Genomic DNA, 138,531 nt, shown 5'->3' with positions numbered 1-138,531 from the left:
CTGAATAATTTATAGAAGAATCTGAATCATTTATAGTACATACTGAATAATTTATAGAAGAATCTGAATCATTTATAGTACATACTGAATAATTTATAGAAGAATCTGAATCATTTATAGTACATACTGAATCAGTTATAGAAGAATCTGAATCATTTATAGTACATACAGAATCATTTATAGAAGAATCTGAATCCTTTATAGTACATACTAATCAGTTATAGAACAATCTGAATCATTTATAGTACATACTGAATCATTTATAGAAGAATCTGAATCATTTATAGTACATACTGAATCATTTATAGAAGAATCTGAATCATTTATAGTACATACTGAATCAGTTATAGAACAATCTGAATCATTTATAGTACATACTGAATCATTTATAGAAGAATCTGAATCATTTATAGTACATACTGAATCATTTATAGAAGAATCTGAATCATTTATAGTACATACTGAATAATTTATAGAAGAATCTGAATCATTTATAGTACATACTGATTCAGTTATAGAAGAATCTGAATCCTTTATAGTACATACTGAATCATTCATAGAATAATCTGAATAATTTATAATATATACTGAATCATTTATAGAAGAATCTGAATAATTTATAGTAAATACTGAGTAATGGGTCTTACAAGTACAAAATTAGCTTTGGATTCAATCATTTATAGAATACACTGAACCATTTATAACAGATAATAAATAACTTGTAGTATATATAAATCATTAATAGTGGATATTGAATCATTTATAGCAGAAACAGAATAATTCATAGTACATACTGAATTGTTTGTGGTAGGTATGGAATCACTTACAGTAGATACTGAATTGTTTATAGAAAATACATAATACTTTTTTTTATAAATATTGAATAATTTGTAGTAGATACTGAGTAATGGATCTTACAATTACAGTAACAGTGATAACAGTAATAACAGTAAGTCTAGGATTCAAGATAATAGTTTAGTAAGATAACAGTTTATGTTTCATTGTCTGTGTATTTTGATTACTCACAGAGCACAAGGTTTAAAAGGTGTGTTGGTGATGTGGCGTAATGCTGTTTTATACAGTGTGGTCACTCGGACACGACCGCTTCTGACTCAAATATTCTATTTCCCTGGCATTAGTGAAAGTGTAAAACGTCATTACAGCGGTTAAGTCATTCCTCTGTGCGTAGCTGACTGAGTCAAAATATCCTTTTTTAGCTTATCAAATTGAAAGTATGTCAAAACTTAAAAAAAAAACAAGCACTCCGTTTTCTCCTCGCTCTTCTAATCAACAAGCATGTCGAGACTCATAACTCATATCCTCAGTATTTGCTTATGTTGGCCTGCTTCCCTCAGGCGGGAAGAGTGGTTGCACTTGTTATCTTTCATAATGTCTCGCTGATGGCTGAGTCCTGCTATAGGCTGATGTAGAATCATTACGTTAAGCTAACGCACGTGAAACAAGGCCAGGGTGTGTCGAGGAACCAGTGACATTTAATGAACACATTATTACTAAATGCTGTTTCCTAAGAGACTCTGTAATATTTTGTTGTGTCAGGTCTCAGGGGTGTTGCTCTCTGAAATAAGATTAATGAGTGGTCAGTGAATACTTTTGAAACCACTTTGAGGCTTAAGAAATTTCACCATGTATTTAACCTTTTACTGCTTCAATTGTTTTACACATATGGCAACAATTACTTTTTTTTCACTACCATATAAAACTTACATTTAAATTTTTTGGTCTACAAAATCTGATTTATCTGTAACATGGAATATTGCTGTTATTTTATACAAAAAATATTTGCACAGATGGTATTACATAATGTATGAATATACACTGTATGGACAAAAGTGTTGGGACACATGCTTATTTTTTTCTTCTGAATTCCTGGGGAAAAATAGAGTTCATCCTGCTTTTGTGGAGTAACTGTCTCTGCTGTCCAGGGAAGACTTTTTACTAAATTTTGGAGCACTGCTATAAGGATTTTATAGAATTCAGTGACAAGAGCATTTGTGAGGTGACAGTGTCAGGTGATCACTCTCTCACCTCATCCACAAACAAACCCAAGCATTTATATAATGCTTTTTAAAAGAAATGTTTTCACAAAGCAGCTTTACACAGACATGTGATTTACACAGACATGTAATTTCAAGATAAGTTAAAACATACAATCAAAAAGAATCCAAGCGTCTTATGAATAAATAAAACAGTATGAAGGTTGTAATGTTACTGATGTCAAAGGGTTTTTTTCTTAAAGGATTGTTTAAAGGAATGCTTATTATATTTTAGACAACTTGAAATTAAACTTATACATCTTTTTAAAAGTGTGTTATTTCACCACCTGTCCACCATTGTCCTGATCCGATGCCTGCCCTGAACCCCGGCCTCTGTTGGGTCGAGTTCAAGAAAATAGTCTTATTAAATTGTTTTATTAAAAAGCTATTTTTCCTTTATATAAAGCTACGGCGTGATAATCACAGTATAGCAAAGTAAGCATTGGCCTATGCAGTGTGCACACAATCTCCTCCACTTGTCTGTAGCTGCAGCCATTTACACGGCTAAAATGAAAAGCTTGGCACGTTGCCCAATTGCTACACCACACATTTTTCGTAATCATGCAGGGCAGGCTCCATGGATGTTTGAGGTGCAGAAATCAGAAAGTACAGGCACCCACAGCTCTACTTAACTAAAAATGTGGGGTTTAAAACGGGTGATGACAGTTTATGTGGCGGGTTGGGTTGGGCTCATACAGAACAATGAGCTCTAGGCAGCACTATGAACACGGCAAAAACCTCCACCCTCCATGTCAAAGAAAAGGCAATTAAAAGGATGGCCGTATCTGTGCTGACTGTTTGCAGCAGCTGTGATCGGCTGGGTAGTATGAGGGTAAGCTGAAAGCGAGCCTTGTGATTGGCTCAGTTAATCAGTAGTCAACATCATATCTGAAAGAGTTTAGCTGTCCCATTTCCCCCAATCACAGCTCCTACTCTCCACTCCTCCTCCTCCTCCTCCTCTCCTTAATTTCTCAATTTTCTTCTGGGTAGAAGTGGAGGAGTAGGGAAGAAGGAGTAGGAAAGGAGGAGGAGGAGAGGAGGAGTAGCAAAATTTTCTTGATGCAGCCAGTAATGGACATACAGTGCACCCTGATTGGTCTACTGAGCACAAGAATGGACCAATCAGGGTGCTCTGTATGTCACACCCACTATGTCACTATGTTCAGTGGGTGGAATTCGTATTGTTGCTTTGTTTGTTTTGTTGATTTACACTCAACATTTCTGTTTGATTACAGTGTGGTGTTGACTTTAGTTCTAAATGCAGGGTATATATAAAATACACTGCCAGGCCAAAAAAAAAAGTTGCCACCAAAAAAAAGGTCACACACTGTAATATTTTGTGGGACCGCCTTTAGCTTGGATTGCAGCTGCATTCACTGTGGCACTGTTTCGTTAGGCCTTCCGCAATGTCACAAGATTTATTTCAATCCAGTGTTGCAAATTTTTTTTAAGATCATTGCATTGATAATGGTAGAATCTGATCTGCGCAAAGCCGTCTCCAGCAAATTCCAAAGATTCTCAATGGGGTTAAGGTCTGGACTCTGGTCTGGTCTGGAAGCTGGTGAACAGTCCATGTGCGAAAATTATGATGGTCCCTATATCACTCTTTCACAATTCCAGCCCCGTGAATCCTGGCATTGTCATCTTGGAATATGCCCGTGTCATCAGGGAAGAAAAATCTATTGATGGAATAACCTGGTCTATATTCAGTATATTCGGGTAGTCAGCTGACCTCATTCTTTCAGCACATACTGATGCTGAACCTAGACCTGCAGACCAACTGCAGCATCAACCCCACATCATTCCCAGCTGGCACTCAACCTATTTCGTCGTTGAAATGGTTAATCTGTTAAACATAGGATTTTACAGTTTTAGCTACTTGAAGTAATAAAAGCTTTTTGATTGTAGTCGTACAATTTCTACTTCTTAGAGATTAAAATTCAGAGAATTGTTAATTTTTTAATCAAGCATACATTTTTATCCATCTTACATACAATTTTGAACATCCCAAATGTGAGCTATCGTTAATTTAAGGTTAAACGCACCATACAACGTTGCCTATTGACCTTGATTCACTTAAACTAACACCAAATCCAACTTTAATTCAACCATAACATCAACATTGATTCAACGTTAAAATGCCAGCTTAGTTTGATTAGACTTTTTTTTGACCAGGCAGTATATTTATATATATATGTATTTTTATTTATTTATATATTTTTTTAACCTATTGTTACACAGTGTTAGTTTGTCTGAACTCTTGGCACAAAGGGCACGTTAGATGGATATTTTACCCAGTTATGTAACTTGACAACTTCTCTGTGAGAGTAAAGCTGTGAGTAAAGGGTTAAACAGATGATTGTTCTCCTCATCTAACATCTGAAACAGATCAGAGGAGTCTGTGTTAGAGAGAGGGTGTAGTGTAGTGTGAGAAATAGGCGGTGTGAGTCAGTAGAGCAGACCGCCCTTTCCCACACCACACAAACTTCAGTCCAACTGCCCTATAAAACTGCGATGGAGGAGCAGACGGCCAGTTAGAGACTGACTGCACTTCATCCACCCAGACACTTTCTCCAGCCCGGACACAGCGACTCTTACAGCCATGGAGGGACTTTTACTCGGGAGTATTTTACTGATAAGCTCAGTGCAGAGCCTGCTCGCTCTCAACCCCTCAGGTAACTATTATAACTCTCTCTCTCAGCTCGGGACTGAATTTAGAGTTTTGGAGAGAGAGAAGTGTCAGGGACTGCTGCTGCTGCTGTGTGGGAGAGTTTATTGTGCTCTTCTTTTTCTTCTGCTGACCTGAAAAACTCCTGTAACGCTACAGGTTTTCCTCTGTTTGATTCTTTTGTTTGAAGACTGAACTTGTTCTGTATCGTTTTTTTTTACAGAGGTCTGCCTTCTGCCAGCGGTTGAAGGTCCATGTCGAGGACTCGTCAGTCGTTATTTCTACAACACCCTCACCCAGCGCTGCGAGGAGTTCAGCTATGGAGGCTGTGGAGGAAACGCCAACAACTTCGTCACTTTTCAGGAGTGCCATAAAATGTGTTACACCATACCAAGTACGTTAAACTCACTGTCAGTATACTAACTTTTTATTCCAATAAGTTATTTAAATACTTTCCTCTCTGCAAAAGTGGAGATGTAATGTTTATTAATTCTGTAATTCTGTAAATAGTGTAGTTTTGTGTGACATAGAGCTCTGGGAAAAATTAAGAGACCACTTCACTTTATCTAATTTAGCTATTTATATGTATATGTTTAAGTAAAATGAACACAGTTGTTTTCAGCAATTAATATTCGGTGGAACAACCCTGTTTTTTACATGAAAGTTTTCATGTATCGTGGCGTGTTCTCCTCCACCAGTCTTACACACTGCTTTTGGACAACTTTATGCCACTCCTGGTGCAAAAATTCAAGCAGTTCAGCTTGGTTTGATGGCTTGTGATCATCCATCTTTCTCTGGATTATATTTCAGAGGTTTTCAATTTGGTAAAATCAAAGAAACTCGTCATTTTTAAGTGGTCTCATTTTTTTCAGAGCTGTATGTGGAACATAATACTTACACATTGGAAACATTAAAATCACATTCAACAGGGAGTCAAAATGGGATAAGCCTTGCTTTTAAAATGGAAGGAAAATAACTTTTCTATGGGCTCAGACTAAACATGAAATGCTTCAGTTTCTTTGCACTCTAAATATCTGGGTGTCTGATTTGAATCTGACATTGTTGACACAACCAAAAACATTAAAATCACATTCAGCAGGGAGTAGGCCTTTCTTTTATATTAATCAAAAAATACTTTCCTGTTTGCTCAGACTAAACATGAAATGCTCAGCAGGGAGTCAAAATGGGATAGGTCTTGCTTTTATAATAATAATAATAATAAAAACTTTCCTATTGGCTCATACTAAACATAAAATACTGAGCAGGGAGTCAAAATGGGATAGGTCTTGCTTTTATAATAATAATAATAATAATAATAATAAAAACTTTCCTATTGGCTCATACTAAACATAAAATACTGAGCAGGGAGTCAAAATGGGATAGGTCTTGCTTTTATAATAATAATAATAAAAAAACTTTCCTATTGGCTCATACTAAACCTAAAATACTCAGCAGAGGGTCAAAATGGGCTAGGCCTTGCTTTTATAATAAAAGGAAAATAATGTTCCTATTGGCTCATACTAAACATGAAATGCTTCAGCCTCCCTTCTCTTCTAATCAGACCAGAACAACTGACAGTGGGAATCAGCAGAACTGACTGATTCTTGGTTCAAATTTGCTACTCTAAAATACTACTGGTTTAAAATAGGACACTACACTGCTGAACAATCCAGCCCAAGACAAACTTCTTCTCTTGGTAGCTGATTTTAGATGCTATAAGTTGGTCTTTATGGAAGCCCATTTTTTCACTACTTGAAAAACAGTAAGGGTCCTCCAGTAAGTCATAATAATGAAAACATACTACTATTAGTATCTCATTATTTTGACTTAGGCAAAAATAGGCTTTCATAGGTCTTTGATAGTCAGACAGGTGAAAACGTGCTCTACACTGGTAAGAAAAATGGTTAACCAGCTCCTTGCCTGTATATAGTAAATGTTTCATTTAAGTTTGGTCATAATTGACTAGCTGCTGGTCAACCATCATGCTGGTCATGATGGCCATGCTGTTTGACCAGTTTAGTATCATTGTTTATTCTGGTCAATCAATTTAGTCATGTTGGTTATGCTACATGCTTCAACCAGCTTGACTTTGCTGTACATGACGTAAAAAATGGGATAGGCCTTGCTTTTATTATGGAAGGAAAAGAACTTTCCTATTGGCTCATACTAAACATGAAATGCTTCAGATTCTCTGCACTGTGATACACTTCACTTTATTACAGATGATATTACTGCTGTATTTTGTGCCATTGGATGTTTTCAGTGTTTTCTTGTTATTTATTTGGCTTGGTTCAAAACAGTCTCCACTTCTTTCTAATTTGACATTAGCATCTTAATTTGTGTGCATACAATATTGGTTTGCATCCAGCCCACAGGCGATTGCTCATGCTTTTCAGAATCCAGTTGCAATATTTATATATTTTTTAATACTTGACCAGATGACCGTAAGACTCAATTGTAAATGTCACATTAGTCTCAGCTGGGTTGTCTCTAAAATTCACAGTTTATTTTTTTAATTAAACATGTTTTTAAATGTCATATACTATGTTATTAATAATTACTGTGTGGTTCATAGATAATGAAATCAGATCTTTTTTTTTGTTTTTTTTTATGTTACAGAATGCTAATGTGATACAGACCTATAAAATCACTGATGAAATATTTTTCCCTTCACAGAAATTCCTCAGATCTGTCGCTTTCCAAGTGAAGTGGGGCCGTGCCGCGCCCTTCTCAGTCGCTACTTTTTTAACATGACCACCATGCAGTGTGAGCAGTTCTATTACGGAGGCTGCCAGGGAAATGAGAACAACTTCCAAAGCCACCAGTCATGCATGGAATACTGCAGACCCTCAAAATGTAGGTATACTATATATACTATATATAAAATTGATGTCCAAATGTGCACCCCTTCTAGTGAATGCATTGCTGACACTGATGTGCAAATGTACAAACACAGCTGGTCTTGTTTCTGTAGAGAAGTACTGCCGATAAAAAATTACCTCTCTGGAACAAAAAATCTATTGGCAACAGGCCTAATGTGTAGCAATATTAAGTGGAGCAGTGGATCTGTGCACCATCCAGTAATATTGGGAAGAGTTCAGGAGTTTGGAAAGGAGTTGGATAGTAAATATTTAAAAACCTGACCTCACTATGCTTTTGTTTCTTGTTTTAATATCCTTGATTTCAGGAGAAACAGTGAATGAGAAGTTGCCCCGATATCCTTACAGTGTAGTTCAGGAGAAGGAAATTTAAGGCTGAGATTCCATTCTTTAGGGCCCAGTTTCCCTAAAGCATCTTAGCATCAAGAAGATCTTTAAATAGAGAGAGAGTGTATTATGTGGAGTTCGCCCGTCCATCAAAGAATCTTCTTAGTTCTAAAAACGTTTTGTGAAACCCACCCCTGATGGTTAGTTTTCAGAAAAAATGTAACTAAAATCTACAGAATTGTTTAAGATGTGTGAGTTTAAAAGGAACCTTGGGACATGTTTGCTTTTAAAATTTCTAGATTGCTAAATTTCTAAAATTGCTAGGTATTGCAGCACCAGATATAATTTTCTGCTTTAGTCATCACATTCAGAGAAGAAAAGATCTTTCCACAGGAGAAATAATTGGGTTTATTTTAAGACTATATATGAATTGGCTCTTTTCTTTAGAAAATTGATCAATATCTGTTGAAAAAAACATTGCAGGTCATTTGGCTGTGAGGCTCTGAAACCCAATGGCTTTATGGAGAAAATCTGATGGCAGAAATAAAACGTAGTATTGAGTGAAGAACGTAAAATGTAAAGAATATAAAAGGTATTTTTTCCCATATCGCCCATTAAGAAAAGGCTAAAGATAAGATAAGCTATCCTTTATTAATTCCACAGTGGTGAGTTATATTGGCAAGGTACAAAAGCACAGAAAATAGAACTGAAGTTCTGAAATAACAAACAACATCAAAACCTGTATATACAAAAAAACAAGAATAATATTAAGTATTGTATATTACACATTAGCTAATAGTACAGTACATGAGCTAAGCAAATAAATTTGATATTTTACATAGTGGTGGTAAACAGATTCCATATGAATCCAATGAATGCAAAATATTGTTATTAGTCTTGGATATTTGTTACACAGGCAGATAATTTAAATTAGAATTTAATGTAGAATCTCTCTTAAAGTGCTGTGTAGTCCAGGACTAGGCCTAATCCCTGTCTGGGAAACCAGCCCCATGTTTTAATTGAACTTTATAATGACATTTAGACACTTTACATCACTTCATTATTGCTGTAATTCCATTTATAGACTTTAAAGGACTCTTATCCATTTTGTTGGACTAAAAATAGCAGCTAATGTAACTCCACGCTGAAGAGTTTATACAGCAAGTTTGAAATGTTGCTGTATATTAATTTTAATCTGTTATGATCTTGTTTTACAGCGATTCCTGTGATCTGCCAGGGTGTGTTGGATAAGGGGAAATGTTCGGCCTCCATACCAAGATATTATTACAACTCCGCCAAAAAAACATGTGAAGAGTTCACATACACAGGATGTGGTGGAAGCAGCAACAACTTTGTCTCCAAACAAAGCTGCATGGATGTCTGTGCTAGAAGTGAGTATGGGGATGTGTTTGGCTGCAATTATGTTTGGTAAGAGGATTATTGAGAGGTATATATCATGGCCGCATCGATTGACTGATTGATTTTATTTGCTGTTTTCAGAGAGTAAACCTGGGAAGATGAGGAGAAAGCTGATCCCAAGAAAACCTGAAAGAAGGATATGATTCCCTGGCTCAAGTGTAAAAAATCTAAAAGGCTCTGAAAGCAAATCCATATACTCAACATAATGTGAATACACTGTACACTGTTTTTTTTTCTCTTTTCATTGTATTTTTTTATTTTCCAATGACAGTATGTAACTTAACATATGCCTAAAGATACAGAATTTTGAAGTATATATTTTTCAGTCATTTATTTTTTTTACCTATGTATTGGAATTGCACTGTGAATATTTGTTACACTCACTAATTTTTATATTTTACAGTTTACAGTTTTTTAATGTTTTACATTTATATATGTATTAATATGTGTATATGTATATTTAATTTGTTTGTATTTTTAAATAAAATCTCTCACAACTCGTATTTTCTGCGTTATATTTATTACTTTTACTTTGCCAAAAATGTTTAAACTCTCTTTAAACTCATTATAAGGTGCGTTAGTGTTGGACTGAAATATTCAAAATGCTTACTTTTTAATGGAATATAAAAAAAAATATTTATTTGTAATCCCTTTTAAACATTTTATTAATCATTTCATCAAAAATGTATTTTGTCACACAAAATAAAGTAAAAAACTACAAAATATAAAGCCAATGGGATTGTAAAAGCCTTTGCCCTGTAAACAATGTTAAAAACAAGTGTGTAATTAAATGTATTCATGCAAAAAGCAGCAACAATTCTGGATTGAATATTGTAAGGAAAAAGAATGTGATCTTGTTCTTTAACAGATGTATAGTGAATAGTGAACATACACTGTTGACGTCATGCTGGGTATTTTTTATTATTTGTGTAGTAAAGTGTTTAGGTCATTTGAACATTTTGTTCTTATTGTATTTACAGAATTCCAAATTTCAATGTCTGACAACTCTTAGATGTCTCTTATGGAATTTAGGGTTTGCTAATCTTATAAGCAAAGGGCTGGAAAACCTGTAGCTACACCAGACATTTGAGGAATAGATTTGTGACCCCTGCCTTGAAAAAATAAATAATAAGTTAAATATAATCTAAAATAAAAAAACTGAAATTGTTTCATAAATGGCTTGGATGTAAAGTTCTGGAAAAATATATCAGTTTAGGTTTGTTATAGAATTTATTATAATAAAAAGTAAAATAACTTGAATTTGAATTTGAATTAGGTCATTGAGGAACCACGTTTATTTCAGTAAAAAAAACATGTTTAAAAAAGAGTTGTGAATATACAAAGAACCTTTTAAAGCTTAAAAAAAAACTACATGTACCATTTTTATATAGAGTATATTGTAACAAATAACAAATTTTAACCTATTTGTGTGACATACTGTATATACAGATGTTATTAATAACGCATGTGTAACACATTTACCATGTTAAATCATGTACCAGTTGTAAGTATAATGATGTAGCGCCTCCCTGTGTGCTGATTTGCTGAAACTAAAACTTTGGTAAAAGATCTGGTGCTGGTGAACTGGTGATGTAATTTTTGGAAAAACACGTAGGTCAACCCAGCAAAAAGCTCATTGGATATTTCAGAACATGTGCTTAAATGAATCCCACTGGAGACTAAACACACAGTCCACACTAAACACAAGTGCTTGGGTTCCTATTTCTTGGGTTTAAATATGTACAAGTATATATATATACAAGTATTATGCCAAAATCATTGTCATAGCAGTATGTATAAGTGTTACCTCAGGGGAAGGCTTTGAAACACAGACCCATGTATAAGTTGTGAGGTGTTACCTTGTGAATGAGGTTAAACACTGGCCAGCATGCTCAGAATAAAATAATAATACCTACTGAGCTTCATTCTCTGGAGGAGAAATAAAGCACACATTATGGTATTTCCACATTAAATTACTCACAAACAGAGTCAGCTGCCAGTCTTCACTCATAATAAAGTAAATAAATGCTGAATAAATTAATTTTTAAAGCTGAATAAATTAAGTTTTAATGCATTTTAAATTACTTTTTACATTTTAATTTAATTTTAAACTGATCCAGAGTAAATGCTTGGTTGAATGGTGGCTCACTTTGGTTTAGTTTCACTCTGGTTTTATTGATATCCTCATTAAAATATCTCATAATGATCAGAGTTTTTCATTTGGAGTTGAACAGTTTAATCCTGATGGAGTATAAACTCTGGTGAGTGTGTTTAACAGAATTGTATTTGTTGTATTTAGGAACGGGCATTAGCCTCAGCCATTGATTAGAACATGATTAGAACAATAGCTTTTTAGCTGCTAATTATGCTTTTGCATTAACAAACACGGAAGTGTGAAAAGGGTCTGTTATCAGAGTTGGAGTGAGGGCTGACAGTGGGTTTTGGATGGGTTGGACATTTTCCCAAGTTGTTCTGTTATTCAACATTCCTCAACACACAGTTTTATGTGTAGCTATACTGGGAATACATCATAGAAGGCATTACCAGCCCAATGGACAGAACAGTGAGTGGGTGGTAATGATCGTGACCAGCGGCATCTGCCTAGAATTGTCCATGTAAAAAGCTACTATCACCTCAGAGAGAAATCACACCCACATTCAGTGCAGGAGACCCCAGTCACATATCCCACAGTTCAGCGCAGTGCTCTTTAAAATCCATGGGCCATGACAAAAGTTATGGGTATACAAGATATACAAGTTCATGTCCCATGACTTTTGGCATGTCAGTGTATTACATCAGTGCGGTTTATTATAATAAATAAATGTGTTAATGTAACGTTTTGTTTTTGTGTGGAAGTAAATATAGAAATATGTTTGTTAGCAATTATGGTAAAAGCTTAATTACTAAAGTGCAAGTTATTAGTCATGACAGCATTAATGAAATAAATGTAATAATTGCTTTTTTTAATTCAGAGAGGAAACCATAGAAACAAATGAAAAAGACAAATTTAATAATGAGCAGGAAGGAAATTTCTCTTTTAAAGGTTTCTATGCTAATGTAACACAATGTGAATACACTATAAAATAAATGTGCTTCTTTTCTCTTTATTTTTCCCAATTGCATATAATTTAATCTACACTATATGAAGGGCAAAAGTATTGGGACTCATTTATTGTTTTCTTCTTTAAAAAGAGTTTAGCCTGCTATGGTGTAACTGGACTGTCTCTACTGTCCATAAATCTGTTTCCACTAGATTTTGTACCATTTCGGTGAGGATTTGATTGCAATCAGTGACAAGTGAGTGTTAGCAAGGTCAGAATGTTGCATGATCACCACCTCACCCATAACTTTCCTACTAACTCCAAAAGAACTGGATTGAAAACCTTAATTCTAGAGAATTTTATACTGCAGTTATACAGTTATACTGCTCCACAGCCTTGTAACTCATGTGTGGCATTAGGCACAGTGCCAATAGCTTTATGTTCACTGTATTCTATTTGTAAGAGTGTCATTTTATTAGCAATGTTTGTCTACAGGGACTAAAGAAGCTGTGTGTGTCTGTGTGCACTTGCACATCTTTGTCAGAAATGGGTGCTACTTAAATATATATGTAAAAAAGCTGTATGCATTCAATATAAGAGGTGTCCACAAACATTAAAGCCATTAGAAACAGGGTATCTGTAGATCCCTAAAAAGTCCTATATATAATAAATCCATCTCCTAAAGCTCTTTAAAATGCTACACACAGTAAATACAAATTTGAACTTATTTTTGTGCTTTGCATTTTGCAGTTTTCAAACTTGATATGAAAGTTAGCATACATATTTAACAGCTTACTGAACTAAGTGGAACCAACAGCATTATTTATGCTGTATTCCAAGGGGCAATATTTTCAGGTATGTTCATTACTTGCTTATAGCTGGAAGAGACAGTACTGTATGACTGGAAAATCTGTAGGTGTTGGGGCTAGGTAACCTCAATTTTACACTGGACCTCTCCTTTTTTGTGTGCAAAACTGTTAACCTCCTGAGACCTCATGTCCTCATATGGGGACATTACATTTCGGCTTCTTTGCACCATGATACTTAATTTTTTTTAAAATGCTAAACTTTTGACCTCATATGGACATATACACTGTCCATACCATCTAGTGGTCACATGACGACATTACACTCAATCTCAGTCAAAGGTTTCTACAGCCAGTTCAGACAGAAAGATGGGCTAGGTAAAAATGTTATGTTTGAGACTAGTTTATTTACTTACTGTATAAAGCTACAGATTTTGGGATAATTGGTTTCTTTTGATCACAAATGGCAAGTTCATTTTAACATAATGAAATATACTATTGTCCCCAATATGAGGACATTGTTTTTTTGCAAAAAACGACATTCAAGTCAAGTCAAGTCAAGTCAAGTAGTTTTATTGTCAATACTGCATATGTACAGGACATACAGAGAATTGAAATTACGTTACTCTCCTTCCCAATTTTACAGCAAGTACAGATAATAGATATAATAAAGGAGAATGGGACACTATGTGCACAATACAGCAGGGACACAAATAGACATACATGAGACAAAAACAAGGTGCAGTGGTGTGGGGGAGGAATAGATATATAAATATAAGTAAATAAGTAAAAATAGATATATAATTATAATATAAAAGAGTGGGAGACACTATATGTTCAATACAGCAAGACACAATAAACATACGTAAGACAATAGTGCAATATTGATGGTGATTGAGATGGAGTGACAGTAATAATAGTAAATAACAGTAGTGCAAATACGGTATATGGTATATAGCTTAAAGCTGGTAAAGTGAATGGGTGCGTAAGTCCTTAAAGTTCACAGTTTAATTAAGTGGAATTAAAGTGCGTATTGACAGTGCAAGTATATCAGTAGTGCAGGTGTTGTGTAGTGCAAGTCCGTTTGGAAGGGACCAGTACTTTGTGCATTGTAGTGCAGAGTTTCAGTACTTTATTAGTGGGGGGGGGGTCAGGATGCTGAGTGAGTGTGTGCTGGGGGCAGGATTGGGATGGGGGGTAGAGCAGGAAGAGAGTTCAGCATCCTCACAGCCTGATGGATGGGGCTGTCTCGCAGTCTGCTGGTCCTCGCCCCGAGACTCCGCAGTCTCCTCCCTGATGGCAGCAGGCTGAAGAAGCTGTGTAGTGGGTGAGAGGGATCTCCTGCCAGACGGAGGGCTTTCCGTGTGAGGCGGGAGCTGTACAAGTCCTGAAGGGAGGGGAGAGAGGTGCCAACAATCTTCACAGCTGCTCTCACAATGCGCTGGAGGGTCCTGCGGCAGGATGCTGTGCAGGCCCCGTACCACACGGTGAAACAGCTGGTCAGTATGCTCTCGATGGCCCCTCTGTAGAAGGTGGTCATGATGGGGGTGGGGGCTCCAGCTCTTCTCAGCTTGCGGAGAAAGTAGAGACGCTGATTTGCCTTCCTGGCCTTCTGTACAAAGACAACATTTACTTTTCATACTTGTTAGGTCCTACTAATGCCATATACCTTGGATAAATTAAAAATGCAGACCAATCAAAAGTCTAGGTCTCAGAAGGTTAATATATGTTTGTGTGAAATATTGGTCAGACAATACAAGAATCACAAGATTACTGTAAGATTAGCGGCACAAATGATAATAAGTAATCCTGTGTGTGTGTGTGTGTGAAGAGCGCAGGGAGAAGGGGGTTTAGGGCATTGTATCTCCTAAATCCCAGAGTGCACTGTTAGTCTCTTCTAGCTTCTAGCTAAATCGCTGAAAGGTTTAATGCTAATTACAGTTTGTAATTTATAAGAGTGTTTTGTAGTAGTCATTACGCCCTGTGGTTCAATGCTGGACTGGATTTGTGGCCGTTATAGCCACCCAGCTGCATTTCCGCCATTGTGGTGTAGTTGAATTCACTCACTGGGCCCTATTAAGCACTGTAAGCGTGCGGGAAGCCTTATGAAAAAAAAATATGTTAAAAATGTGCTGCTTTGCATGCAACAATATTGAAGTTTTTATATATTGAGCATTTTTGTCTAGGTGCCAAAAAGTCTTAAAAAGTCTTAAATTAAATTTAAACTGCATACCTGCAGATAACCTAGAGAAATATTATTAGTACATTTTTATGATATCAACTTTTTTTTTTTTTTTTTTTACATTTTATGACAAATTCTCATTTATGAAGCGACTATAAATAAAATAACAATAAAATACAATAAAATAAAATAACAATACAAAAGATAGAAATGGTTGATGTATTATTATTATTATTGGTTTTATTTATTGGAAGGTGCTCAGTTATGTCACTATAGTATATGCCAGTTGCTACCGAATGTCTAAATCTGTTTTTCAGTTGCACAGGCCATTTTAATAATGTATAGGAAGTGTACTGTAATTTTTTATACTGCCATTCAATTATGGCTGTAATACGATTGTGAGTGTACTAGGCATCAGTGTACTTATTTGAATCAAATAAATTATTAAAGCACTCCTTTCCAGGGCTTCTGTATAGTCAGGCCACGGCCACTCAGTTTAACTGATCTAAACAGCCACAAGGTGGAGTTCTGCATTCATGCTTTAAGGGCTATTCTGGCAGATTACATTAGAAATGGCCTGAACAGTGCTGGACTCAGCAGTTTGGTGCTGGTTGAATTAGATTATAGCAAATTATTATATAAAAGTAAAAAAACAAGGTAGTTGTTTATATATATATATATATATTGCACATTTGTATAACTATATAGATATTTATAGATGTTTAACTAAATTTGGATTTATTTAAATGACAAAACAGATCACAACTTTTATTGGATAAAATGTTATAGTTGATTACTTTTTGTCTGATAACATTCTTTATGAGCCTTCAAACATCCTGAGGGAGGAGAAAAAAGACAGGGCCAAAAATATCAAGCTGAAATCTTTCAGAGAATGCTGCATCAGCTATGCAGCAGTTTGCAAAGGTTAATGGCTTTAGATTAGAAAGAGATTCAGTGCCTCTCGGAAGGTTTGGCAGGTAAACACGCTGGCACAATCTAATTTGCAGCTTAATAAAACTGTATTTTATGTGTGGTTGCTGGTAGGTAGGAGCACATTTCCCCTGAGATGAATGCACTCACTGCATATGCAAGAGGAGCAACTGCAACTCCCGTTTCTCTGCAGAGACTCTTTACATCTCAACACAGGAAAATCAATGAGCTGCTAATAAATAGCCAATACAATGTGCTGCTGTTAGAGGGGCAGTACTCACCTGTGTGTAGAGCTGCTTTGTGATTAGTTTTCTATCGTAATCAGATGGGGAATGTGGGCTAGGTTTATGCTGATCATCTTGATTCTGTCAGAAAATTCATATTTGATGGAGCTGAAGTTGAGTGTCACTGACTCTAAATGGGCTCAGCCCTAACTGGTAAATATCAAAATTCATTCACTCATATGTGTCTCTAATTCTACCACAGTGCTTCAGAAGTGACCGTACAGATTTAGACAAGTCTCTCCTCTCCTTATTGTTTGGCTTTTTCCCTCTGACCCAAAAGGACCTAAAGACGCTGAGGACAGGATCTTGCTCCTGAAAAGAACGCAACTCATCTTTAGAATAGCCTGGTAAAGTAGGTGTATTTTCCTGATCTAACCCAGCCAAAGGGTGACCTGCCTCACTTGCTCGAATTTGTCAAACCTCGCACCTCTCCAGCCCAATATCTACTAGTTCCTGCCCTAGTGTGGTTCCTTTGTGGATCAAATTACAAATAGCCACACAACCATCATACTCCAAATCTTCAGAGGCAATGTTCGGCTCCCCTGCTAAAGGGTGCCTAGAGAGGGCATCCGCAGCCTTATTACTCCGGCCGGGGCGATACTGAACGTCAAAGTCAAAGGCAGCTAACTGCGCTACCCATCTCTGCTCAACAGCTCCTAGCTTGGCTGTGTTGAGATGGCATAATGGGTTGTTGTCTGTGAATACAGTAAATTTTGCACCCAGCAGATATCCCCTAAACTTCTCAGTTATGGCCCATTTTAGGGCAAGAAGCTCCAACTTCATACTGCTGTAGTTCTTGTCATTTTGTTCAGCCTTTCTAAGCCTACGGCTAGCATATGCTATTACCCGCCTTTTACCATCCTGTTGCTGACATAAGACAGCTCCTAAAACTGTCTCTAATCTCTCAACGTGCTCTGAAAATGTCCTAGAGAAGACTAAAATGTCATCCAAGTATACTAAAATTATTTGAAAAATTAGGTCAGTCATAGTTGCCTGCATCAACCTTTGAAATGTAGCTGGTCCATTTACAACCCCCATCGGCATACGTAAGTGTTCATATAACCCATATGGGGTTGTGAATGCAGTCTTGTGCCGGTCACGTTCATGTACTGCCACCTGGTGGTATCCACTAGCCAGGTCTATAGATGAGAAGAACTTTGCACCTCTCAGAGCATCAAAACTTTCGTCTATACGAGGTAAAGGAAATGCGTCTCGCTTAGTTTTTAAGTTTAGCTTACGATAGTCGACGCAGAGTCGTATACTACCATCAGACTTCCTCACTACTACCACAGGTGAAGCATAGGAGCTGGTACTCTCCTGAATCACTCCTTTCCTTAGAAGCTGAGAAATGTGATCTTTGACCTCCTTGTACTGGGTCGGTGGGATACAACGGTATGGAAGGTTCACTGGAGTGTCATCAACTAACACAATCTCATGTTTCACCTTTTCTGTGTAGCCTAGCTCATCATCTCCAACAGCGAACACATCTGAATATTTACCAAGTAAGGCCCTTAACTCTGCTTGTTCTTTTTCAGTGCCACCTATATCCAGCTTACTCAGTATATCAGACACCTTTTGATGATCTTGAGACTCTTTTAAATCCACTGACACCTGCTCTGTATTGGCTGAAATGCGCTGAAACGTTACTTCACAGTGCTGATTATTGGTAATGCACTGTACAGGTGACAAGACACCTATACGAGTTCTTGGATTGAGCCACACATCCTCTCTAGAGAGATTAACTACTTGCACTGGAATCTGATGTCGGTGTTCCTTAACCAAAGAAGGCATTACTACAATACCTCCTGGTAATGGTAGTTTACCAGGCTCCAACAACCATGAACCTTGGTTTGGTGACTTGTCTGAGAAACGTCTGACCATGACAGTGACTACTGATTCAGCTGGGACATGTACAAAATCTTTCCCTGCTATTCGAGCCATCTTTGTCTTGTCAACATCACATTTATGCATCTGTTGGAAAACAGTCCTCCAATCTGAGTCTAGCTTTGCATCCAAAGTTCTATCAAATTCAGCCTGAACTAACTGACGACAACGACTGATGATGTTCATGCCTATGATAGCAGGTAGGGATGACTGAGAACTCTCAGGGTTTTTCACGACTAAAAATCCACAATCAGGGATTTTAATACCCATGGTATCCATCTCTAACTCCAAATAGCCCAGGTAGGGAATATCTAATCCATTGGCGGCGGTTAATTTAAGCCAGCCAGAGGTTGAAAGCATATCCCCCTCTTCTCCCCCTAACTGCTGGCGGAAGAACTCTTCTGTAATAGTGCTTACTTGGCTGCCTGTATCCAGCAAACATGAAACAGGAACAGTCCCAATGTTAACATCTATTGTAGGGCAAGTTCCTACCGCACAGATTTTTAGTATTATGTTTTTGTGGACAATTTCTGGCAATGTGTCCCTCCTTCTGACACTTCAGACAGATAGGTTTGCCATCATCTGTAAATCTGAGTGGAGCCCTTGCCTTAGAGACAGGTTTGAACGTGTGAGTTTTCTGAGTGGTCAACTCCATTACTGCCTGCGTTAGCTCACTAAGCTGCTTTCCCTGCTCAGTAACAACCTGCATGACGTCATCCAAAGTTAACGGTTTGTGTTTACCAACACTTACTACAGCACAGTATGCACCCCTCTCAGAATCAGACACCTTACTTCTAGTTCTAGATGGTTTTGAATTAAGAGTAGGCTCTTCCATATTCCATAGGTAAGCTTCCTCACGTACTTCTACCATCGAGGAATCAGGTTTGTTTCTAACCCACCTCCTAAGCTCTCTCTTAAGTGCAGGGTCCCAAACTCCCTCGACAAACTGATCTCTCAATACTACCTTCATATTTGGTACTGCATCAGGTGTTTGTCTCAATACATTGTTTGTGCTTGTGATAAGGCATGTGAAAATTCCAGTAAGCCTTCACTCTCTCTCTGTTTGCGGCTGTAAAAGTCATGCAATAGCTGAGCCCCACTACGCCTATCACTAAACGCTTCCCGAAGGTAGGTGAACAGGTCACTAACCTGGTCTACTTCACTATCACTTCGTAAACGTCCCTCTTCTAATGCAGCCCCTCGCAACAAAGAGAGAACAAAGTCATACTGCTCAGGAGGAGACTGACTGCGTGCACGTAAGACGCGTTCAGTTTCCTCAATGAAATCATCTACTAGTCTTCCATCTTTTTCAAAATCACCAGTGAATGGAGCGATATGACGCTCTCGTGGCACATAGACATATGTTCTATCAGGCATCCTATTCAAGGAATCAATGGTTGCCATTGCTACAGCATGTTTTCTGTTCAGTTCACCAATTTGTTTCTGAATGTCCGATTCTTCTGGCTCAACCCCATTATCAGAGTCCCTCTCCTCCTCTGAATGGTCAGACATTTTAGGAAAAATAGTCTTTGCCAGATAAAGGATAAGGTTTCTGGATCAGTCCAGGAAGATGAACAGCAGCAGCCAGCAGCGATGAGTCCTCCACTCCACCGTCTCTGCAACTCCGTCTGCAGTCCGACGTCTGGTCACTAGGTCCTCTATCACCACCACCAGGTCCTGGTTCCACTCTCTCCCTCTCGAACCTGCGACACTTCACCACTACCAAACAACTGTACTGTGTTCTAATGTGTATCACTTAAGGAACCTAAACAAACTATCAGAATACCCCACTCCTGGTACCAATTTTTGTCATTGGGGAAAGGACGCACACCAAATGACAAAATACTTTTTTGGGGGGTATTTTATTCCAGGGATTTTTATGAAATATTGAATATAAAATGTATATTAATTATAAAACAAATATGAAATAAAAGCAAAATAAAGACAATCAGCACTTGCTGAGCAGAAATATTAGTCTCAATGCACAACAACACTGCACCACCTATCTTTGACTTACTGCAACTGCAGTGCACGTATTTATAGGCTTTTATCAGAGCTGATTAAATTGTACTCAAAACAATAAAAATAAAATGAATACACTGTAAAACCCTAGCTTAGAACACAGTACAGTATTTGGTAGTGGCACTAATTACAGAACATAGATAAATAACATTAATACCACATTAATACCATTAACAGAGCTGTTTTTATATTTGTTTTTAAGCTCACCTCGATTTACTCAGCTTTACTCAACAAGACTTGAGCATTTCATCAAGAGAACTTGGACAAACAGCTTCTGTAACCCAGAAAAATACAAGGCTTGACCACGAGGAGCACACTACCCCACAGAAACACTGCCATCTGCCCGCATCTGGTTGTGATTCATCCAAAATACATGTTTAGAAAGGCAAAATAGGCATCTACTACTGTTATAGGCCAACTAAACCTTATATTGTTCAGTATTTCCTGATTTTTACCTCTTATTTCATTAGGATGGCTCTGGATGAATCCTAAAATGGAGCAGCACCATTCACTGCAGCTTCAGCCTCCTTCTCTACCATGCTCTTAGCTCCTCCCTTTCCTCTCTCAGGGTGACAACAGTTCGGATTGTGTTTCTTAAAGTTACAGACACACATTTTAAAGGTGTATACTCAATTCACCACCTAGCTACATATGGACTATTGGAATATTCTTATAAATGCTTATTTTGACTCTTATTTTTAGTTCAACTTAGATATAGTTGCTGTAACACAAAACTTTATATCTCTATAATAGCTATTTATCATATTAAAATCCAGTAAAAACACAACGCAGAGTCTATGTCATCTGTAACCACCGGTGACATGTATCTGCACCCAATCCACAATTGCTAACCAAAATCTGAGCAACTAAAATGCCACTAATAATGGCTGTGTAACAAACGGATTTGCATATCCCATCCCACAGAACAATCAGATTTCTGTCTGACTAAAAATAGATGCATTTAAAAATCATCTCAGGATATGATCGAGATAATAGTCACATGAAGTGACCGGGTAAAAATGGGTTCATTATTTCACAGAAATAACAAACTTCTACACTACATTATGAGCTTAGGCAGCTCCACACATACACCACTGACAGTAGCACATCAATGTGCTAATGAGTCACAACCGCAACATAATGATAAGATAAGATAAGATAATCCTTTATTAATCCCACAATGGGGAAATTTACAATGTTACAATGGTCAGAAAAAAAGTAAAAACAAAGAATGATAAATCTATATACAAAAAACTATTACAGGAAAATATATAAAAGATACTTTTAAAAATATATATATTTATATATAATTATATATATTTAATGAAACATTAAATAACGTCTTCATCCAAGTATTGCCATTACTTTATCATGACTGTTGCTTTTCTTAATATTTTTAGATTCTTCAGTACCACTGACTAGCTATACTCACTCAGATTTCCATATAGAGTGGTTGATTGTGTTAATGTCAGAAAAAAGTTGCTTTATAAGTGAAGGGAGTGGGTCTAGAGAGGATTTGACAGCCTTGCCCGTCATGTTAGCAGATGAGGCTTCCTCACAGTCAAAGTAATGTGCATGACAGATTTGTCTGAGCTCACATTAGACATGACAATATGGGTTCACTGTCATAAAGAGTTAGCTGGTAGGGCGTACTGGAGTGCAATATCTTGGATTTAATACAAGACTTTATGTGTATGGGATGCATCATGTATTAGTATTACACTCTTAGCTAACAGGTCATTATATACACAGCAAATTTGCTAGTGCTAAATCAACATTGTTAATGTTAAATGAACTGTGAGCTTTCATTTAACACTTGTGTTGATTTAACAGTGTCAAATTTGCTGTGTAATACTAGATAGGGTGTTTGGCTGCTGCCAGTAGTGAACCCATTTTTGCTATAATTTTTATTTAAAGGTTCTCTAACCTATTAAAAATTCAGTGGTCTGTGTGTTGGACTTCAAAAAGAGCTACTTCAATTATTTCACTCTCACCCTCAAAAAACATATGGTAAATATTAGTTTCCCAATAGTTTATTTTAATTTTAGTTAATCAGTTTATAACACACATCTACATTGTTAAATACTTACTTAATGCAAACTATTTACCAACATCACTCATGAGAATGGCATAAAATAACTGCATTTAATTTGTTGGTATTTTTTTGTTTGTTTGTTTATTTAACCCTTTTTTGACCAGGGGTGCACTGCAGTTTTAGGCTGTGTTCCTGCTCTTTTAGACCTACTAAATCTGGCAAGTAACAGGTGACCCTCCAGGATTGAAGTTGCTATAGTAGGTCATAACATAACTGCTTGGAACTCCACAATATAAGCTAAAATAAATGATTGCAAAATAGTTAACAGTTTATGTTTCTGCATTAGTTTTAATAACTGAATAATACCCTTACAAATGAGGATTTAGAAGAAAATTTAGAAGAACATGAGGGACCTTTTTAAAGTTTGAAGACATTCTCATAATGTAAAGGTTCTAAACACATTGAAGACTTTTCCTAGATTGGTACCTGCAGGTCAAGAACCATTCAGGGAAGGAGTTCACTGAACAAATATCAGTCTTAACCTCTTCCAGTCTTACACCCTTATAAAAGAGAGTTCTTGAAGGCGCCGAGTGGTCCAGCGGTCTAATGCGCTGCCACTATGAGCGGGAGGTTCGAACCCCCACTCATGCAGCTTTGCCATCAGCTGCCGGCGTTAGAGGGAGCAAAATTGGCTCTGCTCCCTCCGGAGTGGGTAGATGGAGCTCTCTCCCCATCACACTTAAGGTGGCGTCTGTGAGCGGATGTATCGGAACCTGGCCGCTGGGCTTTCCTCTGAGCGCGCTAGCTGCTCAGGAAATGATTCATCCGCAGCAGCTCGAAAAAAGGGGTGATTGACTTCACACGTGTTGGAGGAGGCGTGTGCTCATCTGCATCCTCCAAGGGTCACGGGTGTCACCGCTGATGGGGATGCACAAAGGGGTGGGACATTTGGATATCCAAATTGGGAAAAAATGGGGAAAAATCAGAAAAAAAGAGAGAGTTCTTGAAGGGTCCTAATGTAATGCTCTAAGGGTCTATTTTAATGTAATGCTCAGAGAAAATTACTTTTCTGCACCTTTCTTTTTTTTTTTTTTTATAAATTTTCCCATTTTCTCCCCAATTTACACGGCCAATTATCCAACCCACTTATTAGGACTCCCCTATCACTAGTGATGCCCCAACACATCAGGAGGGTGAAGACTAGCACATGCTTCCTCCGATACATGTGAAGTCAGCCACCGCTTCTTTTCGAGTTGCTGCTGATCCAGCATTGCCGAGCAGCATCACAGCGCACTCGGAGGAAAGCACAGCGACTCGGCTCCGATACATCAGCTCACAGACGCCCTGTGCTGCAAACATCACCCTTGGAGTAATGTGGGGAGAGAGCACCATCTACCCACCCGGAGGGAGCAGAGCCAATTTTGCTCCCTCTGAGCACCGGCTGCTTGATGGCAAAGCTGCATGAGCAGGGGTTAGAACCTGCGACCTCCTACTCATTGTGACAGCGCATTGGACCACTCGGTGCCCGTTTTTCTGCACATTTTAAGGTGAAACAGGAGATTCATGTGCTTTAGTGACATATGTTGATGTGAGAAAGCAGTAGAAACAATAGAAAGATTTGATAAAAGAGTATATTTAAAACTGATTGTTGCTTCACTTTCAAAGCTTAATGTTCAGATTCCATCTGTGGAACCCCTTTTTTAGTACAATATAGGACGTCTTTTGCTAATAACCACAGGCGACCAAATGGTTCTAATACAAGTAAAGCAACTAAAACAGCATTAGAGTGTTGATCAAATCATTTTTTAAGTTGTTGTGTTTAAGGTGTAAGAAATTAGTTTGTTGTTTGAAATGATAAAAGCTTATTAAACAGTTTCACTGCTTAGAGAACCATATAGAACCTGTTTTGCTGAGATCCACTGACTGAGAGATGATGAAACTCAGAGACAGTGGAGAGCACTAAACTCTGATGCTCACATACAAGCAGATACACTAAAAATAGCTGTAGTAAATTGATCGCACGCCTTTATCAATTTAACCTCGTTCCCGTTTCTACGCTTTTCAAGATCCACAGAACATGCACCGGCTGGTGATGTAGGAGCTAGTCTCTCTGCACGTCGCCAAGAGTATGGCAGACAAATTTGTACTGGAGGGAGACACTCAATACTAATGGCATTATCATCATTCACTTATGAAACAGGTAGGATGTGACCTCTTTTGAGGTTCCATTGAGCTCTGGGTAAAGCCCTGGCTATGAAGGCCTGGTTTTCTTTTCTTGTCGGGCAGCTGTACTGGCCTCGCAGCATCTCTGCTCCTGCATGCAGTCATGAGGTGGGAGGAGGGTCTCTCCGCTGGCTGCTGTGAGGTACATATAAGGACAGCTTGCCTTTGTGTTGCCTGCTGTGTCTAACCTTTACCTCAGGTGTGTCTGCCCTTTGAAAAAAATCCCTCCTGGGCACACTGATCATGTGTGAGTGAGGACAGTTTAGCTCATTCAATTATTCTAAACACTCTCATAAAATAAATGTGCTAGCAATTAAGATACTTTGGGCAATGACATATAACAACCACCTTGGGTACCATAGAACCAGTCCTATAAAAAGAGATTTGTTATTGTTAAGAACCTTTTTTGTAAAGTTTATTTAGGATACATTCATATTACAAACCTCATTAATTAGTTTAGATTTTATTTAGGATATAGGTATCTTACCAGTGCAACAGTTTATTTATCTGTAATTTGAACCTACATTCACATTTATGCACGTCATCTTTGTTGTTTTGCAGTGCTGCTGGTGTTGGATGATGACAACAGCTCTCAGCACATGTGTACAGTCAAAAAGACTAATGTACAAGTGCATCTAAAAAAACGTTAATATCATTTAATAGTTTATGCATTTCAGTAATTCAGTTCAAAAAGTGAAATAAAAAGTGAAAAATATTATATAGATTCATTAAACAGAAAGATTATATTTCAAAGGTTTATTTATTTGAATTTTGATGATTGTGGCTGTAAAAAAGGCTGCCCTTTTGGTAGTGCAGGTGAGTATAAGGTAGAGGACAGCGGGATTCGCCACGAGAAGAAGAGTCGAAATACCTCCAGGTCAATTTCAGCACCAACGTGGTTTTTATTTACACCCGAAAATTACAAAAAAAGAAATAAAACAGGCCAAATCTGACCATTACACAGGACTCACCACTAAAAATTACTAGTTCTTTTAACTACCAAAAAATCCTTTCTTTTCAGCAGGTAAGGACAGTTTAAAGCTCCAGCAGCATGGCTAACTCAAAATGACTTCCCTTTCCAGAGCTCCCCTACAGGTCCCTCTCCCTGCCCTTTTATATCTGTAGCTCCGCCCCGTCCTCAATTGGGCCATACCACTACTACAGGGTAGGGGTACCCTAAAGGTATACACACACATATTTACAACCACGCTCAAATACATACATTAATGCCGACATTATTTACATACAGATCTTTGAACTTGTCCCTAGATGGTAAGTATTTACACATTTTGTACTAACTTTTTCTCTCCCCAGGTGTTCCAGTAAGGAGTCCCCCTCCCATCTTGTGGCACATCCGGAGCTCCAAAGACACTAAAAGAAGGGGAGTTAAGATGGCCGCCACTCCCTAAGAAGACCCCCCCAAGGACTGAAACCAGGTAAGTAAAAGTATCTTTTGTATATCTACACACATAAATGTTCAATTAATGTCCCCAGCAGTACTGGTGATGTGGCCACGCCTCTTCCATCATCACAATGGCTAACAGAAAATAAAAACACAAAAGTCAGTATTTCAAAAAAATGTAGAAGTATATTAGACCAATTATTACTTTTGGCAGTGTGGGCACGCTCCATATCCTGCTGGAAAATGAAATCAAAAGATTTTGCATGTCATTTGGAAATCAAGGTCACTTCTGTAGGAAGAGTGAAGGGGCTGTTGATTCAAGCTGCTTGAGGTCTAAAGTAAAGTTTTCACAATCAGTGATGGTTTGAGGAGCCATGTCATCTGTTGGTGTTGGTTTCCTGTGTTTTATGAAGTTCAAAGTCAGTGCAGTGTTTACCAAGACATGTACAATATTTCATGTTTCCTTCTGCTTCTCTGACAAGCTTTACAGAGATGCAGATTTTCTTTTCAACAGGACTGCCAAAATGTATTCAAAATGTATTACACATTTTTCTGAGATACTGGCATTTGTGTTTTCATTTGCAGTTGGCCATAATCATCAACATTAACAAATAAATGCTTGAAATATATCACTCTGTGTGTAATGAATCTATATGATAAGTGAGTTTTACGTTTGCAAATTGAGTTATTGAAATAAATAACTTTTCGATGATGAAATGCACCAAAATTTGTCCAAATTGACTGTTCACATGAATGACGCATGTCCATCAATCAGACCCTGATCTGATCTATGACTGCAAATGATAATGACTCTTAGATGTGAAATTAGATTTGTGACATAAGGACATAAAATCTGATTTAAATCACTTTAGCTAAGTAATGTGAACATAGCTTTACACTCATCTTATTAACAAAAATGTATATATTTTATGGAACCAAAGGTCTGATTTCAGACTGCAGACGATGCAGATTTGTTTCTTAAATTAGATCTGTTTACATAAAGGTCCATACTTATATTTACACGAAATCATAGTTGTGGTAACAATATATTATTATGTTAATAGTCAGGCAGTTGAATCCCTGCATGTCCAGCAGTCTGGATTTCACATGGTTATTGTTTATTACTTTGCAACTTGCGAGTGCAGCAAGAAACATTTTGACATCCAATTTGAGCAGCCAGTATGTCCAGACTGAGAGGCATTCCTCAAAATCTGCTTGTAACCACATTTTAAACCACCTCCAATTGTGGTTTGGATCTGCAAATACAGAAATAAAAATACAAAAATGGTTATTTATGTCTTTCCCTAACCAGTCTCTTATGATTATGTCAAAGACTCATGCCAGACTGCTCAAGTTACTGACAAAACTGACAACGCAGAATACAAATAATAGTTAATAAAACAAACATCTACATCTTTAGAATGCAAATAAAAGATATTTGCAAAAATAGTTGCTTACAAACAGATTTACACACCCTCCCATCACACATCTGAGAAAAAACTACTGTTTAGGTCCCTTTAATACAGTACCCTCAAAGGTGTAACATGGTCTTTAAGCTCTAACAATATAGCTTTAGAAAAGTCCTCTACTGGACCTCAGTGTACATTCAAGTGCTCAGTGTTCTCTTCCACAGCCTACAGATTGCATGACTACCCTGCTTTATCATTGTAATGCATCATTAATATGCATCTTCACACTCATCACTTGTCTGTACATGTCTGAGTCTACGTCTGAGTCTGAGTGTGTGTATGAGCATGCATGTGCATCCTGAGGGAACTGGACAGGCATGTGGGTTAGAGAGTGTACGTGTGTTGTGGTGTGTTTGTGTGTGTGTGTAGGAAGGGGGGAGGGGTGTTTGTTTTTTGTCATGGTTACAGCTTGCGTGAATTTCATTGCTGGCAGGAAATTAACCTGTTCTTCAGAGACAATACAATGTTTGTGCGCCTTCTCTAAACCAAACAATTCCAAATAGTGTCAAATGCAATCCTTCTGTTTAGATTTTTTAGCGCATGTTAAAATGTTCTGGTTGCTGCTTTGCATTAAGAATGGTTTATTTTTGCCATTTTGCATCAAAATAGAATAAAAAAAAGTTACAGAAATATAATGTAATGCAAACTCATAACAAGGGCTTTTCATTGTTTTAAAATAGGGCAATGCTATTGGGAGGGAAGATAAACAGTACCGGTACCTGGAATATTAAATGATTAAATTAAATGATGGGAAAATCTTGGTCATATTTATTTAGCTTCACCCTCAAAATTACTATGCAATGCATGCATAATTCAACATGTCTGAAGTCTTGAAATTGAGTTGCATTGGTTCCTAATGGTGTCCTGCAATTATACATCCATGCAGTTTATAATCACACAATTCCTGCAGATTTGGTGGTTGGGGTGGAGTGTTGATGGCACATCCTACAGAATTCCACAGATTTTTAATCAGGGATAGGTCTGAAGACACGATTGGCTATGAAGACAACATCATTCTTCAAGGCACTCATCATTCTTTGAATAGTGCACTGGAGTTTGCGTTCGAAAAAGGTAGGGTCACTGGTTGCAGGATCTCATTAGCGTAGCATTAGGCCATCAAATTACCTGCAATGAACAGCACAGATGATCTGGCATTGAACAAAATTGCACATTCAACCATGACACCAGAGCTTCTGGACTTGACCATTGATCCACATTGCCACAAGTCGCTCGATGACAGGTTGGTATGACCAACCACTGGGTTTCATTCCTGACAGCTGATTCTTGTTGTATGAGACTATTTTTGGACAGTTAATATATATATATATATATATATATATATATATATATATATATATATATATATATATATATATATATATATACATATATATATACAATTGTGTACATACTTAAAAGTTGTGAGTAATCATCTATACCGAAGGATATCACTGGTGCAAGTTTAATGCTAGTTTTTAAGAGCACTGATAGCACTGATAGATGTTGGCCTGAACAGATTTAAGGCAGGATTGGGGCTTAACCTCTCTTTTGGATAATCTCTGTGACTGTCCGTTCACACGTTGACATCAATTTTCCAGTTCCTTGAGCTAAAAAGAAACCTTTACCCATCCTTCTTATCACGCTCAGGGGTATCAGACCTCACAGGCAGCAGACTGAGGCACGAAAAAATGTCTGGTGGTGGCACTACTGCTCAGTTTAGTGGAATTTCTTTTCATTTCATATTTATGGGTATCATTTTCCCAACAGAAACCAACACAAATATCATCTGCAGCACATAGGAATTAAAGGGGAACCTTAGTGAAAACTCTAATCAGGATTAATTTGTTAATACAGTTTTTATTTCCACACCCAGAAGCAAACACATTGTTTTTTGTGGAGAAAAACATTATTTCCCACCTCAGTTCTTAATAATGTTAGAATTTTGTTTAGACATTTGAGCTATATTCACAATTAAGTTAAATGGGTTGTGGTGGTATTTGAAATGGTGCTTTAAACACCAGCCAATCCATATGAAATATATTTTTCTTAAAAATAATAATGTAAAAAAAAGTTTATTTTTACCATTGACTGGTGGTTAGTTTTAAAAGCAAACAAAAAGTAAAATCATGTCAGTAACCTTTTGTTATTTTGAACAAATATACTGGTCAAAAGTTTGGATACACCGCTTCTAAATCCATGTGTTTTCTTTTTATACGTTTTTTTTAAGTGTAGTGTGTTTCTCTTTAAAAAGAAGATATATGTGTTTTTTTTACATGTATCATGTTAACTGTATCACTTAGAAACGTTGTAATACATTTAATGTAACTTTGTTTGTCTCAGACAGAGTGGACAGCAAGGAAACAAACACAAGAAAAAAACATCAAGAAAAACATTAAATGTTAATAATTGAATTCTAATACTTCACACTAATTAAAATAAAAACATACTAAAACATTTCACACTAAGTTACTACTGCACTGGTTTAATCTGTCTATTTATTTCAGAGATTATATTACCTCTTTTATTTAATCCTTGAGCCATTTCAAATGTCGTTAATTTAGTTTAAATTAATATTAATTTACACAATCTTTGTTCTGTTTTTCGTCACTTTTCGCTTTTCGTTAAATTATCCACCTATTTGATTTAATTATTTTATTTTCGTTTAAAAACGACACGGCTGACCACCATAAATAATTATTTCTTTTTTTTTTTTTTTTTTTATGTTGAGCTTTCCGCTATCTTCCCCAAGCCCCGCCCCTAAAGCGCAATGATTGGGTAGTAGATCAGACTCAAAACTCGTAGCCACTCAAAACGCAGAGGGCTAGATATTCTCAGCCAATTGTCGACGAGCCCCGCAGGTGGGGGCGGGGCTTACCCTAAAACGGGCGGGGTAAAGAACGCGTGCAGCTGGGCGAGTGCTGGAGCGCAAATTAGATGCACTTGGGTTTAACCGGCTCCCTGAACTGAAACGCCGTCGCCGCCGCCGCCTCGTCAAAGCTCTGTTTACACTGTTCCGGCTATAAACATCATAAAAAAGAGGAAAGACAATTAATAGGGCTGCATTTGACGTCAGAAAACCGGTTGTTTTTTTGTGAGCGCTTGGAGATAAAGAGTAAAAGTGAGGAAGAAGCAGCCCTGCATCAACTCATTGTAGAGAGAGAGAGAGGGAGAGAGAGGGGTAGAGAGACTTACTGAGAGACTGAGAGAGAAAGAGAGCTTCTCCGGATGATGGAATTCAGCTTGGCTGGCTGTGAGGAGCTGTAGTAATATAGAAACACAGAGAGGAGGAAACACAGCTGAAGAGGCTTTAAGTTTTTAAAGGTAAGCTTCTGTTATTTTGCTTTTGGTGCAGTCCCTTTTTGTTTTTTTGTTGTATTTTTTGTCATTACAGTTTTGCTGCTGCTGCCATTGGACGCTTGAATTAGTTAAATTAAGTTAATTGTAGCTAGTGTGTGGTGAGTGGTCACTCCATTGGACTTGAGTGTGGACGTCAGGTTTGAGTTGTTATTCCCTGGAGCTGGACCTGTGTAAATTTGTGTAATGTGTAAATGTGTGTAATGTCCACCTAAATACAGAAACATATGATAATTTATTGTTTTTATGTTTTATGGAGACTAAAGCAATTCAGTAGTTAAAACAGTCAGTGAACGTATAGAAATGTTGGACATGTTGGTCACTCTCCTGTGGACTTGACAGTGGACCTCTGGATTTAGATATTCACTGGAACAGTTTAAATGTGTGCAGTTTCACCCTAAAAGCATAAAAATGTATAATGTATATGTATATAATATAATTAATCTAGCACCAACATTGCATTAAATAAACAGTGATGGGATACAAAGACTAGAGCAAATCCAGTAGTTGGAAACAATCAGTGAACTTAAGGATGTAAAACGTTTGATATGTTTTCATGCCTAAGGTCCATGGTCACTCTCCTCACTCTCTGGGTTCAGATGTTCACTGGAGTTATATAAATGTGTGTAGTTTCACCCTAAAAGCATAACAATGTTTTTTATATTATAATCAATCTGGCACCAAAATTGCATTAAATCTACAATATTACTACAGTGATGGGATATGAAGACTAGTGCAAATTCTAACAGTTGGAAACATTCAGTGAATTTATGGATGGAAAACGTTGTTATATGATATGTTTTCATGCCTAAGGTCCATGGTCACTCTCCTGTGGACTTGACTGTGAACTTTTGGATTCAGATGTTCACTGGAGCTGTGCAAATGTGTGTATGTTTAACCTAAAAGCATAAAAAATGTTTTTTTAAATATTATAATTAATCTAGCACCAAAATTGCCTTCAATCCACTATATTACTGCAGTGATGGGATATAAAGTCTAGAGCAAATCCAGTAGTTGGAAACATTCAGTGAACCTATAAATAAAAACATAGGACATGTTTTCATGCCTAAGGTCCATAGTGACTCTTGTGGACTTGACAGTGAACCTTTGGGTTCAGGTGTTTGCTGGAGCTGTGTAAATGTGTGCAATGTCCACCTAAAAGCATATAAAATTTGGAAATAGTCAGTGAACGAATGGATATGTTTTCATGCCTGAAAGAGCTAGCTAAGGTCCATGGTCACTCCTTTGGACTTGAAATTGGACATCTGAGTTCAGGTGTTCACTGGAGTTTCCACCTTAAAGCATAAACATTATGTTTGCATGTTTTTATTCAAATAAAATTAGTGCCAAAATGCATAAAATTCAGCCCTCAAAGGTCTTCAGCACTATTGCTTAAGAACCATATTTGTACCATAGTCCTTTGGAATGTTTTTTCCATAGTTTACAGGACACTGTTGGACCTTAAAGATCATATTGTACCTTTTTAAAGGTTCATTTGCATTGTTTGTATATTTTGGTTAACGGAAATGTTGCTCAGTACCTCAACGGTACATTTATTTCTGGCAGCGTAGCCTAGATACAGATGTTTACTGGTGATGGAGCTCTGTTACTGCTGTGCAAAAATGTGAGCAATTTCCTCCCAAAATCCTTAGAAGTATGGAATTTTGTGCTTCTGGATATGAAGAACAGTGTGAATCCCAGTAGATGGAAGCAGTCAGTAAACCTATGGATATGTTGGATATGTTTTCATACCTAAAGAGGTATAAAAAGCTAAAATCAGTAGCCTACGTAAGCCAACCCCTAATGCACATCAGGTAGCCAGCCTCTGTAGATATATATGAATGGGGAGAAAAAAGGATAACAGTGTGTGAGGGAGAGGGAGAGCGAGAGAGTGAGAGAGGAAGAGAAAGAGAAAGAGAGCTTCTCCGGATGATGGAATTCAGTTTGACTGGCTGTGAGGAGCAGTAGTAAGGAGCGATACGCTGAGAAACAGTGAGGAGAAAAGACGGCTGAAGAGGATTTAAGTTTTTAAAGGTAAAGATCTGTGGTTTTTGCATTGGTGCTGTGTGGTTTTTTTGTAGTGCTGCTGCTGCTGCTGGAATTTACTGTGTGGAGAGGGTCCATGGTCGTGCCTGTGGACTTGACAGTGACCTCTGGGTCCAGATATTGGAGACCATAGCCTACAGACCTTTAGATGTTTAGTGAAGATAGAGCTGTGTTGGTTACTGGTGTCTAAATGTGAGAAATTTCTGCCCAAACGCATGAAATGTACTATTATTAAATATAGCTAACACTAATGTGCATTAAATTCACAATATCAGTTTCACTGCTAGGAAATGAACTGTAGTGCAATTTCTAGCAGCTGGAAGCAGTAGACCTATGGATATGTAGAGCTAATATTTACGAGGATTCTTTCAGTAGCCTTTCAAGTAATCAACCCTGCTGTACATCAGTGTGTGTGTGTGTGTATAAGTATGAATGTGCATGCTCCCACATAACCCATTCAGTAGTAGCGTATACAGGGTAATCCTGTTCCTAGCTGTCACAGCATGAAAGAAATTGCCACCAGTCACGCTCCTTATTTGTACCACTGCCATGGCTAATTGTATAGCAGCAATGGAAGTTAGAACCAGTTAAATAAAAAAAACTAACATTTTCTATTTCTATATCCTGATGCATGAAAAAAATACCATTTTCTCTTTATAGACAAGGGAAGCAACCCTTTTAAGATACTGTGTAGGAAGCAGTGTGCTGCTGTCTCTTTTTTTAAAGTGGAGGATTAAATTGGAAACACTGTATGCCGCTCTGTCTCTCCCTATCTCTCGCTGTCTCGCACTCTTGCGCTGTCTCTCTGTAGCGCACTGATATATTAGGAAATGGTAAAGGCAAAGAAAACGCAATGAACTGTCACAGGAGCAAATGACCAATCGAGCTACTGATCACGCTGAGCACAAATGTAATTCTATGGGTTTAATAGCAAAATGTTAATGTCTGTAATTGCAAATGATAAAAAGACTTTTTTCAGCAATCACTTTTGTATACCACAAATATATTTAATTGCCTTTTTGAGACATATCTAAAGTTTATATGCAATGGAGGCAAGTAGGGGTGTGCATTGGCAAGAATTTGGCAGAACATGCATCACAATACTACAGGAGTTACCATTCATTATATTGTGACGTATTGCAATACTGTAAGCTAGAAGATATATTGCAAGGATTAAGATTATTATAAATAATTTGCCTTAAAATGTATAAAATTGGAGTGAAAGAAACATTTAATTTTTATTCAATCAAAGTAGTAGGGTCTGAAGCACAAATGAAGCCCTGTTTGCTTTTTATTAATGTTAATGTTCCTAATTTGAAGTTAAAAGTGTGGTCAATTAAACGATCACATTTACACACTGCAAATGTAGATGTATGTAACTTGTTTGCAGTGGAGGCAAGTATCTGATAATTTAATTATCATGTAATATTAAGTATATTGTGATATGTTGCTGTTACGTTAAGCAAGTTGATAGATTGCAATAATTGGGGAAAACTTTAAGAAATTGCATAAAAATGTATAAAAAAACCCACCATTATATGTAGAAAATCTGTCTAAAAGAAAAGCTTGTCTTATCCCAACAAAATAGCAAGATCGGAAGACTGAGACCAATCTTTACATATAAACTATTAAAATAATTATTAATTGGTATAGAACCACAAAATATAATATTGTAATATTTTAATATAACAGTTTTGTCTTACACCCCTAGAGGCAAGGAAGGTTCTGTTACTTTTACACTGGATTTAGTGAGTTCCAGTGAAAAGAAAAAAAAAAGTAGCCAACCTTGTTTTTTTTGTATGCATTTTCCTATTTCCAAAAAGTGCTGAAATATAAAGAGCGCTCACCACAGCATTACAAGTTATGCTGAGATTGTTTGTTTTTAGTTTTTTATTTTATTTATAGAAATAAATGTGTCAGAACTGAACTGAAATAAAGATACAGACCTTTAGAAGCAGTGCTTTACGCTCGGCTGAAATCGGAGGTGCTCTGTAGGAGAGTGAGACTCAGTGGACTCTTTTTGTTTTTTTGTATCCAGTGTGATTTAGATCCAATCATCAGCCTGTCTGTTTCACTTGGACCCTTTCTCAACGTTACACGGACGAGATAGCCAAGTACACAGATTAACGCCAAGTGTACAAAGCCGTCCAGTAAACGTCCGGTGGTGCGGAGCGCTCCTTTGGGGGGGTTCAGGCAGCCGGGCTGGAAAAAAGGAATGACTATGATGTCGTAAGAGCACCATAGCAACAATCACTCAATGATATCCCCCAGTCTCAGTGTGCTGGGGTGACAGACGGTCACTTGTTGTGCTTGGGTCTTAATTGAGCTAATGGCTCATGTTTTATTCATTGCTGTATGTACAATGTGCTCCCCTCTGTCTTAGGCCATGTCCACAATACTTAATTCTTGTTTTGGAGGTAATTTAGCAGACAGGCGAGGCTTGCCCGGGACCTAAAGTTCTTTTGTAGAGTAAATAATTGGCTTGACTGCTGTGGCACTGTGTAAATATTGTGCTGGATGTCTGTATTAGAAGTTTACATTCTGACTACAAAGTGGACAGCTGGATTATTTAAGAAAACAGACTGAATTGATCTAATTTTAGTTAGAGGGATGAAAGACCTCAAAAATGTGATAGATACAGCAGTGTAGGGCTGTGTATTGGCAAGAACTTGGCGATATGGTATGTATCATAATACCGGAGTTACGATTTAATATATTACAATATATTGCGATACTGTAAGCAAGCGAGGTGTGATTGTTTAATAAGAAATCAATTTACGATATCTGATATAAATAAAAATAACAGCATCTAAACACATCACAAAAATAGCCACTGCCTGACGACTATCTGTACTAAAAATCGGTGCTTTATTTCTAAACAAAATATTGTAGAATGATATACTATCAATATTTCCTTAAAACCCTACTGCAGTGATAAATGAAGCTAAATCAGCCATGGTGTTAGTGTGGGATGCCTTCAGATCACTTCTTAAGGATTAGTATCAGCCCATTAGAAAAATGTCTATTAAACTCAGCCTGTATTACATTTCTTATCTTATTTGTGGCAGTGACTGTGTATTATTATATAATCTGAAATTTTAAACCTAATCATCTATGGTCTTGAATAGAAATATAAATCTTGTATTTTTGTAATAATCATTTGAGTACGTTAATCAGACAAACTTTTTAAATCTCTAAGAAATGTTCTCAATCATAAAATCGTTTTTTCTTTTAATAAGGTCCTTCATACTTGGAATATGTATGCATGCTTATTTGTAGAAAAAAATAATATTATATCACTGATATATATATTCATTTCCACTTAGAAAAATAATATTTTTTTTGGTTCTTTGGTTTAGGTATTTAAGTGTTTGTTTCATTTAGTATTCTTTGGAAAAATTTACTGTAAAAAAAAGAAAGAAATCAGTGGTCTCTACTGCTGCTCTCTCTCTCTTTCTAGTCTAAACAGCCTGAAGACGCACACATGTAAGCCATCTATACTAAAGACGAGGTATCAATAGGTGGAGCTACAGTACAGTCGTGTGTGCTGTAGTGTAGACGTTTCAGCATCACAGAGCTGCAGTTCTATATCACAGAGATCTGCTGTATCCTTACTTCAGTTCTGAATGCTTTTATACTCTATTTTATAGCTATCTATGAGGAAGCATACCTTATGATGACTGAACGTATCACTGAATATTCAGTTAATTAAATTAAACTGTCTAAAGGGCAAGTGAACATAGTATTCCCTTGAAAAGCTCAGGTGAATGAATGAAGTATTTACCATAATTGCTTTGATTTGAGTGAGTTGAAGGTGCTTCTTCATTATTCTGCTAGTTTATGGAGCCTGATTTGCTTTTTTTAAATGAAGCTTTCACGTGGTCCTGATAAAAGCACTCGTTCTATTAGCACTCGGCTCTAAAAGCGTGTCGTGTGTTTTGTTTTGAGTCACAAGTGAGTTCTCTGCTCTGTTCTCTAAACACTCGCATGCTTGCTTGAATGAACAGACTTAGAGTCATTGTAATGCAGATTGCATTATCCAGCAGATTAGGACTTTTAATGTGGTGCATTTGCATGAATATTTTGTATGAAAATAAGCAATATTTGTAGGTGTTTTGCTGCTTGCTTTATCTGTTTAGCTCTGACCCTTAATCAAGATCAAGCTGTAGAGTTAATATGTCATAATACCGGATATGAGACAGACACTGAGACTCAGATTTGATTAGGAGATGAGTTAAAAAATAGAAACTTCAGCCTTTTTTAACCTCATCTGTCCTCTATATGAGTTACACAGAGTGACTGTTTATTGATACAAAGGACAATCATTGTGGTTTCCAGATCTTAATTAAAAAAAAAAAAAACAGAACATGAAACATAACTTGAAACATATGTATTACAGAAGCCATTGTGCAGGTTCTGAAGCAGTTGTTTGACAATTTAGCTTCTGTTACAAGTCTGTTTATGGTGGTATGGTTTTAAAAATGTTGTGTTTGTTAAGAGTATGAAATTCTGATTATTGTTAATTGTTAGATGTTAATTTTATTTATTAATATTATTAATTGTATATACATTTTTGTCAAACAAGATTTGACAGATATTATTTGCAGTTCTCCAACAAAAAAGCAACTGAAATGTGAGTTATTATATATAATATTAAGATATTTAGACATATTCACAATACGCAATAATGTGAATATTGCTGTACCACATTTAATCTCTCAAACTCCAAACCTTTTTTTTTTACATGTTGCTGAATAGTTATCCTTATCGAAAAAGAGCTCACTGCTGGTTCTGAAGATCAAAAAACCCTGAAGGGTTCTGATTAGACTCTGATTGTTCTAATATTAATATGTCCCTGAAGCTTCTATTACCAGGAACATGTGTGTTGGGTTGGGGTTGCAGCTAAACTCAGAATGATGGTAGATCTCCAGGACCTGGTTTGAGCACTATTGCATTAGGGTGTAATAAAAGTTAACAGGACTAGTTACATTGTTTTTTAATGAATTTCATAAAAATTACATTTTATAGTTGTAAGTATAGCTCATGCTATATATTTTTCCAATTATTTTTTTTTTGTTTATTATTATTTTGTGTGTAGATTTAACATTTTAACCTAGTTCCCATAAATCAGCCATGCTAAACCCATATTATCCTAGAGCTAGTGTAAACAAATATGTCAAAGATTTGGTATGTTTTGATATTAATGTACCAAACAGTGTAGTATAAAAATCTGCATTGTTTCAATAACCATAGAAAAACTACACATTTGGCAGTGGTCAGAACTTTGTTCATTAATAAGGCAGACAAACCCTCTGTCCAACTTTGTCTTCCTCTTATTTCTCATTTTACGTGACTGCTCTCATGCTGACCCTGATATAGGTGTTTAATTTTTGGTCGATTGCTCACAGAAGACTTGTCACCTAAGCTTTATCACCAATTATCTCTATATTTCTAGCTTCTTTTGCTTGCAGGTTGAGGGAAATGCAGTGTGTGACTAGTGTGGAGCATCACCCCCCTCCCCTCATTTCTCTCTCTCTCTCTCTCTCTCTCTCGTTCTCTGCCTCTCTTTCTCTCTATTTCTCTTTCTTTCTCACGCTCTCTGCCTCTCTCTCTCTCTGTCTCTCTCTCTCTCTCTCGCTCTCTCTCTCTCGCTCTCTCACTCTCACGCTCTCTCACTCTCATGCTCTCTGCCTCTCTCTCTGTCTCTCTCTCTCTCTCTCTTTCTTTTGCTCTCTCGCTCTTAGTTTAACCGGCACAGTTTGGGATCATGCAGGCTTGTCCCTTCAGGCCACTGCTGCTCATGTCATTGCCACTAGATGATTGCTCTTCTGCAGGCAGTGAGGCAGACGGCACGATCATCGCTGCCTAAGGATGCAAGTAGAGGTGTTTATCATATATAGTGTAGAACCTCATTGGTCCTAACAGTTCTAATAGCCCTGAGGTTGAGTCAAGTCTAGCATTAATTTTAACGGAGGTAAGGAGGAAGAATGTTTCTGTTGGCTTTTGTGCATTGGAAAGAGAATAATTATAGATGCTGGGAACTTCTCTTCAATATGATATCTCCGACAGACACTTGGTGACAGATAGAGCACTCTCCCGCTCCAGAATTTCGTCCCAATATTTTTTTTCCTGGGCACATTTTCATAGCTGAACCTCAGCATTATGCCAATTGACTTTTAAAATGACTGCAGACTGAGATGCTGCCAGTCTTCACTGTCCATTGTGTCCTGGCCTCTATTAAGCGATCATACTGAACTGGATTGATTTGCACTGTTATTTCCAGCCCCTCACTGGCAGAGCAGCTTAGACTGTACCACTTTTAGATAACAAGTCTCCAAAGCACTCGAGCAGATGGACTTAAATGTGGCTTGAGGTGCTGTGTCAAACATGTCGCTTCAAAATTGAAAAAAAAAAAATGGAAAAAGGCCCAGGAACCTAAACAGTGGGCCTTATTCACCAACTGTTCGTTACAGGGATGTACCTAATATTATCTAATATTCGGCAAATTATGTTATTTGCCAAAAATGGCAAGAAAAATCTATTTTGGTGTTTTGGCTGAGAAAGTGAAGGCTGTAGAATAATTTCTACTGAATAATGAGTAATTTATTTTAAGTCATATAATTTGCTTTGCTGGTTTCTCTTCTGGGATGTTCAGTGTTAAAAAGATGCTTTTTAACTGTTTTTTTTTTAATTGTTTAAGTTTTTCTTGTAAAGCAAGACTAAAATGCATTCAGGCTATCTAAAATAATTTAAAACGGTTAAAATTTGAGAAACTACTTAAATAGTGGCGTTCATTAGTGGGATTCATATTTAAAAGAGCATGCGAACATGCCTTCTGTTACATTATGTTACGGGTCAGTTTGACCCATTTCGTAGTTTAAAAATACATTTTTCGATCATTATTCTTTGATCTTAAAATTAGCTGAGCTAAATTAGTATAGTGAATACCAGTATGTAAAATATATGAATATGAAAATGTCTGGTTTACTGTGTCTATATTACTGTACTGACCTTTACTTTAAAATATGCTTATATTGAGGCAGACTCTGTGTTAGGACATTTTTCAGGAACAAATTTAAGAAAATCCGTAAGAGCATATTGGTGAATGAGGCCCAATCCTCTTAAGTTGTATTGTATGTGTGAGTGGGTGGTTGGGCTGTGGAAGGGGGATATGGAAAAATTATCCACAATTACAGAATGTAAGAAGTTCAATTCAGGGTCTTATATAAACTGCTGAACTGAACTGAACCACGTTCTGGTCTCTTCTCAGCTTTATCCCACAGCCTGTCATATTTGAAACACAAGACTTATTACAGAAGCCAGCCGCCTCTGATTTCTTCACTAGCATTAAATATGGACCTTCAGGCTGTCAGCAGCTCCCTACCGGAGAGGCTGTGTCAAGTGCAATCAATAGTCTGTCTTCTTCAACCTACTCTGTAGGGATGGCCATTACAGTATGTACCTCAGGACATTATACACAATGACAATATACTGGTCACGGTATGATCCATTTAAAAGACAGTGTGACATTTAGCAGACAGTTATGACATTCCTACAGGCTGACATTATAGGAACATTTGTGCTGAATGGTTCGAGCTCGGGAATTAATTACTGTATCAGAAACCTTTATAAGAGAAAAGATCACTCAAAGTATAGAAAAAAGGTTCAGTATTACCAAAAAAAAGATTCTGTAATATTTAACAATAATGGAACCTCATTTTGATGCCATTTATAACTGCTTTTCAAAAGGCAGCTTTCCTATGCAAAGAAAGCTTTATTTCAACTTTATTGTCATTACACTAATACTGGGTTGTATAATAGAACAAAACACTTTTAGGGTATGTCTCTGTAGGTTAGATGTGGTACAATAATGCAGGGACAAGAGACAAGACATAAGGCAAGATGCATAGACAATAAATACAAAAAATACAAAGATATGCATTTTCTTGTGCAACTGTGTGCATGATGACTGGGTGATTAGGGTACAAACTATGCTACTATACCAATAAAAAATGTAAAAAGTGAATTCAAACGGTGCTTGAAACATTCACAGTACTATACATAAAAAATTAACAGTTTTATTAACCAGGATCAAGAGTTTAGGCTAACAAATAAGGGAATATTATAAGTATGTTTGAGTGTTTTAGGAATCAACTCATAAATTCTTTAAACTATTTTATTGTCTGTCATGACTTGCAGCATGGCTCAACAGAAAATTAAATCTTAAGCAATGAACAGAATAAGATCAGTAGAAAAGTAATAAAATGTCCTGATAAACACTGTTTATAATCTAGCACCTCCAGGAACTCCTTCAAGATTCTGAGAAAACTATTCCAGGTGACTCTGCCTCATAAAGACACTGAGATCCATATAAAACACATTCTGGTTTATTTACAGCTTTTTATTTTACAATAAATATTCTACATGTGTGTAAAATAATAATTCATTAAGCATTTACATTCATAAGCCATTTACATTAATAGGAACAGATAAATAGTGAGTAGGTCCCTCTTAGGCTGCAAACAGATCTACGTATTTGATACATGAACTCCACATGACCTCAGAAGGTGTTCTGTGGTGTCTGACACCAAGATGTTAACAGCAGGTGCCCATGACCTTGTCATCAGTTCACTTTGTTTGTTTCTATTCACTGCATTCTGGGAATATCCTTTTAGGTGCTTCAAATCCTTACATATCATTTTTTAGATTTTTAATTATTGATTTACTTGTAGTTATTGATTTCCAATTTTCAATTTACTCCACATTCTAGAAAACTGCTGTACTTTGTCAATATATCCTGTCATAATATCCTGTTCTTCTTTTACTCGTATTTTGTGAATTTAGTAGTGTGTTTTTTATACTATTCATTTTTTACTTGATTTAAACAGTATATTATCTTGCTTACAGTATATTGCAGTAAATTGAATTGTAATCCCTTCTTTTGGTATATTCCTGCCAGTCACCTACAAGAACTGACGGTTCACTTGATGCCTAATATATTCCAAACTTTGACAGATGTCCATATAGAAGAATCAATGTTTTCACTGATTGCTTAAACTCCATATTACACTCTAACCTTTATCCAGTATTGTGACAAATTCACACTACATATGACCAGCAGTGATCAATCGTTAGTTCAAATAATAAGGAAGCAGCAGAGCATAAGCTTATTTTAATTAAACAATAATAAAAAATACTCTTCAGTATTGATTTCTAGGGAACACTGATCTTTCCCTCTCACCCTGCCCTTATTTATTTTTTTAATGAATGTTGGGAGTAATTGGGTATTATGGGGCTCTACTGACCTTCTGGGGTTTATATAAGTTTTATTCGTCCTTGTCTAACTAACCTACCCTAAACATATCAGTCCAATTAGCATCCAAGCACTTTTGGACTGTGCTTGTAAACCACTTATTTCAGTTCCCCACCATATTCTGTATAAATCACCCGGATTATAATTCATACAACACTATTAATAACTATGTTTAATATCTGTATTGGCTGCTGGAATAGTTACACTGCGTATAAACATTTATGGCAGCTATTACAGCTTGCTTTTTTTTTTCATTCAGTAGCTTACGCTGCTTCCCTGCTTTCTACATCCCCTCACTGTAGAAAAACAGGTCAATGGTCAATGACAATGTGAGATTTGTACAATGGAATAAAATCGGAATTCTTCTGGGCACAGATCCGCTGCGTTCGTTTTTAACGTCTTTACAAGAGTCCAGAGGCTTGTGAGGCTGCTGTGTGGGTAGAATCACTCTACTGTAAAACTGAAGGGTCCCAGAGGAACTCCTTTACTCCTTCACAAAATGTGTCTCTTTCGCAGAGGTTACTGTATAAAACACTACTGCCTCTCCACAGATCCCTGAACACCGCGACCCTTCCCCACTTTCGCCTCCTCTTCTGCACTATTCTCCCTAAAATGCCTCTAAAATGTTTGCACATTCATAAGTGCATGAATTTTGCGGCTAAATCTTTGAAAGGTGCACAGAAATACATATCACATGGTACATTTGTTCTAAATTGAGACCCTCAGGAGTAAATACAGCGATGGCAGGGGAAAAAGCTTTTAGGGTTTTGTCTCAAAGATTGCTCTGAAAATGTTATTTTTAATGTTATGAGGCTTACTAACTGACCAGCTCCTTTATGATGTGATAAAAGCAGCAAAACAGAGCTGATTTAAACAAGTAACAGTTCTTTACAATTTGTCACAATTTAGTTAAATTTAATTCAACTTTAAGTAGTACAGCAAAACACTGAAGGTTAGATCTAAGGTACATTAATATAACCTCAATTCCAAAAAAGTTGAGACACTGGGAAAATTTTAAAAGCTTGTAGACCCATATTTTTTTTTTTCAATAGAACGTAGAACATTTATCAAATGCTGAAAGTAGGACGTTTTACCATTTTGGTGAAAACATTAGCTTAAATACCAATGGCAGCAAAGTCTACCATTCTGTAGAATACTCTCTTCTTTTAACTACAGAAATGGAAAGGAGCCACATTGCTGGAGTTTTGGGAGAGGAGTGTTGTCTCATTCTTGTCTGAAGTAAGATTCTATCTGCTCAATAATTTTGTCTCTTCCTTGCGATTTTTTTTTCAGTATGCATAAAATGATTTATGTTGGTGAAGGGACTCTTCTTTTGCGAAGTCATGCTGTTGTGATGGATGTATGGGCATTATGTGGTTTAGCATTGTCTTGCTAAAAAAAATTCAAGACCTTCCCAGAAAGACACATTTTCCTCAATGGGAGCATATTTATAAATTACACAACACCCTAATTGGCGTTGTATATGAATTACACAGACATGTAATCAGAGCAAAGGCAATAGACAAACACAGTCTGCATTTATATTAACTACAATACAAAACAGACAATAAATACAGGTGGTGCTAGATGATATGGCCAAAATATATCTAAATATATATCGAAATATGTTAATTTAATTTCAGTCAGTACAGTATATATCTGATAGAGCTGGGTGATATGGCAAAATATAATATTACAGTATTTAAAGGTAATCTTATGATGCACAGTATATATCATGTTGTCTATGATAAAAAAAATTGATCACAATACCATAAAATATCGTATATAAGTATGTTTTGAGCATGTGAGTTTGAACACTGGAAAGTGTGCACATATAGCTTGATGATCTGAATTGTCAGAGTGAAATAACTGGGAGGATCACTCTGCTGAATAGATCAATAGAACTGTTACAGAATGACTTGCAATTAATTGCTTCACATTGATTTCCTAAGAAAATAAAGACGACTTTTTTATGTATGTGAGACAGCGATGGTATATGTTATAAAGGTGGCCCATATTTCTTATTGCTTTTTGTTAGATGTTATTTTAAAAAGCACATGAAGACATAACCTGTACTTAACTCTGAAACCTAATGTATATAATCATTACCTATTTATGGATGTCCTACTAATGATGAGCCACTGTGTACAGCTGTTTCAGCCGGCTTATCTGAAAAGCTCTGTATTCACCTTCACATTGCTTGTTCCAACTCATTTATATCCAACATTGGTCTGAAGCCAGAGAAACCACATTTCATTAACCTGCTGTGCAGGTAGACAGATACTTCTTTAGACAGATGACACGCGCACATTTATTCGCTGTCCCTGAACTCCATTTAAAATTCCTGAGCAAGAGATTATTCAATTATTAATACTTTATTGAAATGGGTACGAATGGGTCTTTGAAAATGAACTTTGATTAAAGTCCACTGCCTGATTTATGGACAGCATTGTGTGCATGGCATTTCTGTCTTGGCAAACTGCTTACTTCTGTAATAATGTTAATGCCCTCGGCAGCACTGAGGTAAGGCAGTGTATATGTGCTCACTGTTGTGAGGTACAAAAGGTATTATTAAATTATAAGAAACACATTATCATAGCCAGATAGTAACATAGTCACATGTATGCATTTACTAGGACTGTGTGATATGAGTAAAAACAAAATTGTTAATATTCTTATGAGAAACAGCAATAAATAATATGATTTGAAAAAATATTTAAAGTGTCAGTCAGTATTATTTTGTTTCTGAACTGAAAGCAAAAGCATTTCTAAGTGGAGAAGAGATAAAATATTGTGTTTTATGGTACCAGTGTGCTGCAATGACCATTTCTGCTAAGCCTAATATATTCATTCTAAAAACTGAGGTGTCGGGTTGCTTTTCGCAGGAGTTCTTCTGGCCACGTCACGCGTCTTTACGTGCTTCACACGTACAGCCTCTAAAAGAGGATCCGGCTCAGTTTTACTAAACGTGAGCGGCTGGTGGAGCAATGGAGACTTCAGAAGGGGAAGCTGAGAGCTCAGCAGCTCATTCACTCATAGTAAAAACAAAGTGTGTAGTTGAAGTGAAGTTTCTGAGTGAGTGCTTGCTCTCTCTCTCTCTCTCTCTCTCTCTCTCTGACTGAACATAACCTGGAATCAAATTCATCCGCTCTGAAAGGAGAACGCATCACACCCGCCCAGTTTAAAATGATTCTTCTGCATGCTCTGTGCAATTACCCATTCTCACCAGAGAGGGCCTTAAATCCCAAAACTTACAGACATCAGCTTTAAAAACATAGAATGTTAAAATATTAGCATTTATTTGCAACACCAAAAACAGAGTGCTCTGTTGAAGGGTCGGACCAAATATCCTTGTCGCGATAGACAATATCGCTTTTGTTACATTTTTGATACATGACATCAAATATCACCAGAGTTCCTAAGACTCCTCCCACAATTTAGCTTACTGCAGTTACTGCTTCAGCACTCCACATGGTGGCACTAATCAAATGAACAGGACAAACCTGAAGTTGTCAAATTCTGTAAAACTGACCCCAGTTGCTGTGAAGTATCATAGAGAATTATTGTGCGGTATGTCGTATATCACAGAATCACAGTATCATGATCTCATTATCGTGGGTAACGTATCGTGATATCATATAGTCCTGTAATTCCTACCCCTATATATTATAATTTATCTGTGTATCTATGTGAAATACTTTTGAATTTTGATATTAAACATAAGACAGTTGTGCTATTGGTGGGATTTCACTTGCTCAATAAACTGCACTGGATTATGTTATTTGAGGTAAAATGAAGTTGTTGTATTGTCTCTAGGGGTTTGTGGGACCAGTAATGTGACTTTTTAATGAAATCAGTGAAATCAATTAAAGGTAAGGAAAGGGATAAACATGCTTTAATTACAAGAAAGTTATTTAGTGGAGCCACAGAATTAAATAAAATAAAATAATTAAATCCTCCTAGTATTAAACCATTTCCACACAATCGACCCTGTGCAAGCTTTTTAAATACGATTTTTCATATTTGAGTGTTTTTCAAGGGGCAACTAAGTGCAGAAGCTCCAGTGTCACAATCTGTAAGTGTGTGCTACTTGTATAGCAGCAGGTTGCAGAGCAATGCTGAGGGTTGTGAGTTTGAGCCTCACCTGGAGCAGAGTTAAGGGAAAAGTCCTTTTGCATTAAGGAAGGGTGCACATTTTATGGGCAGCTGTGAAGAAAAAGGAAGATCCACTTAATCTTAATGTGGTAGTGGTGGCTCCGTGGTTAGGACACTGGGTTATTGATAAGGTTTGGGTTCAGTACCAGTGTTTGAACAAGCCCTCAGCCGTCTCTGCTCTCTATTAGTGTTCACTCTTGTTCACTTTGGGTGTTCATTCCACAGATGGGTTAAAAGCAGAAGTAAAATTCCATCTGTGTTCAACACAAGTGCTGAATGTTTTGTGCAGCACTGGTCTGTTGTTTGCCCTTCGCTGTTACTTTCCCTTTGCTTCGTTATTTCCATCTGTCTTTCGCTGTCGGCCTCTGTGTTCCATTTTCTAGTTCAGTAGTTGTTCTAGTGTTTTTGCTTTATCTCTGTTTTCTCTTTTTTTGGATTTGGAAACTTTAGCCAGCCTTCAGTATTTCTGTCTTCCATGTCACCCAGGCTGTAAATCCAAACTTCACTAAAACAACCTGGACTGACTCCACATTACACAGCAAGCATAAGGAGCCTACAGCCCTAAACATATTAAAGTTTCTATAAAAGTTTCTTTAGGAAATGTCACAAAATGATCACTTTTGCATCCCTAAAGAACTAAAATTGCTGTGTGAGTGCAAATAGTTTTTTTTTGATGCTTTTATTTTTGATCATATATTATATATTATTGTGTAATATTTGGAAACAAAATCTATACTTTTTGCTGATGTATATATTGCCCATTATGTTTCTGCAGACAATTTGAGCAAGTTAATATGATTAAGCTATGTATGTCAACTTTGTTTTGTAAAATAATTTAATTTTCCTTGTACTTTTAAAGGATTCAAGGACACTTTATTGTCATTCACATTACATGTGATACACGAGGTGGAACGAAATTGTGATCTCATGGTCCATTTTACACCCAATAAGCAATTGTTAAAATAGATAAAATTAAATTAAAAAGAACAGAATAAAACAGAATAGAATAAAACAGATATTAAGATAAATACACAAAAATAGGGAGAGTAGGCAGGTAGCAGCAACATGAAGTCCAGAGTTAAAATTCTAGTTCTAATGTCTAAATATAATTAACAAATAAAATGTTGGTTGTTCTTAAAAAAGTGCATTTGCCTTATTATGCTATCTCCGTTTTTATTATCTTTGTGGCATAAAGCAGTCTTAAAATCACAATAATATTAATTTCTAGGACAATATATTATATATACAAAAAAGTCATGATAAAAGGCCTAGCATTAAAGAACCCTCATTTAATGTAAAGATTTTTTACCCGTTCAAAGTTTCATCTCTATTACAGAAATGGTTCTTTAGAGACCCAAAAGTGGTCTTTCATATGACAAGTCATTTGTATTTTGTAAAACCCTTATTTTAATTTGTGTAGCTCCATATTTTACCTCACAAGATGAACTTTGAGTCTAGACAAGTTTCCAAAGCTTCACTGTGTCTCATCACTTATTCAGTGTATTATTTTTTATATTCTGAAAATGAAAGTTGTAAGAAAAACTAAACTTTTTTTAATATGAAGTCGGCACCCTGTGAAACAGAGGAAAACACAGCCTGTGATTAAAATGGATTTATTTAGCACAATGGAACACAGCAATAATGCTAACATTTTCATAATCGAATGTGTGAAAAGCAAGAGAGGATCACAGTACGAGACAATTCGATAGAGAGAGAGAGAATGAAAGTGAGAGAACGAGAGATAGAGAGACAATAAGAGATGTGTGCGAGTCTGCTGTAATTGGAAGCACACACAAAAAGAATGTGCGCATGTTTTTCTGGACCTGAACAGCAGCTTTTCAAAGCCTTGAATTATATGCCACCGCAGAATTAGCATAGTATGGAGATGCTTTCACCGGGCTGTATATATGTCAACTGCAGACCTGGTTTCTAACAAGCAGCCCCCGGCCTGTCTTTTACTCTTTCTCATAGGTAAACTACATCTACGCCTACTCGTCTCGTTTTTTTCTTTCTTTTTTTCTCGTATTCCAGCTACACATTTATCTGTGTATTTCAAAAAATGTTGACCTTCCACTGAAAAGCCAGGCTTGGCCGACATTTTCAGTTATTCAGCTTCTTCACACATGTTTTTAGGTTGAAACTCTGATGCTACCATGTGCATTCCGTGCCAGGTGTCAGTCTCGCATGCCACAGTTCTGATCCATCACTGCGGAAGGCTTTTATGTGGTCACCCCAACTTTTCCTGGCTGCTGACTTCACCTTCAAAAACATTTGGAAAAACAGGACAGCACTTATGTTTTCTGTCTGAGCAAAAACTGTGAGGTGATTAATTGCCGCTTTAAAAATAAAAAACGATTTCGATAGAGAAAAATATGCCTATTCACAGAGTTTTATGAGGACATAATTTCCTTCAATACTGAAAAAACTGCCATCCACCATTTTATCTCCTCATATTCATAGTTATTTACAAACTGTATTATAGACTTATCAACAGTATTTACTAGTATTTTTTCCCTTTTTAAATGTAATTTAAAAAATCCAACTGACACTTTAAAATATCAACATTATTATCATTCCTTGTCACTAACGAGTGTTAAGCAAGGAACAAAATGCAATTCCTGTAGGACATAGTGCTGTAATAAACATCAAACTCTAGCACACAGTAAATACTTTAAATATAGTAACACACTTTGTACAGAAGATTATACTGAACACTATACAACAGACCACACCAAACATTTTACAATAGATTATGTAAAACTATATACACCGTACCACACCAAACATTATACAGTAGATTATACTGACCACTATTTAACAGACCTTCCAAACCCTATGCAGATAACCATACCAAATATAAGGTAGACAGTACCAAACACTAGAAAATAGATTTATACCAAATATTTTTACAACAAATTATACAAAAATACAGTGAAATAGACTATACCATACCCACAGTAGACCATGCTAAATAATTACCACTGCACATTTAACCATAATGACCATTGTAACATTATACAATAGACTGTATCAGTGTTTCTCCAAAGGCATTCTGCCCTGCACATTTTGGTTAGTTCTCCACTTTAACAGACCCCTGCAACTCCAAAGGGACATTTAATTAACTGATTAGTTAAATTAGGTGTATTAGGAGAAAAGTAAACAATAACTGTGCAGAGCTTGGGGTCCCCAGGACCAGAGTTGACCAACTATATAACAGACTATAATAAGTATTATGCAATATGTTGTATTACTGTGTATTTGTTAGTGCACTAGTGCACATTGATAGTAAATAACTGTCTGTGATGTGTTTTTTCTTATGGTATTGTCATTTCCAATATACAAATCTTTAATATGACAGAAATGTAACAAGTAATAAGACATCATATCAATAATAGATTGCCGTTTTTTAGATTTATTATTGCAGAGGATTGATTCCAGCCTGAGTCATAAAATAAAAGTGCAGTCAGTCTGTGCAATATTCAGTAGAGAGACTCTCTGTGCCTCTCTCTTAAAAGGCATTCGCCTCGTTTATGCACTAATTAGTTAATAGTGGGGCACTTACCTGTCTAGGCCATTGCGGTTCTCCAAATGGCTTCTGTTCTGCCAGCAGAATTAATTCAGGCAGGTGGAGAGACCCGAGCACACATTCTCTCTGGAGGCCAAGTGGACACACGTGTGAGCAGTAAATTGACTCATTTTGTCAGCTACTGATAAAAGCTGATAAAAGTTATGTGCTTTTCTTCATTGAGAATGCTGTAAGCTAAATATCATAATATCAGCAGAGATCCTTCAGTAGATTTCGCTTTTATTCCTGTTAAAAGTGCTAAATTGCAGTAATTAAATACTGCATGAATATGAATTAAAAATATTTTCACCCTAAAAACATCTGGCCTGATGCCTGAAAGACATTTTCCACATTTTCTTTTTCACAAACAGAAATGCATTGTGTTGACTTGGTAATTCCCAAATTGCTTAGTAAGCTATACAGTGGCATGCAAAGGTTTGGGCAGCTTTATAACTAGCAGTATGACAGAGCAGATGGACAGATCTCCACAGTTTAAAGACATTCTCAAGGAACATGAAAGCTTGAACTTTTGGCTATTAAAAGCAAATGAATGTTTGTAAGGAAAAACTGTTAATATATAGCACACTTGCACTCTGGACTTCATGTTGCTGAACCTTTCTACTCTCTATTTATTTTTTTTATTCTTTGGGATATTTATCCATCTATTTTGTATATTCTATTTCTTTTATTGTATTCTTTTTTTTATCTATGTATTTATTAATAACAGCTCTTTGGGTGTAAAACTGGATCGTGAGATCACAATTTCGTTCCACCTCATGTACCACATGTGATGCGAATGACAATAAAATCTCCTTGAATCCTTGAATCCTTGGCATGTCCCCCCAGTAGTATTGTCCACCAGTGCTACCTTCCTTTGGGTATTCAGTCAATACATTAAAAAGTGAGTATTGTGATTGCCAGTAGGCAAATCTTCTGTCATATTTATTATTAGTCAGTCAACATAGGCTGTGTTTGTGTTTCCTAATTAGGATAAAATTGCCCTGCTTCCCTTCCCTTATTTCTCAAACAGCATTAAGTCACACTTTGCAGTAAGGATGGCAACTTGCTCGTATTACCCACATCACAATGGCCAGCCAGTCAATCATGATCTAATATATAACTAAATACCATAGGGTGGGTATGTCCACTGTGCAAATAATTGAAGAAATGGTATATTATTTTCTAGAATGTCTCAGCTGAACAATATAGGTAATATTTACTCTAAATATGAGGTGAACTCAACCAAATCAAAGTAACTCCAACAAAACAAATAATGATTAAAGAGTTGAACTACATTTCTCAACACAAATAAGTGCCGAAATGTTACTTCAAAAATTTGGTGTATACAAAACAGGACTAAAACTGAATCGACGTACATGAAATATTTTGGCTCCAGACTAAACTATGGACCATTGTGCACAGGTTCACCACAGATACAGCAGATGTTTCCACTTTTGGCATATTCTCTGGCACTTTGCATGCAGACACATTCTGCAGGCCTTCTGGAGCACATAGCGACGCCTTGCCCAGTGACACAATGGGGTAGTTAGAAGGTGTGTTTGTCTTGAAGACCAGCGCTGAGGTGGATGGTTTCGTGAATATTTTGCCTGTTTTGGCCGTCATGGCAATTGAGCCCTGACCATCATGAAGGAATCCCAGTGATTCAAATTATCGCTGTGTGTGGACGGTGCGAGCGAGTGCACATGTGGTGAAGTATGCTTCGAAGAATAATTCTTTTATTAGTGTAATTAATGGGGGGATTAGCTGGCTGACGAGAGTGTTGCGTGGCTCTACTCTTGCTCTGTCTTGTGCCAGTGCAGCTGGCCTGAGCGCTTTAGTATCAGACATGCTGGACTGGATGAGGCATTACTCTGGTGCGATAATTCTACTTTTCTTAGTAGAAAAACACTATTTGGATATTCCTGCTGTGCCCATGGTGCTGGAGACACATTGTCTTAGTCTTAAGTGTTTGTATTCAGAGATATCATATGTAGAGATATCCTGTAATCATGTGCACATGCGGTTTAACATAGTTAAGCCTTGCAATTGAGATTGCAGTGTACCGTAACTGTAAAGTACCAGGGATTAGCTGACCTATTTGTTATGAATGGCTTGTGGCTTAGTGTGGGACTGACTCTTTGTTATTGTTGTTTTTTCAGACTTTTTTTTTTTACTTTGAAAAGACTTGCTTTTATTGTTGAACTTTTAATGCTTTTTACATTTTAAAGGGGTGTATTTTCTATATGCAATTGCCAAATGTATATTGATTTAAAAATCTAAATCTCAATGCAGCAAATTTTCCAGAAGTCTTCCTCATAATAGCTCTTGACCAATTTAAATTAATTCTGCTTCTCTATATTCTAATTGATGAAGAAATTCTCGGTGAGCTGCATGATGAATGGCAGACGCACTCAGTGTGGGTTTCTCCTGATAAGAGATTGTGTAATTTGTGACCCTGTGTTGCTGATCAGTTGTGTAGTGTTTAAACCAAAGCCACTGAAAGATTCCCAATTACAAGACAAGTTTGTGTCTTTCGTAAAATAAACCTGGCATAACTCACTGCAGGATTGATTGGTGTTCTTTTGAGTTGTGCAATTCCAATATATGTGCTACTTATTGGCACTGTGCAGTTTTTCATGTTTTCAGTATAATTCTGTTTTACACTGTTGCATTATACAAGCTTAGTTTTTTTTTGGGTGTTACAAAAAGAAAAAACACAAAGTGTTCTTTTAACTTATTTTAACCCCTATTATCTTATTTCTGTCCTCTGATACAGATTATTTAAGCTATCCAAATATTCTGCCTTTTTTAGCTGGGATAATTTTATTATATGGTAATTTTTAGCTTTTTGAAATATCCTACATGTTGTTTATTTAGAAAGCATTACTATATATATATATATATATATATATATATATATATATATATATATATATATATATATATATATATATATATATATATATATATAGTAATGCTAATAAGGAGATATGTAATTAATCATGTTATCTGAGGCCGTTGACTCAACCATGTTGCGCTATCTTGTCAAAGCATGCTACTATATATATATGTATATATATATATATATATACATATATATATATATATACATATATATATAGTAGCATGCTTTGACAAGATAGCGCAACATGGTTGAGTCAACGGCCTCAGATAACATGATTAATTACATATCTCCTTATTTTAGTATGTATGATGCAAGTGTGTATTATGTTTGTGTGTGTGTGTATATATATATATATATATATATATATATATATATATATATATATATATATATATAGGTTGCATTATGAATTTTAAGCAGCAAAGGCTTGTGGGCGAGCATCATACTTCTCCCAACCAATAAGAATGTAGAGGTGTAGCAACAAGAACAGTAAAAGGTTTAAAAGCGTTTCTGATTGGCTAAACATTTTACATTGCAAGAGGCTGGGGTACAGCACAATATACAATTCACTAATTTACAGTAGATTCTGTATGAGTATTAATTACTGAATAATAAACCTAGGATTTAAGTGGTTATTTGGAAATATCATATATCTAAGAGCACACACAGTTTTGTAAGAGAGTAAAGCTAATCTGAGCAAGAACATAGTAAATGTTTGCAGTAAAATTACAGCATAAATTCAGCATAAAGACTGCAGTGGACATAGAACCATCCAAACTGGACAGTTGGAGACTGGAGAAATGTTGTCTGGCCAAATAAATCTCAATTTCTCACAGATGGTAGGGTCAGAGTTTGGTGCCAACAGCATGAACCCATAGACCCAACTTGTCTTGTGCTGGCAGCCCAGGCTGGAGGAGGTGGTGGAACAATGTGGGAAAATTATATTTAGCACATTTTGTGCCCATTTACACCAATCACTCTTTGCTTGAATGCCGCAGCCTATTTGCGTATTGTTGTTGGCCATGTGCATCACTTGATGGACACAGTTTACCATCCTCTAATGGCTACTTCCAGCGTGATGATGCAGGATTTCTCTCACACTGCTACAAGAGCATGCAGCCATTAGATCAGTGTTCTACAGCAACAGTTCCACAGACATCAGATCAGTCACTGTTATTTGTAGTTAATTCTGATTAATATTCTAATAAACAGGTACCCTGTGTATTTCACAATTAAATAATAATAATAATGATAAAGTCCAGTTCAGCAATGTGGCATGTGCAAAAGTTTAAAAAAACCTTAAGGGACAGTTACACCCAGCTAATTTCACAGTTAACTAATAGACATTCATTTATTGTAGTGAGAATTTGATCCCACTCTAGTTTTGAGATGTTCTTGTTTTGTTTAAACATGCTCCACAGCATGTTTAAAGTCTGTCTACAAGCTTGGGCCAAGATATTGTGAGAAGCGTTCTAAAAGCATCAGTTATGTCTCTTCAGGTAGTCTCTACAATGTGATCACAGGGCTGGAATGTTAATTGAGTTAATGCAAAAAAAAAACTTTTTTAATGTGATTTTTAAAATAAGATAATCAAGAATACACATCTTAACATAAAAAACCTGCCAGAGTTAAGTGTTTTTTTTTTACGTTTTTCACTTTTACTTAACTGAAATATATGGCAGATTTTTGCACCTTGTTCAGTCTAAAACTTACTTTAATTAATTTGCTTTAACCCTAAATCTAAATAAAACTTTTGTTTTTATACAAACGTTGTTTCGAACAAGTTTTATTGGGCTTTTATGATTTTGACCTTTATAAATAAATGTAAAAAAAAATGATAGTTTGCACATTTGACAGCTTTGAATGGCGCTGTTATTTATATATTTTGGCACATCTGCAAATAAAAAAGAATAATACTTGTTTCTTGATTTAAAACTAATGATTAAAAAAAAAACAAGAATTATATATGCTTGTACTTATGTGTATATATTTCTTACTACTCACTCCACCACCTGTCAGTGATATTATGGCACTTTCTGTATATAACATGGTATATTGCACTTCTGGTTAGATGCTAACTGCATTTCATTGGCTCTCTACCTGTGCTGCACAAATGACAAAGATAAATCAGATCTAATATCATCTGAAGAATATTAAGGTTTTTTTTAACAGTATATCCCATGTCTAGTTTCAGATTGTTGTGCTGTTGTAGAAGCCTTCCTCATATCAGTTTCAAACTTTTAACAGATGGTTTGACATTTGCATCCATCCAATTTTACTGGAATTCAGTTGTGGAATTCGTTCTTCCCTCCAGTTGGCAAGGTGTTCATTTGATGAAATGCAGCTTCTTGTTTTCTCCACTTGTACCTGTGCTGATTGTGGCCGAGTGTTAAAAACGTGTGAAGTCCCACAAATTATACTGTCAGTCATGAAGTCTGATTACATCACCAGATTTAAACTATGACAGTATTGTTACACCTCTACCACACATGCAGTTCCAGTGAGATTGGACTCATTGTGTATAAGGGGATGAAAGAGCAGAGTGGGGCAGGTGGGGGTCTGGGATGGAGTGAACAGCTCCAGCCAAGCAATAAATGCAGTGCAAGTGAGCTGATGCATGAGAGCCGGCCCAACACTGAGCTGATAACTGCTCTGCTCCTCGGGAGTCCTGCCAGCAGCCCTGCGTTGTTCCGCCCATATCCAATTTGTGATTGTCAAAACGTTCTCTTGGCTGCGCTGCACATGTTTGACAGCTCTGTGCACGCCTGACCATTTGCATAAGAAATAGTGTTTTGCAGGTATTCATGGCCTTTCCTCTGACATTTAACACAATCACAAACAGGATTAGCTCTTCTCAGGCCTGGGTCTTTTAGAAACTGTGATTTACATTACGGTATGCAATTATACATCTCAGGAACTTGCTCATTTTACATCTTCATTTACATTTATGGCATTTAGTAGACTCTGTTAAATGGATTGACTTATAGAAGTCTGAAGTCATTCAGAATACTCTGAATATCCAGAGCTTGTGTGGATACACCCTGGTAGTTTGACATTGGCAGAACTGAGCCACACAATAACCCTGCTGGCATCAATTTGCAGGCACAGTTTCTCAATTCCTGAAATCTGAATGTAGGGATTATTTAACAATGCAGAAACCTGTGTGGAATAACAAGATATGGGTGATTGCTGGCTTTATTCCCTTTTAAAACTTTCACACTTTTAACTTCTTATAATTCAGCCAGTTTGCACTGCTTTGTACTTTATGAAGTTACTGTATAGTAATGCATCATCCATCATCCATCCATCCATCTTTCCATCCTCTTTTTCCTGGTAGGGCTATGGTGCGTCTCCACCCTGCTGCCCGAAAAATCCCTACCTTTGCTGGGATTGAGCTTAGAATGATAGGCTGCCACCCATGATGAGCTCTTTTTAAGATATGCTAAAGGTCTAAGCTGAGACCTTGTTTCAAAAAGAGGAAAACAAAAAGGAATTAGTTGAATGCTATAACCTAACCTGTAAGGAATTTACATCTTTACAGAGCAGCCCATCATCACCAGACTCGTGATGTGCTAGTGATGCTAGTGCTGGGAACATGGGTAACCACATAAACCAGGTCTTTTGACAGCAGCTTTACCTGTGCTGTTAAATAAAAATGAGTGTAATTTATGAAGGCAGCTGCTTCAGAAAATTCTGAAATGTCATGAAATCACAACTACAAAAAGCTGCAGAGGGTGGAGAAAACGAAGGAGGACAGGTACTTATTTTTGGGTACTGACAAAAATATAAGTACAAATATATATATATATATATATATATATATATATATATATATATATATATATATATATATATATATATATATATATTTATTTGTATTTTTGTCAGTACCCGAGAATAAGTACAAACTTGCAATTAGCCAAAAATACATCATTTAGGCCCTTATATATAGCATGCCTGCTTAAAAAGACAGTGTTTTTGTCCAGTTGGGCTTTAATGAACACAGTAGATGCTAATTCAACACTGTCAGTTCAACAATGTAAGAGTTAAAGCAACTTGAGGGATTGTACTACGAAGGCTGGAATGTTCTTGTCATTGTGTTACTGTTTTCCAGAGATGGAAAAATAAGATGGCTCTCTGGAAAAGAGGTAAAAATCTGTATCCATTAAGCATTATTTTATGTGTAGGACATTTCCTGTGAGCCTTCATTGACTGTGTACTGCTCTGTGATTTGCTTTTCCTCTGTCTGCTCCCAGAGAGCTATTTTGGTATTGTCTGTCGTCCTGATTTACAGCTGTAATGTTTGTTCCATTAACCGATAACACCTGTGTCGCTATTTTATCTTTTCATATGCCTTTATAAACCTCGTATATGGTTTCAAGATTTGCTTCCAAGGGTCTCCCACACTAGTCCCAGATTTAGAGTTGGGATCAAGTCGGATTTCAGTTCTGAACTGTACAGAATGGAGCTCTTCATACAAATTTCCTTGAGTTTGTGCAGACATTGTGCAGATATAAAAAAAAATGTCCTGAATGATTAGAACTGATTGGCAGGAGTGAATACTCTGATCAGCCATAACATTACTACTGGTGCTGCTGCTGCTGATGTGAGGGATTGAACTACTGAACTACATTGATTCTGATCTGATGGCACCTGTCAATTGGTGGTCTGGCATAATAGTCAGCAAGTGAACAGTCAGTTCTTGATGATATATTGTCCCAAAAATTATTACGATAAACAATATAAAATTATTGTCTTTTTAAGACCATTTTATGGCAACAGTTGCAGGGTTTTGTTAGAGTTCTAAAACTGTTATGCTATGCAGCTTCTGTAAGCTTTACTGGTGCTGTAAATAAGCCAATCAAAGCAGAGATTTTCATGAGCCTTCCATAAAAGAAAAATAAGTGCATTTTATTTTGAGACTGTATATTAAAGGAGAACTCCGGTGTGAAATTGACTTTGGGTGTAGTAAAGATGATAAAGAGTAACCTTTGTTAAATAGCCCATCTCTATTCTCCCACACTCTACTTACTGATCATGACTTTACTTTAAGATGGCGGCGCCTGGAGATGTAGGTTGCGGTACAGGTTGTAAACAGGGTTTTTTAATAAACTTAATAAACACTTTTAAGTTCTTAATGCCTCGTTTTAAATGTCAGGGCTCTCCAGATTCTACCAATGAGGTGTGAAGCTTCTTTGAGCCTGGATGACAGTGTAAAAAGTGATTTATCTGCAGGGGCAAAATATGCCCTGTTAAAATCCATTCTAGCCTATTTAGACAAACTGCACAAAAATGCTAGATCTTGGAAAGCTGCAGAAAAGCAGAGGTGGGCCATTCGATGAAGGATAGTACTCTTTATCATGTTTTACTAGAGTTTTACCAGAGTTCTCCTGTAATGCCACTGAAATAATAAGAATATAAGAGCATGATAATACAATGGCTCAATTTTAAAGAACAATGACTTTAAATTTCCTAAATAAAGAAACATGAATAAAATTCATTCATGTCAATGGTCTCTTTTTTTATTAACAAAAAAACCTGAATGGGTAAAATTCAGGTTAGCAAAAATGATTGAGATCATGTGCATATATTGTGCAACAATCCAATAGCAATTATCTAGGGGTTTTAAAATATATATGTTTATTAAGTGTTGTGGTTAACCTGTCTGTCTTCAGATCCCACTGATCTGATTGGATAAAAAGTGAACTTTTTTTTACTCAGATTTTTTTTTTCATAGCATGACACTGTGATTAAATTAGACAAAAAATTTACAATATATGAAGGATATGGGAATTATATAGGTATCTGCTAATAGTTGTGTTTTTAAGATCTGCCTTAACTCTCTAGGTTTTATAGTAGGTTTAAACCAATACTTGCTGATTTATTATTGTTTGCCAGAAATTGACCAAGCAATGCTTTACTAGAATCGGCCAACACTGTTAATTAAAAAAAATTATCATTTAAAGCTGTAACCGGTCTGTGTAAAGAACAGTTAGCTACATAAATATGCAGCCAAAAGAAATATGAAAGCAAATTTCTCAGGAGACGTCTTTCAACTACCTGTATGCAAACAATAAAATGAAAGATAAAATGAAAGGTATATAAATGCAAAAGAATCTGAGCCACTTGGACAAGGACCAAATTATGATTGCTAGACAGCTGGTTCGAAACATCTCCAAAAAGACATGTTTGTGGGGTGTTCTCAGTATGCACTGGTCAGTTTCTACAAAAAGTGCTTTAAGGAAGGACAACCAGTGAATCAGCAAAGAGGTTATGGGAGCCCAAGGCTAGTCCATCTGGCCTGATTCCACATAAGAGCTACTGTGGCACAAACTGCTGAAAATTTTAATACTGCCTATGTCTTGTTGAGGCCATGCATCAGACTGCTCTGTGGGCACAAGAGGGACCTGTACAATATTAAGCAGGTTGTTTTCATTTTATGGTTAATCTGTGTATAGCTCCTTAAATATATCTTTCTATCTCTTCCTGTCAGAATACGCTTCAATGCAGATTCTCTTTTCCCCTTTCACTCGTTTTTATCAAAACATGCATGACCTTTCAAAAGACAGTGCTCACATTTTTATCTTGACTGATGCCGTCAGGTTAAATCTGTCCTCAGATATCTGCTTCTGAAAAAGGACAGGCACATGTTATGGCTATACAAATGTGAAATAAATCAGAGGAAATGAGCCATCTGTCTGTCTATCTATCTATCTATCTATCTATCTATCTATATATATATATATATATATATATATATATATATATATATATATATATATATATATATATATATATATATATACACTGAAAGAGAACTGACTAGATAAAATAGCATCTGTCCACTCACATTATCTCCGCCCCACATAAAAAAACACCCTTTTGCATATCTATGAAACGATCTGCACGCAAATAGAAGAATAAATCAGACTGAAGAGTAGAAATAGAGCAAAATGTTCAACCTGTCTAAAAGGACTTTTCTGAAGCATGCAATCCTCAGCCAAGTAGTTATCTATTGACTCACATGTGTCTGCATTATGGCTCACTCTGAGCTAATAAAAGTTCACAACATTTGACACAGTGCGAGAATGAATCAATATTTGACAGGCAGACTGAGCTGATTTCATGAACCATAAAGCTGCAAACATGAGCAGAACTGTGAGCAAATTCATTTATAGATTAATCCTTCTGTGATTTATAAAACCTGAATGTGAAAAGCTGGAGCTGAAGATCTGAAACACTGGAATTATTGACCATACATATTACGCAGTGAACGTGTTGAAAAATGGGTCACCTTACAATTGAAAAAAAAAAAAAAAGATTACCGAGTGTTTTGAGCCAAATCTATTTAGTTTAGTTACAAATTGTCCAGACTAGTATTGTCTCTCAGTTTGTTAAGCAGTATATATGGAATTAAAGTTTACACAGTTTAAAAATTTTGTTTTTCAAGTCAGATCTGTTGAGAGAACTGTCTTTTTTTGGCAAGTGATTAGACCAGATTTGTTACCAGATTTCACTAGCCCATCTCATTGGGTTGCTGTGGTAAGGACACATGATTATCTGGCTTCTATATGTGGTAGCAAGGGAAATGGAGGTGCATCATCTCACAGGTCCTGTCACTTTACACTGGACTGGATTGTTGTTGTTTGTCTAAAGCAGAAACCTTTGGCACTCTTCCTGGATCCCCACACTTCTGTCACTGTAGGTCCTTTGAAGTTGTATGTTGCACAAAAAAGTTCATTTGATATCCAATTTTTGAGCATTCAGAGTATCCAGACTAAGAGGGAGACATCTGTACCAATCAGAATTCAAGTGCATTTCAGACCACCTGTAAATGTGTTTTGTGTCCAATTTGCAAACATCAGATTTCATGCATTTTATTGCAGTCTGGACTACTAGAAATCTATCTGAATATAGGCTGGGTGTAGCCGAAAGAACTGAGCTGGAGCAGCAATATTTAGTAAGTGCTTCAGCCTGTATCTCAGTCTCATTATTGTTTATACCCATCTATAAATTAGAACTCCCGCTATCACACAGACCTTCCTATTCCCAGATTACTGATTATGAAGAATAGTGCTGTGTGATTTTCACGATTAATTCAGTTCATTTGAATTACAGTTTTAATGCGTTAATGCATTTTTTTTTATGGAGTAATCGCGATTTTACAAACAGACATTTTTTATTTTTTTTAAACGCTCCTCATTTCTGAAGTGTTTATTTATCTTACCCTGGATACTGGCGCCTCCCACAGACTAACGCACACATATTTTCTAAATATTTAACCGAGGACTAAGCTTGCACTGAAAAAAGTTCCGGCACTTGCTGGATTTTTTTTTTTTACAGGCAAATTTAGTTTTGAACCATTTCTTTGCTATCTGTAGTTTGATTTTTAGTACTGGGGAAAATTCGATTATAATCAAAAATCAGATTTTTTATGAAAAAAATTAAAATTACTTTTTTTTAAGCCATAATCACCCAGCATTAATTGTGAGCAGTGGTGCTGATGGAATTCAAACCTATGATCTACTATCTTTTAAAAGGCAGACAGTTAGACAGTTGCACCACCATAGTGCTGTCAAACCGTGTTCATTTTTTTTGCCAAAAGTATCCACTTATATGGCTTGTGTTTGATGTTGTAACACTTGCATCGAGCTGCTTGAACATAGAAAACCCTTCCATAAAGGTTGACTCTACTCCAGGGGTCTCAAACTCATTTTTGCCGAGGGCCACATTGGCATATTGGCTGTCCTCTGAGGGCCAGATGTAACTTATAAATATAAGAAAATGTAACCAAATGTAATACAAAATGAATGTAATTACTCCTTAATGTTAAATAACTCTCAATATACTATTTATTCAATCAAATATTACAGTTGCATGGAAAAATGGTTGCTTGTTGCTCTATTAACATAAATCCTTTTAATTTATAAGTTATATTAACTTTGATCAAAACGTTTGATACTGAAATAAGGCTTAATAAATATAAAATCAAAAATTGTGAGCTGTGACAGATTTAGCATTTCCTCAGATTTAGCAGTTCCTCATCCAACCACTAGTCGGAGCTGCAGCTGCAGCACCACAAGCCCGCAGTCTTTGCTTAGTCAGAGCCCAGCCACGGGCTACAGGGCTCAGCTGAGCCAGTCTGGAGCGTTTTTAAAAAATTGTAAGTTCTTCTGTGTATGAAATAAAATAACCCCACTAACCGGATAATACAGCTCTCTACAGTTCATCTTTCAGCCCAAGCAGCTAACAGCAGCAGTTTAGAGCAGCGTCACGGAGGCACTGCTCGGATTACATTATAAACAGGTCAGTTAGCGCGCTGCTAACCTCAGGATGTTTATAACTACGGAGTTTAGTGGACACACCACGGCTGCAAGGTTAGACTGTTGAAGGCTACTGAAGACTACTAAAGCAGGCAACGCAGCGTAAGCAAAAAAAAAAACAAAAACCACACACACACACCAAAATACAAGTTAAGATAAAATATGAAAACGAACATAATAAAGCATAAATAATTAAATTGAATTGCGGGCCAGATGTATGTTTATTTTGTTAACCCGTGAGGGGCCGTATGAAACCGCGTCGCGGGCCGCATGTGGCCCGCGGGCCGCTACTTTGAGACCCCTGCTCTACTCCATCCTTTTACATTGTCTGAGTGAGTTGCTTTCATTCTCAGTCACTTCCACTTTGCTATAATGTCACTGACAGTTGACTGTGGAGTATTTAATAGTGAGAAAATTTCATGACTTGGCTTGTTACACTGGTGGCATCCTGTCACTGTACCAACACTGGAATTCACAGAGCTCCTGAGAGTGACCCAATGTTTCACTAATGTTTGTAGAAGCAGACTGCATGTCTAGGTCTCTGAGTTTATACACAACTGGCCATGGAAGTGATTAGGAAATTGAGTTCAGTAATTTAGATGGGTGAGCGAGTACTTTTGCCAATATGGTGTGTGTGTGTGTGTGTGTGTGTGTGTGTGTGTGTGTGTGTGTGTGTGTGTACTAGAAATAGTAGAAAGATTTACAGCTCTTGAGGGCCACAATAGTCTAACCACTGCTCATCTCTGTCTGAGGAGATCATAAGTTCAAATCTCAGCAAGGGCTCAGGACTGGATCATAAAAAACTTCCCAGTCTGGGAACACCATGTGAGATATGAGACGCTCTAACCTGCAGTAAAAAAACAAAAATAGGCTGAGGAAGAGGGAAACAGACTAAATACATTACAAAATATTTAATTTAATATTTAATAAATTAATATTTATTTATGCAATTTCAGCTGTGAATGCTGCACTAGAAATGTAAAAAATGTTGTCTAAACTAATTTGAATTACTATAAAACACATCAATTACTATATAGTTTAAAGTTGGCTTGACCTTTTGAACTTTTCACTGTTAATGGAAGCATATGGTTCTCCAATTGGTCTGTAATCCTCTTCAGATATCTCTGATTAAAATTTATTGTGCTTTATTATCTGTTTCACAGATGTGCAGGCCATAATGCTGTCATCATATACAGTACAGGCCTACAGTGGTGCTGAGTTCTGTGCATTGCTGTGTTGTCTGGACTCAGGCGTGGGTAATGTAATGATTATGGATTGCTGAAATAACAATATAGATTTTTCACTATGCAGTATGTAATGTATGTGCTGACATCTTCCTTGGCAGACACTGGCTCTGCATTTACAGCAGAAGTTTAATCAACGCCACAGAAGTCCAAAAACTGTGGAAAAAACAACTTGAGCTCCAAACTTTGTTATTGCTTACCAGTGAAATATGTCTTTGTAGTTGAATGCAGTGAAATGTTAATGCGCGGTGCTTCAGGAGCTGGCCTGTGGGGTTGATGTGAACTGATTAAGCTCCAAATTGCACTCTAACAGCCAGTATGACTCACAGCTGTTCGGGCTCTCTAAAGAAGTGTAAGACTTAGCTGCTAAAACTGGCTATTCCAAGGTTTCTTAGTGCACTCTCCTATTACACCAAGCTGCAGTCAAGTTTTTGCCTCTGCGTGAAATGGCTCTTAAAGGAAAAACAATGCACATTTACTTAGTGCAGACGGATTCTGTGGAGAGTGCTGTTTTTTATGTAAACAGACGGGTTTCAAGACTCTTAAAAGGACCATCAGGAAAATGAATGTTTTCACAGCAAGCCGTCCCAGATAAGAGTAGCTTGAAATGTAGCCAGGCGTTCAGACGAAGCTCAGCAGCTGAGTTGGGGCGCCCTGCCGCTGATGATTTGTGAGAGAACACAGGGGTCAGGCTGGATGAGAGAGGAATCGAGTGCTTGCAGAGGAAAGGCAGGTGACTAACATTGAAGAGGAGCACTTGACATCACTGCCCTCCGTATGCTCTGTTCCATTTTGTTGAAGATAAATGATAGATTTCTAATAGAAGTGTGCTCTACCTGCACTGCTCTGATCTGTCAGAAATGAACCTCAATCTTACAGGCCACTCAAAGTCCAATACTCTCCAATAGCGCAAAATCAATAGCACACTTCTACAGGTTACTGTAGATCCACTTAACCTCCTTCTGATCTGATAGTCATACCTGAAGGGTGATTATGGAGCTGCACGGATTTGTCATTTTTTCTCATAGCATTTTTCTTGTAGCATTCTGTTTTTAGGGTTTCTGCATATCCTTAAATTTTTTTATCTGAAAAAGGCCTTACATTGTAAAAATGTAAAATTGTAAAATGCAATTATAAACATTTTCTAAAGGTCTTTAAAAAATGGCAGTTTACTGATTTAAGGGCAGACTAAATTAAGCCAAACCGATTGCATTATTTATTGCTCTGAAGTATATTTATTACTGCTTTTAGCTAGTGTAGATATTACTGTAGGTATGGCTGTTGGATAAAATTTTAAGCAGGTTCATTTATGTTTGTTTAAAATATTGGTACTATCATTAATTTTATAGACCCAAAAGTAGATCCATGTTGGACTTGGTTGGACTTGTTGCACATAACCATACTTAGCAGATACATAAGTGTACTTTTATGTCAGAGCTGGTCAATATTTAGTAAATTGTATTATTTTATACAATATATTAAAAATTTTATATATTTTCCCATGGTCATAGCATTTCTTTTCATTTAAATGCGCTGACACTGATGCACCCTGAGCCTACAGGACAGCTTGAATTGGAACTTGATTGAGGCTGCTTATCCATCATTTGGACTATCATGCGTTGCAACCTTTTTAATCAATTTTCTTTTCCAACCTTATCCAGGGAGATTAGCTACCGTGACATGGCTTGTAAACTTTATGTTATAGTGGACAAATGAGCATCAAGATCTTTTAAGATGGACTTACAATTTACCCACAATTTTGAAGTTGTGGGTAAAAGTGACAGTAATTTTGTCTGATCCTTGTCTGAGTTTTGTGTAAAATTGTCAAACTTGATTCTTTTTTTTCCTTTTGGCTTTTTCATGTTGTTTTAATGCAAATGCGTATAACATGTTTCAGGGGTGCCAACACTTTTGTCCATGACTATATGTAAACGCTCCAAGATGGCGGCGCGGGATCCAAGATGGCGGCGCGTGCACACGCTGCGGCTTCTCTCCCCCCCGAGGAAACAGCGTTTTCGTGTTTTTTGTCTCGTAAGTCGCAGTGTTTTTGTACGTCTTTGTCGTGCGTTCACGTCCTGAAACGCACCTACAGCCGCGAGTTTCTGCTTGGAGTCGGCAGAAACTCACTTTTGGAGTTAAACCGCGGACTCCGAGAAGAACTGCGAGTCTGCAGCGTGCTCCGGACACCCGCACCCCCACCGACCCCCACCGCTGCAGCTCGCCCACAATGGAAGCGCCACAGGTGGCAGGCGAGAAGGCAGAAACAGGGTAAGCGCGGGGGTATCCGAGCGAGGCTAGCGGCTAGCCCACACAAGCCAGCTATCCCCACCGTACTTTTGGCCAATGTACGCTCTCTGGACAATAAACTGGATTACATCCGCTTACTTCAGTCAACTCAGAAGGCCGTGAGAGACTGTTGTGTTTATGTTTTCACCGAAACCTGGCTCAACAACAGCGTCCCGGACCACGGCGTTCAGCTGGAGCGGCTAACATGCTATAGGGCGGACCGCGAGCTAGCTGACGGAGGTAAGAGCCGCGGCGGCGGGCTCTGTGTTTACATCAGCGATGCTTGGTGTCGGAACGTTGTTGTGGTCTGTAAACACTGCTCACCGGTAGTGGAACTGATGATTATCAAATGCCGTCCGTTCTATCTACCGAGAGATTTCTCCGCCGTGCTGATCGCTGCTGTTTACATCCCTCCGACCTCCAACAACAGCGTGAGGAGTGAAGCACTGAATGAACTGTACCAGTACATCAGTGAACAGCAGACAGCGCACCCAGATGCTTTTCTCATTCTGGCTGGAGATTTCAATCATGCAGACCCAAAGAGTGTGTTTTCTGGACTTTTTTAAACACATAGACTTTCCAACCAGGGGAAACAACATATTGGACCAGGTCTTTACTACACAAAGTGGAGCCTACCGAGCCTCCCCCCTCCCCCACCTGGGAGCCTCTGATCACCTCACCATTATGCTAATGCCAGCTTACAGACCACTGGTTAAAGTCACCAAACCAGTTCTTAAGCAGGTACGAGTATGGCCAGAGGGACAGTGACAGCAGAGACACACAGAACCTGTGGCAGGGTATCCAGTCTATCACAGGCTATAAACCACATCCACAGACCTGCGACAGCGACACATCTCTGCTGAATGACCTAAATGGGTTCTTCGCAAGGTTCGAGCCACTCAACAACACACCCGCCCAGAAATCCATCCTTCCTCCTGGTGACCAGGTGCTGACACTGTCCCCAGACAGTGTGAGGAGAGCATTCAGCAGGATCAATGCTCGGAAAGCTTCTGGGCCTGACAACATTCCTGGCCGTGTGCTGAGAGACTGTGCCTGGGAACTCACAGAGGTTTATACTGACATTTATAACACCTCTCTGAGTCAGGCGGTGGTTCCCACATGCTTCAAAGCCACCACCATCATCCCTGTCCCAAAGAAGGCATCGCCATCCTGTTTCAATGACTATCGTCCAGTTGCACTCACCCCCATCCTCATGAAGTGCTTCGAACGACTAGTCATGCATCACATCAAGTCTTTGCTCCCCCCCTCCCTGGGCCCCTACCAGTTTGCTTATCGGTCAAATCGTTCGACCGATGATGCCATCTCCACTGTTCTCCACTCAGCCCTCACACACCTAGACAAGAAGAACACCTACGTCAGAATGCTGTTTGTTGACTTCAGCTCAGCATTCAACACAATCGTCCCCCAGCAGCTCATACACAAACTGGACAGTCTGGGGCTGAGCACTTCACTGTGCAACTGGCTGTTAGACTTCCTGACTGGAAGACCACAGGCAGTGCGGGTTGGCAGCAGCACATCCAGCATCACCACACTGAACACAGGGGCTCCCCAAGGATGTGTGCTGAGCCCCCTTCTGTTCACTCTGCTGACCCACGATTGCACACCAGCACACACCTCCAACCTCTTCGTCAAGTTTGCGGATGACACGACGGTGGTGGGTCTCATCAGCAACAACGATGAGTCACACTACAGGAGCGAGGTGAGCCGCCTGGCCTCCTGGTGCAAACACAACTATCTCTCTCTGAACACAGAGAAGACCAAGGAGATTGTTGTGGACTTCAGGAGAACTCACACACTGCACACCCCTCTGTTCATCAACGGAACTGCTGTGGAGAGGGTGAGCAGCACCAAGTTCCTGGGTGTGCACGTCACAGAGGACCTCTCCTGGAGCACCAACTCAGCGTCACTGGCCAGGAAGGCAAATCAGCGTCTCTACTTTCTCCGCAAGCTGAGAAGAGCTGGAGCCCCCACCCCCATCATGACCACCTTCTACAGAGGGGCCATCGAGAGCATACTGACCAGCTGTTTCACCGTGTGGTACGTGGCCTGCACAGCATCCTGCCGCAGGACCCTCCAGCGCATTGTGAGAGCAGCTGAGAAGACTGTTGGCACCTCTCTCCCCTCCCTTCAGGACTTGTACAGCTCCCGCCTCACACGGAAAGCCCTCCGTCTGGCAGGAGATCCCTCTCACCCACTACACAGCTTCTTCAGCCTGCTGCCATCAGGGAGGAGACTGCGGAGTCTCGGGGCGAGGACCAGCAGACTGCGAGACAGCCCCATCCATCAGGCTGTGAGGATGCTGAACTCACTGCTCTACCCCCCATCCCAATCCTGCCCCCAGCACACACTCACTCAGCATCCTGACCCCCCCCCCACTAATAAAGTACTGAAACTCTGCACTACAATGCACAAAGTACTGGTCCCTTCCAAACGGACTTGCACTACAAAACACCTGCACTACTGATATACTTGCACTGTCAATACGCACTTTAATTCCACTTAATTAAACTGTGAACTTTAAGGACTTACGCACCCATTCACTTTACCAGCTTTAAGCTATATACCATATACCGTATTTGCACTACTGTTATTTACTATTTTTACTGTCATTCCATCTCAATCACCATCAATATTGCACTATTGTCTTACGTATGTTTATTGTGTCTTGCTGTATTGAACATATAGTGTGTCCCACTCTTTTATATTATAATTCTCTATATATTTTTACTTATTTACTTATATTTATATATCTATTCCTCCCCCACACCACTGCACCTTGTTTTTGTCTCATGTATGTCTATTTGTGTCCCTGCTGTATTGTACACATAGTGTCTCCCATTCTCCTTTATTATATCTATTATCTGTACTTGCTGTAAAATTGGGAAGGAGAGTATCGTAATTTCAATTCTCTGTATGTCCTGTACATATGCAGTATTGACAATAAAACTACTTGACTTGACTTGACTTGACACTAATGAGTTATTTGTATTCAAAATATATTGGACTTTATTAATTTAAACAAAACTAATTTAACTACTTGTAATAAATATAGAGATGGTCAATGTTTGTAAGCACTGACAGTATATTGTGCATCACAAAAACAAAATGTATTCCAATTCAATATACAGGTGCTGGTCAACGAATTAGAATAATTTGAAATAGTGCAATCATGAAATTCTTTGAATGCATTTTTTGTGCAGAAAGCAAATCAGGTGTTCACCGCACCTGTCCTACTCGTTAGACTAATCACAGAACTCGTTACCTGGAAAAAAATTTGCTCAGCTGAGCTTTCCAAAAGGCCCATTTAGGCCATTTAACTGTGACACTGTTGTTTTATTGAATTAGAATAATGGAGAAACCGTTTCATTGAATTAGAATAATTTTTATTATAATTACAATCATCACTTTCTCGGTATTTTGTGGCTGCCCCCTTGGCTTGTATGACTGCCTGAAGTCTCCGCGGCATCGACTTGACCAGCTTGTCGCAAGTTTCCGCACTCACAGCTTCCCAGGCAGTGGCGATGTTCTGCTTCAGTTGGTCCAGCGTAGTAGGCTTTCTGTCGCGAATTTTCCGCTTGACGATGGCCCAAAGGTTTTCAATGACATTGAGGTCAGGCGAGTTGGCCGGCCATGCCAAAACTTCAAGCTGTTTTTTAGTGAACCAATCTTTGGTCGACTTTGCCGCATGAGCTGGTGCAAGATCCTGTTGAAATATGAAGTCTTCTTCGCCGAACTGTTCCTCAACAGTCGGAATCAGGAACGTTTCCAGAACATCTTGATATACGGCAGCATTGACAGTCTTCTTGAGGAAGCAGAGTTTCCCTACACCTCGAGCGGACATGCATCCCCAGACCATAACGCTCTGGGGAAACTTGACGGATCTTTTCACGCACTCGTGGTTGTAGGTTTCGCCACCACGACGCCAGACACGAGGACCTTGGTCACCGAAGGAGATGCAGAAGCGTGATTCGTCACTGAAGACCACTTTCTGCCAGTCTTCAGCAGTCCACTCGCCGTGTTCTTTGGCCCACTTCAGCCGTTTCTCCATTTGTTTCTTGTTCAGCATCGGTTTTACTGCTGGAACGCGAGATTTGAAGCCGAGTTTGCGCAGACGACGGTAAGTGGTTGATCTGGAGACGTCAGCGCCGGTCTGCTTGTTCAACAAGTCGGTGAGCTCGGAAGTGGACTTGAACCGGTTGCTGACAGCGATCTTTCTCAGCTGCTTGTTGTCGCGAGCAGAAGTTTTTCGGACGCCGGAACAGTTGGTGCGCTTGCTGCAGTTTTTCTTGAGAGATTTGCAGACGGAAGACTGGCTGATACCGAGCTGCTCAGCAATTTTAGTTTGGGTCAAGCCTTGTTGGCAAAGGGCTTGAATTTGAGCCACTATTCCGGTTGAGAGGTCGCGCTGCTTACCCATGATTGATTTTACAACTTAGAAATTCTACTCAACCCTGACTTTATACTGCACAGTGAACACTCTTCACAGAAAACAAAAATTCGAGCATTTATTCTAATTCAATGAAACGGTTTCTCCATTATTCTAATTCAATAAAACAACAGTGTCACAGTTAAATGGCCTAAATGGGCCTTTTGGAAAGCTCAGCTGAGCAAATTTTTTCAAATTATTTCAAATTATTTCAAATTATTCTAATTCGTTGACCAGCACCTGTATATATAGAGAAATGGGCCAGTGTTGTAGTTTTAGGAGTCTTGCCCAAGGACAAGACACTGCACAGTCACCCAGGCCAGGAATTGAACCACTGTCTCTTGCATGGTGCGATAGCTCACCGTGAGGTAGTGGAGTTATCTGTTGCGCCACACCACTGACCACAAAATGAATGATTGTTCAATGTTTGAAATGAAGGATCCATTGTGGGGTCTCTACAGAGCAGTGTGCCAGTTTCAGAAAGTGTTCTGCCAGATTTAGCGTGGTGTTGAGGGGGAGGGAGGAAACAGTGTCAGGGTAACACATTTGCTCATTCATATACATGGATTCTCAGTATGTTTTACAGTTTGCATGATATCTTGCACTGCCATCTGCTTCCCTCATTTGCATGTGTTTAAGTGATTCATAAACCCAAACCTCCAAAAATGCAAATAAACTGTGCAGAAGAGCCTGACGGTAAATTATCCAGTAAGCTGATATTTTATAAATCTTTTGTCCACACATGTTTGGTTGACAGGCAAGTCTTGATGTACCACCTGTAGAAGATACATAACAGTCAGACCTGACAGTGTACAGTCAGGTCTAGAGCTAAGCAATGTTTAGTGAATTTTAATATTATTTTATAAAAGATATTAAAAATGACAATGTTGTATATTGTGTTGTATATTTATCATGTAGGGTGTTTTACACTTCACAGCCATTTTATAGCTTTATTGTCACCTTCTTAAAAGTGATTGGGCAAATGCAAATCGTTTGCGGTCAATAACTTTTTAAAGAATGTTTTTTATAGATTTACCTCATTTTTACCTTTTTTAAACCACTCGTATGCTCATGTACTGCAGTCCTAAAATATCACATGACTCATGGATCATACATCAATCGTAATCAGGGTAAAATTTTAACTTATTATGATCCAACTTTAGTCCTAAGCGACCTGACCCCAAATTAATATTAATTAATTAATCAGTTAATCAATTATTTAATTTTTCAATTAGCTCAGGACTAAGTAGCATTATATTCTATGTAGTCCTAAATAGGCCTGTCACACTAATTGCTATATCGATTTATTGTACAATTAATGAACATGACCTCAATACTTTTTGATAATCGTGATATCGTCTATTGTGTTTATTTGAACGTTTGTTCACATATAGAACAGTGAACAGTATTTTATCCAGTCATGCTTTAATAACTTTGACTCCATACACACAGTGTAGACTTAAGTAGGTAAAGGAATAAATATATCATTCCCAAACTAATAATAATAAATGATTCATTTTAATTAATTATTTTTTGCTGTCTTCAAAAAATATATAATTGTTTTTTTTATGCTATTCTATTATCATTACCTCAGTGGTATGTAATAGTCTTAAAGTAATAGTCTTAAAATTACAAAAAAATTGTGTATCGCAATAATTTGTGGGACAATATATCGTCCACAAAAAAAAAATCTTATCGTGACAGGCCTAGTCCTAAATAGCAAACAATTGAAACTGAATATTTTACAGTTGCTTGACTGAGCCCCTGAAAACAGGCCTGTGATCTGTGTGTTCATTAATACAGTGTATATACTGATTTTGATAGGCTGTGGTAGTGTTAATGAACAGAATAGGACTCTGAGCTGAACACCCATCACAGCATCATTATTGCGATGCTTTATGAGCATCAAGAACCTTTAAAGGTTTAAATAACCATTACACAGTGTAAATATATGTATAATGTAATGCTCCAACAGTTCAGTCTTACTTCCCTTGAGAGCGTTTTATATTTTTTAGATGAAGATGAATTCTTTACAGTTTTGGCAATGCACAAAGAACTCTTTTTGGCCTCTTTTTGGAATATTTTAGAAGTGTGGGAGAGTAAGGAGTTTGTAAACTCCCGTTTGATGCAGTAGATGATTTAGTTTTCTGTAGAAAAGCTGCATTTTTCCTTGTATTCACTTTTGGAATGAGGCAAAGCACTAAAAGTGAAGGTCATCTGGATGTAGTGAACAGGTTTGGTAATGACTTTTGTTGAAAAATGAAAGACTGTGTGGAAACAGACCTGACTACCTGAAGTAAAACATGTAGAAAGATTAATCAGCACTCTGTTCTTATGAATACTCCAGAGATTAAATAATCAAAAAGATTAAAAAATGCACAAAATTTTTTTTCACTCGAGACATCATTTTTCTACTTTTCTTGGAGTTTGCAAAAAGATAACACTGTTTGTATTTCTCCTCAATCCTGTGTGTGTAATAGAGTGGAACAATCTGGTTTCACGATCGTTTTTCTGAGACCTGATCCCATCGTTGTATGTTATCTCATTACACATCTACTTATGCAACATCCTTGTTATGATATTTTGAGCTGACATCAAAGTAGCAGCTTTGTTCCCAGCATAGAGCTGTCAGTCTCTCTCCACTCTTGACTCTGTGGTAAGCGTGGAACAGCGTGGAGCAGACTTCCTTTCTGGTGCCGGGTTTCCTTGTTTTGATCTCTGAGAGATACATGCATCCTTTTTTGATCAGTTCTGTTCCCACCCCCACTGATCAGTGTCTCAGCATCTGGTCTGGACTGCAAGCTGTTTCCTAATCAAACTCTACATTTAAGGAGGTCTGATGATCATTTTGTAGGACTATTCTTGGATCATCATTGCCTGCATTCCTTAAAATAGAGGACTTGGGTAAGAGGGTTCTTTGGGAAAAGAACAGCATTGTCTAAAGAATATCAACAAATATTTCACACTTCTACTCAGTGATAAAACGCTTGCATCTGGACTGCAATTGAAAAGCAGGAGGACCAGTGAGTTTTTTGGCTTTCTTGGTCTTATGACATGGCGTTCAGTTGCTCCTCCATTTCCACTCACTGCTGATCTCCGTGGAAACGTGCGCTCAAAGTGTAATTACGGTTCGTGGCAGTGGACAAATGGCTATTTTATTAAACGTGACAAAACTCAGAGATGTGCTTCCGGATGGGAATAAAATTACTGGAGAACCACAGAGGTAGGTAGTTCAGCCTGTAATTTTCTCAGAGGACGTCTGAGAAAAACACACATACATGAATAAAATCACAGAGGACCCCCCCTAAAGGGGAAATTACCCCAGGACCCCCTGAGAAACTAATCCCATCCGAATAGGGCTTCAGAAATAATGGAAAAATAATTTAGACTAATATGGGTAACTTTTGTTCATATTTATTGAGCTACACATCCTAAAGTAGTGTATAATGCATGTGTAACGCAACAGGTCAGATGTCTAAGCATGGAGTTGTAGCAATTCCTAATGCTGTCCTGCCGTAATGCAGACAGAATCTTCATGTAGTTCCTGCAGATATTGCAGTAGAGGTGGATCTCACACATTTTTAATCAGGGATAGGTTTGACGATCCATCTGGCCATGGCATATTATCTATGACCTTAAGGCAAGCGGTAGAGAGGGCAGCAGTATGTAAACGAGCATCGTCCTTTTGACAAAGGTAGGGCCACTGATTGCACCTCATGAACATTACGTTGGGAGTGTACTCATGCTACAGGCCTGCTTAAAGATAACGTGTAGTCCTTAAGATAGTCCTTAATGTGAATTAAGAAATCTAAATCAGTTTATAAATTGGTCAAACAAAGAAAACAAGCGTAACCAAACCAAGCACAGCATGTGTAGCTTTTACACTGCCTGAATATGTTATTGGAAATAATTTAAAAATAAGAAATGCTACGTGCCAAAATATTCATATAAATAGAGCTGTCCATCTGGCTCTGTTTTTCACTGCAAAGGACATGAGTAAAAGAATTTTAAACATGCATTTTGATCATGCAACAGGCCCATCTAATCACAGAATCAAAAAGATAAATATTGATATAAATTCCTAGTTTGATCAAGCACATGTGACTGCACTACATTGTTCATATTTTTAATCAGTATGCACCAAAATATTAGTTTGTTCAGAGTTAATATTCTACTAGATAAGAGATAAATATTGATTGTAATTTCATTTTCTGTTATCTGGGGATCAGGAGTTTTGCAGACCAGACAATAAAATGTGGAAAACTGAAATATTTCTCAGTGTAGAGGCACTGGTATAACATGAGGTACATAGTTAAAAATGTATTGAAACTCGAGCATGTAGTTTTTATACCACAAAATAAAAAGTAAATTTATTCATAAATAAAATATTATTGTATTTTGTCATCAAATTGTTCAAAATTTTATTATTTATATGTAAAGTAACTGCATTAGAATGTGGCATATAATAAATAAATGTTATTGTATTAAGATTGTGTTATAAACTATATATGAAAACATTTGACTTAACAGTAAACGTTTATGATCAACCCATTGAAATCCTTAACAGAGTGGACAGTAAAATATTATATATTTTATTTTCTACCGTTATGTGCTTTAGCTTCTATACAGGATATGTATATATAAATAATTGTAGGGATTTTCAGCACATGATCATTTATTAAAAAATTTACAGGCAATTCGTGGAATATAATAATAAAATATACACAATAAAATTAAGATATTGTTAATTTCTTCTCTTATTATTTTGTGTTAAAAGGATAAATCTGACATTTATCACTGCTGTGCAGGTCACGTTCTTTTATTAGAACTGTTTGCATTTTAAAGTTGACCAGAACACTGTGACTGTTATCACTGAAATGACACATTCTACAAAATAGATGAATTTAGTAATTATTCATTACATTAATGTCCAGAAAATCTTCACAGCCCTGTTTTTGCACATAATATATGCTTATAAATGTTCTTGTGTAAACAATAATATGACAGCATAGCTCACCATTATCTGATTACAAACAAACTGAACTACTGCCCACTGAAAAACTGAACCCCTCATAAAAAAAAGTACAGGGAAATGAATCCCAGGAGTGCAGTTTTCCAGATGATTAGTGGGGGGATGGAGGGTGAGGTAGTGTATGAGTGGGGTAAAAACTTCTCTATAAAGTAAGTCTTTTCCTCACTTATTACACGGCATTCAGTTTTATTTGTTGGATCTAAATTGATTTTGAATATAGCGCACTTCTTCCTTCCCAGAAAGCCTGTAAATATAAAAAGCTTTTTGTTGAAGGCAAAGTTTTATAACTGAATATATTACAAATATTAAATATAAAAAGAAAAGTTACGAGCTCGTGCTTCATTTCTCACAACCTATGCTGCACAAAAACCCTACAAATCGGATATACCGTTCCACCAGAAACAACGGCTTGCGGCGAAGGAAGACGGTGACCACAAGAGTTTAGTGAGTGGCTTATAAAAACCCAAATGGATGCCCGAAGGCTGGTGAAGATTAGAGATCTATCATCGTTCTATTTCACATTTTAATGTGTGGCTGCCGACGTGTCTCATAAAGCAGCGAGGACACTGGAGCCATTTTTTATTTAACAGCTGACATTCTTCATTTTTCCTTTCCTCCAGTTCCTATTATTCTGCGTTTATTCCACGATCAGTGCGCTCCTGTTTGCTGCAGAGTGCGAGCTTTAGTCTGGTTGAAGCTGACAGCAGCTGGAGCACATGTGGCACTTGGCTGGCTCAGAGCTGGACGCCCGAGATGGATTAGGTGCAAATGTGACTCGTCACGACAGAGGGCTCCGTTTGGAGCGGAAGTACAGACTCATGAATCAAAAAGCTCAGGGAGGAGACGCGCTGGCTTCCCTCAGACTGGAGATACGGTGGAGTCAAATCACGCACATCTGTTTAGAGGTTAGATCTGAGGTAAAAGTACAGGAGACACAGCAAGACGGGTCATAAAGATTTCACCACAGTATTTCATTTTCTTTAAAGTAAAAGGCAGTGGTTGGAGCCATGATTGCTTATCAATTTGTCATACAGGAATACACTGACATACAAAAAAATCATGGGATAGCAGTAAATACATTTATCATTGAGTTTTACCTCAGGGAATGGCCTGGATAGGTGTAAGGTGATAGCCTTGCCATGCACATGCTGGCCAGTGTGCATCCTCGTTTGCAAGATTAATTCAAGTGTGAATTATTGGAGTTATATTTGGAGTGAATTATTGGAGATTTCAGAGGAAAATAATTTACTGTAATATTGCTCATAAAACCCTTTGTAGCACATTTATTATTTAGAGAATTTAAACCGACAAATTGTGAAATTAAGACAGTTGTTATTTTTTAAAAATAATGAATGGCCTAGATTTAAATCTTTTGCTTTTTTTAAATTATTCCTCTCTCTCGGCTCTCATTTAAATTCTGCTGATTCTGCAAATCGTACAGTTTCAGTCAATACTACTGCTGTGTTTGTGAGTATTTTATTATAATCTGAATTTGATGAAAAGCTGTTTGTCTTGTTTTGCGAAAAGAAAACATCCATAAAATTTGCTGTCCCTGTTTAATATTGATCCAGACAGAAACCAGTCGAAGATCCAGACTTGAACCCGTCCATACAAAATATACATTTAATGAAAATGTTCATTATGAACAGTATATTGTAGTTACATTATTAAATTTAGAAACAATGATGAGAATAACCCCTGACTTGTCAAAAAAATATTTTTTTTTATGTAGTTTTATGTAGTTTGATCATGTCTATAATCTTATTTGAACCCCAGAGAGAGTGCATTTAACTTGATCAGTTAATAACATTTCATTTTTGTACCTAAATAAAACACACAAAAAAACAGTAATAGCTTACCACTTCCAATCATAGAACTACTCATTTAGGTTGCCAGACATTGGCTTTTACAGATATTGGCTTCTATTTAAACACTTTGAGTCAGTTTTCTGGTCAGGAATTAAGACTAGTCCTTTTCTACACGGCCATTTGAATGGAGTCTTTTCATTGAAATAAAATTCTGGTCTATGACCACATTTTAAACATTTAAACATTTTTAACTGTTTGTACCTTTTCTCCTTACACTTGCTATCTCTGGTAAACAGATGATTTACTCTATGAACTGTATACATTTTTTAAGTTGTAATCTTGGTTTGTTTTTAAGGTTTGAGTTGTTTGCATGATTATGAAGTTCTGAGCTTAGTCTGTTGTAGTTAGTTTCCTTGCTTTGATCTAGAATAGGAAACATCTAGAAGTCTAAAGACTTCCCTTAAAATCATCTCTTTTATCTGCTGTGATGTGCGAGATGCTGCATGTTATTGCAGTGTGCAAGTAAATATTTCTTTGTGCATGATTTGATGATTTGTTGATTATCACCTACATGGGCTGTATCTCCCTATACTTTACACTGATTTATCTTTAAAATGTGTTCAGTTCAACAATGTCTTTCCAGGTGTTGTACCACCTGCCAGAATTTGACTCCCTTTCATGAGCATTTGTATTATGCAGCAGAATGAGCGTAATCCCTCAAGTTCCTTTTATTTCTGTTTATAAATGAGGGCTAATCTACAGTTACAGTAGATACAGTAGTCTGTTGCATCCATACAGCTGCATGACGTTCATGCACAAGATGGAGAGTCAGATTTTGGCACAACACCAGTTCTTTTTCCTCTTCTGTTGAATGGCTGAATAAAAAAAGTTCTTTCACACTGCAAGCAAAAAAGATCTTGGTTCAGATATATTTAGATTAGACTAAATTTGGAGCAAGATTGTGTTTTGAGACACCTGTCACAACTGCTGTGATGATTTGGCCCAATCTAGCCTTTGGCTTTGGTCTCATAGACCTCATTTACACATGGTCATTTTAAGCAACCAGTATCTGGATTATATTTTGATTGTATATAAACTCTTAAATTACGGTGTGGGATGAAATATGCAAGTCCACTCATTGTGCACGCAACCAAATGTTTATTTGTTCAGCCTGAATGTTGAAAAAAAACACACAATGAGCACACATTTTCTAGACCATAGCATAGTTACCTCTTAATGGGATATTTTGTGGAAGTTTTTGGATTTTCTTGCTTGTTGGAAAACCTTTTCTCAGTTAACATTTTTAAAACAACAATTGGACTCTGAGATTACTGCTACGGGTCAACCGTACTTAACCAACTAGGACTTACTGTTTACAGTACTTAAGGGTTCATTTCTTATTGTAAGAGGAAACTATTGAAATTTCAAATGTTCATCATCCTTGTGCACACTGTAGAGTGCTCCTTTAACAATTCACTGAGAACGTACACTTTTACCTTCCTTATTTTGTGAAATTTTATGTTTATTTATGTTTGTAAATAAGGGCTAATCTACAGTTACAGTAGATACAGTAGTCTGTTGCATCCATACAGCTGCATGACGTTCATACACAAGATGGAGAGTCAGATTTTGGCACAACACCAGTTCTTTTTCTTCTTCTGCCTCAGCTTCCTGTAATTGGTCTAAAAATCCAACCTACTGAAAAAAGTGCTTTCACACTGCAAAAAAACAGATTCTGGTTCAGCTTATGCTGACTAAGACCACCTCTTTTGATCAGACTAAATTTTGTATTTTGAGATGCCGGTACAACTACTATGATGATTTGGGCTAAACACTGTTAAATTACTGTGTGGGAAGAAATGCAACCAAATGTTTTTTGTTCAGCCTGAATGTAGAAAAAACACACAATGTCCTTCAGGGTTTGTTGCTTATTGAAAGAACAAACTATTGAAATTTTAAATGTTCATTATCCTTGTGCACACTGTTGAGTGCTCCTTTAACTATTCACTGAGACTTAGACCTTTACCTTCTTCATTGTGTGGAGTTTAATCATGAAGACAGACCTGATTCAGTGTGTTCTTGACTTGTTGGTGTCTTCATGATCTAGAGCATTCTTTAATAAACTGCTGTTACGGCTCTCTACCATTTGTTCAATCATGTTCTATTGTTCTTTAGTTTTACACAGTTGAAACTGGGCTTTGAAGGGCAGTGCGCTGATAGAGCTGTTTCTTTACTCTCTCACACTATTTTCTCTCTCTCTCTTTCTCTCTCTCTCTCTCTCTCTCTCTCTCTCTCTCTCTCTCTCTCTCTCGTGCTTGCTGAGATGTGAGCTACTAGACAGTGTGCAAATAAATTAAAACTTAATTCCATGTGGCCTGAAGGCTTTTCCAGTGAGTGCCCACAGCACTTGAATTGTTTCTTTCTTATCACAGCCACCTAGCCACAGTACTGCTCAGCCTGGGCCTCCGGTCTTGCAGGTTTTCGACTTTCAGAAAAATTCTCATTGTCATCCCATCACAGCAGCAAGGAGCTGGCAAGCATATAGAAATGTTCAGTGGGACCGGACTCGAGCTGTTTCTTTGTTACCACGGACACAAAAACAGAATGATTTTGGCACGCTAAAAAATGGCGACATTAAGACTTCCTGAAGATTTTGGTCCTACATTTTGTTATGTTCTCTTTCTGTGGCATTTAGTAAAGTGTGTCACATCTATAAGACCAATTCAAGTGTATGAAATGGTCAATAAGCTTTGTCTTGAACTGTTTTCATTATTTACATTGACATCAGAATCCGATACCAAAAGTGGAAGTATTGGAGGAGAAATCCTATAAATTTCATCTCTTCCTGGACTCCTGTTATTGATTTAAGGTCAATTAAAGTCACTTATTTCACATTTATATATTTTTGTTCAGTTTTTGAATTTGTGGGTAGCTGAATGCCACCATTAGTAAAAATACCTGTCAGTGTTGTCAACCTAAAAAGCCACAATAACTGTTTTAGTTTGGACTATTTTTTGTTGTGGTAAACGGAATTGTTAAAATAAAATCCATGATGCCACTTTTATAATAATAATATAACAGGTAAATGCATTTACACTTCTTTAAAACTAAAGTAAAGTTTTTTTTAATTAAGATGGTAAAACTGGAATATAAAAATGCTTAAATATCCAACATGAAAATATTGTTTCAAACAAAGTTGACTCCCCGAGCTATTTTAACAGACACATTTACTCTTCAGACTCATCTTTCTATAAAAAAACACAATGTCCATTTGTTGTACATAAATTCAATAATGTAAGTATCATGACTGGCCTAATCTGCGTAAATGTCTGCGCTTGACAAGTCATGATTTGAAATCTAATATAATGTATAAAAAATAAAAGCAAAGCCACGTTACTGACAAACTGCACTGTAAGAGGAGTCTTCTCCCCAGCACTGAGTGACATATCTTCACTTAGAGTTTTCCTGTGTCACCCCTGCACTTAGAGCTGATGTCACAGCCTCAATCTCAGTGATCCTCAGGCTCTCTGAACCACATTGTGAAATTCTATCTGTCATCAGATAATAAAGGCCATGAATATCTATTGTGCCTCAGAGGCGATGGCGGGCAGCTCACTGATAGATCGTCTCATCACTATAAATGAATCTGACAGACACTCAGATAGGCCTGCAGGGGTGCCGGGGGCAATGTGAGGCAACAAGTCACAAGACGTCATTATCCTATCTGAAACCACACAATAGAGCTGGAGATTTCAGCACGATGATTGAGGAGGGTCTTTACTGCGATTCAGTAATAAGTTCCAGATACGCGGCTAATTTCGATCATGACTTCACTGTGAACGTGACTTAATGTGGACTCGCAGGGATCAGAAATAATTTTAGTTCCACGCTTTAAGCAACTCAGCACATTCACAGCCAGGAAATAACTATTAAAGCTTTAAGAGTAGAGACAGAACAGATCTTTGTTTAGTGGAAAGCTTCACAGCTAGTCAATCATGTGGGATAGAAAGGGTTCAGGAAATGTGAAATTCCAGTAATTGCTCTCCATCCAGTCCACCTCTCTCCACTTAGTTCCATCACCTCATCTCATCTGAGAGAGATATGAGCTGATGTGAATGTGAAAACTCTTCTCCCAGAAAATCCCAGCAGGACCTCTGCTGCCGAGCGATGCTGGAAAGCCACTAGATGCAGCTAATCTGCACGCCGAGCTCTGTGCGCCTGCACTTGATCTGCATTACTCCTGAGAACATTTAGCCCTCAGGCAAGACCGCGCTGGGAGAGAGCAGTAGTAATTGCGCTTATTTTATGTAGTTGCTGAATTATGGACACTCCATTAAGTGCATTTTCCTGTGTACTTCTTCTGGTCCATTTTGGAGCTATATAAATGTTTCACCTATTAAAGCCAACCGATGTCTAGCTCATTGCTGTACAGCCGCCATAGTTTTCAGCACTTTCAGAGCAGGGCTAATAGGTAGAGAACCATGAACTTTTGTACCCTATCAACTATGAACTAAGGCTGTGGTTAGGGTTTAAACATAACACAAAATGAACTGCTGTCTGACAGCAATCTTTACATGCAGAGTGATAATTAAAAATCAATACTATGTTTTGGAAAATAATAAATTGCAGTATCCTTTAAAACCCATACTGTCAAAAAGACACCAAAATCCCACCTTTTTCCAAGGTAAATGATTCACAATAAGAAATAACAAAAGCCCCAAACGCATGTAGTCAATATCTCTGCAAAGCGTTAATGTTTTGATGTTTTATTCTAGGCTTGTAAGACTTGGACTATACTTTATTTCTACCAGAAAGATGTCAAGAATGCAATAAAAACATTTTTAATCTTAATAGTATTAATGTTATAGATAGCAATTACTGTAAATTGTAAATTTAATGTACTGTAAATTTGGCATTAGAAGGGGAAACAATAGAGCACCTTTATGCTGATAAGGTGTGTAAGAGGAGGTTTTATAAAGACTGGTGGAAATTGCAGATCTGGTTGAGACATGAGTTACATGCATTTGAGTCTCCTGGTAGAACACATACTACTACACATGTTGAGGGTAGTTTTAGTTCTCTGTGTGAGAGCTAGCTGTAGCATCTGGTCTGATGTGCTTAGCCATAGTTATCTTGACAGCAATTGTGAGATGCAATGGTGTTGGCTTTGTGCCATTTAACACCTCTTCTGCCCCACACAGTGTGTTCCTGTGTGTGTGCCTCCAAAAAAGCCAGAGACCAGTGCCTTGTTTCCTTCCAGCCCCTCCGTGCTTTTTTATACCATTACAGATTTTATGTAAACAGACCTGCTGAAAGTCATGAGATAGCAGTATGTAAATTTAGCATGAAGTGTTACCTCAGTTAGGGGGTGGCTTGAGAAAGTCCACACCTGTATGAGTGGTGAGCGTGAGGTTTAACACTGGCCAGCGTGCTCATGGCAAGGATATGCAAGTTTTTAGAGTTCCGTTAAGGCCTAAGTTGGGGCGCATGCATTGTATGTGGATGTGATTTCTTTGTCTTGTTTACATGAAAAATTCTATCCAGGCACAGCCAGTCACAATTATTGTCAACCCCCTGTGCTGTCCATTGTGGGATCGAGGAATGCTACATGCCTGAACAATGTTGGAAACCCATGTCAACAATTCATGTTCGAACTTACTCACAAAGTAACACATTACAACTTATACAGGTGTGAGCGTTCTCAAGCTGTCCCCTGAGGTAACACTTTATGATCATTTTACACACTGCTGTTTCATGACTTTTTTTTATTTCAAATTTTTCCCATTTTCTCTCCAATTTAGCCATTTTTCCCAACCCACTCACTAGGACTCCCCCTATCACTAGTGATGCCCCAACACACCAGGAGGGTGAAGACTAACACATGCTTCCTCCGATACATGTGAAGCCAGCCACCGCTTTTTTTCGAGCTGCTGCTGATGCAGCATTGCCAAATAGCATCACAGCGCACTCGGAGGAAAGCGCAGCGACTCAGTTCTGATACATCAACTCACAGACACCTGTGCTGTGGACATCACCTTTAGGAGTAATGTGGGGAGAGAGCGCAATCTACCCATGTGGAGGGAGCTGGGCCAATTTTGCTCCCTCTGAGGGACGGCAGCTTGATGGCAAAGCTGCGAACCTGCGACCTTCTGCTCATAGTGGCAGCGCTTTAGACCGCTGGACCACTAGGTGCCCCTCTGTTTCATGACTTTTATCATGTCAGTGAACAGTTGTGGTGCACTCGTGATGGACGTGAATGTCTTGGCAAAACAGAACTACAATTATCCAAACACCCACTTAGCTTATTAATTCAGCAGTGCTGCCAAGGACACTTACCTTCCTGTTAGTAATCATAGTTGACTACCGGTGGTAGCTTTTCTGTGCCCACATAAGTATTTACATTTTTTTGACCGCTCTCGTTGGATTGATCAACACACAGCACAATGACAAAGTCAGATGTCAAATAGATGAACATAGATTTGCACAGGTCATGACAATATCTCTTGGAGATAGAGGTGTTGTGCAGGGTCTGTCTCTAAACATTAACCACATATAAAACTCTGCTGAACTCCAGCTGAGCTCCAGCTGTGAATCCCCATAGCTACCAAACTACACTATGAGCCCAGAGTGTAAACACAATTTAAAAGTGCTGCTTATTTAGAGATAATTTCTGCATTTTTTATGTGATTGCTTTAGTGGTCGCCGTCTGTGGATGTGGTACTTTTGTTGATGGTTAAATGTGCTCCTTAGCGTTTACTACTTGTGTTGGAAAATATCTGGCCTGCGGCCAAATTTAATTGCTGACCCCTCACCTACAGGCTTAACTAGTTTACAGCTGACCACATTGACTAAGAAAAAAACCTTCTGGAGTGAGGTTTTGTGGTCAGAAGTAGCAAAGATTAATTTTTCATGTCTACAAAAGTTAGCTGTTGTAGCATAGTAAACAAAGTGGTAGCATCATGCTCTGGTGATCATGCTCTATTGCTGCCAGTGATGGAGGTGGACTAACTCAGAATTTTTTAGCATAGCCACAGAACATCAGCTAGATTGTTTTCACTGGACAGTGACTACAAACACACGTCAGAGGTGCTTGTGGAATGGACAGAAAATATGTGGACTTGGCTTAAAATGCAAGAACCAGTACATTTAGCTAAACTCTAGTCAAAAATTCCAGTTCTTCGTGAGCCATTGGTCAGTTCACACAGAGTATTGATAGAAATCGAGAATAGATCCACATTGAACACAAACCCTTAAATTAAAGTGCAGCCAAACCAGGTGCTGAAAACCATCGAGAAGCTTGAACTAATTAACTAATTATTAAACCAGTATTGATATATCCAACAGTATTTTTGCATCTGATTTTTCACAAATCCACCAATTACAGATAAGAATTGGGTGACTGACTCAAAAACCCATAACTTAGCGGAATACAAGTTACACAACAGTGCTGTAGTGTCACAAATATATTGTTAGAAACATCAAGAAACATCAAATTTGGCATGCTGATATGTTTGTTGACCCTAAAGTGTTAATTAAATATAAGTTGCGATGTATAAACCTTTTTTTATTTGATTCTCACCACAAATTTTTCACACTTCTCTCAGATAAAGATGTTTACCCCCCGACTCTGAGGTAATTCTGTCCATTTGAGTGCACTCCTCTGCTAACGTTATGCTTTATATTTAATCAGACCACAACACTGACACCCAAGTTCTAGCTTGACAGCTGAAAGGTCGTCTGTCTGTGAACGACTGCTTCAGCTGACGTGAACAATGAGACACTTTGACTGACCAGCAAAATCCCCAGACCTCAGTTCCTGTGCTCCATCTGGAACAGCAGGTGAAAGTCTAAAATAGACACACACAGACGTTTCAAGCTGAAACAGCCACCCTGTTTAAGAGTGGATTAAGATGAACAGAATCTTAATTGATTGGTGCAGTCCTTATCTCGAAGGTACAGATGTGAGAAATGACTGTTTTGGGGGGGGGGGGAATTGCCCAGTGAGCTTATATTGTGCATTCTGTTGGTTATGTTGTTCATTCTTCGTCAGATGTTTTGCACAGTGTAAAGGGCAGCTGGTGTTTTCAAACATTTGTTTAAAAAAAAGAAAAAGATAATAGAGTTGGGTTTTGATATCATATGCCAGCAGCAAAGCTCTGGATGAAATACTTTAAGAACGTAATGGTGCACAAAAAGAAAGTGCACGAAGTAGATGGCTCCCTGTCTTTGTTTACAGCTTCACCACAGAGCTCTAGTTTTGTCTCTGTGAGATGCATCACAGGTCACATCTCAGAATAGCGCTTTACTGTTTGTGCTTTGTTGCGTCATGGGCGTTCTATCACAGTTGACTGTAATGGCTCGCAATTCACTTACACCACATTTTGGCAAATGGAAGATGATATCGATGCGCACCGCACTGTCATTTCTCTTCCCCCCCAAAGACTATCTCTGTAATGAAAAGGAGCAGTATTTTTCTAACGAGGCCCCATTCGGAGCCGACAGCTCAGATAGGGAACAGAAGCAAGAGCAAACACTACGACTCAAACGAAATTCAACTCAAACAGCCTGAGGGGAGCCTTCCTGTTCTCTTCATCTGTGCGATTCTGTTTGTTGGGCAGCTTTTAGTACTCTCAACCTGTCTCCAGTGCCAGATCCACTGGGTTTAACAAGCTTCAGCATCAGCGAAAGCATTGCATTACATGATGTAACTTACAGAGCTGAACTTGACCACAGTTTATTTAAACATGAATTAATAACGTTATGTTGAATGGACTCGGGAACACAAGAACCTCCTCAGGCCACAGAGTGTTTTTTAAAGTGGCGCATATTGTGGAAGGAAAGATTCAGAATTTGAAGCCAATTGGGATCAATTGAGATCATCGTAAATAAAGGCTAGAAGTGAGTCACTGTAAAGGGACCACGCCTGCCTATATTTTTGCTTAAATTTGTCCCAGTGTATACTACTGGCTCCAAACAGGCTTGTGCAATGTGAACTCTGTAAAATCTGTGTTCTGTGTTTTGATGCTGTGGCATCATATAAAACGTTATTGGGTTGATTGTGACAGTGCCAAGTATAAACATAAACTCATCCTAGACCCTTAGAAGACAGACTGCTACAGTTTTAGTGTTCAAACATGTCAAGGGGCAGTTTGAGATGCACTGGGAGGATGATTTTGCCAAAAGTTTCTGCTTCTATGTATGCAATCTTTATTTCTCTGAAACAGACCTACATTATTAGTGAAGATTAATTAGTATTTAAAACTACATACTCTATTGCACTAAATCTTATTCATACAGTAGATTGAAGTTCTTGACTTTACATACATTTGTGTCAAATTCTGTAATCTTACTCCAGCATCTCAGTCCAACCTGCTTGGTTTAAAGCCTGAATTTCATTTTTCAACTGTAGTAAGAGCCAAGTTGCAAGAAACATCTTTTTCTTTAGTTTGCTCAGTTGTCCATTAGGGCTACAACAATTGGTCTATATAATGGACAGTGTTGATTATATTGTTAATTTGTAACAGCCCCGAATTACACCAAGTGCTGGGGACAGAAAAGCAATGGTAGATGTGAAAATGGCTCCCTCACACAGTTTACACTCAACTCCAAAAGTGCATAAACACAAGAGATTACACATTTACTCATTAATATTAGTTCCTTCCACATTTAAACAACATCTAGACATTTAAAAGTCTTTTAAATCTCATGTTAAGCTGTTTCTATTGTTTTAAGAGGTGGAGGACATGGCAGAAATAATCGTTGACTAATCGACCAATCGAAAAAATGATCATCACCACATTACTTGACTACCAAAATAATCATCAGTTGCAGCCCTATTGTCCATCAGAGGCAGCTTTGAGAATATTGAACTCACAACCATGTAATCAATAACTCCACACCCACCACATCTGCACTCTAAAATTGGTTCTTATTTAAGGTCATATAAAATGCATTAACATACTGAATGTAATTAATGGAATGGTAACCAAATCTCAGCACATTTTTGAAGATTCCAAATCAGGATTTATTGCTCAAGAAATGTATTTCTACTTAGTTAACACAGGTAACCCTGTACCTTTTTTAGCAGAAAACTTTCTGGTAGTTGGTTACAGGTTACATAGTAGCTCAAAAAAAGAACAAACTGCTGTTTTTGCAGTATGAAGGGGACCTTTACAATATTAGGCAGTTGGTGGTAATGTCATGGCTGATGTGGCCAGGTGTAACCTTGTAATACTTTGTAATTAAACCTCTTTTAATCAAAATGTACTGTTGTGTCCTACAGCCTGTTTTGTGCTGCATTACTGTTCTGGCTGCTGATTATACACCGGACGTTTAATGATGCTTTAGAGGGATCTGTGTTTGGCTAGAAGTCTTTGTTTGTGTACACAAGGTTTGTTAAAATCATTGAGTAAAGGAAGCTAATGCTATCAGTAATACACTCAAAAAACACTGGTCAAATAATATACTTGCACTCAGAAGGAATGATTAGATTGCAGTGCTATTTGTAAGAAAGATTAAAAAGTTAACTGGAGCAATAAATTACTTAAATGCCCTAATCTTAGACTGATTAGGGCATTTAGGCATTTATTGAGCATATTATGTATATATGTAGTTTGTAAGCTTGAAACATTTGCATGTTATAATGTCAAACGTACCCACAAAATTTTAAATGTAATATTTTTGAGTGTATATGCAGAAAGCAACAGTTAATCATTCCATCCCATACATGTAACCCAGATTCTCTCCAGTCTTTCAAATGAGACATTTAAGGCATTTAATTGATATCTCAGATAACTGATGTCTTCAGCAGTTCTGCCAGCTTTTTCTGTTTGTGGATCTAGATGGAGAGAAACCTCAACACATTTGAGATGGTTCTGACAATCGCTTTTCAGTATGTGTGAGTGAAGTTTGGCCCATAATCAGGATGTTTGGTAATGAGACCCAGTATGAATTTTGCATCTGTTGAACGAAGGACTTTGTGAGTATACCTTTCCAAGCTCCTCTCTAACATGAGTGCAGCCAGTAGTATTTTGGACTGGAGAAATCTTTACTTTACACGTAGCGTTGAATGAACCTTCCATCACATGGCGTTACACTCGTCTTCAGGCAACTGGAGTTCCAGATGCCTTTTCCATCGGTTATTAGTCCCGAGTGAGAGGAAGGCTGAAGAGCTGCAGCTGTTGTACAGCCGTGTTATAATGCCCTTCTCATGTGCATTTATGGCCAGACTATCATCTTAGCGTTGTGTTCGGTAAATGGTGAAACCGGACAAGCTTAGTTTGTGCAAACTAAGTACTTAAAAAAAACTGGCAGCTGCTGCTGGAAAGTTTATATTGATGGCGTAACTGGGAGAACGAGCAGAAAGTGCAATTGTTAAAAAAAGAACTTGGGTAGAGTCTTTATTTAAGGATTTAATGTGGAAAAAGCTGTGTCCTAAAGAAGTAGACTTAAGATGGCAAGGTTGCTGGTTCTAAACCCTTAAACTAACAGGAAGTGAGGGCAGGGGGAGTGAAGGAACAGTGTTTTCTTTCCCTTTACTTTAATGGTTTGGGTGCCCTTATGCAAGAGCTCTAAAGGCTCATTTATACTACTACTGCTACTATTGCAGAAGCATAAATTGACCTTAACCCTCAGTTGCTTACCACTGAGGTGGATGATTGCTGCTCCATGTGTGTGTAAGCTCACAGCCCCCAGTCACGGCTTTTTATGTTGACTGCTACGGATGAGTTAAATTAGTGCAATGGCTATAAAGAAAACTTTGATTGGAGTCTGAATCTCTTAAACTGAGTGAAAGTTGTTTTAAAGAATGTTATCAAAACAGGCCTGATTTTGCATAATGAGAGCTCTAGTGGTGGGGAGATAATTAGAGGAGCTGAAAATGAAGATGAGTGCAATCGGGGCTGTAAATATTTCTCCAGAAAAGAATTGGGCCTCATTCACCAATCATCTAAAAAATGTCTTTATAAAAGCCAATTACGCAGTTATTTTCTGAAGATTCTGGAATTTATTAATATTTTCTAATTTGGGGTTTGCTCAATTTGCAAGGACCATGAAATCCATCATTATACACTGTGTGTAAAAAAAAAAAAGCAAAGAAACACTGCTTCTGGTCAGGAAAAAAAAAAAAAAAAAGAACCTATCCATGCAGTCTGCCTTTATAAACGTAAATGAAACAAGAGCTCACTGAATTAGACGGTGGTTCTGTAATAGGATGTCACCATAGTATGCCACCATTAGTTTGAGGAATTGATTCTGTTATTCTGTATTATTCAGTCTTAACAATGAATGACGAGAAGAAAACATAGTTCCTCCAGTGCCCTCTCCCCCACTTCCTGCCAGTAAAGGGGATCAAATTGGTGATCTTGCAATTCCAAGTCTGCTTTAATAACCATTAGGCAACAGATGCACCACATGATACACCACATGGCTGAATCCAAAGCTTGCCTGAACAATGGGAAAGGCTCTGCTGTCCCTCAACCGTCTGGTGATGAAATGTTATGTAAATAAATTATAACACAGACATGGACATATTGTTTAGCCAATTCAGTTTTGGTATAAAAGACAGAATGTTTAAACTAAATAATGAATATTCTATCTGCTGGTATGTTAAAATGCTCATCGTTAAATAAATATTTTAAATTGTAGTTTTTAAAATTGCTTTTTCTTTGAAAAGCAATACAAAATATATTTGGGATATTTAATTAATGCAGTGGTGAAAGAAGTAATGGAAAATTAATGAAAACCTGCGAAAAACTTTGTTGGTATTTGTAATTAGGCTATAGCCAAAATCTCATTTTGTTGACTTTTTTTTTTTTTGCCAAAAACAAACATTTTGTTTTATCTCTACCAGATATGAGAGGCATAGAAAGTGTGTAGTCTCAAAATCATTTGAAAAAGAAATTCTTTAGTTCTGAATTTTACATTTATCTTCCTTTGTTGAGAACATTACTTCAGTTAATGGACAGTGGTGTGGTAGAATTGAATACCTGCACACACATCCATTTTTTTTTAACTCCATTTCCTCTCGTTTGGCTCCGCTCCCATGCGTCTATGTGCAGGCGTTTTGAAACATGACTGCGTGCTATTCGGAGGAAGCAGCATTCCATGCTCTGATTTTCCCGCTCTCCCAGTGCCACTGTCCACAGCCATCTGGCATGACTGAGCCTGGCAGCAGAACCGGTCAGGATGAGCGAGGCTGCGCTCTGTCTCTCCTTGGCCAGCCAGGCGGCCTGTTCTCTGTGTCATATAAAATGATGAAAATGGCACGGCTCCAGTACCTTTTTTTAATCCCACAAACTTTCAGGTTCAGACACCTCAGACCCTGCTGGCACCTGCTGTGTAAATTCACTCTGTGCTTCGCTGTTAATTTGCAAAAAATAACGACTTCTCTGGCAGGATGATGGATAGAGACGTCATCAGTAGCACACCAGCATCCCGACTCCTAAAGCTGCTCTATAAAAGCGGTATCATGGCAGGCTGTTTCTTGCCTCAGGTTGCATGTTTTGCATTCCAAGTCCAGAGTCGAGCAGAAGTTTTTGCACTGCTATACAGTGGAAAATTATTATGTTCCTTCAGTGCCACCATTCCAGACAGGGTCAGTGTTTACTAGACCAAACAGAGTGAGTGACTGAGACACGGACGCTACAAGAAATGCAATTCCACAAAACAAGGATTTTATTCTGCTGCACTGTGCAGTATTAGTTCTACACAACTGCTACATTTCAGTGCAAGTAGTCTAGAGCTTCATTTATTAACACTTCACTCTGACCCAGTTACATACAGTTGTGGTTGGAGGTACAATACCATCATTATTTAATTGTACAAATGTATTTCAGTGATTTTCTTGAGGCAGAATGACAGAATAACATGTAATAAGACGTTATTAGAGCCATTTTAAAGACTGTTTGAATAATTGAAGAAGTAATGGTGAGACATTCAACTCCATTAACTCTCTTAAGAAACTGTTACTGTTAAGCATGGTGGTGGTAGCAACAATTTAATAAAAACATTTTTAAAAATCCACTGAACATCCATGACATTCATTTATGACATTCATATCAATAATTAGTATACATTAGGGGTGGGCGATATGGCTCTAAAATAATATCACGATATTTCAGGGTATTTTTGCAATAATAATATACTTGGCAAAATAGAAAAACAGAAATATTCATTAATTTGAGGAATATAGTATAATAGTTTAACAGTATAATCATAATGTGGCAAATTAAATAATATAGCATAAAATAATATAATGCAGCAAATAATATTGCAGAATATTTTTATGCATATAAACTGTGAACAAAAACTATAAACTAAAACAATTATACAATAAATACACTTAAAGCTTCACAGTAAATAATAGACCACTTTTAAGACAAACCATCCCTATTATCACGATATGGATTTTTAATATCATGATATTTCTGTGTCACGATATATTGTATACGGTATAATATTGCCCACCCCCAGTATACATAAATGTTTTTATTCTCTTATCACATGAAATTGATACTCAATGGATACTCAAGTAAACAATACATGTTAACAAGACTTGAATTAGATTCCCAAAGAGAAAACTGGCTTTCATTTTATTGGATATATTTCGAACTGTTCTTTTAAAACAGTTCTAAGGACCCAGCAGATTAAATGTGGTGCAGTTTACGGTCACTGTTCTGATATACAAAATATATATATTTTTTTAATTTTGACATGAGGGAATTTATTGTTATGGGACAGAGCAGTGCCATGGCTGTTATCATTCAATGCTGCAAATCAAATCTGAGAATTAATACTTATAATACTTATAGCTCCAACAACGGTATAGTGCAATACATTATATACTGTATGGACACAAGTACTGGGACACGCTTATTAATTACTGAATCCAGATGACATTGCCCCAGGTGTATTAAATCACCAGGCATACAGTCTGTGTGACTCCTGCATGGTACTGAATGGCAGTTATACGGAGTTTGATGGCCTCTTTGATGCTCAACTGACATTCAATTGACATTCAACTACATGTCTATTACATGTAAATGAACTAAAAGGTGAAAGTAAATGATTCTCTATTGAATATAATCGTACATTCAACTCTAACCCAAACGCTTATCTTAATATTTTGGGATTGGGTTTAGGGTTAGATTTTAAGTTTAGGTTAAGGTTAGGGTAAGGGTTAGGTGTAGGGTTTGATTTTAGAGTTAATTCATGGTTAAGGTTAGGGTTAGGGTTAGATTTTCTGGTTGATTAAGGGTTAAGATTAGGGTTAGGTGTACGGTTAGGTTCTATTTTGAATCATTTACATTCAACATAGGGTTAAGTTACATTTAATGGACATTCAATTCAGTGTTAGTTGAATGTCAGTTGAGCATCCACAAGGCCATAAAATGGACCATCCAAGTAAAGTGTTACCCTTTATACTTAATAATTAGTTTGTAGAATGTTAGTTATGAGAACTGTAAGTTGCTTTGCCAGGTGTTGTGACAAATGATGTCTCTCTGTCAGAATCTGACTCTTCACACATCCTGCAGCAGAATGATAAAATAAAACATTTATTTAATATCTGTTAATTAATAAGGGTGCTTATTAATTGGTGCTTGGTTCGGACCAAACTGAGTCTGAACAACGAAGGTGTAAAAGCAGGGGTAAAATCCCCCCTCAGGGGGATTGACTCCACATAAGTGGCTATGGGTTTAGAACGGGGCTTCATAAAAGCTCCCATAGGTGCAAAGTGTTGGTGTCCTACAACTTTTGCCCATATACTGTATATCATCCAGCACTATAGAACACGGTCACACATGCCAGAGGTTATTGTTGACTGATGAGCAAGAACATAGGGTAGGATTTGGGGAAACAAACGTCTAAATTAATTCTGTATATATGCATGAATTCCAGCTGTTGCTGAAAATATCTGTACAATATTAGTGCATTTTGCAATCTGTTCCTTTATCCTAGCTATTCGTTTGTGCTCGTCATTCGACCTATCGTGACTTTATTTTAGCATGGCGGCATTTGGAGAACTACCTGATAGCAGTGTGTGTATAAACTGTGTTTTTAATAAAGTTCTTAGTGCCTTGTCTTAAGTGTCAGGGCCCTCAGAATTCTAACAATGAAGTGTGGATCTACTTTTAGCTTGTTACCAGTGTAAATATCAATTTCTTTGCAAGAGCAACACTGTGCCCCTGTCACTAGCTTTGTAAGCCTTTTGGGAGCATCAGCTAAAAGCAATGTATTTCTTGGGGAGAAGGGGGTTGGTCATATGACTAAAGTTCGTACTTGTTATCATGTTTCACTACACCCCAAGTCCATTTTACACATTAACATTTCATTTTAAGTATATTTAGACATTATGCTTACGTATAAAATAAATAAAAAAAAGTCAAAGAAAAAAAACTGTTTTAAACAAAGTAAATGCACAGGGCAGTATTTAGGTCAACTATCTTTATATATTGTATGATAAGTTGATAATGTAATTGTTGTGACAGGCCTCCTTAGCTCAGTTAATGAAGTGTGCAAGATGTACCTGTTGTCAGTCATATATCATATCAGCACATGGTAGAATGAATCCTCAGACACAGCAGCTTCTCCTGGAGTTTGTGTCCATCAGCACCGCTGCCCACAGGGGTTTAGGTGTTGAAAGAAAACAGGCGCAGAGGGAGTCTGGTTACACACCAGTGTAATTGGCTCACAAAAAGGATTTACAGGGTGTGAGTAAAGAGACCAATGGGGAATGGCAATTTTACAGGCAGCCAGTGGCCTGAGAAAGCCCAGCTTACCCAAGGCTGATAACAGCAAGGTTAACACTGATATAATTAACAGTCACATTATTTTATTAGCATGTTCTTTATATTATAAATATTGTATTGTACTGTATACAGTCAGCATTGGTATGTCTCTGGCACTAAGGTGCAGCCAAACATGTCAGCTCTCTTATGTAACACTGAATCGAACATCTGTCACACACCTCTTTTGGTTATTTTAGGATTGTTTACGGCCTGGCCTTTTCACTATCCTCCTTTTGTGCTTTCAGATAAAGACTGCATCTGAGATCTGAGAGCATGGCTTGGCAAGGCATCCACTGGCTTTTGATGTTATTTGTTTTGGTAAGTATGGAAAGTTTTAGCTTGTCTGTGTTGTTTTGTCAGGGCAATATCTGCTCACTTTGTTCACTTGTTGTAAAATTACTACTAAATTCCTGCTCTGCATGCTGTCAGCTTCTTTACACAGCTTTAAAATACCATGTGTGAGCCTAAGTTTAGCAAACACATGCATTTCTTTCTCTTTATGTAAAGTTTTACACTGATTTGTAGATTATATTCTGTTGCATTTCATATTCCATTTTTCACACTGGAAATCAATGGGTAGAAGCAGATTAATTTGATGTAGCTCAGTAATCTGCTACCCGCTAATTGCTTCAGTTTGTTCAGTTTGGCAATTAAAAAGGAGGTGACCCAAATAAAAGAAGAAAAAAAGGAAACCTCTTTTCATCTACAAATCGATTGGCCTGCTGCTCTCCATTCATGCTGAAGTGGGTAGATTTTTTTTGCGTGGAATATGGAAAGTAGGCATGTAAAGCCCTCCACATACAACAAGCTCTCTTACAGAGTAACATCTCATACAGAAAACAGTGGAGCTGCCAGCAAGGCAAACAATCAGCCAAAATGTCAAGAGCTTTTCCTCACCCTTGTCTCATCTTTCAGTGGGGACTTTTCACTGTGCAGTTCTAATGGCCTTTGTTTTTGGAGATACGCATACTGGCCTTCAGTCACAATGACTTAATCTTACTTACAGTTAACTAACTCTCTAAATCTCTACCCTACATACACTGGGGGGTAATTCTTTTCAATGTTTGGAATTAATCTATTAATCATCTTTTAATCAATCTACACATTAATCTGCCACATTATCAGTTCATTTATCAGTCTGTCAATTAGTCTTTCTGTGTTTATCTGAATCTGTCTGTCTGTATGAAGGTCTAGCTTTCTAAAAGTGTTCTTAATTCATCTATCTTTATCTATATATACAGCTCTGGAAAAAAAATAAGAGACCTCTTCAGTTTCTGAATCAGTTTCTCTGATTTTGCTATTTATAGGTATATGTTTGAGTAAAATAAACATTGTTTTTTATTCTATAAACTACAGACATTTCTTCCAAATTCTAAGTAAAAAAATATTGTAATTTAGAGCATTTATTTGTAGAAAATGAGAAATGGCTGACATAACAAAAAAGATGCAGAGCTTTTAGACCTCAAATAATGCAAAGAAAACACGTTCATATTCATAAAGTTTTAAGAGTTCAGAAATTAATATTTGGTGGAAAGACCCTGTTTTTAATTACAGATATCATGCATCTTGGCATGTTCTCCACCAGTCCTGCACACTGCTTTTTAATAACTTTATGCCACTCCTGGTGCAAAAATTCAAGCAGTTCAGCTTGGTTTGATGGCTTGTGATCATCCATCTTTCTCTTGATTATATTCCAGAGGTTTTAAATTTGGTAAAAATTTAAGCGGTCTCTTAATTTTTTTTCAGAGCTGTATATCTATATTTATTTCTGTATCTACTTATCTGTCTCTGTGTCTTTGTTCATTTGTGTACTTGTCTATCTATAGTATTTATCTATCTGTCAGATTTGACAGATCTGTTTTTCTGTCAGTACAGCTGTATTGTTGGGTATATAGACAGCATAAATTTGTGTAGATAGACAGACAGATAGAGAGTCTGAGTAGATAGATAGAAACACACACAGACAGAGCGACAGATTTCTATTAATCAGTCTGTCTGTCTGTCTAATTAAATTTCGTTTCAGTCTCTCTCCTCTGTGTAAAAGTGAACCCACTTTAATATGGCTGCAAATCAACATGTGAGTAATGTTAATGAGTTTATGGGACAGACTGTAAATAGCTAATGTAATTATACATTACACTGTGCCATTAATTGAGCAGGTCATGCTCTCTGGCTCTTCCATAGATAAATACAGGTAAACAGTGAAGCGAGCTTCAGTCAGTAGAGTTTTGCTGTTTTGTCAGAACCACCAGAACACAAGAACTGACACAAGTGCAGAATTACAGTGTTAAAAGCTCCTCTCCTCACTTCTCCTGAAACTCTACTCAGCCAGATGCTATCCATAACTGCATTGTAACCACAGTAACAGATGCACAAATATTAATAAAAGTAGTATTATTGTATTATATAGCCTGATAATCTGCAAAGAGCTGAAGGCCAATCAAATCTGCATAGCGCTTAACGCTGTAGCGTCAAGAGTGCGCTTGTGTTTTTCACACCTCTGTGTTGCTTTAGTTTTTGCCATTACCTTACACACGTCACTTTATTTCCAAACAGCTGTCCAAAAGCTGGCGAGCTCCGAAACCTCCTTTCATGCACCCCTTTCAGGAGTGGCCGTGGCACTGTTTTGGCATTTTGCTTGTTACTTTTGGCAGTTTTATCGCTACATGTACCTTGAAGTTTGAACCTTGAAACCTTGAAGCTGCTTGTGGTCATGCATGCAATAGGGTATAACTTGCAAAGCATGTGAAATGAAGAATTATCTGATGAAAGATAATGTAAATACATGCTTCTTGTGGTGGGAATTAACGGTGCCAGGTAAAGATACATTATGTAAATGGTTTTTGCACACAGTAGCAGAAAGAAAATGTAAGGTCCTTGGGAATAAAGGATACTTTAGGAATAGTTTTTTTTTTTTTTTTTTTTTTACCAGATTTCATCACAAATTAATTATCCAGCGTGTCATGATAATGATAATTAACTCTGTATATGCAGAATTGGTGAGAAATTAATGATATTGGGCAGATATTTTCTGCTTTTGGTGGATCTGTCATGGACCATATGAAAGTAAAATATGAATTTTCCTTTATAAAAACATGACATACACTTAAACCACAAGAACCCAGACCCAGTTATGATTATTTAATAAAAAATAACTGAATTAGTTAAAATAATTCAGCTCATTTGTGTTTTATATTATTATGATATATGATCACATTATTTCCTGTAGTAGTAGTAGTAGTAGTAGTAATTTTATAACTTGTATTTAATCATTTTCTTCTGGAAATGGGTTTTGCAAATGAGGTCACCTGATCACACATTCACAAACAGTCCCGTGACACAGTATGTTCCATATATGTCATTGGAGACTTCATGAGCTGAAGTGAAGGACACAGTGCTGTAAGGAATGTTCCACAGATTTTTTTATTGGGTATGTGACACATATGTCATCAGCGGCTCTTTTGGGTTAATTGTCGTTATGTGTCAGTGCACGTCCTGCAATGTTGCATTGCCCTTCCTCTATCTGCAGACCTTCTGCAGACCTTGCTGTATCCTCTGTTCACCTTATAGCTGTGCTGAAGAAGATCTGTAACATCAAAACTATAGCATTTAAAGTGTCTTTTGAAGTGTGCAATTTCTTATAAACAGAAATTCATAGTTTTATAGTTTAAAAGTCTCTTTTCTTATTTGGCTCTTTGTGCTCACAGAAGTTGTTGTGAAAGGAGTGTAATTTGTGGCTATACCCCAGCTTATCTCCAAATTATTTTCATGCTGCGTGAAGACAATGCATTATCTGTGGTATCTGCTCATTGTTCAGCATGTCAACAGCTATAACTTCTTGAAGCCGTAACTTCTTAACTTTAAACTTTAAAGTGCGTCTCTTTTTACAGAGCTGGAGACCCTGAAGCCGAGCCGATGACGGGCTTCTCTCTTGCTCCTGTTATGGGGGTAAAGAAGGGAGAGAGGCAGATCATGACCATGTCTCAGTATAAATGTCTAAAGCTGTTGAGCAGAGATGAGACACCCAATAAAACCGCTGTGCTGCAGAAGATCTGTAGATGTATGTAGTCTAGTCTAGGAGTTTTGATGACTTATTTGGGTTGAGTCTTGCAGGGAGGTGCAGGGAGGTGGCTTTCTGAGCTGACATGGGTGGTGGCCTGGTGGTCGTATGTATGACGTCATTTACTTCAATGCTTGGAGTGACATCATATGTACGGCTGCTAAACTGCTACATGGCACATCAAAAACCTCTCAGATGCTGATTCAGTGTTTAACGTACGTTAGAACGTGACAGGTAAGCATGATGTTGTGAACTGGAGCTGCTTTGCTTCCTGTTGGGACAGGCGAGTCTTTCAGACAGACAGTGATGCAGAATTCATTAACGTTTACTGATTAAGGTGAAGAAATGTGGGGGGGTTGAATTACCTCCTACCTCTGTGCAGAAATATAAATGTGATGACTCACGCCAGTGACACACGCCGGCTACAGATGCCATTTGAATCTTGATTTATGGTTGTAGAGGAGCATTACGAGCCTGCTTTAGAGAACAGAAGCCCGGGCTGCACCGGGAGCCTCTCTAAAGCACACAATGCTGATAGGAGCCGAGCGCTCTCGCCGCATCTTTATCTCCACAATCACACTTTGCCATCCTTTGCAGCATCTGAAGTGTCTTTGAAGTGTGAAATTACTTATAAACAGAAATTGTAGATTCATCGTTTAAAAGTCTCTCTTCTTATTTGGCTCTTTGTGCTCACAGAACTTGTTGTGAAGCAGTGTAATTTGTGGCTATACCTCAGCTTATCTCCAAATTATTTTCACGCTGGGTGAAGAATCTGCATTATCTGTGGTATCTGCTCAGCGTTCAGCAAGTCAACAGCTATAACTTTGTTTTTTAAAGTGCGTCTCTCTTTACAGAGCGTAACTACTGTGGAAGCAGGAGACCCTAAAGCCGAGCCGACGACAGACTTCTCTCTAGCTCCTGCTATGGGGGTGATGGAGGGGGAGAGGCAGATCATGACCGAGTCTCAGTATAAATGTCTGGAGCTGTTGAGCAGAGATGGGCCACCCAATAAAACAGGTAGAAGAAGAAAGGTTGTATCTCTTAAATTAACCTCCGTTTGAATGGCAGCCGGTGGAGCTTTTATCTGCTCAGACTCGTGCTCTCTGAGCTGTCAGCGACGGCACGGTGCAGACTAATGAGCTGCTGACGTCTTAAACTGCCACCTAAACCTTTATTTAGCTGTAAATGAGGTTGATTTGCAGAGTATGCAGATGCTAGGAAAAGAGCTGCTGCCTGTACTTTTTTTTCCTTCATTAAATCTTTGTATAGATAATCTTGTAATGCACTAATTAATTGAGTGTACAAGGCTTTTAAAAATAATGGAAATATAAAATGGACCTAAATGAATAATAACAAACCTAATAAACTTTTTAATAAACTTTCATTATAGCATCTCCAAATATTAGGGTGCCTATAAACTAGACAATATGAGATCTTGTCTATCTGTATAGTGTGTACATTGCTGGAGCAGAGGTGGCATTTGTACTGTTTAAGATATAGCATATTTTTTGTTTGAAATTCGGACCATTTAATTAAAATTTTGCTGCTGATAGCCATACACAGAGAATGAAGAGAATGAAGCAGGTTCATGCCATTGTTCCACCACATCAATTAGCCTTTCTCCAGATAAGATTCTCATCTTCGGTCTGCCTGTGCCCGCCCATCCTTGTTTCTATTCTCTGCATCAGAATTTGTTGCAGCAAAAGTGAAAACGGTTTGAAGTTTCTCAAAGCTCAATGGTGCATCTTATTTTTCTGCATACAGGCACATTTGTAGTCTGAATGAGCTGATGCTGACGCAGTGTCCTAACTGAAATATGTTGGGAGACTTTGTTTCTGATGCTCAATCAGCCTCTACCATGTAGGCCCCCTTTAGAGCATTACAGGGGATAGATGGTTTGCTTTTTGTCAAAACCAAAAAATTACCAAATAAAGAAATGAAGCATTGCATAATAAATTAGAGTGTTGATGGTTGGAACAATTGGCAATAGAGTGACAAAATTAAAAATGAGTTCTATCCTGTCATATTTGGATGTAGTCATCATATTTAAGGCCACAGTTTGGTTGAGTGGATGGCCTAACAAGTGACTAAACCGCCAAGATATTAAGTCAGTTCTGATCAGCGCTGATCGATGGCACAGTAAACATTGTTTCTTTAACTGATAAAATGCGTCTATTAGAAACATGTATGGACAGACAAGGTTTCATTTTTAGATAGGAATGAGTGTTGAACTTGTTTCTCTAGTTACAGTTGCTTTCAGGTACATCTGTCAGGCTGTTGCATTATGGTTCACTGCTGTTACACCACCCAACCCCACATGCATATGAAGGCAAATTACTTGACTAGAAAGTGATAAACCTTTAAAGAGGTTTTTACTCTTACATTTAACATAAAATATGTTAATAGTCCTAGAATGTAGTACTCTGTAGCACAGCATTATTTCCCTAATGCCCCTTCGGTTTAACTGAATTAATGATTTTATATCGTTTTCATGTTTTCGTTCATTAGTGTTTCTCACTACAACACCCAGCATGTATTATGCAAATACATCATATAAATATTTAGAATCCCCACTGTGCTCAACCAGTCCTGACTGCGAGATTAGCCACTGATCTTCTGCACACTAATACATACAAGCAAGCTTGCATTAGTAAAGATTGTACCTTTAATCATTAAACAAGACAGCTTTTCCTTATTAAAGAGCTATTTTAGATGAAGGATGCATGCGGAGTACACTATACTTGGAAAAAAGGTTAGCGATCTGAGTTGTTTGTGCATTCCCTGCTAGGAAATAGAATACATAGTTAACCCCCTAAGATCCATTCTAAAGCACATTTTTAAATATGCTCATAAGTTTTTGAGCTGTAGAGATTAGTCGTCTAGCACCATTGTTAGAGACATGATTTTAAAATGTTAATTTTGGTTTTTTTTGGTACATTGCTGAATAATATTTAAGTAGATTTATATAGAATATTGACATTAAAACTTTGATGAAGTTATTTTAATATACTACAAAGAGAATAAAAGAATGAAAATAAAAATATTAAGTAAAAACATGAGAGTTGTGTAAAAATGCTTGATACATGACATACACATATATCCTCGGCAGTTTGTTTATTGAGTTGTAGTTGTGTATCAGTTGTAGTGGAATGATTATGACTCTTCCCGTTTTGGTGCTTGTTAGATTCCCACTGCAGCAGGTTCTGGGACGGCTGGCTGTGTTGGGATGAAACTCCCGCTGGGACTTATGCTTCTCAGAGCTGTCCAGACTTCCCCACTTTCGACACGTCAGGTGAGGCTCACAAAGCTATCAACACGCTCACCATCTGGATCTCCTCTCAGTATCAAAGCTCTTGACCCTTCAGATCATTACAGAGGCCGCCTCAGACAGCTGTTCTATCTGTAGTGTGTTCTCCATCAGCTTCTGATACGCTGTGATCGAGCTGCAGTCCAGCGCAGGGACTGAAGTTCAGTATAAAGAAAAGGAAGAAGTGTGTGTGTTTTTTTTTGAGGTGTCTGGGAAAGCTTGTCTGGGCTTTCTTTTCTTGAAAGAAAAGAAAACAATTTATTAGCTGTTGGGGGAAAGCAGAGAACATCTTGATCCTGCCTCAAATTGCATCAGGAAAAAAAAGAACAAGAAGGAAAAATCAGTTTTTGTTGGTTATTTTTTTTCTAGGAAAAAGTAAATCAACTGTTGTTACAATATTAACATATTAACGACTTTTTCTCTACCTTTACAAACCTTTAACCTGTATACCATTTAACGAAATACAGCATTATTCAATCTTATCTCTTTTTTTAATGTGTACATATATTTATATTTATGCATTTGTCTGTGTTCGGTTAATAACTGAAAACTCATGACATATACAGCTCTGGGTAAAATGAAGAGACTGCTTCAGTTTCTGAATCAGTTTATCTGATTTTAGGTATTTTTTGATGATTTTTTAGGTATATGTTTGAGTAAAATGAACATTGTTATTTTATTCTATAAACTACAGACAACATTCTCCCAAATTCCAAATAAAAAAAATTGTCATTTAGAGCATCTATTTGCAGAAAATGAGAAATGGCTGAAAAAACGGAAAAAAGATGCAGACCTTTCAGACCTGAAATAATGCTCATATTATAGTTCATATAAAGTTCAATATAAAGTTTTCAAAGTTTAGAAATCAATATTCGGTGGAATAACCCTGTTTTTTAATCACCATTTTCATGCATCTTGGCATGTTGTCCTCCACCAGTCTTACACACTGCTTTTGGATAACTTTATGCCACTCCTGAAGCAAAAAAGTTAAACAGTTCAGCTTGGTTTGATGGCTTGTGATCATCATCTTCCTCTTGATTATTTTCCATAGGTTTTCAATTTGGTAAAATCAAATAAACTCATAATTTTTAAGTAATCTCTTATTTTTTTTCCCAGAGCTGTATGTTATAGAAAACAATACATGTTAATTTTCATTACAGTTAAATAATTTCCCCCGAAGGTTTTCTCTTACCTACTGCTAAAGTATTACTGATAATGGTTTATTCTAGAGAACCAGATTTACAGATTTATTTTAATTTACAAAATATCTATGCTAAGTACTAAAACATGAGTAGAAATGGCTGTCTGTGGAAGGTTACTGTATGTTACAGACACAGCACATGTCAGAAAAGGCTGAAAGTACTGGAGAATAAGTGCTTTTGATTGAAAAACTGTATTTAGTGTAGCATAGCTAAATGGTGAGAGACACCTGAGGCTAAACGCAATGGCTATTTCAGGAGAATATGAACACAAGACTAAAATGCTAAAAGCTACTTCTAGGCAAGTGTAAGGACTCTGAAAACTAGCATCAGATCAGCTCATTACATTTTCAGGGTTTTTTTATTGGGTTATGTGAGAGAAGTGAAGGCAAAAGGCAACGCCCTCATATGGGAACATATGGTTATTAAAGTGATAACACACTGCCTCAATCTTCTGTTCAAACACAGCCCAGGACACATCTATTTACTCTGATAAACAGCCATTCTCTCCTCTAATCCACTGATTGATCTCAAAGCACAGCAGTAAATGCCAACCTGAGTGATTACAATGTATTTTCTTTTCATTTCCACAGAAAAAATCACCAAATATTGTGATGAATCTGGTAATTGGGTACACAGTTCCCCTTCTAATAAAACCTGGTCCAACTGCCTTAAGCCTTCAAGGGACAAATCGAAGGTAAACTTTATATTACAGTATTCCCAGGCTGTATTTCTGTATGTATTGCTGCAGCAGCTCTAGTCTTGATAATGTACTATTTCTTTAATGTATGATTTGTCTTGTATTTTTAAACTACTGGAAGTAATGGAGCTTTCCCACTGTAGATTTCCCAGAGTGATTGTCTGTAAAATAACATATCAGTCTACTCTAATCTGTTTCTATCGGCTCTGCTGTACCACAGAAGGGCTCAGCTTTTGGTGTTTTGGAGGTGGAGGCAGATTCCACCGTGGAAACTCTGGTCACTCAGAAAGTGGAGGAGAGGAAGAAAATCATTGATGGCCAATATAAATGCTTTGAGAAAATGAACAGGGACCTCCCATATAACAAATCAGGTAGATATATGCTATCGATTCACAAATACATAGTTTAACATCACTAACCACTTTTTAAAATTTTAATTTAAAAACACTTTATACTTATATGCCAAAACTAGTATTGTGTTTCATGAATTTCTGCCATGTCCAAAAGAAACGAACACTGCACTGACCTGCTTGATGTGTGTGGGGTCTACTGCATTTAATGTGGGTGTGATTTTTGCCGCTTGTCTCACCACTGGTCATGATTGATACCACTTGCTGCACTGTCCACTTTTCTACCAAAATAACTCGATCTACCAGGAAGATACCAGAGGCAGGCGTGCAATAATAACAGGTTTAATTTCAATAAGATTAACAATATATTCGATTAGGGGTGGGTATAGTCACTGATTTTACAGTTCGATTTGATTCTGATTCACAAGGTCCTGATTCGATTCAAAATCGATTCATTTAGGGAAATTTCAGTTGGGTAGCTTAGCGCGCCGGCCACGTGTAAGGCTAGGAAACCAGGCTAAAGGGGGATTAGCTTCCCCGGTGATTTGGCTAACCTGCTAAGCTAACGGTGGATTCAGCCAGTCAGGTCTTACTTTAAATAAAGTAGAGGTGAAAAAAAAAAACACTGGAAAACAACGTAAAACAGTGTTAAATGTACTAGTTTGATTAACACAGGCAGCAGTGAGTGGAAATACAGAAGACAATTGCTTACATTTCTACAAAACCCCCCTGAACTCTTGAGCGTTGTCACTTGTGCTCCAGCTCACCCCACCCCAGCCAGAGGGCGGTGCTCGAGAGGATGGTCTCGTGAGGATTCTAAAGATCCATTTGGGTTTATATGAATCGATATTTTCATATTTTCATATTTTCGATAGGTTCATTCAAATGAAGATCGGTTTAAATCGAATAATCGCTTTTATAAACACACCCCTATATTAGATAATTTATTTAAAGTTAGTCTTTGGAGTAGGCCCTGTCAGCGGCCTAGGTATGCAGCATCTGGACCCTTCCAGATCCTGCTGTATGTAGGAGTTAAGGGTGTGGCCAACCCTTGGGCAGAAGGTGGGACCAAACTGGAGGTGGTGGGGAAAGGAGAAGAAACGAAACCGTGCCTGCAAGCAGAGAAGGGCGTGTAAGGGGAGGTCTTATAAAGACAGGTGGAAGCTTTTGATTGGTTGAGATACGAGTGACGAGCACAGGAGTTTCCTGCTAGAACTAGTGCTGAAGCTTATAGCTCTTGAACCAGTTCTGTTCAAGCTTATAAAAAAGCTCTTGGTGCTTTTTAGTGAACCAGCTTGCATTTTCACCAGTTTTAGTGGAACCGTCAAAATGTCTCATCATACGTTATGAATAGAGGGGGCGTTGCACAGCAGTGGTGAACAGAAGCAGTTCCCACTGCGAACGAATATTCCTGGTTCCGGAACCTACATTAATTGGTGGAAACACGGCGAAACCAGTTGAAAATTAGGTTCACAAACCAAAACAGTGCCGACTACATGTCAGTGGAAAAGTGCTGTGTGTGTGGTAACACCTCCAATAATTAAGTATTCCCAAGACACTGTGCATCGAGGAATGTTAAATGCCCACATAACTTCGGAAATGGACTGTCCCATCCATCTGGCACCAACTATCAATCCTCACTCAAACTCTCTGATAATTCACATCACCTTGCCATGAGCACACTGGCCAGTGTTCAGCCTCAGTCACAAGATAAAACCTCACAACAAGTGTGGGTGCTCCTAAGCCATTCCCTGATATAACACTTCATCAGCAATTTACTTTTGGCATGTCAGTGTATCTTGCAATCTCTGTTTAAACAAATTTTGCAGTGGTTTCTGAGCTAAGATTGGATCATCACTTTTGAATTGATTTGAATAATTTGTTTATAATTTCTTTCTTGGTGTTTAGCAGTTTATTAAGTGATTTAATAAAAATGTACAGCTCTAGTTTTGTAATAATTTTACTTTGACCTTCAGGTCTGTACTGTAACAGGACGTGGGATGGCTGGCTGTGTTGGGATGACACGCCTGCAGGAACATACACCACTCAAAACTGCCCCAACTACTTTCCTGACTTTGACCCCACAGGTAGGAACAAAGTAAAACAAAATACTATTATTACACTGTGTTCCCCAAACCTTCTCAAACCAATACAGCTTACTTTCCCGTGATCCTCGTCTAAGATAACAGTAGTTTAACAAGGTCTGACAAGCAAAATATTACAGCACCTCTCTGTGTTTATTGTTGTCAGGCCTTTCTCAACTCAAGAAAGTTAAACGCTTTGAAATACATCTATTGAAAGAGGATTTTCCCACAAAGCAGAACATAACCGGAGCACATTTTATTATTATCTTTATTATACTTTTATTAGAAAAAGCCACAAAGTATTGTGATGAGACTGGAAACTGGTTTCGACACCCCGAGACGAACAGGACCTGGTCCAACTACACCCATTGCATCGCTTACACAAAAGAGAAGTTAAAGGTAGGAATTCATCACTCATTCTTTAATGGCCACACCTCTAAGGAAGACTGAAATACACATCTAAAAAGCCAGGAAAGTGCTAAAATTAAGCTTCAACAGTTTACTTTCAGACCAGATGGAAGCATACACATTTAAGCCACCTTTACAGTCTAATAATAGAATGTGCAGGGCTTTGAGAAGCAGGCATTAGAAGTGGGGAGGGTGACTGGTTCAAACGAGTCCACAGTCAGAGTTTGAGATTTCATCCACTTTGGCATTGTGCCTGTTGCTCAATATTGTGTTTGGAAAAATAAGGCAGTACTTTCACTTTTGAATTCAGTATCTACACTGAACAGTCCAGAAAAAGACACTCCACTAATCTGTGCACACATTCACATCTGCTGAACAGAATGTTGAATTTTTGCATGTGTATTTTTGCAGATGGCATACATCCTGTACTACATGGCCATCGTTGGTCATGCTTTGTCTATTGCATCCCTCCTCATCTCTCTGGCCATTTTCTTTTATTTCAGGTAAGTTTATGACCCTTTTAACGTACTCCGGCTCTAACTTCAGTTTAGTAACTTTGTCATTAAACACTAACATGCCAAAAGTAATGGGACAGGAAGTTATATTGTCTCATGTCCCATGGAAGCTAAAGAATGCTGCACTGATCTGTGGGCAGTGTTGGGAAGGTTACTTTTAAAATGTAATCCCTTACAGATTACTGATTACATCACTCAAAATGTAATTTGTAACGTAATCAGTTACATTACTTCAAGCGAGTAACGTAATCTGATTACTTTGGATTACTTTTTCGTTTTTTTAAGCCTGAATGAATGTAGCAACCACATATTGCATATTATTATTGTATTTTTCTTTCCAGTTAACAAATAGATAAACAAATAAAACAGCCTTTTCAATCACTCTATAAAAATGATGAAACCATTTCATCAAACAATTTTATAAAATACTTCTATAAATTGATGATAAAACCATTAAAAACCAAACAATGTAACAACAACTGTAAGCTATCTATTTGCAGGTTTGCCACCAGTGTTAATTTTGACAACACATTTTCATTTAGTCTAAGTCATAGTTTTGTGATGAAAATAGCATTTAGTTTTAGTCACAATTTAGTCATCTGAAATGTTTTTAGTTTTAGTCGACTTAATGTCATAAGAATATAGTCTACTAAAATTACAGTAAATTTATTCGACAAAAATGTAAAGGGTGTAAATGTAAATGCTTTTTCATCAGTTCCCTTGAATTATTAACTATACACGTATACGAAATTAAACGTTTAATAACCACTTGAGTAATATTGTTAATGTTTAATGTGAAATATATTTATATATGATTTAATGTATATTATTATTATTATTATTGTAGGTGTGTGACTATACATATTTTACATTAAAAAATTTGTTTTAGAAATCAGTCATAAAACATCTGAATAGTTAAATTATAGTTTGAACAGAGCTGTGGAAGCAAAAACAGCTTTTAAATGATCTAGTTTTATCTCCAGCACTAACCCAGCACATCTACTGTAGCTACAGTCTATAAATGAGATCAAAAACACACCTTCACACACTGTCCTGTAGAGATGCTCTCAGGATGTACTGAGAGACTTCTTGAGTTAAAGTGAGAAACTGATGAGAAAGTGCTGTAAGGAATTTACACAGACTTTTAGGTTCATAGATTCACTTATTTTATTGTTTTATTTTCGTTATATTATTGAGTTCCTTTCTGACCTGTTCCTGCTTTAACACTAGCTATATCTTTCCCACTGTGAGACTAAACTGATGATCTGATCTTAATGAGTGAGTTCTGTATCAGTTCTGTGTTTTAAACACATCAGCTCATGAAATAACATCAGCATTAAAACGCTGATCTCTGCATGGAGATCTGTGTGACTCTGGTCTGCAGTAGCTGAAAGATTAGTGGTGTTTTTACCGGAGATGGAGTCGCTCCACACGGTTTACACGTTATCTTGTTTTTCGCGACGTCAAAGGAGAAATCTCTCTCTCTCTCTCCCTCCCTCCCTCCCTACTGAACACTGTCGAGTTAACTTCCAGTCGAGCTCCGTAACGACAGGTTAATTCCCGGGTTTGTAACTGAGCGTGCGGCGCTACTGCAGGAGAGGCGGGTACTGATTCACCTTCGCTAAAGCATACCTGTCAAGTCTCCCGTTTTGGCCGGGAAACTACCGTATTTTACTCCTCTTTCCCGCCGTCCTCCCGTATTAGTATTTTCCCGTAAATTTCCCGTATTCTATTAAAATAAAAATATATATATTATTGAGGAGACAGGGCACTGACCGCTCTGTGTCTCTTAACCAATCGTGGAGCCGATTCAAGGAGAAAGTCCCGCCTTTCAGGAGAAACAGCCAATCAGCTTGCAAAGGGGGGTCAGTGTAGGTAAGCCCCCCGTCGCTGTGAGTTCAGGCAGCTAGTCGGAGCAGCTGATGTTAAAACATATCTGGATATTCAGCGATTTTTCTAAAAGAAAGGTAACGGTAGGCTAATCATGCAAAACTGTGATGAGATTTTTCTGATAGCTGCTTAAAAATACTCGTCTCCAAAATAAAACACACAGATTAAACCTTTTAAAATAAAAAAATACAGCTTGTGACTCAATTTAAGCAGAAATGTGGAGAGGACCGAAATTAACTGAAGAAGTATTAATTAAAATTTATTGTACAGGCCCCTTAGGACTAATTTTTGAAACATATCTGGTCCATGTCCTTTTAGTAAAAGCTCAAGCTATTTTTAGGTCACCAACAGTAATTTTGCAGAATTTGTGCACACTTTGTTCAATTTTAAATCCATTAAATAAATAAAAAATATATCATATAAAAGAGTGCATTTATTACAAAAAAGACATGAAATCTTAATTTTTTTAAAAAAATATAGAAAAGGATTTTTAATTTGGCTGTATTAAAAGAATGACATATGTAGGAATGTCCACAACATTTCAGATTCTGATAATCTAATTGTAGTGTGTAAGTGGTTCACTTGTGGTTATTTTAGATTTTTTTGTAAACCTGTCTTAAAATGTAAGGGATACTGAACCTTTGTTGGGCTGGTGGGACGGCTTTAGGAGTACAGAGGAAAATATCCCTTATTTTTAAATCTAAAACTTGACAGGTATGCGCTAAAGTAGCAGTGATTGGATCTCTTCCTAACTGGTCCCTACCGTTCACAGAACTAACTCCGTTCTGATTGGATTCCGTCCCTGCCAAACAATTTCGTCTCGTTTTTATTCGTCTACGAAAATGTGAGTTAATTTCGTCTCGTTGTGTGTGCGGAGCCGCTGTCTGCCCCTCCTCCCGTCTCGCTGCCTGCACGCACACAGACACCGCTGCACACACAAATAGGGAGGAGTGATTGCGTTTTGTCAGTGTTGGATTGGAAGACCAAAAATAGGAAAGTACCGCAATGTAATCCATTTATTTTAGCAGAGTAACTGTAATCTGATTACCACTTACTGAAGCAGTAACTGTAACGGATTACAGTTACTAATAAATTGTAATCTGATTACGTAACGCCGTTACATGTAATCCGTTACTTCCCAACACTGTCTGTGGGTAATGTGGGTGGGGCCTTCTGCATCGCATTTGGATGTAATTTCTGCCAGAGTGGCTTTTCTATTTAGACAGACAATTCCAGCTAGACGTCACTGGTCACGATCATTATGAATCATTATGATTCATCACGCCTTGCTATGTGCACCCTTTCCCACTGTTCACAAGAAAACACCTCACAAGGTATATAGCTGTAGACATTCCCAACTTGTCCTCTGAATAAACAGTTTATAACAGAGAGGGAACTAAAATCTGTGTAAAAAATTAAGAGCAATTTTGAAGCATTTCTATTGGTCTATCTGAAACAGATTTGGACACAATATAAAAAAAAATTCTCAGTGGAAATTCATAGAACTGATTTTAAGTAATGTTAAAAAGTTGAAACGGAGATGCAATGTTTTTGCCCAGCTTACAAAGTCAGGGCCAGGCATGCTATGAAGGCCTAACTGTGGCAGGCTAGTAGTCCAGGGTATCACACCCATAACCATGTGATCAGTAGCTCAGCTCTCCAACCACAGAGCCAACATTGCTCATATTAACTTTATAATAGCACTTTAGCTTCTCATTCACATTAGTATAAAAGACATGGTAGTGTAAGAATCAGGGACTTTACAGTAAGCAAGGTCTGTAGCTGTTTACTGTTTATTCCAACAAGGTCAAGTAATGGAGCATGATGTCAGATGGTGCTGTCTATTCTAGAGCTGTATGAGTTTTGTCAGAGGTGTTAATGTTGATAATGCAGCGGGTGAAGCAGGCTTCTGTGCTGGCATTTGATATTTATTTAACAGATGAGCTCTTGCTTAGACTTCTCACAGTAATTCTCCAGCGGATGGAGGCTGTCGCTCACTCCATTCATCAGCAGAGCTCATTCAAAAAGAATTGAAAAGACGGATATGTTTCCAGCGCTGCGCCAGTGGCCTGGCAGACCTATGGAAATACCATCAGCGTGCAGCAGTTTAATGTGTTTAGCTACTAAATAATAAATTATAGCTGCCAGAATGAGGTGATTATCTAAACATGGGCGGTTTCTCATTTCAGGTGTTTTTCTGCCTAGGGGATTGCTCTAGTTAGTAATATTTTAGTTACAGAAACTACAGTTTAGTTACAGAAACACAAATTTGGGTTGCAAAATGTATAACAACCAGTTGAAAATAATGTCTGACAGCATATAAGGCTTCACAGTTTTTTCCAAGCTAATTTGGCACTAAATCACAGAGAAATCTTTGCACTGACTTCCCATTTTAAATCATTTTGCCACCTGCTAACCCTTTCTGTCCATTAGATGATCTGATCAGTTCTCTGGTGTAATAAGCCAAAAGGCAGCTAAAAATTAATAAATAAAGCAGCGTTTGACATGTTTTTGACAGCACCATTTCATGCTGACTTGGTCAGCCTCTTAGCTATGCTAAGTTTTCACTTAACCAAACTCAATTTCATGGATGGGTTCACATAGGTGTAGCACAGAGAAAGCTACAGTACATGCACTGACTGCTGCGGCTGACCTTCACGTGTCAAACATGTTTACCATTTTCAGCATGCAGCCCAACAGCAGGACTGTTTCCTTCTGTATCATGCACCAATCGAATCTTTTATTCAATCTTATATATTGATTTGTTTGTGTAATAATACATTAGGCTAGTCAGTGAAGTGTTCAGCAGTGTTTAAATGCAAAACTCAAATCATATACATGACAGAATAATCCTGAAATCCTAACATTCTATAAATGTGCATGATGAGCAGCCCTTTATCACTGAAGAACGAAATTTCGACAAGACACCCAACAGCCTTCTGTTAGAATAGATGCAATTTTTGAATTGCAAGTGAGTTTTAAGGTTTAGATTTAAGGTTTTGATATCTGTAATGGAGTTACCAGATAAAATAGACACTAATTTAAGATGTGATTGAATGAGGTAGTGGCTGCCCCATTCATCTTGCTGTCCCTTACATCTGGATGTCCACACCATGCAGAAAGAGCAGGATACTTCCCAGCTTTAGCTTCTGAGGTTTACCGTGATCTCTCCACATTTGGCTTAAGCTTTTATGTCTCCAGATTTAGCTTTTACTTTATCTCTTCAAGGCTATCTTCTTTAGTTTGGCGTTAGCTTTAACTTTTTAACTTTAGCTCAGTCAGTTGTTCAGACTCTAGGAGAGGGTGGAGCCACGTAGCATTGTGATTGTGATTGGCCAGTAGTATGTCAACACAGACATGACAGACTTTTAGGCCCATTCAATCTACATTAAGAGGGGGAAGCAATACTTGTAAAATACGAAAGACTGGAAAACTTTGGAAAAATATAAATAAGACAAACTTTGTACATAATTAAAAAGCAAAATCAGATTTAGGTTCCCAGAGCTTTAAGAAGTTGTGTTAAAATGAAAGATAATTGGGAGGGGTCACGATACTGTACCTGTAGTGTTTACTACTGGCAAGACTACAACAGAAATAATATTGAATAACTACGTACATTAAAATTACCTACATTACCAGAGCTTTTTTGTGTGTTCACAGCTTATTACTCTTCCTCTATTATTGCCACTCGTCTTTCATTAAGCCTCATCCTCTGTTGAAAGCATTAGCAAGAAGAGCATTTATTTTCTAATCTGATCTGTTTGCCTACAACATCTCATCACTGATTGAAGCAGGACACAATGAAAAGCAGACAATACAGTTGGATGCGATGAGAAGCTGCTGTTTAAAAGAACATGGAACTAACACTAAAATGGCTGAGAGCCATTTGGATGTATCAGGCAGTGGCTGTGTCGTCCATGTGGTAAAGTTGTACTGTAATTGTGTGCTGACATATTTACAATTGTACTGTAATTTGTTGGAGCAGCCCACGCTCTCCGTTGATAATTGTGGCATTAAGAGGGATTGTGGAATAAACCATTGCGATGGGAATCGCTCAAAGAACTGGGCTTGGACTGGAGGTCTGGGTGGCTACTGTGTTACTCAGGATGCTCCTGTTCAGTGTGAAGAATGGATAAGGGAGTTGGGAATTAGACAGTTAAGGAGTTTCAGGTATCAGATGTGGTCTTTCTCCCCGGTTTAGGCTATTGTGTAACTCCATTTCAACACCACATGCAGGGCTTCTCAGTGGGCAACAACAACCCACACACTTTATTACCCCATAAATCCCATTTGTACAACCTGTACATTTAAATAACTGTACAGTATTATGTTACATTTATTTATTTAGTAGATACCTGTAGGCGTCTTGCTGTGCAGGGAAGGTTTTATTATTTTTATCTTTGTGTGCACACCATTGGAATTAAAGTCCGTGCCATAGCTGGAGGCATACTGTAGCAGTTGAGCTACAGTTTATATCACTAACAAGTTTTTTTTTTCTGATCCTGGAAGTGCAGAGAAAAAAAAAACCCAAAATAAATGTAAAATCAGCGTCAGGTGCTGGAGGTTTCTACTTGGTTTTTTTTGGGGTTTTTTTTGGTGTGACATTTATTGTTTGATCTCTATAAACCCTGAGGTCTCAATGTTATCTTATTGCATCCAGATGTGGTGTTTACAGAGGAATCTGACGCTCACAGAGGCTTTGCCACACAAGGCTTTTATTTATGCCCCTCTCGAAAATCAGAAAAGGTTGGTTCGAAAAGTGTGAGGCAGTTTGGAAAATGAGCTCTGTTTTCCCTCAGGTTGTGCCAGTCTTCTGAGAACAGTATCACACAAGGCAGTTGATCTCCGTGGCTTTTTGGGCCCATTAGGCTTGAGGTCATATGAACTGCATGACTCTGTTAATGCGGAGAATTACGTACATCTTTGACATATTTTTGGGTGTCTTGTCGGAATGTATGGAGACAATTGTTATCAAACAGACCTCTGTCTGTGTAGGCTGATAAAGTTGTTGCAGATGTCTCACAATTACATGAATGAGTTTTTCATTGCCCTGCTAATTGCAGAACAGCGAGGTTAATTTCAGACCATCAAGTGGCATTTCTTTCAAGCTGAGAAGAAAAACAAATTAGACTTCAAACAATTTAAGCTTAAATTCAGGTTGTGCAGAAGGGACAAGCAACATCTGATAAACACATCATGCTAATAGAAGCCAGGATACTCCTCCGGCGGAGTTGTATTTATTTTTCTGTTTATTTCATCTAAGCCGTAGTGTATTGTTTGCAGAATGAATTGTGGACATGTCGCAAATTCATATTGATTTCAGTGTTTAAATAACGTTTTTCATGCTCGAATATTCATGATGTGACAGAGCACACTGGCCTGGTTCTGCTGTATTAAATAAAACTAATGTTGGTGTAAAAAGAAGCCAAAATGTAAAACATTAGGTTGCATAAGCACACACTGCCTTGCACACAGCGGTGTAGCCTATAATACATATGATTTTTATGTGTGTGTAGTTATTTTTCTTACCCGTTTGCTTTATAAAAGGATTGCTTTTTCCTGGTAAACGGTCTCTGAGTTGAGCCCATTGTTGTCTATGGCCCTCTCTTCCCAGGAGTCTAAGCTGCCAAAGGATCACTTTGCACAAGAATCTGTTCTGCTCCTATGTGCTCAACTCAGCCTTCACTATTATCAACCTCATCTTCGTCGTCAACAATCCTAAAGTGGTGGAGAGGAACCCGGTAAGATATTCTTGTTTGACTATAGCTATTTGACTAAAACTATTGATGGAAAACTTTCATGCAAAATTACCTCCGTTTTTTTTTTTTGTTGTTTTTAGGGTTTGGGATAGTGATAAACTGTCAGTTCTTTTTTTACACTGCAATTTCAGAGTGATTTAGAATTGCTCCACAATTACTTGGAGTATAATATTTTACACCGAGTTCTACTAGACTTAAGGCTTCCTGTAAAGTTGCCGTTTTGGAGATTTTGGAGTATTTTTGGGCAGTGACAATATTGTAGACATTATACACTGGCATACCAAAAGCCACGGGAAAGGAAGTATTATAAAGTCCTATGACTTTTGCCATGTACAATGAAAGCTAAAACATGCTGCACTGATCTGTTTTGTTTATTTGCACGCACTATCAGGCCTCACTATTATACAGTAATTCACAATAATTCATGTTGCCTTGTCATGAGCAGGCTGACCAGTGTTTCTCACTCATAAGATAACACCTTACAAGGTTTGGACGTTCAGTGTACATCCTGCTATCCTATGACTTTTGGCATTATTTGTGTATTACATATTATTTCCACAGAAACAATTTAGTATTGCTGGCTTTACATTAGGTCAATATTTTATGTTGAACAGGCCAATAGAAATGCTTCAAAATGGTTTTCTGTGACATGACAATATAATATACATTATACATATATAGGCATAAAGTACATTTTACCATGTGTAGTATTTCTCATAGTTTAAAACCACAGACATTACGAAGTGGATCTTGTTCTCTAGACTTCAGCTCTTTCAGCAACTTTTTTTTTTTTTTTCCTTTCAAGCTCTGTACCAAGGAACACGTAAATCTGCCTCTGTGGAATCTGACTGATGTAGGAGTTTATTTGGTGTTCATTTAGGACACAATTCTATTTGTGCACACCGTGAAAACCCTACTGAGAGGCCTTTCATGGAAGCTGTCCACATGCTGTACTAGTCTATGCAGCATGTGATGGAGGTGAGGTCAGGCTGTGTGTATGGCAAAGTGTCTGCTGAGGCAAAGTGAAATATCATTACGAGATGAAAGAAGGGAAAAATAAAAGTAAAATGAGATGTAGTTCTGGATTAGGCGACAGGTTGGCGAAAGGTCCGGTCTAATGAAACCATTATATAAATAAAATGGAGCAGAGAATCGGGGCAGTGCTCAGACCAGATGCTAAAATGAGCACGGTCTGGATTTAATCTTCTTCTATCTCTCTCATTTTCTTCTGCTGCCTCTACTCTTTCTCGTACTGTCACGTCCCTTCTGAGGAAAAGACTTCACCTTCAAACCATCTGGCGAACTGTGCAGCCAGCTCTTCACTCCTGTCTACCCTCTGCCTGCTTCCAGCTCGGCGGACTGACAGCTCTCACCTCCAGTCAAAGCAGAATTGCCTCAGTGTGACTGCTGCGGTTGAGCTTCTCTTGTGCTTCTGTGCTTTGTTTTGTTCTGGCTTTATACGTGGCTGATCGTAAGCGTGGAAACACTTGCTGCATAAACAATTGTTGTTATTTTATATAGAATAACTTCTTAAATGTGGGTTCAAATTTACAAAGGTTACAGAAATCCTGTAATAAACAGTGAACAAAAGTCATGGGAAAGGTAAATGTAAATTATTCGTTAAGTGTTACCTCAGGTTGCGAGGTGTTCTCTTGTGAGTAAGGATAAACACTGGTCAGCATGCCAACACAGAGTGAAGCCTGGTCGTGGGTGGCAAACGGATGGAGCATTCAGTTTCTTAAATTACACAGGCAACTTAACTTTCCTCGATCCACAGTGTTACGTGTTTACTGGAAATAGGTTATAGACGGCATTACCACCCACAATGGACAGTGTAGTGCATGTTAATGACTGTGACCAGCGGCTTCTGGCTAGAATTATCCATGCAAACAGAAAAGAGACAAGAGCTGAAATCACATTCACATTAACTGCAGGAGATCCCACACACACATCTCACAGGTCACCCTAGCTTCACATTAGCTCAGTTTTAAAAATATATTTTTTATTTTTTTTATTTATTTTTTTTTATTTTGGGGTGGGGGTGGTCCTTGCTTCAGTGATCGCTGCTCTTAATTAATGTAGATCAACTTTGGATTAGCTTTGAAAAGAGGTTCAATTAGAAGTGAATATTAGCTCTGGTTGCTGAGCAATGCTGAGCGCTGTACATATCTTGGTAAAACATGCTCATTCCATTGGGAGGTAGCTGCGTTCTTCGTTTTTAGTTTATGGTACTCTTCGTCTGTCACAAGAACAAGCTCCCTTTGCATTTTGATCCAGCTGTAGCAAATCCAAGTTTAGTGATCAGACGAGAATGCATCTCCAGCTTTCAGGTCAAGCGTAGGAGGCGAGAAACTAAATCAGACCAGTTCAGACTCCAGGTCTTCGCAGTCCCTGCATGATCAGTTTTCACGAATCTGACAAGAACTACCGGTACACAAACTAGGTTCCAAAGCACTGATCAGCCATAACATTAACTCCATCTCCTGCACACCACTGTCCATGTTATCAGCTTCACTGAGCAAAGAGGAGCACTTTGTGGTTCTAAAATTATAAACTGTTTGTCATTCTGTTTCTCTGCATACTTTATTATCCTCCTTTTACCCTGTTTCACCACCACAGAGCAACACTTTTTGGGTGGTGGGTCACTTTAGCACTGCAGTGACACTAGTAGTGTGTGCTGTTCTGGTATGAGTAAGTAGATCAGATATATGATAAAGTGTACTAACCTTTGTTGAATAGCATGCCTCTGCTCTTCCGCAGCTTTCTGAGATCCAGCAATTTTGTGACTTTTTTTGTCCAAACAGGCTAGAATGGGTTTTAATGGGGCATATTTTTTTTACACTGTTATCCAGTCTCAAAGTAGCTCCACACCTCTTTATATAACTTTAAATGTGCACAAGAAGCTTTGTAAAAAAACACTATTTACAACCTGTACCATAACCAACAAGTAAACAGTGTTTTTATTAAACTTCTTGTGCACTTTTAAAGTTCCTAATGCCTAATTTTTAATGTCAGGGCTCTCTGGAGTCTACCAATAAGGTGTGGAGCTACTTCGAGCCTTGATATGGATGTAAAAAGTGATTTATCTGCAGGGGCAAAAATATGCCCCGTTAAAACCTATTCTTGCCTGTTTGGACAAACTGTAAAAAATTGTATTAGTACTCTTTATCATGTTTTACTACACCAAGTCAATTTCATGTCGAAATCATCTAATTGAGAGTAGTCCACTAGCCAGAAATTTCCAGCCAACAAAGATCTAGAGCATGACCAACACAATCTGTGCAGAAACAAATGAGATTTACAGATCTACAAAGTGGACCAGCTACAGTAGGTTTAAATGTCTAATAGAGTGAAAGACAGTGAGTAGGGCACAGTGTTTAAAAACTCCAGCAGCACTGCTGTATCTGATACAGTCATACCCGCACAACACACTAACACACCAACACCATGACAGTCACAAGAAAGCAGTACTAAGAATGACCCACCCAAATAATAGCTGGGTTCCTGACCATTGAAGAACAGGGTGGAAGTAGGATAATAAAGTATGCATAGAAACAACAGGACAGCAGTTTGTGGTTATAAAACCACAAAGTGCTTCTATATGGAAAATAAAGCTGATAAAATGGAAAGTGAATGCAGAAACAAGGAGGTCCTTTTAAAGAAAAGAGGTTGAGAGATACACAGTTGGAGGATACGTTGAGAAGACTGCAGCGGTGCTTCTTGCTCTAGTGAGGAAGCTGCAGACAGAAGGGCATGAGACTGTGGACATATGGTAAAATGATCTCTGGAATGATTGACAGGTATTGGTGGTGTGTGATCCACAGCTCAACAGCTTGAAGCTGAGATCTTTTGCCAGAATCCACTAATTAAATCTGCACAAATGTTCTCACAGAGGAGCGTGATGGCCCAGGAACTGTGGGTTGAAAGAATACTCTGATTCATGAACCATGAACCATTTTGTTTGTCAATATAAATGAGTACAAGACCTGCATATAAGATACAGAAGAAGTGCAGAGCATACAACAGAAGAAAAGCAATGAATTTGGTCATTTTTAACAAGCTGCAATGTTGCTATTTCAAAGTCACTTTCTAGTAGGATTCTTCTTCATAATCCAACAGGACCATAAACAAGCACACACCACCTGCATGTCTAAATTAGTTAAACACCATATGTCCAACTGTTTATGGATACTTTTTCTAATGAATGATTCCAGCTATTTTAAGTTGCACCTATTGCTGAAAAAGATGTTCAAATGCACACAAACAACTTCTCTGTTGTCTGTTAGGAAGTACTGCCAATAGCAGATATAGATGAATATACTGGCACCATGTCTAATGTCAAGCGTGAGCTATAGAGGTATAAACCTCCTGGCATTAAGCTGTGGAGCAGTGGAACTGAGAGTTGAAGAGTTAGGGTTGAGGTGGTTTTATCATCATCCAGTCTCTTGATCTCACTAATGATCTTGTCACTGAGGGCGATGCAAATCCCCTTAGCAATGTTTGCTGTCTAGAAGGCTTTTACTAGACTGTGAGAGACAGCCGCTCCAATTAAATTAAATATTACATTTATTTAATAACCTTGATTTCAGGTTATTGGTTACTGCTCACTGGAATGAAGGTGCTCCATCCAATACCTTTGGGATGAGGTGTGTAATTGGGGATGAGGTGGGGGTGGAAATCATTCACCTCTTTATTGCTTATGTTGGTGAATGCACTCAAATCCTCACAGCAATGTTCTAACATCTAGTGAAAAGCCTTCTCTGGACCATAGAGACATTCACTCCCACAAAAGCAGAATAAACCTGTTTTTGTCTTCTACAAACTTAATTGTAGAACTAATACTAAATTAGCAGGTACTTCAGTGCTTTTTACATATAGTGTAGCTAAAATGAGAATTCAAATGGCAAAAAAAGTAATTATAAGATAGATTTGGAGATGGAAATGTTGTGTAAATATGTGCTTATCTTTGCGAGGAGGAAATCTTGGCAGCAGTCAGGAACGTAAGTACTTGTGTGAAAATCATCCAGCTGGCATATTTTCTGTTCCTCTAAGATTTAGCTGCATGTGTTTCACTCTGCTGTCGATATAAGGTCAGTTTCCTCTGTGTCTGCTGTTGTAGGTTGGCTGCAAGGTGCTGCACTTTTTCCACATGTACATGCTGGGCTGTAACTATTTCTGGATGCTGTGTGAGGGGATCTACCTGCACACTCTCATTGTGGTGGCTGTGTTTGCTGAGGAACAACACCTTCACTGGTATTACCTTTTAGGCTGGGGTGAGTTTAACTTTCTTCCACTATAAATATGAATGGCTGCAGCTTTTCCACAGCTGTCAAAATTTAAGGCACAAATCAGTTCGAGTTCCTTTTCATTCTAACAGTGAAAAGGTATTCATGGAATGAAGCAAATGGCAAAAAAGGACAAATAGTGACAAGCGATCTACTGGTCACTAGTCTGTGGTATACACAGACCTACACATATATAGAGAGTACTATTCTGTACATAGAGTGGTGGGCCTTTCTCATAACCTCCTCCTTTCACAGATTGACAGCAGGCTGCTCTAGGTAGATTTACACATATGCATCCCTGTTAAATATTCCGCTCATTTGCAGATTTTGCTGTTTTTGGATGGTCTAAGTGGTTAAAAAGCTGGTTATCCAGATTAAAACATGCCCAATACTGGTAAACTAGCTGGGTAACTAGGTCAGTACCAGCATAGTTTATGGTGAACTTAAGTTTAGTCATACTGGACATCCAGTATAACCAAATAAACTTGAAAAATCTAGATTTTTCTGGTAGCTGGTTTTAGATGGTCTAAGCTGGTCTTTGATGGTCAAGGTTATGAGAAAATCACAGCAACACTTCATTTTAAGTGGTCCCCGCCTTAACCAAAACTTATCCTCCTCATATTCGCCTAAACCTCCATCCAAAACCTTATTTTAACCATCATCCTGGCCCTAATTCAAAACTTTAACCTCAATCCAGTAAGGCCCCTTTATCTCAACGTAATTCAGTTAAATGCTAGATTCATAGTTATAAGCATGTTTGTAATAGTGTGGATGAGGATGATGAGGTGGGGCGCAATAGAGGACTTCCTTAGGTTAACATATAGCAATATGAACCCGGGCAATCAAAAGGAAATTAACAACCAAAGTCTTCAGTCTCTTGATAGTCTACTGAGGGGCAGTTTCACAGACAGGGACTAACCCGAGTCTTGGACTACACAGCATTATTAATTGAGGTTTTTTATTAAAAGGAAATCAGCACTAAATAAATGCTGCTACATCATCAAGAAGTTGTTAATTCTTACTAAAAGTCTGAAGATTGTTTATTTAATTTAAATAGGACCAGTCAGATAAAGTGCTACTGCTTACAACTGATTAGTCTTCAGTTAAGTTGAAAATTATGGAGAGTTCATTGTTTCAAATATATTTTGCTTGTATTGCTGTTATGTATTCCTGCATTGCGGTATGCTCTAAACTCTCTGCTAACTTTTACAAATAACTGAGCAATCCGCTAATACACTGTTAGACGTCAACTTACATTTGTAGATGTGACACCACGAAGGTCAGGCCTAATTTTTCATCTTGGTTCTTCTACATCATTCCCACAGACAGCTTTATGAGGATTGCTCACTCAAGATATGGCCAGAGCTGTCTCTTTTTTCCATAGTTCTGAGAGGAGAGAAAGCGAGAGCTTGTGGCAGCTCTGATAAGTGGACAATATAGGCTTGAATGGTGAACAATTATTAAAGATGGTACGATAACCTTGGACATTATCTGTCACAGTTCCCCAAAGGGATTGATGACTGTTCTGGACCATCTGCAGCCAATCTGCCGGCAAGCCTCATTGCCTTTCACACTGAACCGAGGAGAATGATTGGCCTGTGCTCCTCCTAACATTAAATTCCCTATACATAAATACCATTGTTTATAGATGAGATTTATTCTGCTGCGTTTGCAGTGAGGGGTGTTAGCACTGGATATTAAATTTAACTGAGTGGCTTATTTTATGTTAATGCCTCCATTCAGTGCCCTCCATCAATCTATATCTACATATTCTGTTTATAAGTAATCATACAAACTAATCTTATCAACAATTTATTTATTTTTTTCATTCTGTAAAAAGAAAGGCATACTTTTAATAATGTATTAAACCTGTGTATTTGTTCTTAAGGATTTCCATTGGTGCCTGCGTCTATTCATGCTGTGGCAAGGAAGAAGTATTTTGATGACAAGTGAGTAATGTTCTTGTCCTTCTGCTATAAACGCTGACGAGACGCTGGATTCAGTGGTCTGGGCTCATTTTATTGTCTTTTTCCGCTAGCTGCTGGATGAGTGTGGAGACCCATCTGCTGTACGTGGTTCATGGCCCCATTGTGGCAGCTTTATTAGTGAGTTTTACATAACACACAACACTCCACACCATGGGAACATTTACCGTATAATTTTTATTTTTATATTGACAGAGGTTTCCTATTTGTTAGGGCTGCACCTAGGCCTGTCACTATAACTATAATAATAGATCGGGCCGTCCCAAATATGACCGAAATGAACAATACAATTGTTAATTTGGTCATCAAATTGTCTTAAAATGACAAAGGAAAAGCATAATATTGCAAATACAGCTTATTAATAAAACTGTTAATGAAGAAAATTCACATTGATATTTAAGTAAATTAGTCAATACTGCATATGTACAGGACATACAGGAGATTGAAAATGAGTTATTCTCCGACCCAACGTTGCAGCAAATAAACAATAAATAGAACTAAAATGATGTATGTAAACGAAATTTAGGTTTGCCACGAGAAGTCCGCTAATAATATCTCTCTACTTCTATCACTACTTTCTTCTCTCTCTTTCTCGACGTCTGTTCCTTCTCAAATTCTCTAGCGCTACTACTCCCTCTCTACATTTCTTCCTTTTTTCTTCATGACTTCTCTTTTTTTTCTCGTCCATTCTCCACCTCTTCCTTCTTTCTCTATTGTTCTAGCTTTACTTCTGTCTCTCCACCTTTTCTAATTTTACTTCTCACTCTACATCTTTCAATAGCTTGTCGTCTCTTACTTCTCTTGCTCTACATCTCTTAGTTTTCTACTTTCTCTCTACACCTTTCTTTTTGAGCTCTACTGCTCTACCTTTACGTCTCTCTCTCTCTTTTTTAGCTTGACGTCTTTTCCTTCTCTCTTGATATCTTCTCTAGCTTTACATCTCTTAGTTTTCTACTTTCTCACTACATCTTTCTTTTCGAGCTCTACATCTCTTCCTTCCCTACATTGTTTCCTCTATTTTCTCTCTTATTTCTCTTCATCTTTCTTCTCTAGCTCTACATCTTCTCTTACTCTAGTTCTCTATATCTTTATCTCTACATTTCGTCCTTTTCTACTTCTCTATATATAATCTTTTCCAACTCTACTTCTTCTCTAGCACTACATCTCACTCTACGTCTTTCACTACATCTCCTCCCTCTCTAGCTCTATTTTTCTGTCTCTACTCTCTAACAGAGAGAGAAGGAGAGCGAGAGGGAGGGGGACAAGTACAGAGAGAAAGTGGGAAGTAGACAAGTAGAGAGAGAGTTAGTGAGCAAGTTAAAAAAAGAGAGTGAGATGTAGAGTGAGACAAATATAAAGTTGAGAGTTTTAACCAGATTTTATTAGCAAGCTTAAACAGACCAGTCACACAATTCTTCTAACCTCCCACAGGTGAACCTGTTCTTTCTGCTGAACATTGTGCGGGTTTTGGTGACTAAGCTGAGGGACACTCACCGGGCGGAGTCCAACATGTATATGAAAGCAGTGCGGGCCACTCTTATTCTCGTACCACTATTAGGCATCCAGTTCGTCATCTTTCCTTGGAGGCCAGAGAACCGATTGGCTGGGGAAATTTATGACTACATCATGCACATATTACTGCATTACCAGGTAAATAATAATGTGGTGAGTTTTGGCCTGTTTAAGCTTTATTACTGGTAGTGTTGCAGTTTAGCTGAAGAATACTGTACTTTATGACAAAAGCATGACATTAGATACAGGTATACTTAACGACACCCTAAACCAATTAGATATAAAGCCACTGAATTTTCTACATGTTGGCCATGGCAACCATTTTTCAACAGTTTTAATGCAGTATAATGTGGTATTGATGACCCAATTAGAAGAATTTATCTACCACACATAGCATTTAGAAGTGGTCACTTAAATAATATATCGTCATTAAAAATCCAAGATGGTTGTTGTTAGAAGTACCAGCTTGTACTTAATTATTGTAAGTCGCTTTGGACAAAAGCGTCTGCCAAATGAAATGTAATTGGAATTGTTGTTGTCAGTTGTGCAGATTGATATGTAAGGATAGTTTTTTGGGATACTAGAATCAAATCTTCATGTAAAGAATATGCTAGATACCACATTCTTTTCTACAGTTGTATTACAGATCTGTTTGTTTAAATTTTGCTTCTTACTTCACAATTCCCCACTTCCCCAATTATTGTTTTAGTGTAGTAATTTCATTAAAGTCTGGTCAAAAGATCCATTTTTTGGTCTGCCAAATTCCACTTTTATCACAAAGTGCATGATTCCTCTAAAATTCCCAGCTAACAGGATCCACTATGAATAGCTGAGAGGCTTAAAAAAAAAAGAATTGCAACTTTGATCCTTTACCTGTCATGCGTATCTTTTTGTTCCAGGGCTTGCTGGTGGCAACAATATTCTGCTTTTTTAATGGAGAGGTAAGAACCTGGAAAAAGAGACAGAGACACATTTATACAATAAACTTTAAAGGAAGTCAAAGTCTGATACTACTTGTTGGAAGATGTTATTTATAGATGAGCCAGAGTTGCCTGAACATTCTTTTCTATGCTGATAAAAACGGAATGTGCCTCGTCTGTGACAGCTGAACAGTGAATTTACTACTTTCACTTAACATTTTTACATAATCTCAATTTTGTGATAAATGTCAGGAAATCTTTTCCAAGTATAAAGCCCTGACTTTTATATTTATAAAAGTACGACCAATGTAGCTGTTGATTTCCCAAATTGATTTAATTTTTAAAGTATGTACTTTTATGGATATTAGAAAATCTGTAATAATAAGTCCTAAGATCTGTAAATGTTAAACTTTTATTTTTACTGAAAGGTAAATAACAAATCAATAATACACTATACTCTGTAACACCATGTTTAGCTGTCTGATATTCTGCAGGTAAGTGAGTCATACATACAATGTGCTAATCAAACCCCTAACAAAAAGTGCAGGGAACAAAATTATCTGCTACCAATATCCCCTGCCAATATAAACCTAATAATCAGTAAGTGAACAGTCAGTTCAAATGTATGCGCATAAGAATGAGACAAGGTGACGAGATCTAAATTGTTTACTAGATCAAACATCACACAAATATTGGGAGCTGTTCCCATTAGGCAGTGGTCAGTATCTGTCAAGTGTCCTCCTAAACAGCATAACTGATGAACCAATGACCAGGACATCATGTATCCTGGGACTCATTGGGGTGTGTGTAGTCTGGTCAGAAGAGAAAGCTACTACTACTGTACTGCTGAGAAGCTGACTAGGTCGTGTGGAGTCCATGTTTTGATGGATCAGTGTTGTTTTTTTTTGTCACAGTGGGATACCTACACTCAAGCATAAAGGAGCTAAAGAAAAAGAGCTATTTAAAGTGATGCCACAGTATAACTACTGTTTTCAGAAAGATCTAAATTGATAAACAATTTCACCAACTTTGCACCTGTGCATGGACATACCTAAAGTCATGGGACTGGAACTAATATTGTGTCCCGTGACTTTTGCCATGTCCCACCTACAGAATGCTGGGCTGATTTGTGGGATATGCATGTGAAGGCTCCTGCTCCTAGTCACAAATCACCCACTCTGGCCTTCTACCTTCTACCTAACAAACACGCACAAGATACTGAGGAATGTTGAATTCCTTCACAGTAAATCCATGCCTTGCTTGAACTCTCTAACTCACTAACAAGATAGCACTAATAATATCTTATACAGGTGTGGTGTATCCAAGCCTTTGCCTGAAGAAAACCCTTCATGATCAAATTATAAACTGTTGTCCCTTTATACTGCTATTACCTTTATCACATCAATGTATATCTAAGACTGTGCACAATATTATTAGGAAACAATATATGTACAAGTTATTGTGATAAGATGGTTCATTCTGTGTTCCTGTAGAGAAGCTGCACTCCTATATTTATTTTTTGTAGTGTAGCACAGTAACTAGCAAACCCTGCTATAGCCTTGATCTTGAAAATCCCTGCTGCTCCCAACAGGTTTTTCTAAATAAGATTTTTTCTTCTGAGCTTTTCCTCTGCAGTCGCATTCACAGCACCATAACATTCTGGACCTTTGTATCTTTCAGCATCCTGTGTGTAGGGGAATAATATAAAAGCTGATGCTGTTGTTATTGCGGATCCCAGCTGGATATACCAAAGAAAATTTAAGGAAAGAAAATAAACAATTATGATTCTTATATGATAAAATAGTAGTAATATGAAATAGGATAATAAAAGCCAGCACGTTAGGCAGGCTCTATGCTTTCGAGGAGGAATGCCATTGTCATAGATGGCCTGATGTTTACTAAATGCAGCAGGTCACTGCTGGCAGCGTATTGTGTGGTCAGTCGAGCGTTAACAAAGTTTCTGGGTGAGTACCTGGCCATTCTGTTTAATTGACAAACTGATTCATACATGGTTGAGATCACATTTTTCACTCTTGCTTTAGTGACAGTTTAAAAAACAACTCGGGGGCATTTCAGATGAGCAGAACATGGTGTGGATCTCTGTGCTTCAGAGCACTACCAATCTGTAGTATTTCCAACTAGAGCCTCTACAGGGAAAATGGTCCCATTTACTCATGCTCATACAGACTTGGAGTTGCATAAACTAATCTGTTCTAAAGTATTTGATAAGGACATCCACTAGTCACTGCAGTAGACAACCTCCCTTTCTCTTTTGACTAGCAGACACTAACCAATACATTTCCATTTTTTTTTTATTAATTTTCTATGCCTTTTTCATGACCATACAAATGTTAAAACATCAGTACAGACATGGACAATAAAACCAAAACTCAAACTATAATTTAAAATTGATTATAGTAGGCCCAAAATAAATAATAAAAAATAGTAAAATGTGTCAGATCCTGAGAGCTCCATTGTGTAAGCCTAAATTACTAAATTAACTGGAGCTGATGTAAGTCAGCTTGAAATTGATTTTCTCCATCGATTAACAAAAACAAAGATTTGTAGACAAATTTTCATGACTTTTCCAAAAGTACGAACGCTGTAGACAACTACACAATTCTACAACAAGCCTGCAGTACAGTGCTCCAAAAAGAGCATTTCCACAGAGACAAAAAAAAAGGTCATATTGTCTAACTTACAGCCAATCTTTGGACATGTTGCACTGTGAAGCTCTGAGGATGGTGTAGATCAGTATATTTGTTGACTGCACAGGGAAGATATTTTAATGGAATATTATAACTTTCCCATCACACTTAGTTCATGTGTAAATACCCTCTATAAGAGACAGGGTGTACAGTAAGCTCCTGTACAATAATAAAGCTCTTTCACACTGCACCACATTTTTATGGACAAACCAAAATATACACGTTTTAAAAAGCTGATGGACTTCGATGCTGCATTTTTTTTTAATTGGAGCCTGTTCTGTGGACCAAAACAAAGCCTGAAGCCACAGCAGCTGAGATAAACCTGTGGAGTTTAAAGAATCTCTATTCTAGGAGCAGAGCTGAACGACTAGGGAATGGCGCACACAACATGCCCCTTTTTCTGTTCATTCTAATAAAGTTTGTCTAGGTGCATCCTAAAAACCCTGGCAAAACTATGTTATCACCACTTTAGGATAATGTTCTTTCAATTGTAGACTAATCAAACAAATCAATACTGTCTTTCTTCCAAATTCCAACCTTCTTGCATTAATAAATAAAGAGAGAAATATAATTGTTGTATTTAGTTACAATTGTGGTTTTAGATCAAGTAGAAGAAAAAAAATAAGTTGCAGTTCTACAACAAACTCACCTGCATCAGATTAAATGTACTAATTAGTCTTCAGTTTAAAAAGAAAGTGCTTACACCTTGGACAGAAGTTGCACAAGCAGATGACTCATGAATCATGACTTCAACATGAGAGTCTGTTGAACAAAGGAGATTTTAAAACTTCAAAAAGGGAAATCAGACTGTGGTGTTTTTTCAGCTGAATTTAAAATATGGACCAAGTACAAACAAAATGGGAAGGTTTAAAAGGTAAGCATACAGGTAGACCAAGGAAGACATCAAAGTGTCAAGATAGAAAAATTAAAACAATAGATTATGAAAACCAATGCACAACAAAACAAAACAAGTGGGTGGAAACTGTAAGAAATTGCCTAAATGAAACAGGATTTACATACAGAAAAGCTGCATTGGGTATCTGCAGTCTGCACGGTGATGATGCTGGAACTTTTGTTTGGTGGCAGTAATGACGACTGCTTGAAGAAAACGTGAAGTAAATTACTTGAAGGAAATGTTCACAATCATTGATGATATTGGCCTACATGTCAGGGAAAGGCACAGAGGAGATGACAGCCATTTAAGCTTCAATAAATGCCATAAAAGTCTACAAGTTTGGACACTTCTTATTCCATCAGCTGAAAAAATGTTTGTTAATGACTTAATTTTTCAAGAGGACGATGAATCTTGCCATAGGGCAAAGGACATTAAAAACTTTCCTTTAGGAAAAACGTAAAATGGCCTGCAAATAGTCTTGAACTCAATCCAGTTGAAAATCTGTTGAAAATTGAAGAAAATGGCTAATAGTGAGGCTCCAAACAGCAAAGCTGATCTGGCAACAGCAATAGGAGACAGTTGGAGCCAGACTGATGAAGAATACTGTTTGCCATTAGTTAAGTCCACGCCTCAGAGAATTCAAGCTGTTATAAAACAGAGGTGATGAAGCAAAGCACTACTGGTGCAGTGTTTTTCCCCTCATGATTTAATAATATTTCTCAGAACTGAGTAATTTCATACTTTTTCCTCTACTTGATCCAACAACACAATTGTGACTGCAACCATTGGGGTGCTGTGTGAAATTGTAATGCCAACATTTTGAAGAAAGATGGTTTTGTGTAATCTGAGGTTATTTTTTTTCTACAAAATTAAACAATTTAAATTACTTCCTCCATGAATGGTGATTCCAAACATTGTTGCCATGGGTTAGAGTCTGTTCATATTACACAAAGAACCACATGCTATAGCTTCTCTCTAGTAATGAGCACTTCTGTGGAGGAGAGAAAATAAAGAGCAGATAAAAGGAGCAGCAAGTAGAGAGATGAACTGAAGAGCTAAAGTCAAAGGCTAAAGTGAAGGCAAAAAGTCTACACAAAAAATCATATCTGTTTCTAAGTCTGGGTGTATTGGCACACTGCAAATGCTTTTATTTTCATCCTTAAAAGCCTAGAGCCTGTGTTTACCTGTTTTTTTTTTTTTGTTTTGTTTTTTTAATACAATTTGATGCATTTGTTGTCTATCAGCATTTAACAATGCCAAACAAAAAAATGTATAAAATATGTATAAAAAGTAATCTCGTGATTTTTTTTTTTGTTTTGTTTTAATAACTAGTCTACTAGTAAAACTCAGTCATGCAACCTCTGACACACGCACAAGCACATAAAAGTAAGTATAGGATGACTTGCGGAGACCAGGGGACCCTCATAACTCATTTGACCAGAAGTGTAAAATTGCTGTTTGCACAGTGATCCATTGAATTTCTCCAGGGCCGGGCCCTTAAACTGTCATCGGTCATAATTACCTCACAGACAGCTCCCTCATTTGACTGGGCATGAACACTTTGACCAGACGCCTTCATTCAAAGCCAGGCACTTGCTTTCTGCTCAGCAAGGTGAGAGGTTGCGTGAGGAGAGCACAAACAGGTCCACCCAAAGAAATTCCTCACACTACAGGTTTCGCACATGACGAAACAAGGACAATGCAGAGAGCCCCTCACCAACACAAGCGGCGCATTTGAATACTCAGCATGAGGTTCCTGGCACCGATAGGACTGCGGCGAATTAGCAGTCCTCATCAGGCACCGGATAAGTCATGTTTTATACATGGAAAATTATTTCTGGGCTTGGAAAATGGGTCAATTATTAGCTCATGCATGAGCAGCCAACTCTCATCAGCATCAGGAAGAGCTTGTAAACTATTTGGATGAGTCCTAAAGACAGGATCTGGTTTCGAGCTGAGAAAAGGTGCACTGACACATGATAATGAAGCCTTTGTGTGGATGTTTGTTTGCCTCGGCCTAATGATTTGTCCTGTACCCTCTCGTGGGACATGTCCATCCCGGTTTCCTCAGTCTACTGCTGAGCCTGATCCCATAACCTCCTTTATCTTGCACTAAAAATATGCAGAGCGGCTATTATCACACGGTAATCCGTTGTTCTCCCTTTAGCAGATAACTTAATTTAGTGTAGCACAGGCGTGGGCATGAGAAGACACAGTCACAGTTATGGGGTTTATTGTGTTTCTGCAGTGAGTAGTAACTAGGTTCTGTTCTCTGTTAAACATAAGATCTGTATGTAGCCTATAAATTGGCAAACAACCTTTAAAAGTTCGTCACTCACTAAAATGCAAATTTTTTGACCCTAAAATGGGTCTTATATAGTGCTCATGGGAAAAAAAAAATGATCGCACCTTTACACTGGTGTGCCAAAAATCATGGGACAGTAACTAGTATATCTAGTAGAACAGCAAGCTTGGAGTGTGGGGCTGTGTGCACTAAATGTAAATGTGATTTCCGCCAAATTAGCTTGGCTGCTCACACGGACAATTCTAACCAGCAACGCCGATTTCGATCATCACCCACTGTGCTGTGGGTCCTGTTAGTAGATAATTCTATTTAGTTACATTATATTCGGACATCATATTCACAGTTATGTTTGCAGTAAATGCTATACAGATACTGTGCTGAAATGTTTAGTGTTTATCTCAGTTCTTCTTGCTGTTATTGCTGGTTTATTGTATTAGTACACTGGATCACAAATTTTTTTTAGTCCAATAATATTAATCATTAATTAATAATAATTTAATCTGATTATATAATTAAATATTTAGGTAAATGCTTAAAAAAATAAATTTACAAAATTACATGAACTTCAAGTAATAGCATTTGCATTGTTTTCCCTGTAATTACAAAAGAATAATATAACTTAGAAATATAATGAGCCAGATATTTAGAATGTAAAAAATTGTGTGATATCCAATATACTGACATGCCAAAAGTCATAGGATAGTAGTATGTAAATGACACATAAGGCGTCTCCTCAGGGGGCAGCTTGGGAACACCCACACATGTATAAGTATGTATCTTGGGAGTGAGTAAATAATGATTGATAATGTCCCCCAAATAAAAAGGTTTATTTGGTGCCTGTTTAACAATCATATTTAGTGTAACCAAAAAAACTTAACTCCTTGCAGTTTATGGTTTAGCAAACACTTAGAATGAAATATGAAAATTAATCTGTTTGGCCAACAACATAATAGAAGTCTTCCTTGGTATCTGGCACCCAGACTTTACAATCAAAACCTGTAAGTCCTGTAATTTGGAAGGTCGTGTCACCATGGATTGCATCAGTGAGCCTTGGGTGCACATGACCTTGTCATTGGTTCACCGGATGTCCTTTATAGGAGCACTTGGTTGCAATGGTTAGATATGTTCTACCACTGAATTCCAGAAACACCCAACAAGACCTGTACTGTTTTGGAGATGCTCCGACCCATCTATCTGGCCATTACAATTGACCTTACGAATGTGATTTTAAATGTCAAAGACTACATTTATAAAGAGTAAATGGTTTACAATTAGTTTATTACTGGTTACTAATTAGGTTGTAAATGCCTTAAAAATCATTAATAATCAGTTATAACACATACGTAGAAAGGGCAACAATATAGATGGCAGTGGGTTCACTATTTGACAAACAAAAGGGCACTGTTGCCCTTTCTACATGTGTTATAACTGATTATTAATGATTTTTAAGGCATTTACAACCTAATCAGTAACCATTAATAAACTCATTGTAAACCATTTATAAACCCTTTATAAAGGTAGTCTTATTTTAAAGTGGTACAGAATATCTAAAGAAAATGGATGATTTGCGGAATAACGACCAAGTTAAGCAAGAATAATTATATCTCTATTTTGCACAAATCTAATACAGATTTTCTTCATTTTAAAAGCAGCAGTATATGTATGTTCCAAGCAATTACTGTTTATCATTGTATATAGGATACATAACAGTGGTTAATATCCTCAAAATCTCCTCTCAAATCTACTAAAGATGCCAATGATTTGACTTAAAATACACACCAATAAGTTAAATGAATTAATATTTAACTCAAATATTTTGATAGAAAAGGGTTTTAAATGAGCAGCTTGGCTTCAGCCTGGGTTCATACAGTCAAACATACAGGAAAAGCTGTAATATTTAAATGTTAACATGTTATTAGTCTGCCAGAACTGATACAATTACAGAGTGCTTTTTTGACCTCAGCAATAACAGACTCCTCAGGGTTAAGACTCTGGACTGTATATGAACCCTGTGAGAATGCCACCAATTGCCCCTTGTTCTCCTGCAGGTTCAGGCCACTCTGAAGAGGCAGTGGATGCAGTATAAGGTGCAGTGGGGCCAGCGGCGGCGTGAGCACTGCTCCATGCGTTCCACCTCCTACACCACCACCTCCATCACAGAGGTTCCTGCCTTCATGTTTCACCACGACTGCAACAGCGAACACTTAAACGGCAGACATGCAGACGACTCTGAGCTTGTAGCCCTCAAGGCAAGGGAGACCTATGCCTGAGGCAGCGAACATCAGAGAAACGTTGGTGAATGCTATAAGAGAGGAGAGACGGAGCCAGTGGAAGGTGGCAGTGGAGAATCCATTATTAGGTGATCACACGGTTGATGACGTCCCACTGGATCTCCAGTCTCTGATAAGGCGCGTAGGTCGACAGCATGGCACCCGGTTCCTGCGTGCTGGCAGCGGTATCTCTGCTGAGACGAGTCTCGAGGTATATCACTGTTTATTTTCTCTACAGTTCTGCTGCTGCATAACAAAGACAAATGGACTGAGGCGGCATTCCTGAAGAATGTGACACATTTTAGCTGCTAATCCCGGGACCCGGTTAGATCTCTTCAGGCCCGCAGTCACAGGCAGAAGTGTTGCTTCACTGAAACCAAAGGGTGTGCCGTTTTGTTGGACGAAGCTTGTTGGACGAAGGAAAGGCTCTTAAAGTTCTGGGATTTCAGTCACGGAGATGAGCCTCCAGAGGACTCAGCAAGTGTCCGCGGATGAAAAGAAGCCGTGAATAAAAGTTCCTCTGTGCCTAAGTTCTGGAAATCCTGTACATATGCTCATCAGGTTCACTTTAAACGTGTCAAAGTATGTCACAGAGATTATTTTTCTGATGGTTGTCCCGCGAACCTAAATCACTTTTTTTTCGTCCGTGTTTGTGAGACTTGTGACTTTCCTGTTTGTGCAGCTGTGCTTTTCACTGTCTGTGTCACAAGAGGAGCGTGCAATGTTTTAAAAAAAATAACCCTGAAAGACATTTTTAGGAGTGCTTTAAAGATAATTTATATGCTCAGAGCTCAAGTGCATTAAACATGCAAGCATTTAAAAAAAAAACAAAAAAAACAGATGAAAGGCAAAGTGGAGTCGTGGCAAATAGCCCTTTGAGTTTCATGCTAAAGAATTCCGTCTGTTTGATCAAGGCCAACACAGTCCAAATGCATCTTCTTCAGTGTTGAAAGTAAAGTGTTGTATATTTTGTCAGAAATGTATGACAAGAGTACGACATTTGTATGTTTTTCGCAATCTGTTTTTTTCTACTTTAACAGCAGCACTTCATTTTCCCTCAGGTCTCAGCCTGCAGTTTGGTAAATTATCCGAGATTCAGTTCTGTGATCTTTCTTCTAGTTGGAATCCAACTTGTATGATATAGGTGATGTGCACTTTGTGGTATGAAGATTATTTTTGTCAAAATGTTGCATATTCCCATTTTTTGTTTCGTTCTTTGAAAACAACCTCAAGCTCACTGAATGTAAAGTGAATAAAGTTACAGAAACAATATACTTTTAAATTCTAAATTATATGAAGTGAATATACTTTTAAATTATACATATTTTACAAATAAGAAGAAAACAGATATAAATCTGTGCTATACAAAGATTATGTAAGTTTTCTTACAAATGCTATGTAAATTCTTGAACATGTAAGGAAGAACAAGATATCTATTTTATAGCTTGAGGAAGAAATACAGATATATCTATCTAATGGTATACTGGCCATATTGTCTTTTTTCACTGTTTTCATTTTTGTGATTTCGTGGACTTTGGAACTGCACTTTTTTATTTAAAAGTGAAGCTGAGCTTGTGTATGTGTGTGTAGTGTGTTGTGATTATGAGGGGAGTTTGAGGTGAAATCTTGACAGGTCAAATTTCATTGTGAGTTCATCAGTGTACTTTTTAAAAGGTTTTAACGTGATGTTGATTTAAAATGGTGTACATACTGCGTCAGTCGGTCATGAAGCTCACCAGAGGTGCATCTATAAAATATATATGTGAGAATTTTGAGTTGTTGTTTGAGGTCAACTCACGGCTGCTGCTTTTGGAGTTTCTGTTACCTGTATGGGTCTGCTATCTGAGGACTGTACTACTCTTCATGTGTCTTTATTTTTACTCTTACTTTACTGTATCCCCCTGTTTTAAGCCGCAGTTTCCCTCAGAAAGTTATTCTGGATCGTGCTAACAGTACATACTGTAATTTAATCATAGCATAAAATTAAAGCCACAATCAGGTTTTTTTTTTTTTGCAGTGAGGTGAAACATCTGAGAACACTTAAAAATAAAAGTGCATTTTTATTTATACTTGAAGTAAACAAAAATGATTAAGCAATATATATATATATATATATATATATATATATATGTTTAAACATTATTTATTGCTAATATTTCACTTGCATTTTAATTTGTATGGAAGCTATATGTTAAGGTAAAGTAATGGCAAAATGGTATAATAAAATATTTTTATCACAATAATTTGAGAGAGACAGAATACAAGGAACAATATGACATGTTTGGTTCCTTTGTCTCTTTTTAATATTCCTTTTAATTCATCTGATTATTCAGTTGACAGTATTAACCAATACAAAATTAAGATCTGGCTCCTCAGGGCTGGGGACAAAAATATAGATATTTTTTTTATAGAATTTAAGTCAAATATAATTTAAGTTTAACTACAAACAATCTTAAGTGTTTTACTCTCAGAGTTTGTAAAGTTTCACCACCACTTACTTACCAGTTGGTTCTTCATGATGGCACCCTGAAGACATTTTAAATATCAAACCAGTAAAATACATATTTTTAACTTCAGTAAAATTAAAATTCATGCTTTTATTCCCTGTGCTTCAGTGTTTACAAAAATCCTGATTGTGGCTTTAATGCATGGCACAGCTAGCTCTGGCCAAGTCCAGATTGCTCTAGGTCTGTATGTAACCGCCTTAAAGACGCCAGCATGTTGCAGCTGTGTGCTGTGCAACCAACATTCCATGTTTGCACAAACCTAATTTTGCCATTTTTGCCCAGCTCTCTTAAACTGGTTACTTCAGGTTTCAGGTTCATTTAGGCAGGAAATGCCTGCTGCTGATATATCTTCATTATAGACGAGGGCACCTACAGCAGACTACAGTATTATAACATCAGTATTAGATTTGATTTTTCTTGATCTTTTCTTTGGTGTTTCCTTTTTTTTTTGTAAATTGGTAACTGGTGGTTATCTATCAAAATCAATTTACTGACTCAACATTACCATTCCATGAAAATGTAAAATGTATGTTTTGAACTCAATTTGTACCTCAATGTTTACACCATATTCCAGTGTTGATTGACCCATCATGTAGACAGTATATAGTATTTTGCTTCAGTACATGCTGAATGTTATATATGCATCAACATAAACCGATCGAGCAAAACAATATGACCACTTCCTTGCTTTTGCACACATTGTCCGTTTAATCATATAGAAGCACTATGAGTTCAGTTCCATAATTACAGACTGCAGTCCTTTTGTTGCTCTGTAAACTTTAATATCCTAATAATCCTTAATAATCACCCTATTTAATGGTCAAGACCTCACAGAAGCAGGTATTAATTGAGTGGTGGGTCATTCCTAGCACAGTAGCGACACAGATAAAGACCCATCATCCTGATAAACTGTGTTAAACTACAGACAGAAGCTTTTGAGACTTCAGTGGTGTGTTAGTGTGTTGTGTAGAGCTGCAACGATTAGTCTATATAATCGACAATTTTGATTATTTAAATTTGATGACTACAAATTTCATTGTTGACTGATTGTTAATTTCTAACAGTACACAAGTCCCACAAGTGCTGGGGACAGAAAAGCAATGGGAGATGTGTAAATCTCTCACTCATACAGTTTACACTCAACTTAGTCTGTGTCTCTAAAAGTGCCCAAACACAACAGATTACATATTAACTTACTAAATATCAGTACATTCCACATTTAAACAACAGCTAGACATTTAAATCCCTTTTAAATCTCATGATCAGCGGTTTCTATCATTTTTAGAGATGAACATTTCATAAAAAAATTGTTGATTAATCGAATAAATAATTATTAGATTAGTCAACTACCAAAATAATCATTAGTTGCAGCCCTAGTGTTGTAGCTGGTGTAAATGGATCAGACACTGGAGTGTCCACTAACCGTTCACTGTTTTAAACATTGATGTTGTTCTAGCTGTTCTAGACTGTAAAGTAAGAGCCGGCAGATTATCTGTCTCTGCACAGTTTGTGTTGGTCAACCTCTAGTGCTTCAGTGATCAGTCATCACAGGAAGCTGCTCAGAAGACATTGTTGGTGGACTGTTCTTAGTCCAGCAGTGATACTGAGGTGTTTAAAAACTCCAGCAGCACTGCTGTGTCTAATCCACTTGTACCAGCACAACACACACTAACACCTCATACACCACCACCATGCCAATCAGTGTCACTGCAGTGCTGAGACTGATCCACCACCCAAATAATATATGTGGTGGTGGTGCTGTGAAAGCAGGATAACACCATATTCAGAGAAACTGTCATTTTAAAACTACATGATCAATGGGTGTAGAAACAAGGAGTCATAATGTTATGCTTGGTCTATGTATATTATGTGTTTTGTCTCTCATAGCTTGTTATTGTGCAGTGTTTTAAAAAGTGGGCAGCAGATGCTGCTTATTGTGACACTTTGTTGCTAATTTAAAGACCCAACATCGTGACTAATCGTGTTCAGCTAAATGAACGTTCATGACTGAGATGTGGTCTGATCCGTCCCATGGCCGTTAAACTACAGACAGCAGCTTGTGATATTTCGGGTAGAGATGTCACTTCCACTAAGCATCTCGGTGCACAGGTGCTGAACTGACAAATGCCCTCTGTTCTCTGCTATCTCCCCTCAGCTTCTGTCGCTTTTTTAGATACTGCACGCCATCTGTTTACAGCCCAGTTCATAAAAACAACCCTAAATTTATACGACTCTGGATAAACAGATACTTGTGTTTGATGTTCATCAGTTAGTAGCTGTACTCAAGCTTTAAATAATTACGCTCTTCTTCTTCACGATGGCCTCGGAAAAGTGAAGGACACGGAGTGTAAGAAGGCTTTGAATGTAGCTCTACTGCATCAAACGTTTCATCAATGTAGAAAATAGGATTAGAATCACTGAAGGACAGAGTGCAGAGAGTACGCTGCTCAGAATACTGAGTAACTGTTTAAGCCAGTGTATATAAGAAATCAAATCATGGTGATATGGTCCCCTTAAACTCAATTTAAAAATGCCATTTTTTTTTTTTTTTACATTTTGAAAATGTATTTTTGTCAACTTCTTTACAAGGTTATTCTGAAAATGGCCACTATTTTATGAACAACATTGTTTATTACCTTGTTTCATCTGAGCAGATTCATTAATTTAATGTGATTAATAATGACACTTCCATGTATCCCTATTGAGGCCTGGATAAACTAAAGTTAGTAATTGCTGTTCAATCAGATTACCTTAATGCTCATTCTCAGCCAAAACAGGTCTAATGTGATTTTTGTTTCTCCCACGTTTAGGTAATATATGGTGTTAATTTTAGTGACAAGTTTACATAAAAGTGTACATTCTAAACTGATTGTCTTATTGCTGCACATTCAGCTCCCATTGTCTTTGTCCTCCTCTTGGTTCTAAACAGCTGATTTAGAACAAATGAGAGAAATGTTTTAGTAGTTATAGTTTATTTTTCTAACCAAACTGAATTCAAGAGCAAAGATAGGGTGGGAGAAACTCTCACCACATGAACATAATGGGATAGAATAGCTTTGCCGTTGCACATGTTTTGCTGGTGAGAAAAAAAACAGTAGAAAATATACAAATATTTAATGGAAAAGTCATCCTTTTTCTAAACAAATGCTGTCCTGTGTTCTGTTTGTTACTGCTGCATCAAAGTTTACAACAAAGCTATAAGTTTAAAGAAGCTGTTTTCTCTTACTCAAACTCTCTGTTCCGCCTTAAAAGCTCATTTTTCTTTGTTCGTTTACCAAAATGAAATCACAAATTAACACTGTCTAGGGTAGTTTTAAAAAACATAAATTAAGTTTCCTTAAATTAAAGTTTTCCGGTTTAAAATCAGAACCAGTTCAGAACCAGAACTAGAAAAAAAAAACAATGACCTGTCAATTATTACTGCCTGGATTTGACTGGGCCTTTCCTATTTTTAATTATAAAAAAGAAACAATAAATTATATTCAGTATGCTCTATAAAAATATTCAGACACTTTTCTCAACAGTCAGAGTTAAGAGTGTCTTTTTTTATACGATAATAAACAGTTTTTGCAGTTTCCTGTAGCGTACCGGCAGCTGATCTATTTGTGAGTTCAGACCATGCTATCAGCACATGACTATAATGGGAGGAGACTGAACTCTGAGAACTTTGGGCTGGAATTTAAGTGTCCTCTGCTATGTGGTAGAAGACCAGACCCACCTCTGATAAGTGGAGCTAGGAATGAGTGATATGGCAGAGTTAGAGGGAGGTTAAGGGGTAGTAAGCGATTGCAAACACTTTATAGGATGTGAGATTGGGAAGGAAGAGGAGCTTTACACATGTTTCTCCTCCCAGATGTTTCTCATTTCTTATATTCTCATAATGTTGGTATACATGATTGTAATATCTGGTAATATCTTAATTTAGTGTATCCAGGCCTGAAGACACCAAAACTTCTAAAATTGTCTTTTTGATTATAATTAT

General features: G+C 37.6%; 2 protein-coding genes across 3 annotated transcripts; both read left to right on the top strand.

The window, feature by feature from the left end:
* Positions 1 to 4,483: 4,483 nt before the first annotated feature.
* Positions 4,484 to 9,850, top strand: tfpi2 (tissue factor pathway inhibitor 2). Its single transcript, XM_007259804.4, has 5 exons — positions 4,484 to 4,729; positions 4,946 to 5,116; positions 7,399 to 7,578; positions 9,146 to 9,319; positions 9,429 to 9,850. Exons 1-5 carry the CDS (start codon positions 4,657 to 4,659, stop codon positions 9,488 to 9,490), a joined length of 660 nt encoding a protein of 219 aa, XP_007259866.3. The 5' UTR covers positions 4,484 to 4,656; the 3' UTR covers positions 9,491 to 9,850.
* Positions 9,851 to 30,556: 20,706 nt separating this feature from the next.
* Positions 30,557 to 132,847, top strand: calcr (calcitonin receptor). Of its 2 annotated transcripts, none has more exons than XM_007259802.3 (16): positions 30,557 to 30,946; positions 94,136 to 94,208; positions 98,805 to 98,967; positions 101,135 to 101,242; positions 103,050 to 103,153; positions 103,377 to 103,527; positions 105,483 to 105,593; positions 105,877 to 105,989; positions 106,410 to 106,501; positions 114,018 to 114,144; positions 119,282 to 119,435; positions 121,336 to 121,396; positions 121,486 to 121,552; positions 122,864 to 123,082; positions 123,844 to 123,885; positions 131,821 to 132,847. In XM_007259802.3, exons 2-16 carry the CDS (start codon positions 94,164 to 94,166, stop codon positions 132,040 to 132,042), a joined length of 1,779 nt encoding a protein of 592 aa, XP_007259864.1. In that variant the 5' UTR covers positions 30,557 to 30,946; positions 94,136 to 94,163; the 3' UTR covers positions 132,043 to 132,847. The 2 variants fall into 2 exon arrangements, with proteins under 2 accessions (XP_007259864.1, XP_007259865.1); XM_007259803.3 differs by lacking the exon at positions 30,557 to 30,946 and adding an exon at positions 32,865 to 33,013.
* Positions 132,848 to 138,531: the final 5,684 nt, after the last annotated feature.

This window comes from Astyanax mexicanus, chromosome 3 (assembly GCF_023375975.1).
Source record: "Astyanax mexicanus isolate ESR-SI-001 chromosome 3, AstMex3_surface, whole genome shotgun sequence".
In the NCBI taxonomy this organism is placed as follows: Eukaryota; Metazoa; Chordata; class Actinopteri; order Characiformes; family Acestrorhamphidae; genus Astyanax; species Astyanax mexicanus.
The sequence above is the reverse complement of the archived record's forward strand: the minus strand, read 5'-3'. Positions and strand labels throughout refer to the sequence as shown.

What these genes read in the sequence shown, in the direction of transcription:
- tfpi2 (XM_007259804.4), top strand. Translation starts at nt 4,657, where the DNA reads ATGGAGGGACTTTTACTCGGGAGTATTTTACTGATAAGCTCAGTGCAG. An exon ending in GCTCGCTCTCAACCCCTCAG is followed by an intron (nt 4,730 to 4,945) that starts GTAACTATTATA and finishes TTTTTTTTACAG; the next exon opens with AGGTCTGCCTTCTGCCAGCG. An exon ending in ATACTGCAGACCCTCAAAAT is followed by an intron (nt 7,579 to 9,145) that starts GTAGGTATACTA and finishes CTTGTTTTACAG; the next exon opens with CGATTCCTGTGATCTGCCAG.
- calcr (XM_007259802.3), top strand. Translation starts at nt 94,164, where the DNA reads ATGGCTTGGCAAGGCATCCACTGGCTTTTGATGTTATTTGTTTTG. An exon ending in TCCTGACTTTGACCCCACAG is followed by an intron (nt 105,594 to 105,876) that starts GTAGGAACAAAG and finishes TACTTTTATTAG; the next exon opens with AAAAAGCCACAAAGTATTGT. An exon ending in ACATATTACTGCATTACCAG is followed by an intron (nt 123,083 to 123,843) that starts GTAAATAATAAT and finishes TTTTTGTTCCAG; the next exon opens with GGCTTGCTGGTGGCAACAAT.